Source organism: Chlorocebus sabaeus, chromosome 2 (assembly GCF_047675955.1).
Source record: "Chlorocebus sabaeus isolate Y175 chromosome 2, mChlSab1.0.hap1, whole genome shotgun sequence".
Lineage (NCBI taxonomy): Eukaryota > Metazoa > Chordata > Mammalia > Primates > Cercopithecidae > Chlorocebus > Chlorocebus sabaeus.
Window position 1 is genome coordinate 97,318,529 of NC_132905.1, and position 106,651 is coordinate 97,425,179.

General features: G+C 56.9%; 2 protein-coding genes and 1 long non-coding RNA gene across 3 annotated transcripts; 1 reads left to right on the forward strand and 2 right to left on the reverse strand.

Annotated features, from left to right (window-relative positions):
• Positions 1–17,985: 17,985 nt before the first annotated feature.
• On the reverse strand, positions 17,986–30,680 carry SIK1 (salt inducible kinase 1). Its single transcript, XM_007969452.3, has 14 exons — positions 30,548–30,680; positions 29,570–29,739; positions 28,954–29,070; positions 25,502–25,565; positions 25,166–25,327; positions 24,878–25,002; positions 24,628–24,751; positions 23,854–24,077; positions 23,482–23,628; positions 22,927–23,058; positions 22,595–22,811; positions 21,858–22,139; positions 21,146–21,377; positions 17,986–20,624 (listed from the first exon to the last, which is right to left on the reverse strand). Exons 2-14 carry the CDS (start codon positions 29,723–29,725, stop codon positions 20,249–20,251), a joined length of 2,358 nt encoding a protein of 785 aa, XP_007967643.3. The 5' UTR covers positions 29,726–29,739; positions 30,548–30,680; the 3' UTR covers positions 17,986–20,248.
• A 15,653-nt stretch (positions 30,681–46,333) lies between these two features.
• Positions 46,334–61,656, forward strand: LOC103221116 (uncharacterized). The gene is made up of 4 exons (XR_012088824.1): positions 46,334–46,353; positions 47,310–47,437; positions 49,519–50,661; positions 51,195–61,656. It is a non-coding gene; the product is annotated as an uncharacterized lncRNA (long non-coding RNA).
• A 15,117-nt stretch (positions 61,657–76,773) lies between these two features.
• LOC119619315 (putative uncharacterized protein encoded by LINC00313) lies at positions 76,774–81,520 on the reverse strand. The gene is made up of 2 exons (XM_073010877.1): positions 80,675–81,520; positions 76,774–78,540 (listed from the first exon to the last, which is right to left on the reverse strand). Exons 1-2 carry the CDS (start codon positions 80,743–80,745, stop codon positions 78,423–78,425), a joined length of 189 nt encoding a protein of 62 aa, XP_072866978.1. The 5' UTR covers positions 80,746–81,520; the 3' UTR covers positions 76,774–78,422.
• Positions 81,521–106,651: the final 25,131 nt, after the last annotated feature.

Sequence of the window (106,651 nt, forward strand, 5' to 3'; positions counted from 1 at the left end):
AGGATGACAGCAGCTATCCAGGCAGAGACCCTCGGAGGGTTCCAGGCAAGAAAACTGCATGAGCCTCAGGAAGTGGCAAGGGAGCAGGTCGGGGAACACACAGTTCTCATGGCCATGAGGGCTGCGTGCAGGCCACGGGCAGTGGAGGGGGCGGCGGGTGCACGAAGGCGGAGGGTGATGGTGGGGGCAGCACCTCCATTTCCATCTTGGAGCAGAGGTGGTTAAACACCCACGACATGCACTCACTGCAACCAGACATACTTCACAAACAGCCCCTCCTGCGCTCTCTCCCAGCCGTGTGAGGGAGACACAGAACCAGTGTCTCCTCTTAAAGTCCCCGAACCCTCCCGCTTGCTGGCCCTGAGCAGCAAAGAGGACACCTGCAGGCCTTTCTCTCCCAGCCCCTGACTAAGCCATGGCTGCATCCTGCTCCTCCCACCAAAGCTCTCCAGCCAGTCAGCCCTCAGGCTCCAGCACGGCTCAGAGGGGCCTGCCGCTGGTATAGCCCCTGCGGTCACAGCCCGACTCTCTTAGAACAACGGCCGTGGTTCTGTTCTGCACCGGGCCCTGAAGCTCACATCATCGGCCCTGCCGGCTCCAGGGCTCCCAAATCCTCTGACCCTGACCCATGCTGCAGCCACCCCACCTGTTTCTTGGGGCTGATTTACACCCCGGGATGCAGGGAAGGCCCAACTGCGGAGCCCCAGGGAGGCCATGAGCTCTTCACAACTCCAGGAAGCCACGCTGGGCCTCAGTTGATGGAGGAGGTGACACCTTCGTGTGCGCCTTGCCTGCTAATTGGTGTCCTCAACCCAAGGGCATAGGTGCCACTCCCAGGCTGCCCAGGCAGAGTATAGACGGGTGGATGGCAGGCTTCAGGGACCCAGCCCCGATGAGTCACTTGGAAGGCATTTGCCCCAAAGCTTCCCTGGCCACCGCGCCTCCTCCCGCCCCAATCCAGCCCCACCTGGGTCCGAGCCTCAGGAGAGGAGCCTGGCAGGTCAGGATGCAGTTCCTGCGCTCTTGCCTGTGCATGTGGGCCCAGAAGCCAGGCTGGTGGCCGAGGATGGTGAGCACAGCCCCAGCCCCTCCGCCTACCCGGAGCTTCACAGGACAGTGCTCCCCGCACACCGTGGTGTTGCTTCTGTGGCCCCCGTGAGGGCACAGCAGAGGGAAGGGACCTGGCTCTCCCATGGGGCCTCTGTAATATTTAACCATAAACCAAGGCTGCGGGGAACCCAGTTTGCAGTAAACTTTCATTTCTCCCTGCTGGATGCACAGGACTCCGCTCAGCCAGGAAAGAGAATCTGCACTCAGCTGGTTTCCGGAGCAAGGACGCTGATGGCATCAAGAGCTACCTCCCTTCAGCTTCCTCGGGCCACGCAGGAGGCCCCGGCCCGCCTCCTCCAAGACAGTGTGCACATTTTGCCCGAGACAACATGGGCCTCAGACCGGATACCATGCCCAGGCACACACAGGCACACGCCCCTCCCACCTCCAGCCCATGTCCTGCCAGAGTCCACCCTCCTGGGCGCAGGGCAAGCTCAGCTCTCAGCTCCCCCTGCCTGGCTGGCAGCAGCTGCAGTGGGTCACCCCAGCAGCTTGGGATCCAGAGAGCCTCAGGACCGCAGAACCACAGGTGGCCTGGCCTCTGGGGGTGTTCGGGGGCTGAGCATGAGACCCCAGCTGGGTGGCAGAGGCCCAAGCACTGAGGATTCCAGGCCGTGGTAGCAGTCCACTCCAGGTCGACCTGCAGGCCAGGAGGAAGGGGCCCGCCGCCCAGTGTGTCTGTTCTAAGGAGTGCAGGGACAGGGCCTCCCCTGCAGGCGAGGCCAGAGTAGGCCACCTCCTCCTCCCTGCCCCCTCCTCCCATGGGGCTTATCCTCCTCTGCAGGTCTGGTGTCACTCCCCCAAAGCCATTACCCGCCTGTGTCACCTCCTCCCATGGCCACTTGGAGAAGTGGTCATTGTGGTCACTGCCCACTGTGGTCACCTCCTCCCAGGTCACCACCCTACAATGGCCTCCTTCCCCAGGAATCACTTTCCCCTGTGGCCAGCTCCCCGCTGTGGTCATCTGCCCCCTGTCAGGTCATCTCCCCTGTGTGATCACCTCCCCCAGAAGCCACCTCTTCCCGTGGTCACCTCCCACCAGGGCATCTCCCCCCAGGTCACCTCCCCATCACGTCACCTCCTCCTGTGGCCAGCTGCCCGCTGTGGTCATCTGCCCCAGGTATCTCCCCATCAGGTCGTCCTCTCCTGTGGTCACCTCCCCCAAAGGCCACCTTTCCCTGTGGTCACCTCCCTCCCAGGTTACCTTTCCCCCAGGTCACCTCTACCCCACACTCATGCTGACCAACATGAGGTGACCTTCTCCTCCCAGGACCCCGCCCAGTCACCAACACTCCCCTGGGGCTCTCTGGCTCCTGACCTGGAGTCACTGGGGCCAACCCCATCGGACACGCTGGGCAACTTTATGTGGGTCACTTAACGCCTCTGAACCTCAGCTTCCTCTTCTGCACCACGAAGACAAAGACATTTGCTCTTCAAGCCTGTGGTGCTGACCAGGTCAGAATAAACAGGAAGACAGCTTTAGGCCAGGCAGCGCACCTCGGTGCCCGTGAGCATGAGCGTGTGCACGTGTGCAGATGTGTGTGGACGTCCCCTTCTCCGCAGCAGCTCCTGGCCCCCTGCAGGTGACCCCCAGCCAGCCCCAGGGCTGCCTTGCCTCTCCCCCATGGACGCCCACCTCATTTGGGGTGAAGTTGGGGGACTGGGGTGTGAGGGGTGCTTTGGTGGACACACTTCGACCCCTCTCTCTGCAGGCCAAGTCCTGGGGCTCAGTTTCCTCCTCTGTGCCCCGGCAACAAGGTGCAGGCCTCGCGAGTGACGTGAGGGTTCACGACCCAGGTGTGGGCAGCCAGCTTGTCACAGGAGGCCACCCACCCAGCCACAGTTCCTGCGGACTTTAGGTCGGGCACTGCCGATGTGTCGCCTTCCACAAGGCGGGCCCCGGGTCTCTGCTGACCGTGCACCGGTCCTGGGGCTGCAGCGGCAGCACGGCCCACACCGGGGAACTTGCGGGCAGAGGCGACAGTGATGCCCGTGTTCTGTGCAGGGACTCCCGAGCTCACAGAGCCCAAGACCACAGTGCTGCATCTGCTTGGCCAACTGGGCCAACAGGCCAGGTCGCCTGCGCATGGCGACCTGAACGTCTCTCTCCCAGTCCCCTTGCGTCTGCCCACGGAGCCGCCGGGCTGCACCCTGCGGTGGGGAATCAGGAGAGGGACAATGTCGCACATCCCCAGGAGGCTAAGCCTGGTGCAGCCGGGGAGTGAAGGGGCAGGAAACCGGGGTGCTGCCCTGAGGATGCCCCGACGTGCTGTCCTGGGGCCCTGAGCGGCTGCCACGTGCATCCAGGGTTCTGGCCACAGGGTGGGCAGGGGCCCTGTACTCTTCACTGGAGGCCCCTGAGGCTCTGGAACCGAGACTAGCCACCGGCCGGCCCCTCTCGCCGGCTCTGGCACCCCTGCCTACTGTGACTTCCTGCCCCGGACTCGCTCTGCCAGCTTGGGGCAAACCACTTCCCTCTCGGGTTTTCACTTCCCTCTTTCCCAAGTGGGGAAAGACCACCTGTCCCTGACCCAGGAAGGGCCCCTGCCCGAGAGCAGCAGCAGTGCCAGGCTGGCATCTGAGGCTCAGGGCAGGCCCGGCCCCGAGAGGCACAGGGGGAGGCTCTGTGGGATGCTGTGTCATTTCTAAGTACAAGGTCAGGAGAGGAGCTGCCTGACCCCGGTGGGGAGGACAGGCAGGGCAGGAAACCGCCACCATCTCAGCCCACAGGCCTGGCTGCTGGGAGCTGCTCACAGCCGGCTCCTCCCGGGCCCCCAGGCCCAAGGCCACCCTGGGGTGTAGCTGTCCACTAGGCCCTCTGTGCTCCCGATCAACAGACACACAGGGCCTGCTTGGCAGAAGGAAAGGGGTGTTAAGATGCAGACCCACAGAAAGCGTTGCCAGCGGATTTTGTACCAAACCGAATACACAGGTGGATGGGCAGGGCTCGTGGACGTGCAGGCCAGAGGGAGCAGAGCGAGGACAGGGAGCCCCCGGGGTAGGCACGGAGCGCGGCCCTTTCCCTCCCGGCAGGCACATCCCACAGCCTCCCCACCTGCCCTCCGCCATCCCAGGTCGCCCCGACCCGTCTGCTGGGGTCCTCACCAGCAGCCCATGAGTCTGGCCACCAGGACGAGTGCCTATCAGCAGCCTAGACCCCAGCCGCTGGGAGGTCCGGCCTGAGGCCCAGGAGCAGTGCCTGGCGTGCCAGGAATGAGCCCCTCTCACCACAACCCCATACCTAGCCCCGGTCACACCAGTGGGGACCGGGCTGACCCCAGACACAGGCCCACCCAGTTCCTCCACCCCTGGTTAGGCCCTTCTGTAGTTTGGGTGGGGCAGACCCGGCCCTGCCCTGCCCCAGATGCCTTCCACCTCCATTCCTGCCCTCCCTGGCCTGCCCTGAGTGGCCAACTCCCCACAAGGTTTGCCCCCTGCTGAAACCCTCCCCATGCCCGGTTGGCACCCCTGCCCCCTCCTAGCCAGACCTGCCGTCACAGTGGCTTCCATGTCCAGGGGCAAGGCACCCCTCCCACCCCTAGCAGCCCTGCAAGGCTAAGGTCCCAGAAGCCTGGGGGAGACCCAGGAGCCATTTCCCAGGACGGAGCTGGGGCTTCCAGGCAGCCTGAGGAGGAGGGAAACAGAGCTCGTGTGGGTTCAGCAGGAACAGGCGGCCCGTGTCCCCGCTTGGGTCCAGCCTTCTGAGAGTCCTGGATGTCGAGGTCCCCACCTCCCCGGGAAAGCACTTCAGTGCGGCTCCTCGCTTCGAGAGCCAAGAGCCCTCAGAACAGCTCCGAGGAGGTCGCAGGATATAAGGAGTCCCAAGGTTGTTTCTGGGGACCATGGGGGAGGAGAGCCCTGGGGCACCCCACAAAGAGGAGGAAGCAGAAGTGGGCAGGGAAGGGGAGGCTGGGGAGTTGCGGGTCCCACCCGCTAGCAAGGGCTCTCCTCCCTGTTTTCCGTGTCTCTGCAGCTGCCTCTGTCCACCCCAACAGGAGGATGTGTTTATTTAAAGATGCCGCTACTCACAGCAGAAGTGTCTGTTTCAAAGCAGAAATATGATGGTGTTTGAGTTGGAGGAGGGAGTCATTCCATGGGGAAAAGATTTCCTCTTTACAAAAAGAGGGCCCTGGAGCGTGGAGAGGGCAGGAGAACGGACATCACAGGGCAACTGAGCACTGGAAATGGGGATTTGGGGCTCTGGGGCTAGGACCCTGGCCTAGGCTCTTCCCTGATAGCCCCTGGTGACTCAGCGCGTGGGTCTTTTGTCCTTCACAGACAGGAACTGGCATGCTTGGGCTTCTATCTTAGTTTCCTGTGGCTGCAGAAATTCATTCCATCACAGTTCTGGAGGCCAGAAGGTCAAAATCAACACGTGGGCAGGGCCACACACACTCCAGGGGCTCTAGGGGAGGATCCTTCCCTGCCTCGTCCATCTCTTCCAGCTCCTGGTGGCCCCCGGTGGCCCTTGGCTTGTGGCTGTGCCACTCCAGTCTCCATCTTCACATGGCCATCTCCCTTGTGCCCGTGACTCTGGGTCCCAATTTCCCTTCCTTTCAGGCGTACCTATGACAGGACCCCCGTCATATGGGGATTAGGCCCACCTTGCTCAAGCACGACCTCATCTTTACTTGATATGACATCTACAGAGACTCTATTTTCAGATGAGATCAGGTGCCGGGGCTGGGACCTGGACAGGCCATTTTGGGGGCACAATTCAACCCGAAACACCTCCTTCTTAAAAAGAAAGTGAAAGTGGAGGTCAGCCGAGGCCTTCCTCCTGCGGGGCTGGGGTGGGAGAGGGGCCTGGCCACCCACTGAGCCCCACTCTCAGGCAGCATCTGCGGTGGTAGGGAGGGGCCCTGGGGGGCAGCACAGGCAACAAAACCCAGGAATGCCCTAGAGGTCCGTCACTGCCCGGGGGGCTCTGGGGTCCGGCTGCAGGACCAGGGTCTGACCCGCTTGGCATTTACCATCTCTGTGATCCGGACATTTACCGTCTCTGTGATCCGGACATTTACCGTCTCTGTGATCTGGACTGAAGGCTTTAAACTTCAGCTCTCCCTCGGTGAAGTGGGCTGACTGAGAGGCCTTGGTGAGGTCGCCAGGAGAGCTTGCCCGTGCCCAGCGAGGGAAAGAGGAGGATGGGGCTGGCCACTCTGCTCAGGCGCAGGGCGACACCCTTGTGTACTTCCCAGCTAACCTGAGACCTCAGTTTCCCCATCTGCACCCCTGTGAGGACAAAATCTCTGCTTTGCTCCCTGCCTTACCCACACATGAGGCCTCACCCTTTGACACAGGAAGATGAGCCCCAGGAACAGGAGGTGGGAGAGGGCAGCCTAGCCGGCCTCGGCATCCAGAGGCCCACACCCCCAGCCCTGAGTCCGGGAAATGTCTCAGAGTCCAACCTTCTCCCATCTGAGGGGATTGGGGTCCTGCAGCTGCAGACGACTGCACCCTCAGGGCCAACACCTGCCCTGGATGGGCAGACATGCACCCCTGCTTACACCAACTGCCCCATCTGGGTGCCAGGCAGGGACAATTCAGCCCTGTCACTAGAACGCTGCTGGGGGCTCCTGCCCACCTCTGGTCCCCCGGCCACGTGTGCCTCAGTTTCCTGGCCCATAAAGCAGGGAGGCTGTGATGACAACCTCAGGGTACACATCCCCAGGGGCCTGGGCACAGCGGCGTTCAGGACATAAACCACGGTGGCCACAGCCTCTGGGACAGGCCTCTGAGCATGTGCAATCAGGAAAGTGGGGAGAAGCCAGTCGCTGGGTCTAGGAAGCAGAGGGGAGGGTGCTAAGGGCACCTGCTGTGGGGTAGAAATGAGACCAGAAGCCCCTAGGATGACAGCCTGGCCACAGCGGGGGTCGTGGGACACAGATGGATCCCACATGCAGAGCCCGTCCCTGGGAGACCCCGGACCTGGATGGTCAGCAAGGCCTGTGTGGGAAACAGCTCAGCCCCAGGTGGGAGGGGTGCCCAGAGCCGCCACAGGCTCTGTGATGGGAGGGCCAGGCGGCCGTCACTGCCCACTGGGCTGAGCCTGCCCTGCACTTCCAGCTCCTGCTCCCAGAAACTGCCCAGTGTGGGGGCAAGGGGGTGACCCCACAGCACTGTGGCCCAGGATACACGAAAGCAAGCTTCACCCCGCTTGGACCACCGCTCCCGACCGTGGCCAGCCCACATCACTGGAACCGGGTTCTTTCTCCCGACTGGGGGCATTGCCAGGGTGTGTGCTGGGGTATGCCCCCGTCCCCCACAGGATCCGGCTGTGTGCTCCACTCACCAAGGGCAGCTCCAGACATCCCCTGCAAGCTCTGCTGGACCTCCCCCTCCCTCACCCACTGCTGTAACCTTCCCGCCACCCTTGGTACCAACCCTACACCTAGGAGCCACAGCACCTCTTGGATCCCAAGCCTCCAGGCAGGGTGGTTCTGAGTGGGGTAGCATCTCCCAAGCCCTGGCCAGTCCTGAACCCCCTGCACCACCCCAGCAGGGCCCGGGGAGCCGTGGTGCTCTGAATTCTGAGTGGTCGATGGTGCATCATGCCGGTGAGAGGCAATAATCACTGCCTGACTCAGACACGCAGACTGCTGGGCTGTCATGCCTATTTCAGGAAAATTAATTATACCCCATGCCAAGAGGGAACTCGCCCATTAAACGTCTTCAATGCACCTGCCCAGAATGCCATGGCACGGCCTGCCTGCAACCCTGGGCACGGGAAAGAGTGGGCAGAGCCCCCAGGTTCCCCAGGTGTCAGGCGGGCTCGCAGGGTGGTGGCCAGCAGGGCTCCAGGCCCTTCCAGCCAGGCCCGACCCTGTCACCACTGATACTGGAAACTGCAACCTCTGCCCAGGGAGTCCCCTTTGAAAGCCAAGACTTTGATCCAGCTGAGTGCCAGAAAAGGCCTTGGGCTGGCCCTGGGGCTGGCCTGAGGACCTGGCTCAAGGACCTGGCTGGCTCTACTGTGGCATTAGAAGGCTCTGCACCAGTAGGCCGACTGTTGCCCACATGAGGAAGGCTGCCCTATGCCCTCTGGAGAGCTGGCCCTGCTGGCAAGCCTGTTTCCTTCTCCCACTTGCTCTTTGGGGTCTGCTAAGATGGACAGCAGGCACGTCCAGGACAGGGACCCAGCTGAAATTCAGCCCAGGCCTCTGGGCCCCGAGCTTCACCTTTCCCTGGCAAGAGCTGATGTACACATGGGCGTAACCAGGTTGCACACATCCCAGGACAAGCTTCCCAACTGTGACTGACCGTGGCTCACCTTTGCCTGGGTCCCCCCACCAGGCTCGCCCCAGGCCTGCCCTTGCTGTGTCCTCAGACACCCGGGGGCAGGCAGGGCTGGCACCCTCCTGGCAGGCGGAAGAGAAGGGCTTGGAGCAGTTGTACAGCTCAGTGAGGCTACAGGGCTTTGCAAGGAGGAGCCGCCAGGTGCCAGATGTCACGTGTGAGTAAGGCAAGTCCTACAGGCGGAACTGGCCGGCCTCTGTGCAGGCTTGGGACTTGTAGGCACACAAATCCACCCCGTCCTAGAGAAGCTGTCATTGCCACATCTACCAATTGCGGCTGTTGCATTTGTTAGTGGTTTTCAAATGTGTTTTGTCATTGTTATCATAAAAATAAATTTTATAAGAACACCATTCCACCAAACACAGTAAGAGTGATGGCTTCAGGCAAGCCCACAGCCTCCCGAATGCTTGCTGTGGCCTGGCATCTACTGTCTGACCACAAAGACGTGCACAGAGGAGTGTGTACCCCCATCCTCTTCCCACATGGAGATACAATAGGTAATTAAAGCACAGTCAACCCAGGAGACGACATGAAAAGAGGACATTCTCAGGAACAAAGAGGAGACGAGACAAACCAGCTGGACACAGAGCAAAAAGGCAGGAACGCAGGCACGTCATTCCTTACACTCAATGCTAAATGGGCTTCAGCAACCTACGTGTGGATAAAGAAACTGTGGTGTATATATACGATGGAATACTACTCAACCATAATAAATAAGGAAGTAATGGCATTCGCAGTGACCTGGATGGGATTGGAGACTATTATTCTAAGTGAAATAACTCAGGAATGGAAAACCAAACATCGTATGTTCTCACTTATAAGTGGGAGCTAAGCTATGAGGATGCAAAGGCATAAAAACGACACAATGGACTTTGGGGACTCAGGGGGAAAGGGTAGGAAGGGGTCGAGGGATAAAAGAGCACAAATCGGGTTCAGTGTACACTGCTTGGGTGATGGGTGCACCAAAATCTCACCAATCACCACTAAAGAACTTCCTCGTGTAACCAAACACCACCTGTGCCCCCCAAAACCCATGGAAGTAAAAAAGTTAAAAAAAGAATGTTAAACGGGCTACACTCACCAACGAAAAGCAGAGATGGCTGGACTGGCTAAAAGTCAAAGACTCAAATGTATGCTGTCTGCAAGAATCACACCTGAAAGACAAAGATAGACAGCAAATATAGAAATGGTCAAAGATACAGCATGCAAACCCTGGCCCCGGGGCAGCTGGCACGGCCACGAACATCGCAGGCACCGTGGACTCCAGGGCAAGGAAGATGGACGAAGACACGTTGAGACAGTTCATCAGTGACAAAAGGGTCAGCCCGTTAAGGAGACACACGGTCCTAAATACGCACGCACCTGATGAAAAGCTTCAAAATATGCAGCTGGAACTGAGAGCAATGAAGACGCAAATGAACGCACGAGCTTCGTCCACCACCTCGACACTCCTCCCTCAGCAATGAACAGAGAAAGAAGACAGAAGGTCAGTGGAATGTAGACGGCTCCAACAACAGCATCGCCAGCTCACTTGGATGTCTGGAGACCTCCCCCGACCACAGCAGAACGTGCACTCTTCTCACGGCACATGGAGCAGACCCAAGCAGTCAGCTGTAAATTAAAAACGAACAACTAAAAGACACCTAAAAATGGCTAAGTATTAAATAATTAGAAATGAAACACATTTCTAAGTGATCCACAGGTAAAGAAAGAAATTACAAGAAAAACAGAAAACATTTTGCTTTTTTTTTTTGAGACGGAGCCTTGCTCTGTCGCCCACGCTGGAGTGCAGTGGTGCGATCTCAGCTCACTGCAACCTCTGCTTCGCAGGTTCAAGCGATTCTCCTGCCTCAGCCTCTCAAGTAGCTGGGATGACAGGTGCATGCCACCACAGCCGGCTAACTTCTGTATTTTTAGTAGACACAGGGTTTGACCATGTTGGCCAGGCTGGTCTCAAACTCCTGACCTCAGGTGATGTACCTGCCTCAGCCTCCCAAAGTGCTAGGATTACAGGATGAGCCACCACGCCCGGCCTAAAAATAGAAAACGTTTTGAACTAAATGAAAATAAAAACGCAACACACCAAAATATACAGGATGTAACTAAAGTCATGCTTCTAGAGAAATCAGAGTTTTAAGTGTTTATATCAGAAACAAGATATAAAATCAATGATTTGATCTTTTAAACAGCTAGAGAAGAGAAAATTCAACTCGAAGTAGAAAAGGGTGATAATAAAGAGAGGAACTCAGTTACACAGAACATGAATAAGCAATAAAGCAAATCCATGGAACTCAAGCGTGGATCTTGGAAAACTAAAACAAATTGGTAAACTTCCAATCAAAAAGATAAAAGAGAGTAAATACAGATCTTTAATATCAGAAATGAGATGGAAGACATTGGCACAGATTCTACACAACAGAAAAGTAACAAAGGAATACTCTGGACCAGGCATGGTGGCTCACGCCTGTAATCCTAACACTTTGGGAGGCTGAGGTGGGCAGATCACCTGAGGTCAGGAGGTCGTGACCAGCCTGTACAATATGGTGAAACCCCGTCTCTACTGAGAATACAAAAATTAGCTGGGTGTGGTGGCAGCCACCTGTAATACCAGCTACTCCGGAGGCTGAGGCAGGAACATCGCTTGAACCTGGGAGGTGGAATTTGCAGTGAGCCGAGAGCGCCCCACTGCACTCTAGCTTGCGCAAGACAGCAAGCAAGACTCTATCTCAAAAAACAAAAAAAAAAAAAAGAGAGAGAGAGAGAGAATATTGTGGACTTTACACCAATAGACCTGACAACCCAGTGGACAGGAGCATGTGCCGTGACAGACACGAACTTCCAAACTCACTCAAAAATGAAATCCCAGATCTGAATGGCTCTCAACCTACTGAAGAAACTGAATTTGGGATTCAAAACCTTCTGCTTAAGAAATGCTAGCCCCAAATGCCTTCTGTGATTGAAAGAAGCATTTAGGGACTCAAACATTCAAGGAAGAAATAATAACAATCCTACACAAGTCGTTAGAATCAATACAAGGTGCAGAAAATGACAAGCTGATTCTAAAATGTATATGGAAATGTAAAAGACCTAAAAAAGCAAAAATAATTTAGAGAAAGAACAAAATTAGATGATTTCTACTACTTGGTTTCATCAAGATTTAAGCTATGAGGTTAAGAATAATCAAGACATGTGCTGTGCTGGCCAGGTGCAGTGGCTCACGACTGTAATCCCAGGCTGAGGTGGGCAGATCACAAGGTCGGGAGATCCAGACCACTCTGGTTAACACGGTGAAACCCCGTCTCTACTAAAATTACAAAAAATTAGCCGGCTGTGGTGGTGGGCGCCTGTAGTCCCAGCTACTCGGCAGGCTGAGGCAGGAGAATGGTGTGAACACGGAAGGCGGAGCTTGCAGTGAGCTGAGATCGTGCCACTGTACTCCAGCCTGCGTGGGGGAAAAAAAAAAAAAAGACACGTGCTGTGCCACAGAACAGATCAGCAGAACACAGCAGAGCCCAGAAGCAAACTCTCAAGTTGATGGTTACTTGATTTCTCACAAATGTGTCATATTAATTCAATGGGCAAAGCAGAGTCATTCAGTAAATGGCGCTGGAACAACTGGTTATCCACAGAAAAAACATAAAATAAAAATGAACCTCAACTGCTATCCCGAACCAGAGGCAAAAATCAACTCAAAGTGGACAGAGCTGTAGACATGAAGGCTGAAAGCATAAACCCAATGGAAGGGCACGCAGGAGAGCCCCCAGCACCGGGGTAGATGGAGCTTTCTTGGATAAGACACAAAAAGCACCAGCTGCAGAAGATAAAATGATCAGCCGGACTTCGTAACAATAAAAACCTTCAACTCTTCACTCTTCAAATGAAAGGCAAGCCGCAGTGGAGAGAAATATTGTGTGTGTGGCGGGAGGAGGGGGTACAAACCCATACACCCATGTGACAAACGGACTTGGGTTCATAATATAAGGAACTCCTACAATTCAATAATACGAATTCAAACAACACAATAAAAATTAGCAAAGGCGGGGCACGGGGGCTCATGCCTGTAATCCCAGCACTTTGGGAGGCCGGAGGATCACTTTAGCCCAGGAGTTCAAGACCAGCCTAGGCAACATCATGAAACCCCTTCTCTACCCAAAATAATATACAAAAATTAGCCAGGCACGGTGGCGCATGTCTGTAGTTCCGGCTACTCGGGAGGCTGAAATGGGAGGATTGACTGAGCCCAAGAGACAGAGGTTGCAGTGAACCAAGATGGCACCACTGCATTCCAGCCTGGGTGACGGAGCGAGACCCTGTCTCAAAACACAAAAAAACACCCAGCAAAGATGCAAATAAATATGAAAAATAGAACGGTTAATTACAAGATGGGAAACATCACCCGTCATCAGGAAAATGCAAGATAAAATCATGATAAGATGCCACCACAGACTGTCCAAGTGGCTAAAATTTAAAATACTGACAATGCCAAGTGTCAGTGAGGGTTGGGGCAACTGGAGCTCTCATACGTGGTGGGCAGGAATACAAATAGGAGGAGCCACCTTGGAGAGCATCTGGGCGGCTTTTGTCGAGTGAGTTGCTCTCATGCCACACGAGCCAGCCTCTGCACCTTGGCCTGCATTACCCAAGAGAAATGAGACACGTCCACACCAGGATGCATAGCAACCTCGTTTATAATCACCCCATGCCGGGAACCACCCGAACGTCCATCACCAGGTGAGTGGATAAACAAACAGTGGCCTTCCCCACCACGGAACACGACTCAACAGGAAACAGGAATGAGTTCCTAATGCGTGGCACGTGGAGGAAGCCACGTAACTATGCGGAGACAAGCCAAACCCATCAGAAGCGCACGCTGTCTGATTCCATTCCGAGGAATTCTGGGAAATGCAAAGCCACACCCAGGGACAGGAAGCAGGTCATCCGTTGCCTGGGGCCGGGAGCACGGCAAGGGCGCGGGGTGGAGAGCCCAGGGGAGTTTTCTGGGTGACAGGCGTGCTCTGTGCGTGGATCCTGACGGTGGTGACCCAGGTGGGTGCCTGGCAGAACTCCTTGAACTTTGCACCAGAGACGATGCGTTTGGTTCAGGTCACTGGAAGCTCAGTGGGGCTGATTTGTTCTGGGGCACATTTCTGCTGGGACGGATTTGCCTTCTCCCCTGCGCCTCACAGTCTTCCGCCCCCTCCCCCCATCCCCCCGGAACCCAGAGCCCCGGGCTTTTCACTTAACCTCTTGGCTCGAAGGCAGCACACTCTGTGATCACAGGAAGGTACCTTCCCCTTCAAATTTCGAAGAAAAGCCCCTAAAATCTGCTGGGGAAGCCCATTCATTCCAGCCCAGAACACTGTACAGGACAAAAGGGGAATGGAGCATTTCTGGCCACCTGGGTTCCCTGAGTACTTTTCTAAGTCCTTTCTTTCTTTCTTTATCTCTCTCTCTCTTTCTTTTCTTTCTTTTCTTTCTTTTTTCTTTTAACAGAAATCACATTCAAATAAGTGAAATAATAATAATTAGAAAAAAGTGAGTCAGACCAAGACCCCAGGAGTTCCCCTGGGAGAACTCAATGAATGAAGAACATTCCCCTGCTGCCTTCCTCCCTCCTCCCCTCCCTCCCTCCCTCCCTCCTCTCTCCTTCCCTCCCTCCTCTCTCCTTCCCTCCCTCCCTCCCTCCTCTCTCCTTCCCTCCCTCCCTCCCTCCCTCCTCTCTCCTTCCCTCCCTCTTCTCTCCCTCTCTCTCTCGCCTCTCTCCTCCCTCCCTCCTTTCTCCCTCTCTCCTTCCTCTCTCCTCCCTCCCTCCCTCTCTCTCTCCTTCTCTCTTCTCTCCCGCCCTCTCTGCCTCCCTCCTCTCTCTCTCCTTTCCTCTTCTTTTCTCCCCTCTCCCTTCCCTCTCCTCCTCTCTCTTCTCCGCCAGGCAGCCACACCAGCTGCATAGGCAGGAACCCGGAGCCCAGCCCTCCTGCTCTCTGAACAGCCAGACCTGGACACCTTCCTCAGGACCCACCAGCTCTGAACAGCAGACTTCTCCTAAGATCAGAGGTGGGGCCACGTGCAGGGCGGCTGTGCTCACCCAAGCCCTCACCAGCACGCAGCCTCAACGGCCTGGGGTTATTCCGGAAGGAAAACTAAGAGGCCAACTCTGTTCCTTCCACCCCAAGCAAGTCAGTTCCTCTTAAGTCAGATTCAGTTCCTGCCTCCAAGGGAGGCCAGCACGTGCAGAAACAGGTGGAACTTCCCTCAGCTCCCTCCAGGCTCATCCCAGACACCACGCTCTGGATGGGGCATCCCCTCTCTCCCCACCCCCACCCCGAGAAGCCAGTCCCATTCCTGGGAGACAGTATTTCTGAAAGCCTCCAGAAAGCCTCCTTCCTATCCCGTGGCCTAGCCAGGAGAGCGCCACCCGTTTGGGCTGACAGAAAAGCACAGAGGCAGGGCCCAGGCGCCTCCAGGCGAAGGGCTTCCCTCCCACCCCTGCCAGAGGAGATTCGTCCACGACGGAATGAGCAGGTGGCCGGGTCGCCAACAATCCGGTCAACCACAGTGCTTCTTCCCTGTAGGGTGTCTGGCCCCGTTCTTGCTGGGGATGGCGCTTGGGGACACCACCATGTCTCCTCAGGGCCCACTGTGCACCCTGCGTATGGTGCCCTTGTCACGGAAGTGGCCTTCTGACCCGGAGCACGTGTGGTCATGGCATCAACAACGAAGGGCTGGAAAGCTGCAGTGCCAGAACGCAAACCCAGGCGTGCGGCCAAGGAGGCCACGTTCTCAGCCACCGTGCCACTCTGCACGTCAGCTGGCTGGGCAAGCCTCCGTCTTGTTTTAGCAAGGACAAGACAGTCACTTGGTTTGCTTCAGTTAAAGCTCCAGGCAGTACCTGGCCCCTCACCAGACTGAAAAAGAAAGTCTCAGAACCCCGGAGCCCTGCATGGCTCAGAAGTGCCATCGAGTACGAGGGGTGCGCCAAGGGTGCGCCGGGGTCCGGCTCAGCCCAGCCAAGTCCCAACAGGAAGGAACATGTTCTCAACAAGAACATCCTGCAAAACACCCGGGGTGGGTGGGGGACACTCACGGTGCCAGACCTGGGCGAGGGGCTGTGGAGGGACCCTCAGGCAAGGGGCAAACACACCCATGGGTGTGACCAGCTCCCTCTACCCGTCGGGATCTCCCCAGCAGAGGGATTGAAATGACTCAGGAGCAGATCAAGGAGCCCAGGGCAGAATTCTGGGGTTCTACAAGGCCTGCGGGAGGCTCCCCAAGCGGGGCTCCAACTTGCAACCTGAAAAGTCTAAGCCTTTATTACCATCATCTTCGCCATCATTGTTGCCACCGTCACGAGTTTGGGAAGAAGCGCCCAAGCATGGGAGACGCAGGGATGGTTTTGCCAGTGCTGTGTGTCAGGGAGCTGCTACCTGCTGGGGCTGCTTCGGTCCCCTGGGGCACCACGAGACACGGTCATCCCCACCAGGAGCTGACCACTGGGTGGGGGAGCTGAGACAGGGGCAGGTCACACCCTGAATTCACATGCACAAGAGGTTCTGCCTCGAGGTTCCTGCTTTCTAAGGCTCCATGCTCTCAAACAATAAACACAGGTGCCCTCAGCACAGCTGCCCAGCTCCTTGTTCAGCGGATGCCACACAGCCCAACCTCGGTGTCCCGAGGCGGCCCCACTCTGAGCGGGTTGACGAGGCTGCCTGGAGACAGAGCAGCTCCGTGGGCCCCCAGCTCTCCTGCCAGATTCCCCCCCACAGGCACGGCCCAAACAGGGGCCTCCGCTCGCTCAGGAGTGCTGAGCTCTGGTTTGGCCTCCCTGTCAGATGGCCTTAAGCCACTAAGCCAGCGCCAGCCACCGCCAGGATCTCAGAGACTACTGCTCTGTTCTTAGAGGCAGCAAAACCGCAGAGATGACTCAGAGGACGAAGAGCCCCTACCCCTGTCCTCTCCCACCACCCAGCTGCCTGAGGGGCCGTCCCAGGGCAGGCTCTCCCGAGGGCCAGGACGCCCTGTCTGAGCAGGGCTGCAGGAACCATCAGGCTGGCCCTGGCCACACTTATGCCCGGCCAACCTCACCACCGACAGTGGCCTGCCCCGTGCCCGCCCCAGCCCACGGCTCCTGCCTGCTCTCCTCGTGAGAACTGTTGTCCACTAAAAATGGTGGGCTGGGTGCAATGGCTCACGCTTGTAATCTCCTCACTTTGGGAGGCTAAGATGGGCAGATCACTTGAGGTCGGAACTTTTGAGACCAGCCTGGTCAACATGGTGGAACCCCATCTCTACTAAAAATACAAAAATTAGCCTGGCATGGTGGTGGGAGCCTCTAATCTCAGCTACTCAGGAGGCTGACGCAGGAGAATCGCTTGAACCCAGGAGACGGAGGTTGCCGTGAGACAAGATCATGCCACTGTACTCCAGCCTGGGTGACAAAGCAAGGCTCAAAAAAAAAAAAAAAAAAAAAAAAAAGTAGTAAAATACACGTAACATAAAACTTATCATTTTAACCATTTTTGGGTACACAGTTGAGTGGCATTAAGAACGTTCATACTATTATGCACCCATCACCACTGCCCAACTCCGGAACTTTTCATCCTCTTAAACTGCAATTCCCACCCGTTCATCTCTGGCTCAGCAGCCCCTCCCCCAGCCCCCGGCATCCCCCACTCCACCTTGTGTCTCTGTGAATCTGACCCCTCTAGGGACCTCACGTGTGTGTTCTTTTATGACTGGCTTGTTCCACTGAGCACAGCGTCCTCAGGGTCCATCCTCGCTGTAGGCCGTGCCGGGCTTGCCTTTTGTAAGGCTGAGGCCTATCCCACTGCCGGCGGTCGTCAGCTGACGGCCCCTCGGGCTGCCTCCTAGTATGGCTGTCGTGCTGCTGTGAACGTGGGTGTACAAACCTCTCCCGACCTTGCCTTCAGTTCTTCGGGGTACGTACCATTAGGAGGAGCGGCCGGATCATGTGGTGGTTCGAATCTTTTGAGGAGCGGGTACGCTGCTTTCCACAAAGGCTGTGCCATTGACCCTCCCACCAACAGTGCACAAGGGGGTCCACTTTGGTAATGACACCTTAATGGGAGCGGAGAGGTTGAAGAGCTGTTTTTAACCAAAATATCCACCAGGTGCCAACATGAACAAATCATTTGTTCTTACAAGCAGCAATGCGTGCCCTATCGCTAGAAGGTGATGAAGTCTTTTAGAGACCAGGAAATGGTTTGGCTGTGAGATTCTTCCAATAACCGGCTCAGAGAACCTGGCGGAGGACGGGTTAAGGATGGATGGTGCTGGCAGCCCCAGGCGGTGCTGAGACTTTCAGTGACTGAGCCCGGCCACTGGGGAAGAGTCCTGAGGAGGGGGCAGACCACGGGGCCACCTGTGGCTGCCGCAGGGGGAGGGGTCCTCTTCAGACGGAAGGCCGTTAGTTCCCTGCGGTGAGATGGACTGCAGGAGTTGGCACCACGCCCTCCTCTTTAAGATTTGAAACTTCCACAGGCCTGGAGGATGTGGCCTCTCAGGGAAGCCGCTCGGAAGGAAAGAGCTCCCAGAGAGATGAGAGAGGAAGGGGAAAAGTCGAGGTTTTTTCCTTCCAAATATTTTATTTAAATATTAAATTAAAAAACATACATCAACTAATCATTTGGCATACATTTCTCATGTTAATATAAGAGAGAAAATAATTCAGTTATGGTAAAAACAAAAAACAAAAAACAAACTATGTACATCTCGATCAGATCACGTAGTGTCTTTAAATAGGCCATTGCCTCGCCGTCTGTATTACAGCACTGTCAAGAAATCTACAAAACACATAGCACACACTCTTAAAAAAACAAGAAAAACACGCCTTTAACATCCTCCAAAAGAGGTTCTACAGCAATAAGAAAAAACAAAAACCACTGTGAAAGTAAAGTGCTCGTCATTGCTTCAAAGGGGAAACGCACAATGGTTTCTGAGGCCTTTGATCTGTGGCATTAGAACAGAAGTCATTTTGAAAAGGGGAAGGGGTTTTGTGTTGGAATCAATTGTGCTACCTCTGTAAAAATGAAGGCAAGGGCCTGGCTGCCCCAAGATGGTCTGGATGCTCTCCCATCCCAAAGACTTCTTTATGAGCGAACAGGAGACTTTGGTGTTTTCTCTGCGGCAAGGCACCAGGTCTGCCCTCCAGACAGCCTCTCGTCCAGTCTTTGAAACAGCCACAGAGCAGCAGCAGCAGCAAGAACGGGGGCAGCCAGCTTCCCTGCGGCACGGCACGGCACGGGCGCAGCCCCCGGTGGGCGCCGGCAGCCCAGGGATGCAGCCTCCTGCACTGGGCCCGCCTCCCTACCCTCAAGTAACTGGGTCAATCTTTGGCTTTTAAAAATACCCGCCTTTCCCCTTTCTCAATGCCTCTGTTTAACACTGCAGGGTGTAAGAAGCCGAAGTAGCTGAAGGCACCTGGGCTGGGTTTGAGGGCGGGGACTGGACTCAGGGTGAGTAGGAGCAGCACTGCCTTTGTTGCCTTCCAGAGGCTTCTGGCTGGTGGAGCCCCACGGAGTCCACCTGCCAGAGGTGCGCCCGGACCTGCCAGGTAAGGGCCGCCCCTTCCTGCGGCCTCCACCCCAGTGCTGAGGGAGGGAAGGCCCTAGGGCTCCTTCCTCAACGCACACCTGTGCTGACAGGGACGCTTCTTAACAACACGACTGAGGGAAGCTTAAACCTGGAACACAAACGTGTAGTACAAAATATAACAAATAAGTAGTGTTTACCTGTCTCCCGTGTAGATACATGTACAGGATTTGCTTTAAAAAAAGAAACAAAAACTTGAAAACACTGACCTAAACCTCTCACTTTACCTTCCTTGAACAAAAGCCAAAGAAGAGCCCAGGTAGGGGCGGTCAGGGCAGTCGGGGGGTCCCGGCCCAGGCAGGCATGGCCCTGAGCCATGAGCCCGTCTCCCAGCTGCCCAGCCCTGCAGTCAGCCTCCAATATTGCACAATTTCACCCAAGTCAGGTGTTCTTGTTGGACCCCATCATGAAATGCATCAACGTCATCAGCAGCAGAAACGGGAGGTGCAGCATGAAGAAGCTTCTGGGCTTCTGCAAGGGCGCCTGGGGGCTCAGGGCCAAGGGACCCTCAGGACAGAGTCCCCCGCACTTTGAAGTCACCTCTGCCCTCTTTGAGGTTCTTCCTGCGGTTCCTCCAGAGTCCTGGAAAACTAACTCTTGAGTAGTTTATAAAACTTCTCATCTAAAATAAGAAAAACGTGTCTTCCAGGTTTTGATTTCAGGGGAGAGAATTCCTAGAACCTGTAGGTGATCCTCGCCTGGGCTGACCACTTAGAGCTGCTTTAAAACCAATACATGAAGCAGAAAGTTCACAGTTTTCATTAAAGCATAAATCAGGAAGTGGAGAGTGTTAACTAAAGAAATGGATAGTAATCAATGCACGCGTGCACGCGCGCACGCACACACACACACACACGAGCAGACAACGATGCGCCCGCTTGTTTCCGTGGACGTCCGAGGTAATCATCTCAACCACGAGGAACCCAGAGAGAGGGGCCGAGATCCCCATGCCACGGCACTGCAGATGTGTTCCCTCCACCCAGCTCCCCTCCTGCCCCCGCCCCCAAGACACGCCCCTCAATTATCTTTCTTCCTAAAGTTTCCAGTCCCTACTCAAAGTTGAGGTCACTCAGTGCAAGAAAAAAATAAAACAAAAATAAACTAAAAAGCCAAAACGACCTAACGTATTGCTTATTTCGCTTCTAGAAAGTTATTGGCTTTGAGTCCAGACATCTTCACCTACTCTGAAGTTATTGCTTGTAAGAGTCAGTGTCCGCGCCAGGACGCAGGGCTGCCCTCACTGCACCAGGACAAAGGTCCCCAGGGGGCAGGGCGTCAGGTCCTCCATCTCACAGTCCCCCTGCAGCAGCCCCAGGGGCTCACAACCCGGGGCCAGCCTGGCCAGGCGTGGTGGGGGCGCAGCGGGGAGGGTGGTGGGGCCGGCACCAATGTGCAGGTGTGTGTCCAGGAGCTGCGCCGCCGAGGCCACTGGGGAGACGCCGGTCTGCAGGAGTGGGGGCTGCAGCAGCGGGAGCCCTGACATGAGGAGGGTGCTGGGGAGCGGGGCAGCCCCGGGGCCATCACAGGGGGCGATCACAAACTGGGCAGGGGCTGGCTGGGCGGCCTGTGAGCAGCCGGCCACAGCGGCCGGATGGTGCTGTAACTGGAGCAGCCTGTGGGAACAGAGGACGGGCGGTCACTGCGCCGGCTCGCAGGGTTCTCGGGTTTCCAAGTGCCTGTGTGGCGGGGCCCGCCCATGGAGCTGCCAGCTGCAGCTGCTGAGGGCAGGTGCATGGCTGATCCCTGACTGCTCCCCACCTTTCTTTCTCCACCTGGCTTCTCAGCAACTCAGAGACGTGGCCACAAGGCGTTCTCACTCTGGCCACTTTCATCCACCCAGGGACTCACTCCTGCCACTTTCACCCACCCAGGTACTTTAAAAGACACACCCGCTGCCGCACCCCCATGGTTCAGCACCGAGGACCTGTGCCCCACACACCTCCCTGGCTGGGAGCGGGGCTGCTGCACCCCCATGGTTCAGCACCGAGGACCTGTGCCCCACACACCTCCCTGGCTGGGAGCGGGGGTGCGCACCGGGCTACACAGAGGAGGGGACCGCTTAGCAGATGAGGTTCCTGGAGGAGACAACCTGCCATGTGTCCACCCGGGGTCCCAGGATGGGGGCAGGCCCTACCTCTGCTGTTCTAGCACCTCCTCCAGCAGGCTCCGGCCCTCCCGGCTGCCGGCTGCAACGCCGTGCAGGCCTGGGTTCTGTGCAGGGGCGTGGAAGGGGCTCAGGCCGCCCCTGCTGGCCCGGCTGGCTGGGGCCTGGCACATCTGGCGAGCCAGACCCTTGATTTTGTTCAGCCCCAGAAACCCCTTGGTCCGCGTGGTCTTCCTCAGCTGCTGCCGAAAGGCCTTCAGCCCTGCAGAGAGAGCAAATCAGGAGGTCAATAGCCTCCTGGCTCCTAGCCCAGCATCCACAGCCCTTGGCTTAGGGGGTCTCCAAGCCTCAGGTGGGGGGTAAGGAAAAGACGGGTGACACAAGCATGGCCGGACAGGAGTCTGGCACCCAAGCCCCAGGATGGCGAGGAGGCAGCTGGCAGCCAAGGCCCTCCCTGACCCCACGCCTCCTCCAAGTCAGGAGGTGCTGCCCAACACAGAGTTGTCTCCTGCGCTTTCAGAACCAGCCACAGAGGCCACGTGCTCAGGGACCCACATATGTGTCCATCCCAGCAGGCCGTAACCCCCCGAGCCACCAGAGCACTGAGCACCCCAGCCCGCCCAGAGCACTGAGGGTCCCACCCAGGCCCAGTGGAGAACAGGGGGACAAAGTCACGTGCTGCCAGAGACACACACGGCTCCCCGGGGAAGGTGGAGGTGCGTGTGGGAGGAGCGTGGCTCACCCTGAGTCAGTGAGGTGTCCGACGCCCGCCGTCCCTCCTGGAAGCTGACAGGGAGCAGAACAGCTCCTCCCAAGGCCCCCTGAGTCGGCAGCACCGGGGTGGTGGACTGTGACCCCAGGAAGGGTGAGGCCAGCCTGATCGGGGAGCAGGTGCCCAACAGCCCCTGAGTGGCCGGGGTGCCACTGAGCCCCACAGGACTTTTGCTCGCAGAGAAGGTCAGACAACTGTCAGAGCTGGTTCCCTCTGCAGGACTTGCCGAGGCGGAGGGGGAGACGACTATACCTGTGGGAGGAGGACGGCGCTTTTGATGCTGCAGTACGGGCTCCCCCACCCCTGCTGCGCACCCATGGCTGTGCCGGCCTCCCCATCCCTGCCCTCAACCTGGTGGGAAGAGGGCTCGAGGCCACCAGAGCCCAGGGAGCCCCAAAGGCAGGCCACCATCACGGTGCAGCTGCAGGTGCACCTCAGGCCAAGGGGCTGCCCTCCCAGTACCCGGGGCGGCCTGGGGAGAACCCTGCTGGAGGCTAAATCCCACGCTGTATCCTCCACCAGAACGACCACACGCAGAGCAGGCTCTAAGCATCAACTGTGTGGTCTCAGGGATTAAAACAAATGGCAAATCCTGAGAAGTTCAACCTAAGAGTCTGCCAGGCAAAACATTCATTCTAAATTAGCCCACCCTCACATCGACTGTAAGGCTATCCACCGGTGTCCTCCTGGGCCTCCGGGACACTTACATGGAGCGGTGAGTGGGGAGAGGCGGGTGGAGACCTCGGCCAGGGTGTGCCTCCGGCCCGTGCTGCTGGGCAGGGACTCCTGCACGTCCTGCTCCTCCTCTAGGCCTGGCCCCTGCCCGGCCTCCTCACTGATGGCTGTGTCCAGCAGGCTGCTGGGGGACACGGGCCGGGACTGGAACACTCCGCTGCAGCTGGCATCCACCGGGAAGAACAAGGGCTGGGTTGGAGAGACACAAGCCAGTGACTTGTTGGGTTCCGGGTGACCCGGGCGCACTGGGGGCACCAGGGCTAGGCTGAAGCGAGCCCTCTCCACACCCACTGTGGGCACTCACCCACTGCAGCGAGCTCTGGAGCTCACAGTCCATCTCGGCCTGCAGGACAGACTGCACCAAGGTCTGCGGCTGCGGGCACAGCAGGGCGGGTCGGAAAGGGTCAGTGGAAAGGCCTTCCTGAGGCACCTGGAGCTGGCAGACGGGAAAGAGGCCATCAGGGGAGCGGCTCCGGGACCACCAGCGCCATCGAGAGAAGAAACGAGCTGGCTTCTGTCTGGAGTGCGAGCTGCCCTGCTGGTGGGCGTGACAGCTGACAGGGACACTGGCTGGCCGGGCTGGGCTCAGGACCATGTGCTGGTGCTGCACTGCCAGGAGGCGGCGTGACAGGCCGGCCCCGGGATGAGTCAGGGACAAGTGGCCTCTGGGCAGGGTCCAGCCCCCGGCAGCTGGCACCCCCTTCCCCACACGGCCTGGGACCCAGTGCCCATGCAAGGAACCGCCCTCCAAGCTGGTGCCTGACGGGACAGGGTGCCTGACGGGGGAGGGTGCCTGATGGAGGAGGGTGCCTGAGGGTGGAGGGAGCCTGGGGCCCGGGAGGAGACTCTTCCCCCTCACCTCCAAACCGCTGAGGTCCGAGCTCCGAGGTCGCGGCTGCCTGGCAGGCCCGGGGCGGGCACATTGGGCATTCCGATACTCCTTGAGCCGCTCGAGGAGGAGGTAATAAATGGCAGCGAAGTGGTTATAGCTGCTGTTTTGCAGCGACTGGGAATGCGAGGAGCAGAGGTCAGCACGGGGCGGCGGGGAGCCCCAGGGTCCACCCGCTCCCAGGGTATTCTTGGGTGACTGAGAATATCCTTTAGTGGGGTGGACAAGCCTGCCCCTAAATTAGCCTGCGCTCCCGTTTTAACTCGGCTGGTGAGTGCCTGCTTCCCGAGACAGCCGCCCAGCCCCTGCGGGTGAGGCCAGGGCGAGTGTGGCCGGGCTCACCTCCACCGTCCTCTGCCGGTCGACGCCCAGCGTCTGCATGATACCCAGCGCCTGCTCGTCGTAGTCGCCCAGGTTGGAGCTGTAGCTGTGCACGGAGAAGGTGGAGCAGGCGGGTCCTGGCAAGCAGGGCTCAGCCCGCATCCACCGGTGCTGCCGGATCTGGGCGATGGTGATGCGCCTGGCAGGGTCCACCACCAGCATGCGGCGGATCAGGCTCTCACAGTCTGCGGAGAAGCAGGAGGCTGAGCCAGGGCGGCGGGACCTCACCTGTGCTCCCACCCACCGCCCCACGTGGTTTGACACGCCAGGGGCCAGGAGCAGGGGCCGGGCCATCGGCTCAGTCCTGCCACCGAAGGGGTGCCACCAGCCAGGGATCCAGCCCCTGGGGTCCACCATACTTTGTGTCCACCACACAGAGAACCACTTAGGTCCACCCTTCTGCCATGCCCCGCGCCTGAGCACCACGTGGACAGGCATCTTTATGACACAGAAAAGCCAGGTGTGCCACAGCCAGTGGACTGAACTCAGGGATGATGCCAGCGCCCTGGGCGTGGGTGCTGGGCGGGGACAGCAGGCATGAGGCACCAGCCTGTGCAGCAAGGGCACCTGTCCACCCTAGAAATAGGGTACTGAGAAGGCATCTACGGGCTGGGTTTCTCCTGCAGCCCACAGTAACCTGGGCCTGATTCCCAGACTCAACGACGACTCAGAAGCCAGCCACAAAGGGGCTGCAGGAGACACAGGCCCCTACCCAAGCGAGACCACACGACCCACCTTGAGACATGAAGAAGGGGATGCGGAAGCGGCCCTCCAGCACCCGCTGTCTCAGCGTCGGCAGGTTAGGCCCGTCAAAGGGGAGAGAACCACAGACCAGGACATACAGCACCACACCCAGGCTCTGTTGAGGACCACAGAGCCACGTCAGCGCCAGCGCAGTGCCCCTGGGAACCCAGCGCCCCCGGGAACACAGCGCCCTCAGGGAACGCGGCCTCGGGAAGGGGGTCTGCGCGCATGCGGCTCCTACCCAGATGTCCAGCTGGGGGCCTTCATACTCCTTCCCCTCAAAGACTTCCGGGGCGGCATATGGGGGGCTCCCACACCACGTGGACAGAGGCTCTCCTGACTTGTAGAAATTCCCAAATCCAAAATCTGAGATGCAAAGAAACAGACAGATGAGATTAAATGGCAAATGGCAAGGGGCTGTGCTTTAGGCACATGCCGGGAAGCTGGGGCCGCTCGTGGGCGCACCCCCACCCCGGGCCCTCCGTGCCGCCAGCTTGATGTCCCTGCTCCCACCCTGGGCCCTCCGTGCCTGCCAGCTTGATGTCCATGTTGCCATCCAGCAGGAGGTTCTCGGTCTTGAGGTCCCGGTGGACGATGTGATGGTCGTGACAGTACTCCACGGCTGACAGTATTTGCCAGAACTTCTTCCGTGCCTCGTTCTCACTCAGGTGCCCGTTGGAAGTCAAATAATCTGAGGAGCCACAAAACAAAGCTACAGCCCCCAGGGCAAAGCCTGCCCACTACCCAGAGGGCCCTGGAGAACACCACGAGGTCCCAGGATGTGTGGCCCAAACACTGGCCGTGCAAATCCAGACACGTTCGTGCCACCGGTTTTCAACAGATGTTAAAAATGAGTGTGGCTTACCAAACATTTCTCCATTTTTAGCAAATTCAGTGACGATATAAAGCATATCCTTTGTTTCCATAACCTAAAAAAGAAAGACCTGACATTTAACCACACAAAAAAGGCACAAGGCAGTGCTACAAACAATCCACCAGAACCCCAGGAGATTTCTAACTTCTCTAGGACAAAAGCATTCATGATTTAAAAATGCAAAGAAAAGAAAAATTTCTGCAATTAAAAAAAAAAATACAGGAGATTCCTCCTCATAAAGACAGCTTTAAAAAATCAGAGGTGAATTCCTCACTGACTTACCTATCCTGAGACACCTGTGCTCTCACGAAAGGTCTAAATATGTTAGAATTCTCCTCTGTGGTCATACTGAATTCAAGTCACCTCACATACAATTTGAGAATGCTTAGGCCAGGGCATGGTGGCTCACGCCTGTAATCCTAGCGCTTCGGGAGGCCAAGGCAGGAGAATCGCTTGAGCCCAGGAGTTCGAGACCAGCCTGGTCAACATGGCAAGATGCCATCTCTACAAAAAATACAAAAACTAGCTAGGTGAGGTGGTGGGCGCCTGTAATCCCAGCTACTCAGAAGGCTGAGGCAAGAGGATCGTTTGAACCCGGGAGACGGAGGTTGCAGTGAGCCGAGATCGCACCACTGTACTCCAACCTGGGCGACAGAGCAAGACTCCATCTCAACAAAGGAGAGACAGATCTCTGAAGGCTACAGAGGAAGGGACTGCTGGGAGTCTGCTGGGCTTTATAGAAGCCTAGCAGGCAAAAGATGAGTCCAATCAATGGTCAGAACCACCTGAGTAATAGAGAACGCACACCCCATTCCCACTCGCTTGACTGACAGAATGAATGAGGCTGTGGGAACCCAGCTTTACTGACAGGATGAATGAGGCTGTGGGAACCCAGCTTTGCCAGGTCAGCTGCAGTGGGCTGCGCAGTGCACAGCCCATCACTCAGCATGTAGCCACCCAACAACCATGCCAATATAGCCCTTCCAAGTTCATTCACTGATCAATAACTTTATTTTACTTAAAAAGAGATTTAAAAATATAACATATGTCTGTGAGTACTGAAAAATTTTGGAGAGGATGAGACAGTATATTCTTATGAAAAAAGATTTATTTGGGTTCAAAATATACAGTTATTCCTTTAAAAAAGATGCTTTGTGCTGGAGGCGGTGGCTCACGCTTGTAATCCCAGCACTTTGGGGTTACCCAGGCTGATCACTTGAGGTCAGGAGGTCGAGACCACTCTGGCCAACATGGTGAAATCCCATCTCTACTAAATATACAAAAATTAGCCAAGCATGGTGGCCTGTGCCTGTAGTCCCAGCTACTTGGGAGGCTGAGGCAGGTGAATCGCTTGAACCCGGGAGGTGGGGGTTGCAGTGAGCCGTCATCAACTGCACCACTGCCCTCCAGCCTGGGCAACAGTGAGACTCCATCTCAAAAAAAAAAAAAAAAGATGCTTCAAAGATTGCTGCTTTGAGTTGTAAATCTAGTAAGAAAAGTGTTCTATAAATTCTAGCAGTTTGGCAAGAATTTTAACTGCCCCGCCCCTGTGTGTGGTGGAATAACTCTAAGACCACTGCTTACCCTGTCCCCAACTGAAGAAACAGAGAAGGAGGAAAAGAATTAAAAGTCAAAGTGTTTAAACTTTTTGAAAGTCTAAAAACGTTCAGCAGGGTTCTGGGGCTCCGGCCAGCGTAATGAAAATTAGACACTAGAGGCTGGGCACGGTGGCTCACGCCTGTAATCCCAGCACTTTGGGAGGCCAAGGTGGGCCAAGATCACAAGATCAGGAGATCCAGACCATCCTGGCTAAAATGGTGAAACCCCATCTCTACTAAAAATACAAAAAATTAGCTGGGTGTGGTGGCGGGCGCCTGTAGTCCCAGCTACTTGGGAGGCTGAGGCAGGAGAATCACTTGAACCCAGGAGGTGGCAGTTGCAGTCAGCCGAGATTGCGCCACTGCTCTCCAGCCTGGGTGACAGAGCCAGACTCCGTCTCAAAAAAAAAAAAAAAAAAAAAAAAAGACAGGAGGAAAGAAAAGAAAAGAAAATTAGACACTAGCGTCAAAACCAGAGGAATAAAAGTCATTGCTACACCACTAAATTCTATCGTCTCCAAACAGTTAAGAATCACATACAGCAGAAGTAAGAAAATGCACCTCCAGAAAAGACCTCCAGCACCAACCGCATGGCAATTTGTTTCTTTAACGAGCTAATTCCACACAATGGGAAAGGAGAAGAACAGGAAGAAAAGGAAGGTACTTCCATTAGGGTTCAGGCCTTGAGCAAAGTCAGAAACAAAACCAGCTCAGCCCACTCCTGAGGAAATGGGCTGGGCACGCTGCACAGGCAGTACACCAGTACCATGGAGCACACAACTTAAAAATGACAACAGAAACAAAACACAAACCAGGTGAACACGGCATGAATTCTGTGCTTAAAGACGCTGAGCAAACTGTCGTCACGGTGAACACAAGCTCCGCCAATACTGCTACTTTTATTTTAATCTAGTGCAGAGGCTTTTGGAGGATAATTTCAAATCATAATTCTCTCTCCTACCACACTGTACACCGAGCCGTCCCAATCGCACAAACACACACAACATCCCAGAGTCATCTCACATTCCATTTCATACGAATCATTAAGAGGAACTTCAACCCAACACAAATGGATGAAATAGCACCTGCAAAGAACTTCTTCCGCAAGAAGACTTGATTTCACCCCTGCAAAAGTGGCCATTTATCATTACGGAGGTGTAAATGATTGCTTTGCTGTTCTAATTAGATTAGTACTTATTTCCTGATGATATAATTTATTAATTCAACATGAAAACAAAAATTAAGTCACAAAATAAATAAGTCACAAAATAGGTAGGGCAAGGCATGTTCCTAGCGTGGATTAAATGACAAGCTCCTTGCTCTTACTATGGAAAAGTATTTTCATCTCTCTTTTTCATGGAAGAGTTTAAATAGGGAAAACAAATGCTCACTACTGTCCTTGCAAAAATAAACTCATGAAAACCAGTAAGAGCAGCTGGCTTTAAAGTTTAATAATTATCTGCAAAGGTGGAAGTTTCCAGTTTCACTCAAATTTGTCCTTTTATACTAAATGTGTGACCTGTGGCAATACCTACAGATGCATTCGTCTGTTTTCATAGTAAAGCAAATTTACAACAGATCTCTACACATTTAAAACTGGATCAGGTTAGGATACTAAATAAAATTCTAATGAAGCAAATCTCAATTATGATCCAAAAGCAATAATTGCAAATATATCTGCACAGCCTATAAAAATCAGTCTATTTACCTTATATAACCAAATGCCCAACTTCCACACACCCCGCAAAAGGGAAGCCACCTTCAGAAACTGCAGACTTCCGTTGTTGGAAATAAGATACAACACATTTGCCAGGATTAGCAGAGAAAGGCAAGCTGACCCCTTACCTGGTAGAGCTTTATGATATGTGGATGGTTCAGAAGCTTCATCAGCTGAACCTCACGATAGATTTTCTCCAAATTGCTTGAATCTAATCGTGTTTTATCAATTATTTTTATTGCAACCTACAGATTTTAAAAAGAAAAAGGATATTTTGTTTTGTTTTGTTTTTTTAAAAAAACCCTCAACCTAATTTACTAATTTACACATTTCATCTTTTGTAAGTTAATTTCTCAACACTTTGTCTACAAAGGATCACAAGAAGTTGGGAAAACATAACCAAAGCAACCACTAATGTTATTTAAAATAATCCGAGTTAAGTTAAGTGCATTAAGTATTTGCAGGTTCACTTTACAGGGCTTAGCTCTGAGTCCATGAACCACTGCACTCTCAGGTTGGTCCTTTCTTTGCCAGTATCCTCTCTGCTTTCTCCCAATATATGTGCAAATTATGCAGCAACATAAAGCATTTTTTTTCTTTACCGAACTAAAAACGATTACTGTTCACCCACCACGACAATCAAGCCTGGAGCACTGAATCTGCATGGGGTCCACCCGCCAAGGGTCGGTCGCCCCGGGCCCAGTGGGAAGACACCGCCGGCTGGGTCCCGCTGCCCCCACGCACCTGCGTTTTGGTGACTCGATGCCGCGCCAGCTTCACCACCGCGAAGTTGCCTTTACCCAGGGTCCGCTCAATGTCGTAAAAACCCACCCGGAGGGGTTTCTGCAGGCCCTGACCCTGGCCCGCCGGGTCCGCGCTGAACTCCGACATGATAACCATGGCTCCGCGCGCACCTGCGGGGCCGCACAGAGCTCAGAGCCCACCAGCGCCCCCGCCGCTCGCGGTCGGCTCCACCCGTGCCCGCGGAGCCCCCAGTCCCTACGGGACGCGGGGACCTGCTCCCACGCCTGTCGCCCTCACTCTATCCACGGACCCCTCCAGCCCCTTGGGAAGTGTGGAACCGCCCCCGCCTCCCGCGGTCCGCTCCACCCGGACCCCCGACCCTCTGAGCCCCGCGGGGCGCGCGGACCCGCTCCCAAACCCGCCCCCGCCGCCCGAGTTCGGTTCCGTCCCGATCCCGGGACCCCCTGAGCCCTGCTTCCACACTCACCTCCCACCGCCCGCTGTCGGTTCCGTCCCCACCCCCGACCCCTTAGCACCTCTGGGCGCGGACCCGCTCCCACACCCGGCCCTGCCGCCCGAGGTCGGCTCGATCCGGATCCCAGGACCGCCCCTAGCCCCGCTCCCACACCCGGCCCCCGCCGCCCGCGATCCGTCCCGTCCCCACCCCCGACCTCCCAGGCACCTCGGGGTTCGCGGACCCGCCCCCCACACCCGGTCCCTCCGCCCGCGGTCGGCTCCAATCCTACCCCCCGGCTCCCCAGCCCCCGAACCCCGCGGACTCACTCCTACTCCGGCCCCCGTAACAAAGGGGAGCCCGAGGGCAGCGAGGCCGCCAACACCGCCCGGGACCCCCCCGCGCGCGCACGGCCGGGGACCCTGCGCGGTGGCCGCAACCCCGAGCCCCGGCCCGGCGACAGCGCGGAGCCCCCACGGCGGCCACCTCCGCCCGCCCGGAGCCCGCCGCTGCCGCCGCCTCACCTCAGCCGCCCCCGGAGCACCCAGGCCAGGAAGCCGCCCGCTCGGCCGCTCGCGCTGCTCGGGCGCCTACTGCTCCGGCCGCCGCCGCAGCTGCTGCCGCCTCCGGGTCCGCGCCGCATGTCAGCCCGGAGCCGCCGCGCTCCGTCGCACGCGGCGCCCGGCCCCGCCCCGGCCCGCCCCGGCCCGCCCCCCGCAGGCCCCGCCCCCGCCGCCCGGGCGGGGGCCGCCCATTGACGTCGCTTTGACGCCAGAGCGACGCGCTGCCGAGCGCCGGGAGGAGGGAGAGCGGGAGATCGGGCGGTTGCCAAGAGACTGGCGGCTCTGACGCGCGCGGGATGAGGCCGTTGCCCTGGCGACCGCGGGCCGGTGACGTCAGGGGCGCCCGCCGCCCGAGGCCCGCCCGCCTGTGCTCCGCCGGGCGCCCCCTCCCGGGCGCTGGGGGCACTGCGGGCGGCCCCACCGCCGCGGGCGCGCCCGCTCCTCCACGCGCGGGGACTCGGGCCGGGTCCCGCGGGCGCCTTATGCTCGCTCCCTCCGGGAGGGGACGGCTCTCGGGCAGGGGTCGCCGGCCCCTCCACGTGACCCGCGTTCGTCCCGGCTCGGAACCTCCGGACGTGCGGGGGCCCGGGGACCTCGCGGGCTCGCGCGTGGGGCTGGCGGCGCGGAGGCCCCAGGGCGCTGCAGGGCGCGGGGCCACGCGAGGCGCCGCGGCCACACCCAGGGCGCCCTAGGCCCCGAGAGGCCGCTTGCCCTCGGGGACGTCAGCCGCTTTTGCTGTTATAATCTCACATGTTCAGCAAGTTAGAAACTTGAAACCTAAGGAAGCGTGGCCCGCCGCTCTGGAAGCCCAGCCGCGCAGCCGGTCCTGGCCCCGGCCCTCAGCGGCGCTGGCGTCTGCGCGCCCCGGGGCTGCCCCGCAGCATGTGGGGCTGGGACCCTGGTCCCGCGCGGGCCCGGGCGGACGCTGCGGGCGGTGACAGAGCCAGGCCGGCCGCCTGGGGAGGGGACGGGGACGCGGGACCACTTCCCTGCCCGCGGTCCCTGCCCGCGGCCGCTGCCTCATCCGAACGTAAAATGTTTTCTCCAGGGCAGACAGAGGCTATGGGCGAAGGTATTTTTTAAGCCTGAGGACCCATTTGGGAGTTAGATTCTGGATCGCGCCTAGGGTCATTTTTCCTTGTGTTAAATAACACTACTTCACAGAAGGGGGAACGAGAATTCAGGGAAGTTGGCACAAAACTTGGAACCCTTCTCGGGAGGCTTTCCTGCCTGGGCGGACGCCTGGGAGGAGGGCCCGGAGAAACTAGGATGAGCTTCTCCTGATTCGCCCCTGCGGTCTGACTACGGATTTCCCAATCGCCACACACACACACACACACACACACGGGGGTTGTTTGGGAGTCAGTTGGTTTTCAAAGGCTTTCAAGGAAGAGTCCCAAAGTTTTCCTTAATCGTTCAAAGTGCTTTTTCCTTTGTCCCAGGTTTATACACCAAGAATACAGGGGAATGTTTTTAGTTCTTTTCAGCTGAACAGTTGACATCTGCCTTTTTTTCTTCTGGAGGCCCCAACACCCTGTTAATCTCCTAGGAGAGCTAACCAAAAACAAGGCTGGACGCCGTGGCTCCCCCCTGTAATCCCAGGGCTTTGGGAGGCTGAGGCAGGAGGATCACTTGAGCTCAGGAGTTTGAGACCGGCTTGGACAACATAGCAAGACCTTGCCTCTATAAAACATTTAAAAAATAGCCAGGTGTGGTGGCGCAGGCCTGTGGGGCCAGCTACTTGGGAGCCTGAGGTGGGAGGATGGCTTGAGCCTGGGAGATTGAGGCTGCAGTGAGCTGTCATTGCACCACGGCACTCCAGCCTGAGCAAGAGAACAAGGCCCTGTCTCAAAAAAGAACAAAGATAAAAGGCTGGGTGGGGGAGAAACCAGGCCCCTGATCATACTCACCATTCAGTCCCTCAGCCTGTGACTTAAAATATCTGCCCCCCTCATCCAGGAACCAGGCTTCCCCACCCCTCCCACCCTAGCCAGAGTCTTCCAAAAGGTCTTAGGTATTTGCAAACACCTGGCTGACTGTTTGGAAACAGTTCATCAGCACCAAATAAAAACTGCAGCCAAACCTGCCTCCGCAGAACAGGTCCCCATACTCAGGTGCCCTTGACCTTTCACCTCAACCCAGCCCTGAGCTTCCAAAACCCCGAACAGCCCTGTGCCAACCATGGTCATCCTGTTTTCCCTTCCCTGGCCCCGCAGGCGAGGAGCTTGCTCTGCAGAGAAAGGCAGGAAGCACAGAGGAAAAGGCAAGCTTGGAACTGCAGTCCCGTCTCCCCAGTGGGGGAGCCCCTGGCACCCTCATAACTAAGTCTGTGCTTCAACCAGGCCTCTGCTACCCAGTGTCTTTCACTGTTATTTGTGTCCTTGATCCCCGGAAGCTGTATTTCCTTTCAGAAGCTTTGATTTGTTTTCTGTTTTCTGGTCTTCCATGCTTTTAACACATTATGAGGAAAAATAAAACACATGGTGTGTGAGTCTAAGGATACAAGCAAATGATTCAAGAAACTCCTCACTGAACGTAATGGAAGGAACGCTCCCAAAGTCTGCAGGAATGGTACTTTATTATTATGGTTTGCATATTATTACAGATTTGTGGATAAGTTTTCCTTTCCACGTGGAGTTTCTTCAGCCTGCCTTATGATTGCCATGTTTCTGGAGTTCATCTTGTTTTTTAGGCCTTAAGACTGGAAACCCCAGCAGGAAATGGGTTCGTTTAATATTCATAGTTGCAGCGTGGGCCACAAGCATGTCATAAAACTCTCAAAATAAATTGATAAACACAGAGAGTGGAGCGTGGGCCAGCATTTTTACAGAGGGATGGGTGCGCAGCTGGCCCCAGCGCCGCCCTCGGTGAGGAAGGAATCTCCTGGTGCAGCCAGGAGTCAGACAGGTTCCTCTTCCCGACCCTCCCCTCCCCTCTTTCATGCCCAAGGCCCTTCCCTGTGCTCCTGGCTTTGCTTCAGGTGGTTTTGTACTTTTAAAATTTTGTTTCGTTTTTTTTTAGGCTTCAGCCTAGTGGCTTTAGGTGCTAGAAAATCAGATTAACCACTGCAGTGGCATCCTTCTCAGGGACCCAGGGGGCCACATTGGTCATTTTGCCCCATTGTATCTGGAGAGCTTGACAGGCGTGTGTGCACTAGGTCAGGAAGCCGCGGCCCTGGCCTGGGAAGGGCAGGTAGGAGAAAAGCCCCCAACCCCCTCCACCCTCAAAGAATGGCCCAGTTGTCCACAGGTTAAGTCAATAACCCGCGGTGAACAGGTCAAACCAGAGACTGCCCAGTCCCAGCGTCTGCCCCCGGGACGTTGTCTCCTTCGCCTCCTACACTGAGGCTCCTTGTGGCTCTGTGGCTGCCACAGTTGTGTGGGTCCTACTGGGCGCAGGGCCCCTCCCCATCTCAGACAGCACCCACTTTCAGGCTAGGCCTTCCGCAGGCCGCTTAAATGAACCACGAAGGCCAGCAAAGCAGCAGCAATGTGCCTGTTCACAGGCCAGGTGGCCCCCCCGCTCCAGCCCTCTGGGGTTGCTGGTTCCGATTTCTGTCGCTGCCGTTAGTGAGGAATTATTTATGTGGCCAATGCGTTTTCCTGATATTTAAGCAGGGCCATGGCCGAGATCAAGGCTGAGGACCCAAGAGGAGGCCTTTGGTGTCTGTGTCCCTGAGCCATATGCTGAGGTCAGAGGGCAGGGGAGGGGGGTGCAGGAAGGGACCAGCCCTAGGGAGAGTCTGCCAGGCCCCAAACAGAGCCAGGGGTTCCCCCAGGGGTGGGGGGGCTCACTTAGGAAGAGCACCGTAGACAGCCTGGCAGGGGGTCGCCCTATGCTGAGCGGGCAGCTCTGGAGTAACCACCCGCCTCACTGCAGGAAGAAGGAAACCTTCTGCAAATGGAGCAAAGGTCCCCAGAGGCAGAGCAGAAGCCTCTGGGATGCTACAGCCTCGTCCAGATGCGGGGACCAGGACTGGGGCCCAGAGCAGGCCGCAGGTGCTGGCCATGCCCTTTATCCTGGGCACTCTGCCAGGGCCACACGGAGCGCGGATCCCGGGAGATGGAGATGTCTGAGTGGCAGCTCTCGTCTCGGTGTTTCCAGGTGACGTGCTGGCTGCTAGTGTAGAGCACGCAAACCACCTTTTTTTTTTTTTTTTTTTTGGTTACTATTTACTCATGCAAAAAATGTGTGAGTTTCTGCCATTTGCAAGAAGCGTGCCAGCTGCAATGAGTCAGCGGGTGGACATGAGTGAGCATGGCCAGACTGTGCCGGGACATGGTGACAGACAGACATGCTTCGAAGGTCACTGTGGGAAGGGACAGGCCCCCAGAGAGAGGTGAGACGGTGCAACGCGAGGGTGAGTTCGGAGTCATCCTCCAGATGTCCTCAAAGGCTCGAGAGGCCGTGCTCTGTGTCAGGCGCTACGTGAAGGTTGTGGGCACAGTGGGAGTGACAAGACACCTTCTCTCGAGGACCGTCGGTTCCAGTTACGGAGACAGTAACAGCATAAGATGATGAGTAAGGAAAGAATGCTGGCCATGGAGGGAACTGCTTCCGGGCCTCTCCGTGGGATTTGCCAGGCGTGGACTGAGCGAGGACCTTCTCTGAGGACACCAACTGCTCCAGGAGAGGGAAGAGGTGGGGGCCGAGGGGGGTGCATGGGGCAGGAGGCAGCCACCCACACCTTCCCTCTCTGAACGCTGAGCAGAGGCTCTCAGCAGAGGAGAAAGAAGAGCAGAGGCCAAGATTGGGAAGCCAGACCCAGTGGGGGTCCTCGGCACCATCCACATCCATCTGCAACCTGCTGCCCAGTGCCTGCCTGCCTACCTGCCCATGGTGTGCGCAGAGCAGTGTGGTCTGTCCTGGCTTCACAGCGCAGGGCACGGCCAGACAAGGATGACAGGGAAAGGGAGGCAGGGACTCGGGGGTTTGGAGCCAAGCTGAGGAGGAAGGAGCTGGGATGGGAAGCGGGTGGCAGGAACGAGCGTGAGGCCTGTGGTGGAAGGTCCCTGTGACCTCCCAGGTTGAAGCATTTCACTTGTGCATCTCACAGCCCAGAGAGGCCAAGCCCGGATCGTGGGGGACAGAGGAGGACCCCCGTCTTGGGGCGGGCTGAAGAGACACTGGCTCTCTCCACGGCTTCCGGATGGGTCTCTGTCCATTTCAGCTGCGTCTATGGAACACGATGAAATGCTCCCTCCACTGCCGGGCCTTCTCTTATGAAGCCGGTTTTTTTTAAGTATAAAAATTAATAGAAAAGGTTCCATAGAAAATCAAGAAAGTAAGCATGTAAAGGTAAAAACAAAAAGCATCAGAAATGCTCTTCAAAGCTGACGTTTTCTTACTCACTTTTTATTAAAACAGGATGAGGCGTCCTGCCTTTTCCAGACTTACCTAGGAAGTGTCTTGCCAGGTCACCAAATGGCAAGCAGAACCGTTAGCTGAAGTTGTCTGCTTAGAATTCCACTGTGGCAATGGTCAGCGTCCCGACTGAACAGCCCCACGCGGCAGCATGGCGGGGGGCGAGGCAGCATGGGGGGGCGCGCGGCAGCATGGGGGTGGGGGACGCGGCAGCATGGGGGTGGGGGGCGCGGCAGCATCGGGGTGGGGGGCGCGGCAGCATGGGGGGGCGAGGCAGTATTGGGGGGGCGCAGCAGCATCGGGGTGGGGGGCGTGGCAGCATCGGGGTGGGGCGCGCGGCAGCATGGGGGGGCGTGGCAGTATCGGGGGCCCTTTTCTCTTCATGCCATACAAGGCCCCGTGGAACAGACACCACAGCTCAGCGTGAGACTGTGGCCCCACCTGACCCAGCTCATCCCGCCCCAGCCTCTCTCACAGTCCCCGGTCCCATGCCGACATTTGCCACTCGATGAGCCATGTCTCCACATTTCAGGAGCTTGTTTTGAGACAGCCTGGCTGGCTGAGAGCCATCGGAGTCGAGACTGGATGCCCGGCCTGGTGCCTGTGGGCCAGCACCGCCTGTGGAGGAGGGGTCTCCGGAGGCCACAGGCAGAGCCACTGAGAGGGATCTTTAAGCAGAGGGCCCCAGACGCCTCCTGGGACCCGTGGGCCTGGCTACCATGCAGGGTCTGAGAGCTACAGAGAGTAGGGAGCGAAGGGCCGGGAGTGGTGGCTCACCCCTGTAATCCCAACACTTTGGGAGGGCGAGGCGGGCGGATCACGAGGTCAGGAGATCAAGACCATCCTGGCCAACACGGTGAAACCCCGTCTCTACTAAAAATACAAAAAAATTAGCCGGGCGTGGTGGCGGGCACCTGTGGTCCCAGCTACTCGGGAGGCTGAGGTAGGAGAATGGCGTGAACCCGGGAGGTGGAGCTTGCAAGTGAGCAGAGATCGCGCCACTGCACTCCAGCCTGGGTGACTGAGCGAGACTCTGTCTCAAAAAAAAAAAGAAAGAAAGAAAGAAAGAAGGAAGGAAAAAAAGAGTAGGGAGCCAAGTCCCTGGGTTGCCAAGGCAACCCATGGAAGCCCCTGACTTTGAGCAGGACACAGGGCCGTAAGGACAGCCCCAGGCCCTGCAGTGTGGGCTGCAAGGGCGTCATTCATTTTGACCTGGCTGGTGTGGTTTTGGGTGGTGTTGTTGTTTGTTTAAAAAAAAAACACATGGACTGCGTATGGCGTGAGCAAGTACAGACGTCATTGGGATCGGCTAATGAAAATGACAAGAGTACTCTGAAGTGACACTTTACAGGGAGGCCGTGATGTGGGACCAGGCCCAGTGGCATCAGCACACCACCAGCTCGCTGGCATTTCCACTGTGGTCCCTGTTAAACCAGAAAGAACGAAAGTGTGATGGGGAAAAATAAGTACGTGTTTCTTGTAAAACACAGCTCATTTCAAAACTACTGAGAACGAGGTGACAGTCTGAAATTGGGCAGAGCCCCTTGGGACCAGCTGGACCAGGAGGGTCCAATCAGCTCTTCCTCAGGGCCAGGAATTTCTCAGTCACTCCCAGGCCTGGAAGAAAGTTTCCAGAACCGTTTTTACACAAATGAACTGCAGATCTGAAATCAGCAAGAAGGTTCAGGACCTGGGCCCTCAGGATTGGAACCACGGGAGTCTCAGATCCTCAAACTAGCTGGGTTTGCTTCAGTTTTCTCAGGTGGGACGGACCACCCTGGGTTTCCCAGGGTGATGTCCCAACAGCGGAGGTGAGATGTCACAGAATGGAGGATGTGATATGACCTGTAACATGGAATCCAGCAGAAGCTCCAGCACTTAAAAGACAGGAAGCAGTGGAGGGCCTGGATGTCCCAACCTTCATCATTCCCTCTCCTGGAACAGTCCATGTCCTCAGGGAAGGATCTCACTCCATGCCTGGCAGATCCCATGGAGATGCCCTGCTGATTCTGGAACAAGGGCTGGAAGATTCTTTCTTCGATCACTGCTAGTGGCCGGAGCTGGTTCATGAGCCTGGGGCTGGTCAGCTTCTGGGCAGTGGGAAGAGGTGGACTTTGGGTTCCTTGACCCGGCTCACAGCCCCACTCCGACTATCCCTGCTGGGCACCCGTGGCGGGGATGTCATTAGCCTGGGCCTCCATTTCTGTTTTCTTTTTTTTTTTTTTCTGAGACAGAGAATTGCTCTGTCACCCAGGCTCACTGCAACCTCCGCCTCCCGGGTTCAAGTGATCCTCCTGCCTCAGCCTCCCGAGTAGCTGGGACTACAGGCACGTGCCACCATGCCCCGCTAATTTTTGTATTTTTAGTAGAGATGGGGTTTTGCCATGTTGGCCAGGCTGGTCTTGAACTCCTAACCTCAGGTGATCCGCCCACCTCGGCCTCCCAAAGTGCTGGGATGACAGGCGTGAGCCACCGCGCCCGGCCTCCATTTTTTTATGGGGCAGTGTGTGATACCAGCATCCTGAAGTTGGTGTGAGGCGCAGGTGGGGCGGCTTTGGGGCGGGCCCCAGCACAGAGGGCCCTGCTGCTGCCCTTGCCCCTGCGGCTGCCCCTGCCCCTGCATTCCTGAGCGGGCCACATGCTACTCCTCAGGAGTTTTTTTTGTTCTTTTTAAACCAGGCTTGATGGCTTAGGGAAAAACAGGAGATGCCATGTACCATGCAGTTAAAAATGAAACTCGGATTAAATCAATGTTGACTTCAGTACTGTACTGGCTTCCTAGAGCTGCTGCAATGCAAACTGGGGGCTTAAAACCACAGAGACGTGTTCCCCCACAGTTCTGGAAAGCAGAAGCCCGAACGCGTGTTGGCAGGGCCGAGCTCCTCTGCAGGCTGTGGGGAAGGACCTGTCCCAGGCTTCTCCTGGCTCCTGGTGGCTGCCGGCAAGCCTTGGCGTCCTGTGGCTTGTAGACACGTCTCTCCAGGTACTATCTCTGCCTCGGTCTCCACGTCTTCCCGCGGCCTCCTTATAACGACAGCAGCCACTGGAATGAGGGTCCGCCCGAATCCAGTCTGACTTCATCTTCATTTAACTGATGATATCTTCAAAGATCCTGTTTCCAAATAAGGTCACATTCTGAGCATCCGGGGGATGTGAGTTTTGGGGAGACTCGATTCCACCAACACCAGCATTGAAGAGGGCAGAGCACAGAGATGAAGCTGAGGCCCAGGGCGCACACACTGATGGTCACCCTTGAAATAACGGTGAGGTCGGGCCAGGCTGCTCTGAGACATGGGCAGAACGGGCACATCTCAATTGCAGGGGCTGAGGGACAAGGGAGGGTGGAGAGGAGAATCCCAGAACAGCAGACACCCACTAAGCAGTGGGGCTGGGAGAGGGCTCCAGGATAAGGGGGACGACATGGGAGCCACAGAGTGGGGTGCAGGGTGGGGGATGACATGGGAGCCACACAGAGGGGGGCGGGGTGGGGAATGACACGGAGAGCACACAGAGGGGGGCGGGGCGGGGGATGACATGGGAGCCACACAGCGGAGGGCGGGGCGGGGGATGACACGGAGAGCACACAATACGTATCTGTTCATTATAGATTACCCAGACTGTGATATTTTGTTATAGCTGCACAAAGCAGACTAAGACAGGTAGCTAACATCTTACCAACTCACAGTCTACAGAGAAAGCACATCTTTTCCCTAATAGTTCCAGCCACTGTCCCAGGGAAGTCCTTCATTGTCCCAGGGAAGCCCTTCATTGGCCAGGTTTATGTCATGTTTAATCTCTGGAGGTGAAGAATTTAGGTCAGCACACCCAAATAATCTTGACTAAGGGCAGGCGGGGGTGGTTCTAGTAGGGAAGTGCTTATTTATTCTGAGAACTCTTTATATATTAAAGGCATGAATCCTTTACATCTTTCTTCCCCGTTTTTTTCTTAGTTATTTGTCTCTGTGGGTTTTTTTTTACAGGAGGCCAAACACTGCCTTGTGAGTGTGTCATTCCTGGAGCACATTTGCCATATAGCGCATCACTGCATAATAACGTCCCACAGGAGCATATTGCCAGGACACATTCTCTGGGTGTGAACAAAAGAAAACAAACCTGTGGCTAGTACTTCAGTCAGCGAATTGGCATTCGAAAGCGTGCCGTCATTAGTACAGACGTCAGCGGTGAATAAGCAAGCAAAGGACCCGTGGCTGCACCTAATAAAAGGCCGGCAGGGAGATACAGGCCTCTGTGCTTGTGCAATGATGGGAGAGAATGCCCAGGGCCACTGGTCCAGGTGCAGGTTCTGAGTCCTCATTCAATCTTAAAAATGAGATAAGGAATGTAACTTTGAACTCATTAACCTTTTGATCAGGCTATGAACTAAAGGCAAATAGAACAGGTGGCCTGACCCTTGCCACAGACTGGCACTGCCTGTGAGGGAGGAGCTCCCAGGTAGGCAGGGACCAGAGATCAGTGGCTCGGTGCACCCTCCACTCATGGGGCTGGGCCGGCAGTTCTCCCTCCCTCTTCTTCTCCTCCCCTCCGAGGGGGAGATTCTAAAGCCCCCAGGAGGATGTCCCTGGTAACACTGCTTCTCCCTTTTCGCGATCAGGCCCCAGGCCATTGCCATGTTCAGATCCCAGGGTAACACCACTGAGCTGTGGAGGAATCCCTATGTGGCCATCCAGCCGTGCGCCCAGGGAGGACGCGTTCTTTTTTTGCACAGCTGGCTGGAGAAGCTGCTGTGCGTCAGGGCCGGGCCTGTGGGTGGGACAGCAACAAAGTGTAGGAAGGGTCACGGGGCAACTGTGTCCCATGTTACTGCCCAGATGGTGCCCTCTGTCCTGGGGGCACCCAGGACAGGGGCACCTGAGGCATCCCCTCACAGCCCCTGCCCAGGAAGGAGGTGTCAGGGCTGATAGTGGCACCTGGGAGGTGACTTGGAGGCTCTGGGGTTGGCGGCCGACAAGGTGTGAACAGTTGGGAGATGGGCGAGTTAGAAAGGGGTAACCAAACAAGTCAAGCATCTTCCCAAATGTCTCCAGGCGTAAGAGGGCGTTGTAACATACGATGTTGTGTGTGTGTGCACATCCCTCTGTGTGCATACATCTCTGTGCACACGTGTCATCTGTGTGTGATGTACACACTCACACATGTGCTGGCAGAGGAAGCACAGGGAGAGGCTCCCAGGCCTGAGTGACGTGAGAGACAGGTATGGCCCGCAGGGTGGCCTAGCAGGAGCTGGCCTGGTGCCTGCCTGGCTCCCCGGCCTCACCCTCTAACCCAGGTGCAGGCTCCAGCCACTTTCTCCAGGGTGGGGCAGGACACCCTGAGTGCTCAGTGGGCTTCCCAGCCCTCAGTCCCCAGAGGGTGAGGGTCCTCATCCTCCTGGGTGCCCCCGCGCCAGCTGCTGAACCACATGGCCATGGACTGGGGAAGCAGAGTCCAGACTCTAAGGAGGGGTTTCTTTGTCATCTTCCAACTCAGGACCCTTGGGCCAATAGGAGCAGCTCAGCCTCATTTTCTCTCTTCTTCATTTCCTGTGTACTCGAGGGGCCTCCCGAGGGCTGCTCCCTTCCCAGATGAGGCTGAAATAAACCCTGGCATGCAGGTCGGTGGGTCCCTGGAGGGGACAGGCCATGCTAAAGCCACCAACCCCCAAAAGTGTGAGAGGATGAACAGGACAGCGGCAGGGGCGTAGCTGGGTGCCAAGGAGTATGGTGGTGGCCGGATTCGGGGAACGGAGCCCCAGGGTGGGAAGAGCAGAGCACCTTCCCTACACGGGGAGGGTGCCCCGTCCGCTGCACAGACCTGCCTGCCCGCTCCCTCCACGTGGCCCAGGGGAGCCAGGCCTGGAAGGATGTCGTGGGCGATGCTAGCTCGGAGTGGCTCCTTTTATGGGGAAACTTTGGAACTTCATCTGAGAAAGCGTCGTTCAAACCCAGGGCCCCGCCTCTGGCCAGGGCAAGACAAGGAAGCCATCCATAGTCTTCAAGACTGTTGCTCCCGGGACATACCGTTTCCTGTGGGAGCTTCAGCACTCAGAACTCACCTGGCATGCAGGAGGCTCCCATGCCACCCTTGTCGGAGGAGCTGATGGGTGATTTAATTAGTAAACAAACGATTTACGAGCAAAGAACCAAAATCTCTCCGTGTGTGCCCACATGTGTGCTTGTGTATGTGCGTTGTGTATGTTTGTGTGCACTACATGCATGTGTATCTGTGTATGTGTTTTCTCGTGCACATCTATGGATTCGGCTGTGTACAGATATTTGCTTTGTGCACATGGGTATGCACAGGTGTGTGCATGTGTGTTTGCTGTATGCATGCGTGTGTTAGGTGAATGCAGGCATGTACTCGTGTGTATGAGTTACTGTGTGTACAAGTGTGTGTGCATGTGTATGATTTTGTGAGTGCTTGTGTTTGTGTATACAAACTTGTGTGTACGTTTGTGTGTGGATCCATGCGTGTGCACATGCGTCTGTGTGGGTGGGTTGTGTGTGTGCACATGCGTCTGTGTGGGTGGGTTTTGTGTGCACATGCGTCTGTGTGGGTGGGTCTGTGTGTGCACATGCGTCTGTGTGGGTGGGTCTGTGTGTGTGCACATGTGTCTGTGTGGGTGCGTCTGTGTGTGCACATGTGTGTGGGTGGGTGTGTGCACATGCGTCTGTGCGGATGGGTTGTGTGTGTGCACATGCGTCTGTGCGGGTGGGTTGTGTGTGTGCACATGCGTCTGTGCGGGTGTGTTGTGTGTGCACGTGTCTGTGCGGGTGGGTTGTGTGTGCACATGCGTCTGTGCGGGTGGGTTGTGTGTGCACATGTGTCTGTGCGGGTGGGTTGTGTGTGTGCACATGTGTGTGGGGGTGTGTGTGTGCACGTGTCTGTGTGGGTGGGTCTGTGTGTGCACATGTGTGTGGGTGGGTTGTGTGTGCGCACATGCGTCTGGGTGGGTGGGTTGTGTGTGCACATGCGTCTGTGCGGGTGGGTTGTGTGTGCGCACATGCGTCTGTGCGGGTGGGTTGTGTGTGCGCACATGCGTCTGTGCGGGTGGGTTGTGTGTGTGCACATGTGTCTGTGTGGGTGGGTTGTGTGTGCACATGCGTGCTCTCCTTTAAGCTCACCCCTGACCAAGCCTCTTGGAGCCCAGGGCTGCGCAGGTACTTTGTGGAGCGTTTAGGGGTGTTTCAATCAAGTTGGAAACGGGCTGGGGAGGGATGGATTTGTTGTGACCTGGAGGAACAGGTAGATGATCTCACACAGTTGGTCATCTACTGGGGCTCCCCTTGGAGGCAGGACACTGCTGGTTCATGCGGCCGCTCGGCCCTGCCCACTCCCTCCACCCTGATTTCCCACTGGACTTGCAGGGATCGCCCCCAATAGATTCTGTCACCCAAGCCATGCGCCTGGGCCTGCCTTTGGGCGTGGATGGGGGGTGCCTGGCGGAGGGTGCTCTGAGCACCGGAGTGGATGCCCAGAGGGTGTGAGTCAGGTACTGTGTACTTACACTTGGCTTTGAAGTAGAATGGACATCCCGGAAGGTGACATGACAGGGATTTTCACACCCACAGACGCTCACAAGATAACTGCCCCCAGGGAGCTGTCCCAGATATCCCTCCAACCCTCCAGTCACCCCCACTCCCCCGGAAGCATTATCCACTTCGGGCACTTTGTGTGGCCAGAATGGAGACCCCTGCAGCTTCCTCATGTGGCACTTCCTCTGCCCACCCTCCCAGCTCCAGGTGACCCAGTACCTCCAGGCACCAGCCCCCAGCAGCACCACTCACTCAAGGGTTCATGACAGATGGGTCTGAGCAGGGCAGAGTGGCCCCAAGGACTCTGAGCAGGAAGGGATTTAACACAGGGAAAGGGTGTCACAGGACCCAGGACGGGCTGCAGACTCCAGGCGGGCCTCCTGGGAGACTCAGGCACAGAGTGCTGCCCCACCAGGCATCGTCACCACGGCAGCCCCCCCGGAGCCGTGCCAGGAGCATAAAGCCACTAGGGCCACTGCACTGCCACTGCCTCGCCCCCCCGGAAGCTGAGGAACAGACCCGCACAGCCGTGACCACCTGCGAGCCAGATGAGCCAGGGGAAGCAGCCGCGCCTCCAGCCACCCCCGATCCAGCACACGGAGAACGTGGCAGGACAAGCTGGTATCTCCGTGGGGTGCCCCCATTGTCCCCATGTCTCACACACACTCGCCTGACGGGTGGCCTTCCCCACATCCGGGAGCCTGGCTAGAGTCTGGGAGGCGGCTGCCCACGTCCCGGCTGCCCCTGAGCAGGAGGCTGGCAGGGGATGCACGGTGAGTTCTCTCGGGGGTCGGCCCGGCCCCAGCCCCCTGGGTGCAGTGAGGGGCCCCTGTGAGCCTGTTGATGGCAGGTGAGCTGCGGTCCTCTCGTCCTAGCCGGCCTCAGGTCTGTGGTCCTCCGGGCAGGAGGTATCTGGCAGGCCAGAGGCGGCTCCTGTGTGCGCCGAACAGCCGTGTTTACACAGGCGTCAGCTAGTGGCGCTGGCAGGGCTTCTGTCGCACCAGCCCTCGGCCCACAGCAAATGCCGAATGCTGGTGCTGGGAACGGAAGTGGGAAATGACAAGGTGGGGGTGGGCAGGGGGAGCAGCCCTGAGGGGGACTCTACGGGGGTGCATGGGGGTACGGGGACTTGCGGGAGGAAGCTGCAGAGGGAGGTGCGTGGATGTGTGTTTGTGCGTGACTGGGGTGTGAGCGTGCCCACTGTGTGTGTGGCTGTGTGCGTGGCGTGAGTGCAGGTGTGACAGTGTGTGGGAGTGAGAGTGGGCATGAGTGTGTGCCACGGGCCTGGTGTTGGGTCTTTGGAGGCCAGGGTTGCCCTGACGGGCCTGCAAGCTCTTTTTTGATTTGTAGTTATCTGAGAAGTCTATACAGGAAGAAAATTAAACCGCATTTACTAAATACAATAAAATTACAGGAAGGCAGAGTTGTCCCCAAATTGCAAACATGTGGTCCCTGAGTTGCTCCACAACAGCTCAGCCCTAGACCAAGGGTGGAGATGGCAGCCCTGAGCCCCGGGCCCATCTCCTGCTCCCCACTGAGGTGACACAGGACCCCCGTAAGGCAGGACCCCAGAGCCCCGCACGGCGGTGGGGGGGGCTGTGTTGGGGGAGGGACCCCCGCCTGCTGTCCCTGCCCAGCCTGCAGTCCCACCCTCACCGGGCAGTGGACCCTGGACTGCTTGTGACCATGGCCTCACTTGGAAAGCTGCTCTGGGCTGGTCCGAGCCTCTTCCCTCTTTCTGAAAAATCTGAGGCCCACTAGCAGCGGGCAGCAGGCCATGGGTATGGTCTCGGACTTGCAGGCCCAGGAAGGCCACCAAGGAGCAGGAAGGGCCGTGTCCTGGGATCAGAGCCCAGGCCAGAGACCCTCCCCAAGGCTGTCACCCAGAAGGGAGATGATGGGAGGCAACAGTGGGGCCCAGGCTGGAAGGGAGAGGGGCCGGGCCTGTGGCAGAGTGAGAGCTGGCACGGAGTGGGCAGAGTGAGAGCTGGCATGGAGTGGGCAGAGTGAGAGCTGGCACGGAGTGGGCAGAGGCCAAGGTGGCGGGGTGGGCACCAGGCTCGGGAGATGCTCGGCCTCGCACCGAGCAAGCGGGGGCTCTGGGGCCAAGTGCCCACTGCCTGGAGAGCAGGGCTGGGTCCTCAAGGGCCCCCTGCTTTTGGATGTTGTGCGGCTACTGAAGCTGAAGCCCGGTCGCCCCGGCTCCATGGTCCCTGTCCAGACACCCAGCAGGTGGCCGCCCTGACCACCTACTCTGAAATCCAGGCATATCCTGGCACCACCTGGCCAAAAGCCCACACGGCTCACTGGGCAGGGGCAGCCTCTGACCCCATCCCAGCTCTGGAGGTGCTCGAAGCGCCCTCCTACACGCCAGCTGTGAGCTTGAGCAAACGTCCGTGTGTCGTGAGGCTGAGCACAGCCTGGCCCCCTGCCATGGGGGAAGAGGTTTCTCTTTGGCCCAAGCCCACCTGCCCCTGCCTGAGGGTGCCCTCGGCCGCTATGCTCAGCCCGTCAGAAACCTGATAGCTCATGTCCACGACAGGACCAGCCAGCGGGGAGAGGACCCGGGGCTCCCCTGGGAGGCAGGCCGCTCGTTCACAGGTCCGCTTGGCCGTGCCCGCTCCCTCCACCCCAATTTCCCACTGGGCTTTCAGGGATCGCCCCAAATAGACTCCGTCACCCAAGCCATGCACCTGGGCCTGCCTTTGGGTGTGGATGGGGGGTGTGGATGGGGGGTGCCTGGCGGAGGGTGCTCTGTGCACAGGAGCAGACGCCCAGGCTGCCCGAGGAGGGCAGGGCCTGAGGACTGGGACAGCCGCGCCCCTGCTGCTTGGCACAACCAAGTGAAGACATGACGCCCGCAAGGGCCACGTGAGCTTGGGGCGGGTGGTGCTGGCGGAGGGAGAGGCCGAGGCAGAGGCTGTCAGCCTCTCCCCACCCCTGCCTCACCCGGCCATGCCTGACGTCATCATGTCTTTCTGTTTGAGAACTGAGTCCACCGACCCCACCCTGTTTAGATTAGGTCGGAAGTCACCTGGGCTGAGCTGACGGCTGATTCCATCCACGAAAAGAACCATGGAACATACTGGCCTTGGGCCAGCGTGAAGCCACCCACGTACTGTGAAAAATGGCTCTTCCCTGCCACAGTCAGCCCAGCGGGAGCCGGGTCAGGGCCTGGAGCCACAGGACTTCCCACCAGACCCACTGCCCAGCCCAGCAGCACCTGCGGAGGATCCCACCGGCACCCACGCCTCCCCACACGCCACCACCCTGGCTTCCTGCAAATCCACCTTCGGAAGCCTGATAAGGTGAAGTCCCCATTTAACTAAAAGCGAGTTACTGAGGGTTCTTTTCTTTGCAGAGTGGTTCCCCTAAAGGATTCCTTTAAACATGATCTGGTCAGCCAGTGCTCACCTATGTTCACCGAGTCGCGTCGGTTTGGGGTGGCAGGAGCCCAACACTCCAGGCACCTGCGGGAGGGAAGATGCTTGGCGCCGCTCTGCTTTCAAGATGCTTTGTGTCTTAAGCAGGTGAGCAGACAGGCACACATTTGCTCACTCAGTTCCTTGGGGTAACACTGATGGGCAGGGGAAATACACCAAGGGCCAGTCGTGTGGCACTGACTCGCTGTCCCTCTATTGTATTTTATAGAGACGGTCTCACATTCGCCCAGGCTGGAGTGCAGTGGCGCAAGCATAGCTTATTGTAGCCTTGAACTCCTGGGTTCAAGCCATCATCCCACCTTAGCCTCTCAAAGCGCTGGGATTGCAGGCATGAGCCAACACACCTGGTCTGGCCGGCACCAACTCTCAACCATGCTGTCGCAGAGAGCAGAGCCCCTGCTTCCTGCTGGATGTCACCTTTCAGCCCCGAGAGTCTGGGGATGGGAGCCGGCAGCTCTCCTGTGCACAGAGCACCGCAGGAAGCACTGGAATCCGGAAAGAGCGAGGGTGCCGTGCGCAGACTTCCCGGCGGGCGTCAACCTCCTGTGTGGTTGGGAGTGCAGGCGCTGGGGCCGGAACCCTGGGCACTCGACCACAATCCGCCGGGGCAGTGTGGCCAAGTGGGCACGTGTCCTGGGGCTCCCGCAACAAGCCAGGTGGCCTCAACGACAGATACTGATTCCCTTACAGCTCTGGGGACCAGAAGCCCCAAATTAAACCGTGGGCAGGGCTGTGCTCCCTCTGGAGGCTCTGGAGGGGGGGTCTTTCTTGTCTCTGGCAGCTTCTGGTGTCCCAGGCATTCCTTGGCTTGCAGCTGCCTCCCTCCAGTCCCTGCCTGGCCCTCCCATGGCCTCGGCCCCCCTCCATGTGGCTCTCCCTGAGTTTTCTCTTGTCTTGATAAAGGCGCTTGTCCTTCACATCAGACGCTGTGGTCCAGCCTGACAGCCCAGGATGATCACGCCGCCGGGTCTTGACCTGATTATATCTGCAAAGACCCTTTTATCAAATAAGGTCATCTTTACAGGTTCTGGGACACAGATCTTTCTGTGGAGACACCATTCAACAAACAGGGGAAGCCACAGCCAGACCCCCTCCACTCAAAGTCTTGCTGCTTCCTCACCATGCTGCCCACCACATTCCGTGTCTACAGAGCTGGGACAGTGGCGGTGCCCACCTCAGAGGTCACCGTGCAGATTAAATTCAACCCTAGACATGAAGTGCTGGGTGCAGGCACAGAGAGCTGGAAGGAAAGGTTTCCTGTGACCGTGTGCTCCTTCTGCCCTTGGCTGGGGGTCTCTGCTGTGCTCGGCGTGGGCGGTGATGAGGATGTCACTGGGTGCACAGCTGGCCCTGCAAGCTGCCCGGACCCCAGGCCTCCCCTCTTTCCAGCCAGGACGTTGTGTGCTCGCAGCCTCCAGGGCCACAGGCACACAGTGGTTGCTGCTGCTGTGTGCTGATTTGCTGTGGAGACTCCACTGGGGCCAGGCTGAGCAGGGCTCCCCAGACATATCCAGAGGCTCCTCGAGAGGGCCGTGTGGCAGGCACAGGGTTGAGGGGCTTGTGTGGCAGGGCCACTGCTCACCTGGGAGTGCAGGTGGGAAGCCCCCACACCTAGCAGAGTGCGGCTCCTTCCCGCACAGCCACCTGGGCTCCTTGGCCTGACCCCGCGGGGCTCTCAAGAAGAAATGGGGGCTTCCCCTCCTCCAGTCTCACCGTCAGTCTCTGCGGTGTCTCCACCCAGCACCTCCTCCTCTGATGCCTCATAGTCACAGGCCCTGGTGAGGAGGGAGCCACGGCAGGCACAGTGGCTGGAACAGGGGCAAGTGAGTGCCCACCCCAAAGTGCAGGCAATGAACTTGTGCCATAGCCCACAGTGAGCTGGGGGGCTGGTTGTGCCCACCCCGCCTGATGTGGCCTCTTCATCCAGAAGGGGGGGTGACATGCCAGCCCCCACCTCACCGGAATGCTGGGAGGAGCGTGTCCAAGGAGGGAGCTCACTTTGTCAGCTGCAACATGCTGTGACTATCATGTGACTTCCCGGGTCGCTGTAGCAAGTCCCCCAGCCTGGGGGCTTCAGCAGACACGGCTCTCTCACCATTCAGGAGGCGGAATCCCGGGTCAGGGTGTGGCACCACTGGCTCCTGAGGCCTCTGTCCTTGGCTCTGTCTCCTGCTGCTGTCCTCACAAGGTCATCCATTTGTGTGGGTCTGTGTCCTCATCTCTCTGTATAAGGACACCAGGCAGATTGGGCCAGGGCCACCCCATTAGCCTCATGTTACCTTAACCACCTCTGTGAGGACCCCCATCTCCAAGTAAGGTCCCTTGTGGAGGCGCTGGGGCTTAGGGCTGCAGCATACAGATCTGGGGGAGACACGTGGCCCCTAACAGTATCGAGGGTGGGTGGACCCCCACAGGACAGCCACCGGACATTTTCTTCTCTGCTGGTCTGAAAATCACACTGTCTTAGACAGGGAAGAACCAACATTTCCACCCCAGGCTGAGGCCCCCAGAGCGCACAGGACCAGAGGATCAAAGAGCAAACGTCACCCTCAGGGTCTAACGTGCAGGTGGCAGGACCCCGGCCCTTCCTGAGTATCTGGTTGTAGGTTTTGTCTCCGCAGCGTGCAGGGATGGGTGCAGGCTCCGTCCAAGGTCTTGGCAAGAAGAGAAACTGCCACCGCAGAGGGGCTGGCTGAGGGGCTGGGATGGGGGCTGAGGGGCTGGGATGGGGACTCCGGGGTGTGGAGTCGCACACCAGCCCCTTCCACCCAGGCAGAAGGTCCACTGCGCTCTGCTCTGCAGCCTGCCTGTTCCTGTGCCAGCCAGGGCACTCCCAGGCCTGTCTGCAGCCAGAACACAGCCGGTTCCGTGTGCTTGTCCTCAGGACCCATTAGGAATGAATCCAGGCCTCGGTCCTGGCCGCCTCTCTGAGGCTGGACGCTCAGGTGTCCCCTTCAGCCCCTTTCTCTAGACCTTCCTGCTGAACAAACGAAACATCTCACAGCTCTGCAACAGCCAGGAGCTGCTGGTGGAGCTCCATGCCCGGCCGCAGAGAGAGGAGGCGCCCTGGGCAGCCCGCCAGCACCCGGGCTCCCACAGCGGAAGCGTCTTCTTCGGCTCTATTTTGAAAGCTGTTCTTTCCACAGTGCCTTTGACAAGAATCGATTTGAGTGAGCCAGCGTGTCAATACAGGCTAGCACAGGACTGGCCTCAGGGCTACATTGGGGCGGGTGACAACCAGGCCCTGGCTGCAACCCCCCGGGCAAAAGCATGGCCAGGCAGGAGGTAGGGCCTGTGAGGTTGGCTACAGCGACTGTGGGCGCTGGGTTTGGGGCTCCTCAGCCCTGAGAGGGGACCCAGGCCCAGGCGGGCTCCCAGCCTCCAGATCTTCTCCCCTTGAGACCTCGCCTTCTGCACAGCGACAGGAAAGACCCCCTGAGTCCCACTCTGCAGGGATGTATTCCATTTCCAGAAAGTTCCTTCCGGGTGCAGAGTGACACGTGAGCCCTGGGGACTTGCCTCGACTTGGTACTGATTTTCTCCACGGAGGACCCAGCAGTCACGGCCCGTGTCTGCACAGCCCTCGGATCCCGCGGAGGAATTCAGCCGGCCCCTCCCCCTGTGCCGTTCCCTGCTGTTCAACCCAAAAGCCATGGAGGCAAAGTCAGGCCAGGTTCGGGCTCCATGCAAAGTGCCCTTTGCAAGGTCCCCCTGTGGCCAAGCCCAGCTCCATGAGGTCAGGAGGCCAGGGTGGGGAGGCCGCCTGGGTGCGGGGCCGGGTCGGGAGGCCGCGTGGGGGGTCCCAGGTGGGGAGGCCGCCTGTGGGGGGTCTCGGGTGGGGAGGCCGCATAGGGGGGTCCCAGGTGGGGAGGCCGCCTGGGTGTGGGGCCGGGTGGGGAGGCCGCCTGGGTGTGGGGCCGGGTGGGGAGGCCGCCTGTGTGGGGTCTCAGGTGGGGAGGCCGCATAGGGGGGGTCCCAGGTGGGGAGGCCGCCTGGGTGTGGGGCCGGGTGGGGAGGCCGCCTGTGGGGGGGCTCGGGTGGGGAGGCCATGTGTGGGGGTCTCAGGTGGGGAGGCCGCCTGTGCGGGGTCTCGGGTGGGGAAGCCGCGTGTGGGGGTCCCCGGGTGGGGAGGCCGCCTGGGTGGGGGCTCCCGCCAGCGTCCCTCCCCGCTCATGGAGGCACAGGGACAGCTGTGTGTGCCTGCAGGGAGGCCTGGCTCTGCCCACTCGCCCCCGCAGCGTGCTGAGGAACTCGGGCTTTGCTTTCTAGGGTACAGTGAGAACACGGGAGAGGACTTAGAGACCGCCTGCCGCCGCCGAGGGAGGCAGAGCGGGATTCGCACCCCCGTCATCGCTGGGCCCACACACCGCCGACGGCTTCCGCGTGTGGCCATCTGTCTCTCAGCAACCCTCTGGCAGAGGGACCCAGCAGATGATTCGGGGGCCGTTCACACTCTGAAACCTGCTTGGAGTCAAAACACTGCTGGCGAGCCTCCGCTGCAAACCCAACCCAGACAGTCTTCCACGGTGGCCCTCGCAGTGGCGGGCACCCTGCCCACTCGCTGCCAGCCCCTGCCCGCTGGCCTCCAGGCCCGGCCGGGCCCCTGACCGGTCTCCTGACCCAGCATGCTGCTCCCCCTCGGGCCCGGCTTCCTTGCCCGCTGGGATTCCCAGGCCTCCCAGCCCAGCCCTGCAGCAGGAGCCCCGAGGGAGGCTTGGCAGCTGCAGAGGCGAGTGGGCCACGGGGAGCCTGGAGGCCAGCAGGACCAGGAGCCCCTCACGGCGCAGCAGCCACAGCATCACAAGCCACTTCCACTCCTGGGCGACCTGGGGGCCCCCACCCCGGTCTGAGCTGCCCCTTATTGTGACCTGGGGCTCCCTGTGGTGGGCTCCCCCGGTGCCCCCAGATCCAGCCTCAGGGAGGTTCCAGACGCCGGCCAGGCCTCAGCGGCTCCACCCAGGATCACACACTCCTATCTCCGCACTTCCACCCTCCATCCTGCTCCATGCCGCCTCTGCTTGTTATTCCAGCACATTCCGGGGCGATGCCTGCTGCAGTGGCGCAGCCAGTACCTCCACCCTACCCCCCACATGACCCACCAGCCCCTCCGCATTCCCTCCGCTCTGTGCCCTCCCTGACTGGAAGCCTGCCTGGCCCGAAGGGTCCTCACCTGGTGAGGGTGGGGTGTCGCCCTCACCTCCCCTCCACCCCAGCCCACCTGTGACTCAGCCCCGAAACCCTCACAGCTCTGTCCTCCCGGAGGGAGCCGGTGACTTGGTTCTGATGGTGCCTGGACCCAGCCCCGGCATGTTCAGAATCCTTGTCCTTTAACCTGCCTCCACCTGTGGTCGCCTCTGCCTCCCTGCCTGACCCTGCAGGCCCTGCGGAGCAAACACTGAGGAACCCTGAGGAACAGAAACCCGAGCCTCCTGTGGCCCCAGCGAGGTTTCCTCTGGGGGAGACAGTGAGCCCAAAGCTCTGGCTCTCGAGGGGTGGACAGAGGCCGGCTGGCGTTGACGGGGTGCCCCTCTCTACCGGCTTCCACAGTCCTTGAGAGCAAAGACGGTCCCGGCAGTGGAGCAGAGGGCATGGGTGGGGCATCCAGTCTCCAGGGAGCCACTGTTGGGTGGGGAGGAGCCCGAAGTGGGCTCCGGACCCCCGCGGGGAGAGTGTCCCCTTCCAGTGGGGGCGGCTGATTGATCTGGGCACAGGGGCAGGAATAGCCACCCCATCTGGTGCTGACCTCGAGGCCGTGCCTCTCGGGGCATTTTGGCAGACCCACTTGGACCTGGGGACAGCCTGATTTCCTGCGGCCGTGACCCACAAGGGTGGCAGCTCTCTCAGTCTTGACTTACCAGGACACAAACCCAGGCCATTTAATGTGCAGGCAGCCCCAAGTCCCGGCAGGGCCAGAAGCAGACCGTGGCTGGGGATGAAAGCTGCATGCTGGTCCCTGGGGCCCCCGCTCACTCTGAGCTCCTGAGAGGAGGGAAGTCCCCACGCCCCACTGGGTGGAGTGCTCCTTGGCCTAGGACCCCGTCCCATGTCTGCTGCCGTGGGGGTGGACTCTGGGCAGAGAGAGGCCAGACGGGCACCCAGGTAAGCTGGAACATATCCCTCCTGCTTCCCCCAGGGTCCCCAGAGGCAACCTCCCTCCTGCACAGGCGTCTGTCACCTTACCCTCTAGGACATCTTTGCCACGTGCAGTGAACCCCCGGACCATGTTGCATGCCGCATCGCCGGATTTGGGCTGTATACAGACCAAAGCATGTGGCATGGCGCCTTCTGCCATCAGCGAGTTCCTTGTCTCTCGATAGTATGTGTCCAGGCTGCCCTTCAAGGTGGCAGTGAGGGCAGTTGTCTCTTGCACGCTGTGTACAGTTCTGTCACTGACCCTTACACACAGCCCTGGAGACAAGAGAGCGTCGGGAGCATTCCATGCAAGTGTCCTGGCATGTGCGGGCGTCTCCATAGCACGAACCCGAGCCGGGGACCACCCCCTCCCCTGCTTCCATGATTCCACCAACTGAGGGGGCAGAGCCAGGGCTGGAGGCACGCCCCGGGTGACAGCAGGTGGCCATGCCGGTGAGTGCACGCGTTCTCAGTTAATTTATCCTAAATATTTGTAAGTTTCTTGATTATTGCAGTTGCATCCCCAAGATAATGCCCCCCTCACCACGTAGAAGGCACATGTGCTCTGATGGCCCCTCCCACACTGGGGTCAGGGCACAGCACCGTAGCGAGGCGGCGTGGGGGCTCAGAGGACCTCGGACAAGGCTGGGTACATGGGGCTTCTCCAGCCAGCCAGGAGGAAGCACCCTGCAGACTGCTAACTTTTACAAACTACAGTAAAAAAGAACAGCTAGAAAATGAAAACGAAAAAGGAAAGATATACCAAATACAAGACCGTTTTTATTGTTACATTTAACAGTCAACTCACTTCGTCTGAGAGGCGTTGGCATCTGTGGACATACTCGGTGCTGAGGTTTGTCCTGCTGCGGGCAGGGACAGGTGGTTCTCCTGGGGTGCTGGCCTCCAACCACTCTGCGAGGCTGCGCTGCGTGGGACACTGAGGCACCCGTCGGCCGCTCACTGCCTGGCTGCGTCTATGAGGGAGGAAACAAGCTGGGCACCAGCTCAGCCTCTGAAGACCCCATGGGTACCCTAAGCCATGGTCTGTCCCCGAAGTTCCTTTTGGGTGGGAGTGCTGGGGGTGCAGGGACACAGGGTTCCAGCTCACCCAGGGCCAACCCTGACCAGACGGCAGGAACCAGGGTCTGCAGCTGGATGCAGATGGCAGGCAGATCATTCTGGGGAAGTCCCTTTCTTAAACCACATACTGTCCTGGGCTGAACAGGCCCCCCTAAAAATTCATGTCAACTCAGAACGTCAGAATGTGACCTTATTTGGAAATAGGGTCTTTGCTGATGTAATCAAGTGAGGGTGAGCTCACACTGGAGTATGGTGGGCCCTTGTCCAATGACAGCATCCTTGTAAGAAGACGGAAGTCAGCCCCGCAGACGCAGGGAGGACAGCCACGTTTCAGTGGAGGCAGAGACTGGAGCCACATAGCCGCAGGCAGAGGGATGCCTGGGGCCACCAGGAGGTGGAAGAGGCAGGGAGGACCCTCCCCTCGGGCCTCCAGAGTGGGCAGGGGCCTGAGGATGCCCTGATCTGATCCCTGATTCCAGCCTCTAGAACCGTGAGAGGTTCAGCATCTTTCTCTGCCCCCCAGCCCGTGGCCTCTGTCAGGGCAGCCTTGGGAGCTGAGCCTGGCCCCTAATTCTCGGGAGCTCTCCCACGGACGGGGTTCTGCATCTCCCGAGCATGTCTGAAGTCCCCTTTCCACTGCTCGCCAGGCTGATGGTGACTGCCACCTTCCCTTGGGACCCACCCTCTGTTCCCAAAGGCCCTGCTGGACACCCGGCCGCTCAGCCCCACCTCGCCTAGCCCGCATACCCCTCATGTCTTCTCTGAATGGGGTCTTCCCTGAACGGGCCTGGCCTTTCGGTGAGGAGGTGAGGCCTCCACTTGAGGGCTGGCCCCTGATTGCTCTGGCATTTCAGTGACACTGTGCCCCAGACTGAGGGAAAACTCTAGAAAAACTCCCCACCAAACTCCTCTTCTGCAGAGTTGAGGGGACGGGAAGTCTGTAACTTTCCTGCAAACGTTATTCTGCCCCTGTCTGGTGGGCTGAGATGGCAAAGGTTGATGACAAAGGTCCTGGGAGTTCCCACAGCTGTGGGGGAGGGTAACTGGCACCCCCCACCCAATGGGGAATAGCAGCAAAGCTTCACATAGCCCCCAGGGGCGGCCTCTGCCGCTGCGCACAGGTCCCACCGGAGCTACATGAAAACCACAGACAACCTGGAGTCACCGGCACCCTCGGTGGAAGGGATACCCCGTGGTGTCTCCCCCTCCCGGCACAGCCAAGAAGAGAAAGGGCCTGTGCACCCCAGCAGCAGAACACAGTCCCCAAGATCCCCACAGGCTGGGAAGTCAGAGATCAGAGGAGAGGTCGCCGCGGGGTTATGACTCTGGGGAGTCCCTGGGGGGGACCAGGGGATCCCTGTGGTGCTGGGCGTGCTCTTGGGGGGACTCAATGACATGCATGGTGGTGACACGGGTGTAGACGTGCAAAGAAGACCTGAGCATGAGACAGGATTTGTGTCTTTCATGGTATGTCGGCTCTACCCCATTTTTAAAGACTTTCAAAAATGTTATTCTGGGCACGTGCTTTGAACAGACTGTAACCCCACACCAGGAGGAGGACCTTGGATGTGGAGCTGGCAAGCTGGGGCTGCCCGGGGCTATCGTCTCCCTGCGGCTTCCTCTCCAAGAGGCTCCCGGGAGCAAAGCCGAGTCGGCAAGGCCGTCTGCCCGCTGAGCAGGTGTTGGCTGCCTGGGTGGCACTTCCTGTGCTGAGGCTCGGGGCTCTGAGCCCTCATGGCACACAAGGTCTTAAGGACAGTGACCACACAGCCCAGTTGGCCGGGGAGGTGGCCTTAGGAGGGAGAGCCAGAGGCCACAGAGTGTGCTCCAAGGTACACAGGGCCCTCCGTCTGGGACTGTAAGAACAAAGAAGGGTCTAGGGCAAGGCGACAGGGACAACCCCAGCAGAGAAGCGGAGGGAGGGGTGGAGACAGCGCGAGATGACCGGAGACCACATGTTGGGTGGTGCTGGGGGGACTATGGGAAAGGGGGGCCTGGCGTGAAGACCCCCTGCCCAGCCCTGTGGGGGTCCTAGCAACCCCGGAAGTCTGCTAAGACCCTGGCACGGGCCCCACTTCCCTGAGACTCAGCTTCCCCATCTTTAAAGTGAAGCCTGGCGCCTGCCTCCAAGTGCAGTGAAAATTCGATTACGGAAGCCACAGAGGCGCTCAGCACAGCGCCCAGCGCAGGGCCGGGACCCAGAGTGGACTCTGCCGTGGGACTGCCTCAAAGAAATCTTAGCAAACACAGGAAGCCAGCCCACCCTGCAGCCATGGGGCCAGGAAGCCCCCCCTTTACCAAGTATTTGGGTATTTTTTCTCTGTGCTAACAGCCCAGACGGAGCCACAGCCTCAACCTCTGTGTGCTGATAACACCAAGCTGGGGCGCCGGGGCCATGCAGGGGACGGTGCCGGCCTGAGGCTGCAGCCTGGGTCTGGATGCCTTTCTAATTCAGGGCCTCCTCGCGGCCTGGCTCCATAAATGGTCAAATGCAGCCTGACGGCACAGCCTCCTATCAGCTCTGGGCTCCATACTGCCACACAGCCCACATGCCCCGTTCCCCAGGAGACGCCCGCAGGTGGGCAGCGTCACTCCCACCCGCCAAGCACACACTGTCCCCGTCTCGTGTCCTGAGGAGCCGGAAGCAGCTGCTTCCTCCCAGCCTGAAAGCTGCACCTCGGGCTGCACTCGGCTCCCCGAACCCGCCCTCCGCTGCCCTGCAGTTCGCCAAGGGAGCTACCCTTCCCATATAAAAACTTTACCTCCATTTCCTTGTAAAGAAGAAACGTTTCTGACATCAAGGAAGATTCTAATTTGAAAAGCAAGTGATTCATCTCCCGGTGCCACACAGCAGACGCAGGTGTGACCAGCCTGGGTGGGGTGCCTGAGCTGGGGGCCTGGGGTCCTCTGGGAGGGGCAAGAAGGCAGCGATGCTGGCTCCCACCTCTGTCTGCACATCCCATCTGCTTCCACACACCGCCCTGCCATAGCTGCTTGCAGCCCCTTCTCTGTCGGTTTCCCCATCTTTTGGTTTGGTGATACTCAGAGTTCCCATTCGGGGATGCTACCCTCTGTGTGATGGGAAGGAGGGGAGACCCTGTGTCCGAGTCCTCCTGGGGGAAAAGCAAAGATGCTGGGACCAGCCCCCAGCCCCACCTGTCAGGAGGTCTCCAGTCCCAGTGAGGAGGCCCCACATGTGGCTAGGATGCCCCAGACCCCAGAGACTGAAGGAAGTGGAAAGGAGGGCCCCCAGTCCTAACTAAGGGGTCAGACCCCCCCCCCAATGCACATCCAGGCACGTCCCCACCCCCCAGACCTGGTTCTAGGTCTGCCCACTGCAAGAAGGCCCCCAGCAAGGACACAGTCAGAGGGGCTGTGTCCCAGGCTGGGCTCACGCTCAGTCCTGCTGCCCCAGGGGTAGATCCCGCCCCTGGCCCACGTGCTGTGGAGCCTTCAGAGTGTCTGTGAGGCCCCTTCCTTGGAGGGCAGCTGCTGAGGGGCTGCTGTGGGACTGGGGAGCCTCCCGGCAGCAAGTGTTCCCAACGCGTAGCTGGGACGCTGATACGGGGACGAGATCCTGGCTTTGAAGAAAGCCCTTTCCACCCTGTCCACGTGGGGGTCTCCCGGTGCCCCCGAGCCAGCGGCCCCCTCCTGCAGGCTCTGGAGGGCCCCCCTGCCTGCATCTGGTCTCGCATTTCCTCTGTGACCTCCAAGCTCCCCCTGGGGAACCCTGTGCAGGCAGTGGGCAGCATCTGGCACGCGGGAGGCGCCGTTTCTTCCACACTCGCGTGTCCTCAGCCCAGATCTTCCGGTGAAGTTTCCCCAGCAAGTGGCTTCCCCTGCCCCCTCCACCCTGCCAACGTGGTTCCTGGGCCCCCGCCCTTCCCTTCTCGGCCTCTGCTCCTGGGTCTGGGGCGTGCATCCAGCCATCCACGCTCAGAGAGGCCACCTCCTCCCTCACTTGCAACCACCACAAAGCTGCCCGGGACCTTGTTCTACCCTTTCCAAAAGTCCTCAGGACCTGCCTGCCTACAGAGCTCCCTAAACGCCCTGTGAGCTCTCCCGGGCCCCTCCTCTCCTGGCTAATAATGTCCCACTCGGTGCTGCCTGCCTGGCCCCAAAAGAAAAGGGCCCTGGAGTGAGTTCTGAACACAAACTCACTGAAAGTGGTCCCCTGCTCCCCCCGCTGAGTCTGCCCCTCCTCGGACCCTCCCCTTGGGCAGGGAAACCTGCCGGGACCTGACCTTTTCTTCCTGAAAGCGCCTCAGGCTGGGAGGAGAGGGATCCACCCTTGGCGGTTGAAGCATTCAGCAGGAATCAGCCCTCGGGGACGGACACCCTGAGACCAGCCCTGCCTCACAGGCGCCGGTCCTGGGCAGGCTACCTTGCTCAGGCCGTGCTGCTCCCAAGAAGCCAGGATGAGCAGCTAGCAGTGGGCCCTCCAACACACAGAGTGCCACGTGGAGGAGTGTGGCACCCCAGGGAACAGCAGACACTGCATGTCCTCCTGGAGCCCTGGCCCTGGGAGATGGAGTGCAGTGGTTCCAGCTCTGACCTCATGAGCCCAAGCTCCACTACACACTGGATCCTGACCTGACCTGGGTCCCGGCGGCTCTCTGGCCAGGCCTCTCCTGGTGTCTCCCGTCCCTGAGGCCGGCACCCAGCATCCAGGCCCCCCATACAGCCATCCCCTCTTCAGGAATCTGGGTCATGGCTGCAGGAAAGGGGCTACCCAGAGTAGGATGTGGAGGGAGGGGCTGCAAAAGCTGGAGAGAATCCACAAGACACTATTTAGCCACATGCCCTCAATTCTAACTCTCAGTGACAAGACTCTTTGCTTGGCCAAACTTTATGAGGCTCTTGAACCTTCTAGACCACTTGCACACTTCCCTGCAAAATCCAGTTTTAGCAAGAACACTGCTAAGTGACTTCAGCCAGAACTGCCCCACCCCACATCTGATCATCCTCATCAGAACAACCTGCTCATCCTCCGGCACCCAGGTGATGACTGATCACCCCGCCTCCCCTCAGCCAGAATCCTGTTAGGCCAGTGTAGCCAGAACCCCCCACCCCTGCTGTTTCTTCTTAGTGATGTTCCATCTGCGGACCCTACTCTGCTCCTGGGCCATCAACTCCCATTCGCTGGGGCTGTATTCAGAGTGGAGCCCAGTCTCTCTCCACCACCGCGAAATCCCACTGCCCTGGTCCCAGCACCCACTGCACTGGTCCTGAGTAGTCAATCCCCTTCCGGTCTTTAGCGAAGGTCACTGAATAAATTGCCTTTCATGGCAGGCACACCCTTAAATGCAGACACGTGTGTCCTGGGAGGATTACGAACGCTCCCCCGGCCCTGCGCATCGGGGGTCCCGGGAGACCCACCCAGACCAAGCCCCTCTCAGGGTGGGAAGAGTGTGGGGCAAAAAGAGGAGGCTCGGCCCAGGACACTGGCCGCAGGCTGGCCCGTGCAGGGGGTGAGGGCTTAAGACGGCCTCATCTTCCACTCCAAGTGTGGCCTCCATCTTGTTGGTCAGTTTACGAAAGTCAACCCTATTGACTCAGTCAGGGTCCTGGCAGGAAAGAGGCCAGGGCATAGAGAGAGATAGGGATGGCTCCAGGGGTGTGTGGCCCCAGGCTGTGGGGGGGGGGGGGTCCTGGAGCACCTCCACCCCAGCCTGGAGAACATCCAGGCGGAGCAGGAGGAGAGCTGGGCTGTGTAGGGGTTGGGGAACACGGCCAGCGCGCAACCCCAATTCTCCTCCATCTGCCTCCAGTTGGAGGAGGCAACCTCTGCCAAACCTGGCCCGAGGCTCTGTCTACTGGGGCCACAGGGAGAGTGGAGAGAGTGCCGGAGCTCCCAGGGCAAGGGGAGGGGCCACCCCCAACCCCGTCAAGCACGTCGAGGAGGCAGAGGAGGAGCCCACACCGCCCCAGTGTCAGCCCCACACCTGCACCAGCCTCACACGCCTGCACCAGCTTCACACGAGCTTGGGGGCCTTTGAGGGTCAATGTCTGCACTACAGATGTGAGCACGCATGTGTGTGTGCAGGACCTTCGACCGCAGCCTCCCATGCACCCCTGGAAAGGTGCTTTGCCTCTCTCCCTCACTCACCACGTGCAGGGCAGTGGGTACCAACACGCACGTGCACCCCGCATCTCTCTGCTTCTGCAGCCCTGACTGACCAAGGCCCCCCAGGCGGGCTCCAGCCCTCCAGGCACCTCCCCAAGCCATGGTGCCCGCCACAGGGTCTGGCCTCAGGGCTCCTCCAGGGCGGGCCAAGTCCCCGGGCTCCTCCCCTACCCACAGGGGGCGAGGGGCACAGCACTGACCGGCCCCTGGGCCACTCGTCTGAACTCTGAATCCTCCTAGACGGTGATCCCAGCCGGGCAGTTAGCTTGAGCAAGCCGAGTACTTACAGGACGTCACCAAACACAAGGTCCGAGCCCACATTCCAAGACCTCAGCGCTGCTGATGACGTCCTCCTGAGTTCATCAACCTCTTGATGGTTCTCATGGCCTCCTCCTGTGGATGGGGCGGGGCTGGCAGGTTCGGCACTTGCACGCACACCTGGCTCGACTCCTCGTGCCCACCCTGCAGACCCTCAGCCCTCTCCCTCTTTCCTGCCCACCCCTCTGGAGACGGGGCCTCTGGTCCTAGCCTCCCCTGTGGAAGAACGAGGGTGAGCGAGGGGCTGGGTCAGTAGCATGGCAGTGGGAGAGCCCACGGCCTCCACAGAGGGAGCCACCTGGAGGAAGCGGCCAGGCAGCACTGGCACCATGCCACATCCCTGCCAGAGCAATGGGGCCAGCGTGGCCACCCCATCCAGTGGTCCCCGTCTGGCTGAGAGTCCCCAGAAGGCAGCACCCTCTTACTGGAAAGTCAGGCAGGGCTCTCTGCAGGAGCTGACACTCACAGGGCTCCCACAGGCCTGTGTGGATCCCCAAGAGCCAGGAGGCCGCCTGCTGACGGTCCCTCTTAGGGTCTGGATCGTGGGCAGCTCAGCACGGCATGGAGTGCTTCCAGGCTGTGGTGTCCTCATGTTGCCGAGGCCTGAGCTCCCTGGAGGAAAAGCAGCACCTTCCAAGCCGTGGGGCGGAACACTGGTGAGGCTCAAAACCCTGGAGGGGACGGCCCCCAGACAGAGGCACGGACAGTGATCTTACAAACGTAAGAGTAATCTGAAAACCTTATACTTTAGTTAGAGAAAGGGCGTTCGAATATTTCCTGTTTAAGACACAGACCCTCTGAGAAGATATATAAAGGAATTGGGCTGGGTGTGGTGGCTCATGCCTATTATCCCAGCACTTTGGGAGGCTGAGGCAGGTGAACCCAGGAGTTTGAGACCAGCTTGGGCAACACTGCGAGACTCTGTCTCTACAAAAACTTTAAAAAAGCAAAAAACCCCAAAATTCGTCGGGTATGGTGGCATACCATAGTCCCAGCTACTCAGGAGGCTGATGGGGGAGCATTGCTTAAGCCTGGGAGGTCAAGGCTGCAGTGAGCTGACATGGTGCCACTGCATTCCAGCCTGCGTGACAGAGGAGATCCTGTCTCAAAAAAAAAAAAAAAAAAAAAGGACTTGGGAGAAGCCCCACTGGGTCTCACAGCCACGCTCTCCTGGGCTTTGTGGTTTTCACACTGTGGGATGCACCAGGACCAGGTGTGGGCAGCCATGGGTGTGAGGGTCTCCCATGGGCCGGTGACCACATGTGGCTTCAGGAGGGAGGGCCCCACAGGCCTGTGACCATGTGTAGCTTCTGGGGGGGCTCCAGTTTATTTTTGCAATGATAACCAGCCCGATTTCCCAGGGTCTCCCTACGGGTGCGGGGCAGGGGGAGAGACTCCAGAGGGGGCTGCAGAGTCACCAGGAAATGCAGGTGAGGGAGGCCCGGGCCGGAGGCGGTGGCCACTCCTCACGGGGTCAGGGGCCTCCTTCGGCCGCCATTGCCTTAGCAGCGCCGAGTTCTTTCTGGGGCAATCACCACTGTTGGTTTCATCTCCTCGCACTGCCCACTGGCCGCAGCGCCTCCTGCCCCCACACTGCACCCCTTTCGGCGGTCATTTCCTTCCCTGGGGTGGAGGCAAGTGTAGAGCCAGCTCTTAGAGAGAGGCCAGCCACCTGCAGAGTGGAAACCCTCCTGGGCCCCCTTGCCCTCCCCCAGTCCTAACCTGTCCCTTCCCCCCATGAGCCTGTGCCCCCGCCAGCAAGGGCATCCATCCCACACTCTGGGCCTGGCCATCTCACACCCCACACTCTGGGCTGATCTTCAAAGGGAAGCTGCTGTTTAAATATTTAATCGTCCTTGGACTGCCTGGACTTTCATTAAGACCCTGAATCAAAAGAGGGGAAAAAAGGCATTTTAAAGATGGCTGAAGGCCGGGTGCAGTGGCTCACACCTGTAATCCCAGCACTTTGGGAGGCCGAGGTGGGCAGATCACAAGGTCACGAGTTCAAGATCAGCCTGGCCAACATGGTGAAACCCCGTCTCTACTAAAAATATAAAAATTAGCCAGGTGTAGTGGTGGACACCTGTAATCCCAGCTACTTGGGAGGCTGAGGCAGGAGAATCACTTGAACCCGGGAGGCGGAGGGTGCAGTGAGCTGAGATCATGCCACTGAACTCCAGCCCGGCCAACAGAGTGAGACTCTGTCTCAAAAAAAAAAAAAAAGAAAAGAAAAAAAAGATGGCTGAAGCCTCGAAACACTGCGTTAGTGATGCTTGTGTTCTTAGCCCTGCAGGGCAGTGGGACTTCCACCTCCAGCTCAGCCTCACACTGCTCCCGGGGGTTCCCTGTGCTCTGGAGGCAGGGCTGTGCGTGGCAGGGTGGGGCACCAGCCAGGCCTGAGACCCCGCCTGCCCTCCAGGACCTGCTGACCCCACTAGGCCTTTGGTCCTGCCTTGCCCAATGGCCGACTGAACAGAGCCCCTGTGGGCCCTGCATGGCCACGCCTCCAGGGGGCTACTCCACGGTGGGGTCAGGGGGCAACTGCCATCCTCCCCATCTCTGGGAGGGACGCAGCTCCCAGCCCACATGCACCCGCCTTGGACGGGGAAGGAAGGGGTGCCCCCTTCAGTGTGTGAACCCCCAGCACTTCCCTCTGTGGGGACCGCATGTTTTCTGTACAGAAAGAACTTTGCTCTCCAGGGATATTTTGCTGAAACAGCTCGTAAGTGATGGCGCCTGGCTGGTGCCTCTGCCCGCTGTGGGGAGCGGGAGACAATATAGGAAGCTCTGTACTCTCTGATCGATATATCGGTAAAATGAAAACTGCTCTAAAAATAGTCTTTTAACTTAAAAGAAAGGAGGAGAATAATTAGGCCAAGGGCTTGGCCATTTTCTGAACAAATCTAGTTTTGTGGGTTCCCAGCTGCCTGAGTCCCCTCCCAGGGTAGGGGCAACCTGCCCTGGGCAGTCTGTGCCCGGGACTCTCAGAGCCACCAGTGTGTCCAGGCTCTCCCCAGCTCTCCGACTCCTGATTAGACGCCAGGCCGGCAGTGGGTGGGTATTTGCTTGCATTTGCTTTGACAAATCACCACTCTTCATGGAGGTTCCAGGAGCATGATTTACTGGGCGTGTGATGACTACAGCTCCCGTAGCCAGGCTTGCCTATCAACCAGTGCTTTTGGCTTTCACTGAGGGGTGGACTGCACTACGGGGCATTGCCAGCTGATCAGGACCCCAAGTCCTAAAGCAGAGCCACTGTATCCACTCCACCTGCCCATGGGAGCTCCGTGCCCAGCGGTGAGCCCAGAGGGACGACAGCCTCCTATAGAAGGGTCCCCACCAGTCCTAGCAGCCAAAGGTGCCCTGGGAGTGAAAGGACATACCAGATTGTCCTCCTGACAGGAGTGACCAGGGCAGGAGAGCTGCTATTTCTGGCCTACGGCCCATTTTTCAGAGTAAATTCATTTTCTAGGCAGATGCACACACTCTCTCACATACATTCCTACAACTCTTTTCTCCAGATCATTCCTTCAGCCAGCTTTTTCTCAGCCGGGATTCCAGAAAATAATAAAGCCTTGCAAAATGCTCTTGAGTGGCTGTCCTCGGTTCACCAAGGGCGGTAGGAGCCAGGCCCTTTCTAGGTACTGGGGGAAAGAAGGTAGTTTCGTGGGGTCTCTGGCATCAGCTCCACTCCTTCACTCCCTCCCAGATCACTAGTGCGAAGGGACATGCCAGGCCTCTCCTCTAGGACAAAAACTAGTGTTTCTCTTGGATTCACTGAAACAAGCTGGGCTGCCCCTTCTTACAGGTGGGGCTTGGGGCCTGTGGAGGGGAAGGGCCTGCGAGGTCCTGTTGGTGATAACCAGGCCAGCCGAGAGCCCAGGGAAGTCCCTGTCCTCAGTCTGTGTCTTGATGTCCTCCCACCGAGTCACACAGGGACTCACTCTAGGTCACAGGGCTGCAGCGGGTTGTATTCAACCCAGTGGCCCCCACATACTCCATCAAGGACCAGCCTCCCATGCCCAGCTTCTGCCACTTCCTCTCTGGGCCTGTGCCCGGCAGCAGGACACCCCTTTCCACAGGCAGAGCAGCCCCGCACTCTAGTCCATTGAAAAGCCTGGTGAGATGCCAGGCCAGGCCATGAGCGTGAAGCCTGGCGGTGCATGTCAGGAGGAGGTGGTGGCAACCTTGACGGTGGTGGTGCTGACTCGAGAAGCCTGACTCACAAGGACTCCAGAGGGAGCAACTGACATGATGTGTCTCCTGATGGGAGAGTGGCCCAACTGTGAGGGCATCTCCACCACCTCACCATCGTCATCAGAGCCACAGGATTTGGGGGACAGAGGAACATGGTAGACGACACTACAGAGACGGCCAGCAGAATCCAGAGTGTCGGAAGTTCTACAGGACAAAGGACCAGGTTTCTTCAACAGATAAATGAGAATGATGGGGGAGGGGCATGGAAGCTCTCAGCATTCAAGAGGGACTTCAGAGTCACAGCAAGCCTTGGACTTTGTACTCAAACAAACCAACTCTGAAAAGACAGGAGACAACCAGGGAAATTTCTTTCTTTTTTTTTTTTTTTTTTGAGACGGGCTGGAGTGCAGTGGCCGGATCTCAGCTCACTGCAAGCTCCGCCTCCTGGGTTTTTGCCATTCTCCTGCCTCAGCCTCCCGAGTAGCTGGGACTACAGGCGCCCGCCATCTCGCCCGGCTATTTTTTGTGTGTTTTTTAGTAGAGACAGGGTTTCACCGTGTTAGCCAGGATGGTCTCGATCTCCTGACCTCGTGATCCGCCCGTCTCGGCCTCTCAAAGTCCTGGGATTACAGGCTTGAGCCACCGTGCCCGGCCAGACCAGGGAAATTTCAACACTGCTAGCAGATTATCACAAAGAATTCGTGGTTCATTTTTTAGGTGTGATAAGGGTAGTACAGTTATGTTTCTGTAAGAGTCCCTATTCTGTACAGCTACCCACTGAAGTATTTTTCTGATGAAATAAGGTCAGGGGTTGCTTTAAAAGAATCCAGGGAGAGGCGGGGTGAGGGACAGTGGGTTGGAGGAGGGAAGAAGGGTTACAGGTCAGACGGGGCTGCCGTGATACTGCTCCCTCTCAAGTTCTTGATGTTTGGAAAAAAATGCATGATAAAAAGTTAAAGGTATATGGCCCAAAATTAACAATAATTACAAAAACAAGCCTGTCCTTACAGTGAGGCTAAACTCTTTCATGTCTTCTAACTCTAGCCCAGGGGTCAAAAACAAAAGGGAGGATCACAGGCCCCAGGGAGGTGCAGGAGGAAAATATTAATATTTGTCCTTCTTTCAAAATTTCATCTTTAAAAGTATTTAAGATGCCTATATTCTACAATCTACGTAATATTTCACCATTAGCTAGTCCATTTGACAAGTGTTAAAAAATCAATGTGTCAGGCTGGGCGTGGTGGCTCACGCCTGTAATCCCAGCACTTTGGGAGGCTGAAGCCGGTGGATCACCTGAGGTCAGGAGTTTGAAACCACCCTGGTCAACATGGTGAAACCCCTGTCTCTACTAAAAATACACCAATTAGCTGGGCATGGTGGTGTGTGCCTGTAACTCCAGCTATTCAGGAGGCTGAGGCAGGAGAATCACTTGAACCCGGGAGGCAGAGGTTGCAGTGAGCTGAGATCGCGCCACTGCACTCCAGCCCGCGTGACACAGTGAAACTCCATCTCAAAAAAAAAAAAAAAAAAAAAAAATCAATGTGTGTACATGTATCGGGAGTGTGCACTCAAACTCTTTTGATTGTTAAAGGATGGGTTTCACAAAAGCTTGGAGACCACGCTTCTAGAACCCTGCCCTTGTAGGCCCAAAGCTATGCACCCTGGTGGACTTCCATGAGCTGTGACCACCAGCCACTACGACGGTGTGCCCAGCCCACCCTGGTCCCAGCTAGCTCTGACCCCTGCCCTGCCGGCATCGCCCTGAGATTCTTCTGCAAATTACAGTCTTCTCAGACTCTTTGTTGCCCCTGGAGTCTCGGTGCTGGGTTCTCAACAGGCAGAACCACAGGGCTGCATTTCGGGTTGTCTCTGAAAAATGACCTGCCAATAGAAAGTTGGGGATGAAAGCCCTCCAACAGTATGTCCAAGCGACCCCCAAGAGAAACCACAGTGGGGTGCTGGAGGATCCCCAACGAGGCACCCCTGACCTCCCTGCTGTTACTTCCACCCACATCAGAGTCCTGAGGCCTCTTCTGATTTCCTACTTGGACGTGCCTGAAATGCCGTTTCCAAAACCCGCATTCCCATGGTTGCAGAGGCTACAAGGGAGGGCCCTTGTGGTATTTTTTTAGGACCCAAAACCACGAAGATGCCAAGAATCACAACTTTCACACAAAGGACACACTTTCTTTGATGGAATCTTCAGATCGCACATCACAAAGGCAGCACTCCATCATTCTTTGAAATGTCCCAAAACACGTAAAGAATGTTCCGCTGCAGATCCAGCTGGTTTCACGGGTGTGTGGCCTCCTCTTCCGAAGTCATTTCATTCTTCGGGGTCTTTGACACGCTCTGGCAGCAAGCGCGGAGAGGTGGAGAATGGGCAGCATTTGTGCTGAGGGTGGGCTGAGAGTGCGGCCCTGCCCACTCCGGCCTGGGGCATCCCATCTCGGCCAGGTTCTGGGCTTTGCATTCTCATTTAATTCTTCCCAGGCAAGAGCACAAGGAAACAAGCAGAAGGAATTCAGAGAAATAGTTGCAGGCCCCAGCTCAAAGGCCAACACCAAAAGTGAACACCTCTGGGCGCTCTTGCCTTCAAGAAGGTGGGGAGGTTCACAGAAGGCAGCATCCACCCCTCGCAGGGAACCTCAGTTCCCGGTCTGTGGTCCCGCGCAGGACGTCAGGCCGGCAGATTGGAGCATACCCCTTCTTTTTAACCCCTTTGAAAGCTTCCTTGAATGTGCCAGTCCCGCCCGCTGGAGCAGGAAGGAAAACAGAAGGCCTAGGACACTAGAGGGGTCCCGAGCTTTCCAGAGCTCTGGCCACCAGCAGGTCTGACTGTTCAGGGCCAGACACACACCGACCAAATCCTGACCTCAGGATGGCCCGCGGAAGTACCTGGCATTTCTTCTTAGCCAAATCCCTTCATTAAAAGACAGGTGAGGGTTCCAACGCCGCACTCTTCATTCTCAAAACTCTTATTTCAGGGCCGAAGCCCAGATGTCCAGCCCGTGGCAAATCCCCTTAGCCTGAGCTTGGCACCCAGAAACTGGAGACTGAATGTGCAGGGACTGGGGTCTGAGTCCTTCCGCAGGGATGGGGATGGGGGCCACAGTCCACACACACCACACCACATACCTCACACACATCACACAGCACACCACACCAACACCACACACGCCCCGCACTCACCACATACCACACACACTACACACCACACCACACACCACGCATCACACCATGTCACACACACACCACACCACATACCTCACACACACCACATGCCATACCACCCACACACTACACACCCACATCACATCACACACATACCACAGGACACACATCACACACACCACACACCTCACAACACACATCATACACCACACACATCACACACACTACACACCTCACACACACATATACCACACGTACCACACCATATATCACACAATCACACCACACATCACACACCACACACCACATATATCACACTACACACCTCATACTACACACCATATACCACACACACAAGGCACCACATATCACACACACACCACATATCACACACATCACACACCACATACTTCACACACACCGCATACCCACTGCACACTACACACCACATACCTCACACACCTCACACACAGATATCACGCACTATATACCTCACACACAGCACACACCATACACCCACCCACATACCTTCCACACACACCACAATCACACACTACATCTCATCTCACACATATATAACATACACCACATACCTCACACCCCCCACACACTACATAGCTCACATATACACAACACACACCTACCTCACACACATGCCACACACACTCCACATCCCTCACACACACAACATATACACATCACACAGTATACATCACACATACACAATACATACCTCACACACACCACATACCTCACACAACCATACACTACACACACACATTGCACACTACCTACTTCACACACATACTGCATACCTCCCACACACATTTCACACACACACCACACACCTCACACGTTTCCTTGCAGAGCTGTCTCCACGTACCCACAATGCTGTTCCCATGAGTCCCCATGAAGGCACACACCTCCAAGGCTGTCCGCCCTGTTCCCGTGTGGCTCTGCACTCCCCAAATTCACCCCATTTCCCCCGCAGCCCGGCCCCCATCCTCTGCCCCCCTGAGACCAGGGCCATCAGCACAGCCTCTGCTGCCACTGGCCTTGTCCCCTGAACCCGCCATGCACCCCTGTGCTGGCTGTGTCTCCCTCTCCCTCCACTGGACAGGATGGGGCTCCCCAGCTCCTCACAGCTACCCCGGCCACCAACTTCTACTAGAGGCATGTCTGCCCTCCCCCGCGTCCCCCACATTGCCTGGCGCCCACCCTGCCACTCACTCACTGGCTCCTAGCCCAGTTCTTGAAGTTGCTGCCTGCACAGCCCTGGAGCTGGTTGTCACCTACCTGTCCCTCACACTCAGTCCCCCTAGAGCCCGAGCCACCGCCCGCCTTCCCGCCTCCCCCAGGACTTGTGGGGAGACTGCAAGGGTGGGACAGACCCCAGAGGGCACGGCAGAGGACGCGGGAAAGTGCTGGAGTGTGTGTGTGTGTGAGCCTGTGCGGTGTGTGAAGCGTGTGCGGTGTGTGTGTGCCTGTGTGGTATGTGTGCGCTGGTGTAGTGTATGGTGTGTGTACCTGTGTGGTGTGTACTGTATGTGTGGTGTGTGCCTGGGTGTGGTGTGGCGTGTGTGTGCCTGGGTGGTGTGTGGCGTGTGTGTGGTATGTGTACCTGTGTGGTGTGTGTGTGCACGCCTGTGTGGTGTGTGTGGTGTATGTGTGGTGTGTAGGGTGTGTGTGGTGTGTGCCTGTGTGAGGTACGGTGCGTGTCCCTGTGTGGTGTGTGTGCCTGTGTGGAGTGTGGGGTGTGTGGTGTGTAGTGTATGGGGTGTGTGTGGGTGGTGTGCAGTGTGTAGGGTGTGTGTGGTGTGTGCCTGTGTGAGGTATGGTGTGTGTCCCTGTGTGGTGTGTGTGCCTGTGTGGTGTGTCCCTGTGTGATGTGTGTGTGGTGTGTGGTGTGTGTGCCTGTGTGATGTGTGTGGTGTGTGGTGTATGTGCCTGTGTGGAGTGTGGGGTATGTGGTGTGTAGTGTATGGGGTGTGTGTGGGTGGTGTGCGGTGTGTAGGGTGTGGGGATGTATGTGGTATGTGTTGTGTGTCTGCCTGTGTGAAGTGCAGTGTGTGCCTGTGTGGTATGTGTGTGTGGTGGGTGGTGTGTGAGGTGTGTGTGTGGTGTGTGTGATGGGTGGTGTGTATGTATGTGGTGTGCAGGGGGTGTGTGTGGTGGGTGATGTGTGTGTGGTGTGTGGTGTGTGTGTGGTGTGTGTCTGATGTGCAGTATGTGTGTGCCTGTGTGGTGTGTATGTTTGGTGGGTGGTGTGTGTGTGGTGTGTGGGTGTGTGTGGTATGTGTGGTGGGTGATGTGTATGATGTGTAGGGTGTGTGATGTGTGGGATGTGGGGTGTGTGTGGCATGTGATATGGGTCTGTGGGGTGTGGGATGTGTGTATGGTGGGTGATAATGTATGTGTGGTGTGTGGGTGGTTGGTGATGTGATGTGTGTGTGGTAGATGGTGTGTGTGTGTGTGGTGGGTGATGTGTGGTGGGTGGTATGTGTTGTGCCTGTGTGGTATGTGTGGTGTGTGTGCTATGTGTGTGTGGTAGGTGGTGTGTGTGGTGTGTGTGTGGTGTGTGGTGTGTGTGCTGTGTGTGTGTGGTAGGTGGTGTGTGTGGTGTGTGGAGTGTGTGGTGGGTGGTGTATGTATGTAGTGTGTGGTGTGGTTTGTGTGTGGTGTGTGGTATGTGGGGTGTGGGGGTGTGTGGTGTGGTTTGTGTGTGGTGTGTGCTGTGTGTGGTAGGTGGTGTGTGTGGTGTGTGGAGTGTGTGGTGGGTGGTGTATGTATGTAGTGTGTGGTGTGGTTTGTGTGTGGTGTGTGCTGTGTGTGTGTGGTAGGTGGTGTGTGTGGTGTGTGTTGTTTGGTAGGTGGTTTGTGTGTGGTGTGTGGTATGTGGGGTGTGGGGGTGTGTGGTGTGGTTTGTGTGGTGTGTGTGCTGTGTGTGTGTGGTAGGTGGTGTGTGTGGTGTGTGTGTGGGGTGTGGAGTGTGTGGTGGGTGGTGTATGTATGTAGCATGTGGTGTGGTGTGTGTGTGGTGTGTGGTATGTGGGTTGCGGGGGGTGTGTGGTGTGGTTTGTGTGTGGTGGGTAGTGTGTGTGTGGGTGGAGGGTGTGGTTTGTGTGGTGTGTGGTGTGTGCTGTGTGTGTGTGGTGTGTGTGGTATGTGTACCATGTGTGCTCAGTAGGACCAGGAGGGGACAGGACTCCAACACGGAGCAGCACCTGCAGCAGGCAGAGGAGCCCTGGCCTCCAGAGTCACTGAAGTCGGGAGAACTTTTCAGGGGTCCTCAGAAGGGCCCTCCTCACCCCGGCGGGGCCGCCCACCCAGCAAGGCCTCATCCGGCGCTGGTGGGCTTCGGGCTGGTGACAGGCTCCTGGGTCTGTCACCAGGCAGGGATGGCGATGCCTGGGGGCCAGGCATGGGATGTTCCAGGCAGCCTATCCCCTAGAGGGTCTATGCCTCCCACCCAGACACATCTCTGGAGCGGGGCCGCCAGGAGGGGCCGAGGAGTGTGCGGCCAAGTGCCCAGGCAGAAACTTTGGGCCCGGCAGGCGGCCTGTGATGCTGGCACCTGTGGCTTGAGGGGGTGGCGGACGCCTTGTGCCATCAGCCAAAGAGGAGGGGAAGGCAGGGGTTCCCAGGGGTGGCGCTGCCTGGAGCCCATGGTCAGCCTGAGGACCTGTGCCTGGGTCTGGGCAGGACCCTCCTCCGCCCTGACCTGCGCGTGAACCTGTTCTGTTCTGCGCACAGGGCATGTGTGTGATGCGCAGGGACAGGGCCCGACCTGGGCAATGCCCACTCCCTTTCCCCCTCTGACTGCCGCTTTCCACGTCTCACCCTGCCTCTCCCCACACGCCCCTCCCCACGGGGAATTGCCTGTCCCACCTATTTTCCCAGCGCCCCAGGCCCCGCAGCCATCCTGCCCACGCCAGCCTTCTAAATGGGCTAACCGTCCACACTCTTCCTTCCCCTCCCCACCCCTGACGGCAGCACCCCCTCCACGTGGACCTGAGTCCCACTGGCTGGGATCCATCTATTGCACAGTTGTTACCACAGTCATGAAATATTGTGAAGATAATCACCCAGGGAAGGACTGTGTCACCCTCTAAAGACATGTGGCTGGTGTGGGGAAGAGGAGGGGCAGACACAGCAGCAGCTATCCCCAGCATGATGAGTTGGATCGGACCCCAAAAGTGGTGGGGAGCCATGGAGGGTTCAGGCAGGTTGGAGGGGCCGGCCATCCTGCGTGGAGCCTCCGAGCCCAGCATCCTGATTGCCTTTCTCTCTTACCTTCCAGTTCTGTCCATGGAGCCCCCTGCAGTGGGGCCAGTGAGCCTCCTGGCGGATCTGAGGGTCCAGAAAGCAGCAGCTACAAAGCACTGTGGGGCCAGAGACACTGCACCTGGGGCGGTGAAGCCCCCTCTCCCTGTTAGATCCTGGGGCCCCTGCGGGTCTCAGGCCATGGCCAGGACAGCTTGCAGTCAGCCAGGAAGCACGGGGCCAGCTGCCCAGCACCTCCTGCCACTTGCGTCCCTGACCCTTCCCATCCCGCCCCCACTCCATCTTTGATGTCTGGCTGCTGTCAGGGCTGCAGCCTCAGTGCTCCTGCTTCCCCTCTGCTCACACCCAGGCTGGAGAGCTTCCTCCCTTAGCCCTGATACTGGCAGGAGGCTCAAACCACGGAAGGCCCTGTCCCACCTCAAGTTTATGTTATTTCTATTTTTTGAGACAGGGTCTTGCTCTGTCACCCCAGGCTGGAGTGCAGTGGCGCAATCTTAGCTCACTGAAACCTTGACCTTCTGGGCTCAAGCGATCCTGCTCCTCAGCACTTCCCGCCTCCTCTCCCTGACCCACCCAGCCGCCTGGCACCCCTGTGGACCATGACCCCCTGAAGCCACAAACCCCGAGCTGAGCTAAACGTCCACCTGTACTGCTCGAGGTACGGGGTGCCCAGCACTCCAAAGCCCCGTTCCATTTCCACGTCGCAAATCCTCGGGGCGCATTTCCTAGGAGATACAAGAAGTGCATCCACACGTCCCCAAGTCCTTTCGCTCAGGGAGTGCTGACTGGTGTCAGCCTTCCAGAAATGACTTTCTAAGCACTTCCATCCCACATAGACCTGCTTCCTGAAGCCCAGCCACGTCTCTCTGTGCCTGTGTGTCATCCTTGCTGGCTCTTACACACCACGAGGCAGGCTGTGTCTGCAGCCGCAGCCATCAGAGGCCTGGAGGTAGCGGAAGCAGCTCTGGTGTGCACTCAAAAGCTCCTTGCGGCTTGCTCCAGCCACTCACTTATCATCATATGGAGTAGAGGGTGTGTGTGTGAGTGCAGTGTGTGTGAGTGTGGTGTATGTGTGAGTGCGGTGTGTGAGTGCAGTGTGTGAGTGCGGTGTGTGTGTGAGTGCGGCGTGTGAGTGCGGCATGTGAGTGCAGTGTGTGAGTGCAGTGTGTGAGTGCGGTGTGTGTGAGTGCAGTGTTTGTGTGTGAGTGCGGCGTGTGTGTGTGGTGAGTGTGGCATGTGAGTGTGGCATGTGTGTGAGTGCGGTGTGTGTGGTGTGTTTGTGAGTGCAGTGTGTGAGTGCAGCGTGTGTGAGTGTGGCGTGTGCGGTGTGTGTGTGAGTGTGGTGTGTGTGAGTGCAGTGTGTGTGGTGTGTGTGGTGTGAGTGCAGTGTGTGTGTGAATGGTGTGTGTGTGAGTGCAGTGTTTGTGTGTGCGTGCGGCATGTGAGTGCGATGTGTGAGTGCGGTGTGTGAGTGCGGTGTGTGTGAGTGTAGTGTTTGTGTGTGAGTGCAGTGTTTGTGTGTGAGTGTGGCGTGTGTGTGTGTGTGGTGTGAGTGTGGTGTGTGAGTGCGGTGTGTGAGTGCGGCATGTGTGTGAGTGCGGTGTGTGAGTGCGGCATGTGTGTGAGTGCGGTGTGTGAGTGCGGCATGTGTGTGAGTGCGGTGTGTGTGTGAGTGCGGTGTGTGAGTGCGACATGTGTGTGAGTGCGGTGTGTGTGTGAGTGCGGTGTGTGAGTGCGGCGTGTGTGTGAGTGCAGCGTGTGTGTGAGTGCGGCGTGTGTGTGAGTGCGGCGTGTGTGTGTGCGGCGTGTGTGTGAGTGCAGTGTGTGAGTGCAGTGTTTGTGTGAGTGCGGTGTGTGTGTGTGTGGTGTGAGTGTGGTGTGTGAGTGCGGTGTGTGAGTACGGTGTGTGTGTGAGTGCGGTGTGTGCGTGCGGCATGTGAGTGCGATGTGTGAGTGCGGTGTGTGTGTGAGTGTAGTGTTTGTGTGTGAGTGCAGTGTTTGTGTGTGAGTGTGGCGTGTGTGTGTGGTGTGAGTGTGGTGAGTGAGTGCGGTGTGTGAGTGCGGCATGTGTGTGAGTGCGGTGTGTGTGTGAGTGCGGTGTGTGAGTGCGGCATGTGTGTGAGTGCGGTGTGTGTGAGAGTGCGGTGTGTGAGTGCGGCGTGTGTGTGAGTGCAGCGTGTGTGTGAGTGCAGTGTGTGTGTGAGTGCGGCGTGTGTGTGTGCGGCGTGTGTGTGAGTGCAGTGTGTGTGTGAGTGCAGTGTTTGTGTGTGAGTGCGGTGTGTGTGTGTGTGGTGTGAGTGTGGTGTGTGAGTGCGGTGTGTGAGTACGGTGTGTGTGTGAGTGCGGTGTGTGAGTGCGGCATGTGAGTGCGGCGTGTGTGTGAGTGCGGCGTGTGTGTGAGTGCGGCGTGTGTGAGTGCGGCGTGTCTGTGAGTACGGTGTGTGAGTGCGGCATATGTGTGAGTGCGGCATGTGTGTGAGTGCGGCATGTGTGTGAGTGCGGTGTTTGTGTGTGAGTGTGGCGTGCGTGTGTGGTGTGTGAGTGTGGTGTGTGAGTGTGGTGTGTGAGTATGGTGTGTGTGTGTGCGGTGTGTGAGTGCGGCGTGTGTGTGCGGTGTGAGAGTGCGGGGTGTGTGAGTGCGGTGTGTGTGTGAGTGCGGTGTGTGTGTGCGGTGTGAGAGTGCGGGGTGTGTGAGTGCGGTGTGTGTGTGGTGTGTGAGTGCGGGGTGTGTGTGAGTGCGGTGTGTATGTGAATGCGGTGTATGTGAATGCGGTGTGTGAGTGCGGTGTGTGTGTGTGGTGTGTGAGTGCGGGGTGAGTGCGGTGTGTGTGCGGTGTGTGAGTGCGGTGTGTGAGTGCGGTGTGTGTGTGTGGTGTGTGAGTGCGGGGTGTGTGAGTGCGGTGTGTGTGTGTGGTGTGTGAGTGCGGGGTGTGTGAGTGCGGTGTGTGTGTGAGTGCGGTGTGTGTGTGGTGTGTGAGTGCGGCGTGCGTGTGAGTGCGGTGTGTGTGTGGTGTGTGAGTGCGGGGTGTGTGAGTGCGGGGTGTGTGTGAGTGCGGTGTGTGAGTGCGGGGTGTGTGAGTGCGGGGTGTGTGAGTGCGGGGTGTGTGTGAGTGTGGTGTGTGTGTGTGTGGTGTGTGAGTGCGGTGTGTGAGTATGGTGTGTGTGTGTGCGGTGTGTGAGTGTGGTGTGTGAGTGCGGGGTGTGTGAGTGCGGGGTGTGTGAGTGCGGTGTGTGTGTGGTGTGTGAGTGCGGGGTGTGTGTGAGTGCGGTGTGTGAGTGTGGTGTGTGAGTGCGGTGTGTGTGTGGTGTGTGAGTGCAGTGTGTGTGTGGTGTGTGAGTGCGGGGTGTGTGTGAGTGCGGTGTGTGAGTGCAGTGTGTGAGTATGGTGTGTGTGTGTGGTGTGTGAGTGCGGGGTGTGTGAGTGCGGCGTGCATGAGTGCGGTGTGTGTGTGTGGTGTGTGAGTGCGGGGTGAGTGCGGTGTGTGTGTGGTGTGTGAGTGCGGTGTGTGACTGCGGTGTGTATGTGAATGCGGTGTGTGTGAGTGCGGTGTGTGTGTGTGGTGTGTGAGTGCGGGGTGTGTGAGTGCGGTGTGTGTGTGAGTGCGGTGTGTGTGTGGTGTGTGAGTGCGGCGTGCGTGTGAGTGCGGTGTGTGTGTGGTGTGTGAGTGCGGGGTGAGTGCGGGGTGTGTGTGAGTGCGGTGTGTGAGTGCGGGGTGTGTGAGTGCGGGGTGTGTGAGTGCGGGGTGTGTGAGTGCGGTGTGTGTGTGGTGTGTGAGTGCGGGGTGTGTGTGAGTGCGGTGTGTGTGTGTGGTGTGTGAGTGCGGTGTGTGAGTATGGTGTGTGTGTGTGCGGTGTGTGAGTGCGGGGTGTGAGTGCGGGGTGTGTGAGTGCGGGGTGTGTGAGTGCGGGGTGAGTGCGGTGTGTGTGTGGTGTGTGAGTGCGGGGTGTGTGTGAGTGCGGTGTGTGAGTGTGGTGTGTGAGTGCGGTGTGTGTGTGGTGTGTGAGTGCGGTGTGTGTGTGGTGTGTGAGTGCGGGGTGTGTGTGAGTGCGGTGTGTGAGTGCGGTGTGTGAGTATGGTGTGTGTGTGTGGTGTGTGAGTGCGGGGTGTGTGAGTGCGGCGTGCATGTGAGTGCGGTGTGTGTGTGGTGTGTGAGTGCGGGGTGTGTGAGCGCGGTGTGTGTGTGGTGTGTGAGTGCGGTGTGTGAGTGCGGTGTGTATGTGAATGCAGTGTGTGTGAGTGCGGTGTGTGCGTGTGGTGTGTGAGTGCGGGGTGTGTGAGTGCGGTGTGTGAGTGCGGTGTGTGTGTGTGGTGTGTGAGTGCGGGGTGTGTGAGTGCGGTGTGTGAGTGCGGTGTGTGTGTGCGGGGTGTGTGAGTGCGGTGTGTGTGTGGTGTGTGAGTGCGGGGTGTGTGTGAGTGCGGTGTGTGAGTGCGGTGTGTATGTGAATGCGGTGTGTGTGAGTGCGGTGTGTGTGAGTGCGGTGTGTGTGTGTGGTGTGTGAGTGCGGGGTGTGTGAGTGCGGTGTGTGTGTGGTGTGTGAGTGCGGGGTGTGTGTGAGTGCGGTGTGTGAGTGCGGTGTGTATGTGAATGCGGTGTGTGTGAGTGCGGTGTGTGCGTGTGGTGTGTGAGTGCGGGGTGTGTGAGTGCAGCGTGTGAGTGCGGTGTGTGTGTGTGGTGTGTGAGTGCGGGGTGTGTGAGTGCGGTGTGTGTGTGGTGTGTGAGTGCAGGGTGTGTGTGAGTGCGGTGTGTATGTGAATGAGGTGTGTGTGAGTGCGGTGTGTGAGTGTGGTGTGTGTGTGAAGCCACACCAAACTCATTCCCAGCCTAGGCAGTGAGCCTCCTCTGGCCTGGGCTTAACAAACTGGTCAACGTGACCCACGCAGACAGCAAGAGGAAGGACATCCACTTGCACAGACCCACTTGACCTGGCTGCAAGTGACTTCTTAGTCTTCCCTTCCATGGAACGGTGACTTACGTGGCACACAGCCCTGCCCTGGCCCATGGGGACAGGCAAGCTTGGGACCCAGGAGAGCAATGACACCAGGAGGGCCAGGCCCTTTGCTATCTTGGGGGTACGAGGCCAGAACTCCAAGTCACCAAGCAAAGAGGGCCCCAGAGTCCCCTGTGGTCCCCAAACCTGGCCAGGGTTAGAGTCACTGAGGGGCCTGTACAAATGTCCAGGCCAGCCCAGGCCTGCCACAGTGGGGGAAACTGCCGGGAGGCGAGGCCAGGAGTCTCGTCATCAAGCTTCCCGGGGCTCTTGCTGGAGTCCCGCCTGGGGTTTTAAGGGACATTTGGCAGCAGCTGGACCTTGAGGGAGGAGGTGTTGGGGGACGACCACGCATTTGCTCTGGGAATGCTCTGGCATTGCCCCTCGTGTCCCCATGCCCATGCCAGGCGGACAGTGTGTCGACCAAGGCCCTGACCACACGGCCAGCTGTGTTCTCGGGAGTGTGCCACTCGGCTGGCTCTCCGGCCCTGACTCAGCTCAGGCGGGCTCAGCGCCCAGTCTGTGCTTGCAGGTCGTCACTCAGGCCGGAGCCGCAGAGCTTTGCCAGGCCAGAGACACCTAGACAAGAGTGCCACCTCCAGTGCCCACGGAGGCCAGGCAGGGACGGATGCCACGAGGGATGACGCAGGGTGGGGACGGTGGTGAACGCACAGGCACAACTCAGTGCTGCCCACCTTTGCCATGTGGGAATGTGGCCCCAGGGAACGAGACTCGTCAGTAGCACTTCCTCTTTCAAAGGCAGGCCATTCCGCTAAAAGAGCTGGAGACGTGGCAGGCCAGCAGCACAGGGACGAACGAGGCCACCAGCCACTGTCAGATCACACCACACCTCCGTTCTCACCAACCTTTCGACTTACAGAGGAGGAGATGGCCTCAAGACCCAGTGTACGTATGTGATCAGTTCCACGTGCCACTAACACCAGCCGCCTAGAACTCCAAGAGAGGAAAGCAAGAGCTCCCTTATCATGCGTTTGCTCAGAACTTTAATTTTTTCTCCTCAAGGAAAGTAAAAGAAACTCAGGAGGCTGAGGCAGAAGAATCGCTTGAACCCGGGAGGTGGAGGTTGCAGTGAGCCGAGAGGCCACTGCACTCCAGCCTGGGTGACAGAGCAAGACTCTGTCTAAAAACACACACACACACACAACACACAACACACAACATACACACACACCCCATCATCTGGTGAGATTTTTAATGTTTGCAGACATGATATATGACAACTCACAGGCAGGGTCTAAGTGCTTCCACCGCTTCCACACTTCCCTTGAAGTCACAAAGCAGGATCTACAGAAACTGTGAAAGGCTAGGTTTAATATATTGTAATCTCTAAGCAATCACTCAGAAAAGATATACAGTAAAATAAAACTGAAAGGATATTTAGCCAAAAAGACAACAAATTCATTAAAATGGAAAATGGTAAAATATTAAAATAAGAAAAGGGAGCAGAAGGGACAATCAAAACCAACCGTAAGACCAGACCTCAGTGTTACGGTTCACAACAACAGCACATATGCATCATAACCATCCCAGGACAGACCACAGTCGGGTATCAAGAGCAGCAGGACATAAGCCACCAGGAGCGGGGGAAGGCAGAGAAGCCATGGTGAAGACATGAAGAGAGAGCCACCTTCACCCCTAACCCTGTACCTGTGGGGTCAAGCATGACATCTGAGCCTCTGGACTAGTCCCTGGACTAGGGGAACAAGGAGATCTCTGGGCCCAGGAAGGCTGGGGGCAGGGGCTGTGAGGAGCTGAGGGGCCTGCAGGTCACGCTGGCCAGGCACCCCATCCAGCACCTCTAGGTGGGTTCCCTCTCACTCCCCGGCCAGGGAGCAGCATCCAACAAAACACCCTGCCGCAGGCCTCGGTCTGCCCCTCTGCTCAGCGTCCGATCCGACAAAACACCCTGCTGCAGGCCTCCCCCTCTGCTGAGCGTCAGATCCAACAAAACACCTGCTGCAGGCCTCTGTCTCCTCCTCTGCTGAACATCAGGTGGGTGCTGTCTGGGGCCTCCAGATGCTCCAAGGGGAAGACATGATGCTGGAAGGCTCTGGGTGGTGGAGGCCAGTACAGGAGGGGCCATAGGCCTCCTGAAACTCACCTGGGAATGCTAGAAGGGGGCAGAGACAGCTCAGATGAAGCCCGGAGGGATTCCAATGGCATCCCAAGTCCCTCTCCCATCTATCTCCCTCCTGCATCATCACTGCCTCTGAGGCCAGGGTACCCCAGGCTCTCCAACCCCACATATGGGAGGGGGGCAAACTCAGCTTCTGTTCAGCACCAGGGCAGTTGGAGAATGAAGTGGAACCCACACGTGGCTCTGTCCCCCAGGGAGAGAAACCTGCAGACACCCTCCTGAGACTGGGGCAAGGGGAAGGGAGAGCCTGGCCCAGACAGAAGCACAAATTGGTGGCGTGGGCCTGGTGTTGAGAACAGGGTCCAACATCACAGCCCCGTTCCCATTCGGGAGGCCAGCGTCCGGGGCCTCTGCCAGCTCTGTCCCAAACAGAATTTGTTCTCACTCTGGACAGCCTCAGGGGCCCCCTGTGCTCACAGGCAGATCCAGGGGGCAGGAGGGGACCGTCCCATGCCGAGTGCGGTTGGATGATGAACGACGCCCCCAAAAGCATTGTTCAGGTCCTAACCCGAGGAACCTGAGAATGGGACCTGATTTGGAAAAGGGGTCTTTGCAGATAGATGGCATTAAGTTAAGGATTCTGAGATGAGAGCCTCCTGGACGAGGGTGGACTTGAGATCCAAGGACATGTTCTTAGAAGAGAAGGGGGAAAGGTGCAGAGACACAGCCACGTGAGATGAAGGCAGAGAACTGGAGCGATGCAGACACAAGCCAAGGACTGCCTGGGCCACTGGAAGCTGGGAGCGGCAGGAAGGGTTTTCTCCTGAAGCCTTCAGCAGGAGGTGGCCCTGCCAACACCTTGATTTTGAAGTCTGGCCCCAGGACTCTGAGAGAGTCCATTTCTGTTCCATGAGGCCCCCAGCATGCAGTATTCTGTCATGGCAGCCCCCGCCTCATGCGGCCTGGATCTCATGTGGGGTCCACTCCCCTCGTCTCCCGGGTGGGGTGCGGCACCTTCATGCTGCCTTCTAAGGACAAGCGCATGAGGCCAGCCTCCCCCACCAGCAGGACAGAATGCACGAGGCCTTTACCAGGACACGCCGGCACCTGGTGTGGCTAGGACAGCAGTGCTGCTGCCCCGCTGTGGGGCCGAAAGAAGCCAGGAATGAGGGTGGGGGCGCATCTGTGGGTCCTGGAGGCTCCAGACCCCCAGGCCAACTGCACAGCCTAGCACTGCCTGGCCGGCCCTGCCATCTGTCTGTCCATACATCTGACCACTTTCTCTCTGGGGCCGCCCCACCCAGAGTCCCTTTCCTGCCGGAGGCCGGGGCTTTCCTGGCAGCTACTCACCACTCTCCCGGTGTTTGTTCACCGAGGTTTCCCGCCGCTGACGGTTGTTTTGACTTGCTCAGGGCTGTCATGCACCTTTGCCCTGGCTATGTAAGGAGAAGGAGCCTTTATGCAATCCGGGAAGCCCGCGTCAGGCCCAGGAGGTACGCCAGCTCTCTAGGACACTGGCCAAGGTCCCCCGCACTTGGCCGGATCCAGGCAGGGAGTGACGGACCTGCTGGCATCCTCCTGACCCCGGTTTCCAGCTCTCCCTTCCCCCTATCCACAGCCCAGGGTCAGAGGACAGGCAGCCGCCTGGCCAAGGGGCAGGCCCCCTTGTGCCCTGGATGGTGATGGCCTCTGGGGCCAGAAAGAATGAGGTGGTGAGGGGACCATGGAAGACGGCCTGGACCTTAGTGAGGGCGATGGCTTGCTGGGCGGGTTCCCCAGGGGCAGAGGCTGGGACAGGATTCAGGGTTACATGGTGGGTGACCCCTGGCCACCCCAGGAGGGGAGAGGGAAGCAGCAGGAGTCAGGACAAAGGGGCAGGTGCCCCATGGGGGTCTTGAGGGGCAGGCACCCATGGGGGACTGGGGAGGCTGCAGAGCCACCTGCAGAGTTGCTCCCGCTGGCAGGAGACACTTGGCTACTTATCCCCCACCTGCCATCAGTCCCTGTCAAGGGGCTCCCAGGGACCCTGGCTGCCCAGCATGTCTGGCCTGGCTGGAGGGAGTCCCCGGGTAGTACGGAGCCATCGTACGGGCTGGAGGGACAGAGGCTGCTACTGGCGCCCAGGCTTGGGGCGATGCCGCAGCAGCCCGGGAGAGGCAGCTGGAGGCAGAGAGAGAGAGACCAGGCTTCTCCCTGGCAAAGCCAGCCACCAGCTGAGCCTGGCTGAGAGGCGGTGAGGGGGCCGGGCCTGGCCCTGGAGCGAGCTCTATAGGGGGGTTCTGGGACTCACAGACAGGCCAGCACCATGCCTCCAAGAGTCAGAGAAGTGAGGCATCAGACCGGCTGTGGCCAAGTCCCACAGAAGAGGCACCGTCTTGAGCCCCCAGTGTGCTCTGCAGGGCCTGGAGGCCCGGACACGTTTTGGGTGGAGGGTGGGGGTCTCAGCCTGGGCCAGGCTCCCCATCTCACCCCTAAGAGTGGCATCGGCCCAGGGTCCGGCCAGGCCCTACTGATGTGTTCTCAGGGGCCAGGACATCAGTGCAACAGGGCAGCCGCTTGGGACAGGCCGCAGCCAACTGTCCCCGTCCCCAGAGCACTTTCGGCTGCATGTGGGAGCTGCATCCCCTGTTTGTTCTCTGGAACCAGGAAGCCAGGGCTTTCCACTTCCTGGCCGCTGCGGAGGCCACGCTCTTTTTACTCTCCAAATAGGAAGGCTCCCGCCAAGCGGTGTGAAGAGCTGATCTCAGTGCGGCTGAGGTTAATGGACAGGAAGTGCCGTTACCTAAATGGGCCGATAAGCTGATGAGAAGCCTGAGAAGAAAGCCTTTCCAGGCCTTGACCCAGAGAGCCGGCAGGAAAGCGGCGGGCGTCGCAGCCCCAGCAGGGAAGACCAGCTCCTGAGTTCAAGCCCCAGCTCCATCTGCAGCCTGGCCTCGCCACAGAACCCTCGGCCCCCTGCTCACCCTTCTCTGGCCTCCTCAGAGCTCCTGCACACACCTGTGGTTCTACAAGGGGCAGAAAATATCCCAAAACATCAGAACAAGAGCCTCCCTCCCCGTGTGCAAGCCCCCATTTACGTGGTGCACTCCCAGGGGCCCCTCTCGGCCTCGAAATTCCCATTGCAGACACGGTCCAGCAAGGCCAGCTGTCTGGCTTTCTGGTGGTTGATCAAAATAACAAGTCAGAATGATGGGGGGCTGATGGACGTGGGCCACTGACAACCAGGTGACCGCTGAGAGGAAGGAAGAAGCCACGCAGATGCAAGGACCCCAAAGTGGGAAACCCCATGGCAGAGGCAGGGGGTGCCTCAATAACAGACGTCCCACGGTGTCACCTGGGCCCGGTACAGGACGGTAGCTAGCGAGGCCGTGTCACCAGGAGGCCGTGTCACCAGGAGGCTGAGTCACCGAGAGGCTGCGTCACCGGGAGACTGCGTCACCAGGAGGCTGCGCAGACTGTTGAAGGGGGCAGAGGAATGTGGAATTGGTGTTGCACCAAATGAAACTGCTAACGCCTGCCCTCAAAACCGGGGAGCTCCCAGTGGCTGAACTGAGATTTCCACAATGGGGGGCACTGTTCTGAAAAGAGAAGGTTGAGCTCCTGGACCGTTGAGTTGGAATCATTCATCAAAACCTTTTCCACGGAATTCCACGGCTGACCTGGGAAGGATGTGCACAGTGACCACACGGTGCCCTGGTGAAGTCTAAGGGATTGTTCAACGCGGCACCTACATTTGGGGAATTACAGATGTCCGAGCCTGCAGGGAGGCACCCACAACAGTCTCCCCCAAGGTAAAGATGCCTGTCCTTCACTTATGACACACCGGGCTCCCGCACAGTGGTGGCCTGGAGCATCCAGAGAAGTGTCGTTGCTCTCAGAGCCGGCCAGGTGGGCTGTGTACACAGCCACGGAAAGCACCCTTGGGAGAGGGTGTTGCTGTGATTTCCACACCCCCACTTCCTCATGTCCTGTAGCCTAGCTAGAATCTGCAATCAAAAGCTACCTGACTTTGGAAGACTGAGGGGGATCACTTAAGGCCAGGAGTTTGAGTCTAGCCTCGACAACATAGCAAGATCCTGTCTCCAAAAAAAAAAAAAAAAAAAAAAAAAAATAGGAAGGCATGGTGGTGTGCCCCTGTGTCCCAGCTCCTCAGGAGGCTGAGGTGGGAAGATCACTTGAGCCCTGGAGTTCGAGGTTGCAGTGAGCCATGATCGAACCACTATAGGTCAGCCTGGGCAACAGAATAAGACTCTGTCCCACACAGAATTTGTTCTCATTCTGGACACCCTCAGGGGCACCCTGTGCTCACAGGCAGATCCAGGGGGCGGGAGGGGGGCCTTTCCCATGCCTGTCTCAAAAAAAAAGAGCCACCAAGGATGCTCTGGGTGTCGGCCACTGCAGGCCCCCATCTCTCTGCATCTACCAACATCGCTTGGCCCTCAGAATGGAGCAGGAATGCGAGTTCCAGGCCCAAGTGCCACAGGATGGCGGCAGCTCTCACAAAATGAGCGTGGTCTTGCTAGGGGGGCACAGGCTATCTCCAGTGGATGGGCCACTCCCACACAGGCATGAAAGTGCAGGGTGTGCTCTTCCCGTGGCCCAGGGCCCCTTGTTTCTGGAAGGACGGATGAAAGCAGACACTACCTGTGCCAACTGGAAACCTCTCACAACAAGATGAAACACCCGCAGGGCCGTGTCCTGTCTGCAGTGGCTCCAGCCTCGCTGTGCACTTTCAGGGGACCTTGTGCTGCGGGTGCAGCTGTTAGGGCGACCGAGGGCGGGAGGGACAGGGGCAGACGGGCAGCCAGAGCACCCTCGGGAGAGGCGTGTGGCTCTGAGCTGCCAATGCGCCAGCAGGAACAGGCTCCACAGGACCCTCAGGAGCGATGACATAAAGACCCTGCCAAACGCTCTGGGTGAGCTCAAGTCACCCCAGCCCAACCCTCCCCCTGTATGGATGGGGACCCCTGAGGCCCAGGAGTCCCCATTCCTGGGGGCTTTCAGCCCAGCCTTGCAGGGCTTTCAGTTGCTGTGTGTGCACGTCTGTGTGTGCACACGCATGCACACGTGTTAAATCATCTCAGGCCGGGCATGGTGGCTCACACCTGTACTCCCAGCACTTTGGGAGGCCAAGGTTGGTGGATCACTTGAGGCCAAGAGTTCAAGACCATCTTGACCAACATGGCAAAACCCCATCTCTACTGAAAATACAAAAATCAGCTGGGCATGGTGGCACACACCTATAGTAGTCCCAGATACTCAGGAGGCTGAGGCACAAGAACTGCTTAAACCCGGGAGGCGGAGGTTGCAGTGAGCGGAAATGGTGCCACTGCACTCCAGCCTGGGCAACAGGGCGAGACTCTGTTTTAAAAAAAAAAGAAAGAGGCCGGGCGTGGTGGCTCAAGCCTGTAATCCCAGCACTTTGGGAGGCTGAGACAGGCGGATCACGAGGTCAGGAGATCAAGACCATCCTGGCTAACACGGTGAAACCCTGTCTCTACTAAAAAATACAAAAAACTAGCCAGGCGAGGTGGCGGGCGCCTGTAGTCCCAGCTACTCGGGAGGCTGAGGCAGGAGAATGGCGTAAACCCAGAAGGAGGAGCTTGCAGTGAGCTGAGATCCGGCCACTGCCCTCCAGCCTGGGCGACAGAGCGAGACTCCGTCTCAAAAAAAAAAAAAAAAGAAAGAAAGAAAGAAAGAAAGAAATTGTCATCTCTCTCTCTCTGTTTTGCATTCTGGTCAAATTCCTTATTTCTCTCTTCTACTTCACTAATTCTCTTTTCAACTGTGTACTTGATCTTATCCCACCTTCTCAGCCTTTTGTCTCGGTGACTGTATTTCTCATTTCCAGGATGTGCCATTTTCATACCTATCGGTTCCTGTCTGGAATCTGCCGTTCGGTTTTTGTAATGTATTTACGTTGATGGCTGTGGTCCCTTTTTCTTATCTCTTTGGTAGGTTATTTAAAAGTCTTTATTAGATTCCTCCATAAATTTAACTCCGTCTGGAATGAATTCATGTTCTGGGTATGAATTTTGTTAGTTGTTTCTTAATTGCAGTGAAATTCAGATAACATAAAATTAGCCATTTAAAATTTAGTGCGCAATTTAGTGGCATTTAATACACTCAGGATGTTGTGTTCCCATAACTGTTTCTTAACCTGCAAAATCCCGTGCTTCTGATTTGGGGCTTGCAGACTCGTTTTTAAAAGTTTAGTCATTGGATAAGGATTTGGGAAATCAATTCTCTGAAAGCCAATTCACAAAATGACCTTGATTGGTCAGTTTGCTGAAAATCAATTCTCTAAACGACCCATTTTCCCAAGACTTCAGACAGAAACTTTAAACCTTGTCTGGGCAGTTGGCCACAGCCATTTGGCAGCACAGGCAGGAGCAGGGGCTGAAAATTCCAGCAAAATACGTGAGCCAGGGTTAAGGGCACATTCAGAAGAAAAGTCAAGCTGCACCAATGCATATCAGGAAAAGTGGCTGCCACAAAACAGCAAGAAGCCTTTGGGGGCCATTTTGTTACTCACTAACTAGACCACTCTGGGAGTCGGCTCGGGTCCATCCAGCTCTGGGCAGAGTTTTAGCAAATTGATCTAATTCTGAAGACAAAGAGGCGAGGAGACGTCGAGGGTGAGGTGGAATCCCGGCTTTCTACGAAATTCTGCTAGCTGTGTGACCTCAGGCAAGTCGCCAAGCCTCTCTGTGCCTCAGTTTGCCCCTCAGGGTTCCTGTAAGGATTAAACGAGGTCACCTAGGTGTTGGCGGAGGTTAGTAACACTCCTGGTGGGAGAGCTCTCCAGGCTGTCCAGGGCCTGCACCATCAGCCCTCAGGGCCCTTCCTGCTCTCCTCACAAGCTGATGCCACTCTGGGCCCTGGGTTTCAGGAGAAAATGACCTCTGTAGAAGCTCCCCATGCCCAGCCCTGGGGAGAAGGCAAGCCAGAGGAGCTCTCGCAAAAGCCCCCAGGAGCACAGCTCTCTTCCCTTCCTTTTCCTTGATCGGTGGACCCATGCGGGGACATGACAGCAGCGTGTCCCCCATCCTGGCCACCACGCCCTCCTGGCAGCCCCAGTCTGACAGTCCCTGCCTTTCCTTCTTTCTAGTGGCAGTGTCTCTAAAGCAGCTTCTCTTTCTCCTATCCCTGACCTGACCCCATCACCGGCTGCCCAAGGCCACCCTGTAATCAGCCATATTGGCATTCCCAAAGCCCACTGAACCCAACAGTACGGTGTCCGCCAGGAATGAGGTGGGCACTGGAGATCCATGCGTGACAGGAACCAGAAGAGGGTGGGCCCTTCACCTTCCCCACCTTCTGCCCCCCAGACTGGTGGCTTGCCCCTGGGGCCTCCACTGGGCTAGGGTCTGCCCACCAATGCTTGTTCCTGTGACAGGCAATGGCAACTCCAGATGTCCCATCACAGCTGCCCACTGGACACAGATATGGGGACACCAAGGGTGCAGGGGGCAAAGTCAGCTGCATTGTACACAGCAGCTGCTGCCACACAACGGCACCAGAGGAGCTCCCGCCGGGTGTGCTCGCACCACACACTCCCACCACACACTCCCACCACACACACACACCGGGTTGGTGCCCTGTCCACTGAAGGGACATGCCACCGGGCATGCTGGGTGCCACCGAGTTGCTGGCATGTTCAGTGCCTGCTGGCTGAACCTCAGAATTGGTGGCGGTGGCTTTGCTTCATCGCTGTCTGGTTCACTGTGCTCTAAGTTCGGGCGCCCCGCGAGCAGTGATGTGTGTCCATGTCTACAGCCTCACTGGCCTGTCACGTTCCCACATCAGGCTCTCAGCTCCAGCGTGAATCTCCCACTCCCCTACTGTCTTAGTCCATTCTGGCTGCTATAGCAAAATCCCACAGACTGGCAGCTTCTCAGCAGCAGAAACCTATTTCTCACAGTCCTGCAGGCTGGAAGTCCCAGACCAGGTGCCCGCGTGGCCCCGCTCTGGCGAGGGCCCACCTGCAGCTTGCAGATAGGCATCTTCTCACTGTGTCCTCACACGTGGAAGGGGCAAGGGACCTCTCTTTCCTAAGAGCACTAATCCCAGCATGAGGGCTCTGTCCTCCAGGCCTCATCACCTCCCAAAGGCTTCACCTCCTAATGCCACTGCCTTGGCCGTGAGAATTTCCGCCCATGAGTTTTGGGGGACATGAGGGTCCAGCCCTCAGCAGCTGTTACTGTGGCCCTCAAGCCTGCCACCCTCCTGCTGTTGCCCAGCCATCCACATGCACCCCAGCCCTTCCCATGGCAGGGACAGGAAGGGATTCAGATCCCACGAGGAAAGCCCCGTTCACACGTCCAGCTCAGCCCTGCATGTCCCACGTCCCGCTGGGAGCTAGTGGTGTTCGTCGTAACTCAGCCCCAAGACAGCCGGCAGCACAGGTGCCAACATACGGGGAAATCTGCGTCACTCGGTGCCTGTCTAGTGTTCAGTTTCTAGGTGGCTGGTTCTACCCCGGCAATGCACAGGTTCCCGCCCTCGCAGCTGCCTCTTCTATTCCCATCATTGGGGTGGCCAGGCCCCCACTCCCCTTCTTGGTGGAGCCAGCACTTCCTGCAGGTTCTGGACAACTGGCTGAGACTGGCCTGGGTCCTCATGCTCAGGCCATGCCACACCCAGGCAGGGAGCTGCAGCCACCACAACAGTACCTCCCAGCTGCCCTCTGCCGCTGCAGCCAACATCACAATGTCATGTCACAATGTCATGTCACAGCAGGTGACACAAACCCCACACAGGCACAGTCCACCCAGCCCCAGTCCCATCTCACCTCTCTTTCTCTGTCCCTGCTCCCAGCCTATTCAGCCTGAAAACCCACCCCCTCCCTGGCAGACTCAGCTGGTCCCGGGCCCACCAGGGGGACCGGGGGACCAGCACTGACTCTGCACACTGCCAAGTCACCCAGCAGACGTGAGGGCAGAAGAGCAGGCTGGACAGGACCACCCACTGACCTGTCCCTCTGCATCCTGGGGCTTCCACGTCCCCACCTATGCATGGGGTCTGCAGGGGCTGCACCTACAAGCTTGCTGTGAGCAGGAGTGAGCTCCATGCATGGTGAGGGGTCTCCACAAGTTCCTGTTACTGCGGATACAGTGACAGACCCTGAATTTCAAGTGCTCCTGTCCAGCAGAAATACGGCAAAGAGTAGGGGGTAAGGCTTCTATGAGGGGCCACCTCACCAAGCCCGAGGCTCGGGCATCAGAATCACGCTCTGGGCTCCCTGCTCCGAGGCACTCCAGGGCTTCCCACGGCCCTTCCAGGTGCCCTCCTGCCAGGGGTCCAGGGGTCTCAGGTTCCCTGCCCTCGCCTATCTGGGAAGAAGCTGAGCTGATGGATCCTGCATCCCACAATACCGCTGTCTTGGGGCTTTAACACTTAAGAGACCAGCACTATCCCCACCGTTTTACTTTCTGAACCTTTCAAACACATGGCAATGTATTTAACCAGCTGTGCAGTGAAGATCCATGCACCCCTAGACGCTCCCATTCACACCTCACTACATTTGCCTAGCCCACGTCCATCCACCCATCTTACTTCTGATGCATTTCAAAGTAAGTTATATTTCTCACAGAAAAACACAAATCTAAAGGTCCATCATTAGGCAAGACTAGTGAATAAACCACAGCATATCCATACAAGGGAATATTATGTTCCATTTAAGAGTGAGGTATGGGGCAGGGTGGCTCATGCCTGTAATCCCAGCACTTTGGGAGGCTGAGGTGGGCAGATCACCAGAGGTCAGCAGCTCAAGACAAGCCTGACCAACATGGCGAAATCCTGTCTCTACTAAAAATACAAAAACCAGACGGGCACAGTGGCATGTGCCTGTAGTCCCAGCTACTCAGAATGGCTTGAGTAGCAAGGCAGAAGAATGGCTTGAACCCGGGAGGCAGAGGTTGCAGTGAGCCAAGATGGCACCACCACACTCCAGCCTGAGTGACAGAGCAAGGCTCCATCTCAGAAAAAAAAAAAATTGACGTTACATTCCCAAAATACATGGTCAAGTGAATATAGAAAAGTACAGAACTGTGAACAAAGCTACTGTCTGTGCAAACATCTACACAAAGATCCTACCTAAGCCGCAGAAAGTGGAGGTGGCAATCCCTGGGGCCAGCCTCAGCCAGGAGGGGTCCAGGTCCTCCCACAAATAACCCAACCTCCCATCCTTCAGAGGCACAGCCTGTGGAGGTGCCTGGTAGAACTGAGCATGGCTGCCCTCCGTGGGAACCGCTCAGCAACTCGGCTGCACAGACTCCTTCTTTCTTCCCACCTCTCCATCCCACTGCTCCCCCGTTCCCTCAGGCTTCCTGGGTCCCCTCCAGGTAATTTACTTGCACCCAAGCCCCTGCCTGGGCTCTGCCTTCAGGGGAACACAAACCAAGACACATCTCTTTTACATCAAATGCAGTGTGCTTTTCTGCTGATAGACATGGAAAGGCCTCAGGGGAAACACAAGAATCTGGTGACAATGACCACCTTTAGGGAGACACCAGTAGGAGACACAGCAAGACGTTTACTACTCACTCTTCCTTTGGTTGCTTCTGTGCCTTCTGAACCTTGTTCCCTGGGCATACCTAACTCACTCAAAAACTTACTCTTTCATAAAAGACATCAACTCCTAGGTGTCTGTGCGAGAGAAACGGAAACACATGTGCACCCAGTGTCGTGAACACAAATGGCCGTGAAGTGTTCAGCCACTTGATTCCCAATAGCCACAAAGTGGGCACCCCAGCATCCATCAGCTGCTGGGCAGATGCACAGTACATGCATACGATGAAACCTGGTTCAGCCATAGAAAGGAGGGAGGCTCTGACTCACACTACAGCACAGACAAGCCTCAGGACATGCTGCTCAGCGAGAGGCCACGTCCTGTCTGACTCTGCTGCTGCGAAATATTCGGAGCAGGCGCATCCACGGAGACGGGAGCTATGCCAGGGCTGCCAGGGCCTGGGACAGGAATGGGGTGAGCTGTGAAGGGGCACACGGGGTCTATCTGGAAGGATGCAATGTTCCGATGTGTTGCGGGAAGTCAAGGACCCCGAGTGGAGGGACCAGCTGAAGCCGTGGCAGAAGAGCATAAATTCGAAGATTTCATGGACATTTATTAGTTCCCCAAATTAATACTTTTATAATTTCTTATGCCTGTCTTTACTGCAATCTCTGAACATAAATTGTGACGATTTCATGGACACTTATCACTTCCCCAGTCAATACCCTTGTGATTTCCTATGCCTGTCTTTACTTTAATCTCTTAATCCCGTCATCTTCATAAGCTGAGGAGGATGTATGTCGCCTCAGGACCCTGTGATGATTGCATTAACTGCACAAATTGTTTGTAGAGCATGTGTGCTTGAACAATATGAAATCTGGGTGCCTTGAAAAAAGGAACAGGATAACAGCAATGTTCAGGGAACAAGGGAGACGGCCTTGGACTCTGACTGCTGGTGAGCCGGACAGAACAGAGCCATATTTCTCTTCTTTCAAAGGCAAATAGGAGAAATATCGCTGAATTATTTTTCTCAGCAAGGAACATCCCTGAGAAAGAGAATGCGCCCCTGAGGGTAGGCCTCTAAAATGGCTGCTTTAGGGGCAGCTGTCTTTTATGGTTGAAGACAAAGGGATGAAATAAGCCCCGTCTCCTGTAGCACTCCCAGGCTTATTAGGACAAGAAAATTCCCGCCTAATAAATTGTGGTCAGACAGGTTGTCTGCTTTCAAACCCTGTCTCCTGATAAGATGTTATCAATGACAATGCGTGCCTGAAACTTCATTAGCAATTTTAATTTCGCCCCATCCTGCGGCCCTGTGATCCCTGCCTCCACTTGCTTTGTGGTATTTTATTACCTTGTGAAATATGTGATCTCTGTGACCCACACCCTATTCGTGCCCTCCCTCCCCTTTTGAAAATCGCTAATAAAAACTTGCTGGTTTTATGGCTCGAGGAGCATCACGGAACCTGCTGACATGTGATGTCTCCCCTGGACACCCAGCTTTAAAATTTCTCTCTACTGTACTCTTTCTGTTTATTTCTCAGACCAGCCCAGATGCTTAGGGAATAGAAAATAACCCATGTTAACCATTGGGGGCGGGTTCTCCCGATATCGACGGTGGATCGTGCTGGTGGCTGCATGATGCGGTGACAACCACTGAATCATACACCTGAGACAGGTGACTTGTGTAGCATGCAAATTCCACCTCAATAAAGTTTTTTAAAAACAACAACAAAAAGGTGACTGACACCTCAGAACCTCCAAGTGGGGGCAGCGGTGGGCACTGCCTGCTCCTGCTGGTGGGAACTGGGTGGGGTGAGCCCCCGCCGGGAGTCCTTCCGGGCAGGCTTGGCTGCCAATGCCTGGACACAGCTATCTGGGTGACCAGGCTCCATGACATTTGCCTAGGACACAGCAGGGGAGCCGCAGCACGCCCCTTTCTCAATCTCATTTCTGCAACTCAAACAAGAAAACCTTAAACAAATAAACCAACAAAAAGGGTGATACATGGAGCTCCTGGCTGGGGTGCAGGGCTGCCTTGAGCCCCCAAGAATCTCTGTGCAGACAGGCTCCTGGCCCTGCGGGCCCCCACACCACTGCCCAATCCTCCTTCTGATGGGCTGTGACCCAGGGACACTTCTGCAGGCATCATCCTGCATGGGTGGAGACAGGAGGGCTGAGGCCGGGCCAGGCAGCATCCTGTACACTCAGGAAGACCCCATGACTTCGCATGGGGTGGCAAGGACCCAGGAAATGTCCACCCCCCATTTTATCCACAACACTGAGGAGCCCTCAGGTCCTGGCCTTTACCCCACCTCCCCGACAGGCCCATTCCTCCCTGTGGTAGGTAGGCCATTCTTGCATTGCTATAAAGACACTGGGACTGGGTAATTTATAAAGAAAAGGGGTTTGACTGGCTCAGTTTCTGTAGCCTACACAGGAAGCACGGCGCTGGCATCTGCTTGGCTTCCGGTGAGGCCTCAGGAAGCTTCCAGTCATGTCAGAAGACAGAGGAGGAGCCCATGTGTTGCACAGCAAGAGTGGGAGGGCAGGTGGTGAGGGGAAGATGCCACAGACTGTTTCCCAGCTCTCTCGAAAGCTATCACAAGGACAGCACCAAGCCAGAAGGGAGCCACCCCTATGACCCAGCTCCTCCCACCAGGCCCTACCTCCAGCACTGGGGACTACACCCCCACATGAGACTGGAGCGGGACATCCAAGCTATATCACCCTTTCAACAGGGAGGAGCAGAGGCTCCCCACTGTGTGCTGCTCAGAGCAGCCAGAGACCAATACCAAACGAAAAGAAGGAGAAATAGAGCCAGCACAAGGCAGGACCAGCCCTGGATGTGTTCAACACAGCCCTGTAGCTCTGTAACGTTTCAGTTATTAAAGTGAATGCAACCAGGCACGGTGGCTCATACCTGTTATCCCAGGACTTTGGGAGGCCGTGGCGGGCAGATCACCTGAGGTCAGGAGTTCGAGACCAGCCTGGCCAACATGGCAACCCCCCAACTCTACTAAAAAAAAATACAAAAATTAGCTGGATGCCTGTAATTCCAGCTACTCAGGAGGCTGAGGCAGGAGAATCACTTGAATCTGGGAGGTGCAGGTTGCAGTGAGCCGAGATCACGCCATTGTACTCCAGTCTGGGTGAGAGTGAATGAGACTCCGTCTCAAAAATAAAAATAAAAATAAAAAATAATAAAGTTAATGTAAGAATAAGAGGAACTTTGAAAAGCAGTTTTCTTATCATTTAAGGCTTATTGGCGTAACTACATCTCCTCAAACCATCAGAACCACAATCAATGATTTAGGGTGAGTGATTCTTCCAAACACCTTAAACTTCTTGAAAGCAAACAAAACACACAAACATATAAAATGGATTCCACACTTATTTTATGTCAGGGTTTATGTCATTTATTTGTTTCCATGCTTGTGTAAAACATCCTAGCTTATAACACTACCTATTTTGAGGGCTTCCTGGAGTTTAAGTAATATTACGTTGATACTTTGCTGGGGTTACAGAAGCCCTTTGTGACCCAAAGGAAAAACGTTACCTTTTCAGCCTAATGGTGATTATGGGATGAATAATCCACCTATTGGCTGATTTTTAACTTAAAAACATCTTTTTGAGACAGGCGTCACTCTGTCACCCAGGCTGGAGTGCAGTGGCACGATCCTGGCTCACCGCAACTTCAAGCTCCTGGACTCAAGCAATCTTCCTGCCCCAGCCTCTCGAGTGGCTGAGACTACAGGCATGTCCTACCACACCTGGCTAATTTTTTTTTCATAGAGATAGGGTCTTGCTCTATTGCCCAGGCTGGTCGCAAACTCCTGGCCTCCAGTGATCTTCCTGCCTCAGTCTCCCAAAGTGCTGGATCACAGGCAGGAGCCACAGGGCCCGGCCAATTTTTAACTTTTTATTAGGAAATTGCCAAATACATACCAACGGAAAGCAAAGTATACTAAACACTCTGTACCTGCCAGCCCTGCAGCCCTCATCACAGTGGCTGGTGACCAGTGACCTCTCATCTGCACCCCATGGCACCCCGAGCCCCGTCCCCACGCCAGCACCACTGGCGTATTTTTAAGTAACTCTCTCATTTCACCACCAACAGTGCATTAGAATCTCTAAATGACAGCTCTTTCTAAAAAATAATCACGATCCCATTATCACACCCAAAAGTAAGTAATTCCTTCAAACCACCAAAGTTCCCAATGGCCTCATCAATGCTTTCGGCAGCCTCCATTTGGTTGGCTTATGACAACAGGGTCCAGACAAGGTCTGCGTGCTGTGTTTGGCGATGAGAGCTCATCTTTTTTTGATCAATAGACGAGATTCCTTCTCCTTCTCCTTTCATTGATTTGTTGAGGACAGGACACCAGGATGTTGCCGGGTCTCATGGCCTCTGCGTGGCTGGGTGCAGTTCAGCACATTCCCCTCTGTGCTGGTACACCAGTGCTTAGAACTGGAGGCTGGCCTCATTCAGGCTGGTCCCAGTCGGGCCGTGCGATTCTCAGCATGTCCCATCCAAAGGCGCACGGGGTCTGGTTGGCCCTGTCCTTCTGATTAGATCGATTTGGGGTCCATCTATGGCCAACCTGCCCCACACTGTGAACGCCCCCGTCGGCCTTTCGCCTCCTAATTTCCACAGCCATTGAGGACCAATGCCCACATCTGAGATTTCACTGAAGTTGCAAAATGGCAATATTTTAACTCATTCTTCATTCATTAGCTAACTTACTTTTTTTTTTTTTGAGACGGCGTCTGGCTCTGTCACCCATGCTGGAGTGCAGTGGCGCAATCTTGGCTTACTGCAAGCTCCACCTCCCTGGTTCACGTCATTCTCCTGCCTCAGCCTCCCGAATAGCTGGGACTACAGGCACCACCACCACGCCCGGCTAATTTTTTGTATTTTTAGTAGAGATGGGGTTTCACTGTGTTAGCCAGGATGGTCTTGATCTCCTGACCTTGTGATCCACCCGCCTCGGCCTCCCAAAGTGCTGCGATTACAGGCATGAGCCACCGTGCCCGACCTATTAGCTAACTTTCTATAAAGAACTTTCCGTCATCAACTCTTTGTTTGCCAGGACAAGCAGGATACACACTTGATTCTGTCCCTTTATGAGTTCTCACAATAAGGTGGTCCCCTAACTCTTTCAAGGTGAAGCAGTTATTAATCACCTTTTAAAAAATACCCATGATGGCAAGCAGCAGCACAGGCCACGCAGCAGAAGGCTAGGTGTGTGGGTGTGCGGAGGCCACAGCCATGGAGGGAATCCAGGGAGGAAACCACGCCATGGAGACCTGAATGAAACTAGGGCCTGAGCCTGGCAGGAAAGGGGACGTCATGTGCCAAGGTCCCGAGGTGGGGGGACCTGAAGATGGACGTGTGGGACAGGTTACTTGGCATAGCAATGGAGATGGCTGGAGCCTGCAGGACAGTCACACGGGCAGAGAAGATACTCGGGGCTCTTGTCTCGGCTCCTGCTCTGCCTGCGCTGGAGCTGCAGCTGCTGCCCGGGGCACGGAGAATTCGAGGGAGAGGCTTTCCCGGCAAGTCCAGGGGAGTGAGAGACACAGAAGTGAAGGGCCCTTCGACTGGTGATGAACAGGACAGCCGTGCAACCTGAACTGGAGAAGAGGGAAGGGAGGGCCAGGGCAACAGCACTCCAGGGCCATGGGAAACCAGCAGGCGTTGTGGCTGAACAAACACCATGAAGGGGCTGCTGAGGAGCCCAGCCAAGGCAGCCAGGCTGGCCTGACAGTTCGGGAGGGCCTCACGGGCAGCTCTGAGGCAGGGGCAATGTGTGGTGGCAGCTTCGCGGTCCCTGAGGGGCAGTGCCATCTCCCCAGGGCTGCAAGTCAGGGCTTCCCTGTGGCCCCCACTGTTGCCCCTTCTGTTCCCCTAGCCCTTCTGATGAGTCAGCTGGTGCCAGGTAGGAGGGGGGATAATTTACAACCATCATTTGCATTTTAACAAGAACTTCCTTGAGACAATTTCCTAAAGCAAAAAAGCGACTGTGGCGTTAACAATAGCCACCATGTAGGCATCACCTCCTTAGTCCCACTGCCAGCCTGAGCCACTGTTTTCCCCTTTTGTGGAAGAGGAAACGGGGGCTGAAGGTTGAGCAGCACGCCCGAGATTCCACATGGGGGCAGTAGGAGCCCAGACACCCTCCTCCAGCATCTGCCACACCCTGGGGGACCTCACCAATCCCCGCCACCACCCCTACCCACCGCGGCCTGGCCCTTGGGTGGCAGTGTCTCTGGCTCAAAGAGAAGGCAGGGTCAGCAGCATAGCTGGATAAACCGACCATCAGCAGAGACCCTGGGCCTCCTTAGCCATCACCTAAGGGAGGCTCCTCCGGATGGGACGAGCTGGCCTGGCGGCTCTTGCCAGGACTGCAGGGAACAGGATGCTCCCTCTCAGAAGTCGACTCAGCTCTGCCACGCGACTCAGCTCTGCCACGTGGCTCAGCTCTGCCACGTGACTCAGCTCTGCCATGCGGCTCAGCTCTGCCACAGGGCACAGGACTGACTGCCCCGAGATGCCACAATGCTCCTCCTGGTCCTCCAGTTATGCGGCCTCCCCTTGGATGTTTCTAACAGTACATGTGTGCTTGTTTCTTGGGCTGCCCCTGAGTGGGAGCCTGGGAAGGACTGGCCGTCCGCAGGGCCCTTGGTCTCCGCCCCAGCCAGTGGCAAAGTGTGGCTGTAGCTGTGCTACCACCTCCAGATGAGGGGCCGGCCGCAGGTGGTCTTTTGTGTGATGGGCTGTCTGGGGAGGCCCTGCTGCCCGTGGGTGCCAGAGATTTGCAGTGCAGGGGCCCAGGGTGACCCTGGAGGAAGGACGTCCTGTGAGCCTTGAGCCTGTGCAGCAGGCCCGGTCAGAACCACACACTGGAAACCCCCTTCAGCTAAGGCGGTCTCTCCCCTAACACAATCCCCCTGACCAAGACTTCCTGACACCCTGAGGGTGCGTCTGCCTTCCAAGGCGAACATCTCACACCAACTCTGCAGACAGCAAGTTCGAGTTGGAAGCTGGAAGCCCGCTGTTGGGGGAGCAGACCAGGACCCCTCACACCTGAAGAGCGACTGGAGACACTCCCTAGCACACCCCGTGCCTGTCTGACCCCATCAAGCCTGACTGTGATCACGGAGTGTGGCTGACTTTCTGAGCCCCTAAGGAAAACCTACAGAGTGACCCCTACACTTTGTAAAGGACAAGGAGGCCTGTGGGTGGAGACAGGGGAGGGGTTTCTGCTGGGTCCTGCCTGGAGAACAGGTCTGACACTGAAGGACCCCTCCCCCAGGGGTCCTGGATCAGAGTGAGGTCAGAGTGAGGGGCCACACAAGCCCTCAGGACCCACCGGGCAAGTCCATGGCGAGTCCAGGCCCATGATGGTGGGCACCGTGAGCCTTGTGGTCCACAGGGTCAGGCTGGCACATGCTGTGTTCTCACCCAGAAAGGCCGTTCCAGCTCCTTCTGGGTTCCTCCTCCTCCTCCCCAGCCTTCTCTGTCTCTCCGCCCACCCCGCTCTGTCTCCCTCACACACGGAGTACAGAATTGTGGGGAGATGACTCTGTATTTCCTCATCTGTGTTTATCACAGTGACTCACCCATCCGCGCTGCTGGGTGACTGGCAGGGTTTGCGCTGAGCTTCCGAGTGAGGCTGCTTCGGAAGAGGAAGGCATGACCACCCAGCGATTAGCAGAATGTCCGGCGTGGGCAGCGCCACCCAGCTGTCGACACTGACACCCAGGCTACCCTGACAGGTGGCCGCAGGGGGATGTGTGTGCACGCGGAGTTTCTCAGGACTCAACCTTCTTAAAATGGAGGTTTGCAGTGAAGAGCACAGGGGTGCCCACCAGGAGAGGACGGAAATGCTTCCATCAACCCAGTGGGTTTGGGGAACAAAGCAGAAGTGTGTTGGGGCAGGTGTCAGACCACCTGTGCTGCTGGAGGCCTGGCCTCTTGCACGAGCCTCTATCCACTCAGATTCACGGCAGGATCTGCCCCCGACAAAGCACTTCACCTGGACCGAGCTCCTGGGCACCAAGCAGCTGACATTTGATTCTTGCAACAACTGTGCAGTAAGTGTGGTTACAGCCCCCACTCTGTGCCCAGAAAGTTCCGCCATCTGACCAGGCAGGCGCAGTGACCCATGGAGGGGCAGGGCAGAACGCCCCCGCCCATGGACATCTCCCGCCCCTGCTTTCCTTCGTGGGGCGCCGCACCACTCCCGGGTTCTCCCCCTCCCTCCGTGGGGCACCGCAGCACTCCCGGGTTCTCCCTCCAAAGGGAAGAATGACAGACAAGGCGAGAATATGCATGTGCGGCTGGGAACCACTTGTGAGAAGGAGACCAAACTCCTCGGCTCACACCAGGACTTCCACCTGGCCTCTCCCGGAGGCCCCTTGCCTGGACAAACTCAAGTTTCCAACTGAACTGGGAGAAGGGCAGATGCTTGCTTGAAAGAGGGATCTGTCCCGGGCAGACTGGCCCACATTCCAGTGGCAGCAGCCCTTCCTGAGATTCGCTCTGAAACAATTTTTCGCCTAGGATGTGGAGAAAACACACAGGAGAGGTCTTTCAGAAGCAGTGAAATTTTACAATTCAAAGCTGCCACCAATTACTTTGGTTGGGATCCAGCTACTGAAATCCAGAGACATCTACGAAAACACCCCTAATGTGAACCTGCTGCCCGAACTCCAGCGCACTCCCTTGTCCTGTCAGCAGGGACCCCGAACTCCAGCGCACTCCCTTGTCCTGTCAGCAGGGACCCCGAACTCCAGCGCACTCCCTTGTCCTGTCAGCAGGGACCCCAAACTCCAGTACACTCCCTTGTCCTGTGAGCAGGGACCCCGAACTCCAGCGCACTCCCTTGTCCTGTCAGCAGGGACCCTGAACTCCCGCGCATTCCCTTGTCCTGTCAGCAGGGACCCCAAACTCCAGCACACTCCCTTGTCCTGTCAGCAGGGACCCCGAACTCCAGCGCACTCCCTTGTCCTGTCAGCAGGGACCCCAAACTCCAGCGCACTCCCTTGTCCTGTCAGCAGGGACCCCAAACTCCAGCGCACTCCCTTGTCCTGTAGAGAAGGGACCCCGAACTCCAGCGCACTCCCTTGTCCTGTCAGTAGGGACCCCGAACTCCAGCACACTCCCTTGTCCTGTGGAGCAGGGACTCCCAGGAGTGGTGCTCTTTAGCCCCAGAGAGCACCCAGGCCAGCCAGCTGACTTCACCCCTCTCTCTCTCAAACACACATGTGCGCGTGCACACACACATGCACACAGCACTCCCCTGCCACATACTATCACTCACACATGCTGATAAAGGCATCCAAATTGGAAAGGAAGAAGCAAAATCCTGTTTGTGCACCAAAAACTAAAGATTACACACACACACACACACAATCTGTTACAGCTAATAGATGAATTCAGCAAAGTTGCAGCATACAAAATCAACCTGCAAAAATCAAGCTCATTTCTATACGCTAACAAATGGCAACCCAAAACCATATGAAGAAAGCAAGTCCATTTGTAGTAGCATCAAAGTGAATGAAACACTTAGAAATTAAACAAGGAGGTGAAAGATTTCTACGATAAAAACTACAAAATGTTGCTGAAAGACATTAAAGAAGACATTAAAAGACATCCCATGTTCATGAATTGGAAGACTTAATATTGAGATGTTAATACTACTCAAAGCAATCTACAGATTCAACACAATACCTACCTACCTAAATCCAACCGCACTTTTCAAAGAAATTTTAAAATCCATTCTACAATTCATATAGAACTGCAAGGGGACTCTGAATAGTCAAGCCAATCTTTTTTTATTTAAAAAATGTATTTCCATTTTTTTTTTTTAGAGACAGAGCCTTGCTCTGTCACCCAGTCTGAAGTGTAGTAGCACGATCATAGCTTGCTGTAGCCTCAACCTTCCGGGCTCAATTGATCCTCCTGCCTCAGCTTCCTGAGTAACTGGGACTATAGGCATATGCCACCATTCCACCTATGTTTTTTTTTTTTGTTTGTTTGTGTTTTTTTTTTTTTTTTTTGAGATGGAGTCTCCCTCTGTCGCCCAGGCTGGAATGCAGTGGCATGATCTCGGTTCACTGCAATCTCCACCTCCCAGGCTCAAGCAATTCTCCTGCCTCAGCCTCCCAAGTAGCTGGGACTACAGGTGTGCACCACCACGTTCAGCTAATTTTCGTATTTTTAGTAGAGACAGGGTTTCACTATGTTGGCCAGGATGGTCTTGATCTCTTGACCTCATGATCTACCCACCCCAGCCTCCCAAAGTGCTGGAATTATAGGTGTGAGCCACCATGCCCGGCCAATTTTTAAAAATTGTTTATTGTAGAAAAAAGGTCTCTATGTTGCCCAGGCTGCTCTCAAACTCCTGGCCTCAAGCAACATTCCCACCTCAGCCTCCCAAAGTCCTGGGGTGACAGGAGTGAGCCACCATGCCTGGCAATCAAGGCAATATGGAAAGAAGAATAAAATTGGAAGACTCACACTTCCACATTTCAAAACTTACTACAAAGCTACAGTAATCAATAGAGTGTGGTACAGGCATAAAGACAGACACATGGACCAGTGCAATACAATAGTCCAGAAGTAAACACTTGCATATATGGTCAGATGATTTTCGATGAGAGTACCAACACCATTTAATGGGGAAAGGACAGTCTTTCCATCAAATAGTGCTGGGAAAATTGGAAATCCATTTACATGTTTTCTAAAAGTGAAGTTGGATCTTTACCTTATACTGTATACAAAAATTAACTCAGTCAGGCGTGGTGGCTCACACTTGTAATCCTAACACTTTGGGGGGCTGAGGTAGGAGGATCACTTGAAGCCAGGAATTTGAGAGCAGCTTGGGCAACATAGTAAGACCCCATCTCTGACTGTAGTCCTAGGTACTCACCTGAACACATGTGGTCCACCCACAAAATGGGATATTACTCTGTTTTAAAAGTAAGGAAATTCTGACACACGCTACACATGGATGAGCCTTAAGGTTTAAGAGGTTTAAGATGGTAATTTATTTTTTTTGTGAGATGGAGTCTCGTTCTGCCACCCAGGCTTGAGTACAGTGGCACACTCTCGGTTCACTGCAACCTCCGCCTCCCGGGTTCAAGCGATTCTCCTGCCTCGGCCCCCCAAGGAGCTGGCACTACATGTGGCCATCACCACGCCCAACTAATTTTTTGTATGTTTAGTAAAGACAGGGTTTCATCACCTTGCCCAGGCTGGTCTTGATTTCTTGACCTCAGTCATCTGCCCGCCTTGGCCTCCCAAAGTGCTGGGAATACAGGCATGAGCCACCGCACCCAGTCACGAAGGTAAAATTTGTGTTGTGTATTTTACAGTAATAAAAACAAATATGCCAAAGGCTAAAAAAATAAAGGTACAGTGGCCAGAGGAAGAAGGGCCCAGCCTGGAATCGGAGCAGAGCTGTGGGTGGGTGAAGACCCCGTGGTAGGCCATGCATTGTAGCCGATGGGGTGCAGTAGTGTGTGCCGGGCAAAGGGGACAGTCCGAGCTCCCACATCCAGGCTGGAGGGCCTTCATCCACCCAGCTGGGAATGCCTGCTCACTCTGCAGGAATGTGCAGCTGCTACTCACCCCGTCTTGTGACCACCAGCAAATGGTTTGCTGGTGTTAAGCTGTGGCCTCAGCCACCTCAACAGGGCCCTGTCTGGCCATGGAGACGTTCCCCAAGTTCCAGTCATTGTCAGCTGCTGGGAACACTCTTCAGTACTGAATCAGCCCGTTGGAGTCATACAAGTGTGAAAAGGTACCTGAATGAGGGCAGCCTGGGGACAGGAGAGATTTCTGGAACATGGGGCAGGAGGCAGCCTGGACCTCTGAGACATAGCCACTGGCCCTGGCCCAGGCCCAGCCTCCTCCTCCCAACACCCCTGCTCCCAGGCGCCAGGACAAGGGACCAGAGGAGACCCAGGTGGCCCAGATCCAATCCTTCCATGGTTCCCTGGGTGGGGCCAGTGCAGGGACCTCCCGGAAGCCACTGCTATCTCCATCACCACCCAGACTCAGGCCAGTCTGAGAACCCAGGATTAGGAAGTCACCTCTGAGATGGAAGGGTTAACACTTTCACGTGGTGCGTTAACATCTGCTGTTACAAACTTCACCGTAAGCATACACTGTGCCTTAAGACATTAGCTAATGGGAATACAACAAATACATCACTTTAAATGTACACAGACACACAAATTGCTGGTGTGCAAACATTTTTTACACTTTACACAAAAGAACTCGGTGTCTTCTGGGCTGGAAGACAAGGCCCTCTGAGTCCTGTCTGAAGCATGGGGTGTTATCCTAGGACAGAAGCCTTCAGCTGAAGGGGTGGGCAGGACGGAGGCCCTTCCACCAACAGAACCCTGAAAGGGACTTGGGACAAATGGCCAGCCCGCCCGCAGAGGGCCTGGAAGGGCAGGCCGGGAGCAGAGGAGGCTGCTGTCTAAATATGAGGCGCTATTCTTGGCGGCCACATGTTCACATTGCCCACAGAGCCCAGAGGGCAGCTCCGGACACAGCCAGGCCTGGGGAAGGGGCGAGGCTGGTACTGTGGGGGAGGGTAGCCAAAATACCACCAGCCAGGACTGATGCAGGGCTAGGACAGGGGGCCAGGCCTCCTCCCACCTGTGACTCTCCCTGTCCTGCCCACCCACCCACGGAACCACAGGAATGCGCCAGGGATTGCAGGGGACACTGTGCCCACCCTGTGACCTTCCATCCCTGTGCACCACCCTGCCAGCCTCTCCTCCCCTGCAGCAGGGGCCCCGGGGGCGCCAGGGCCTGTCCAGGTCCCAGATCCAGACTTTCAAGGTCTGCAAATCATGGGATTTGTCCTAACAAGAGGGAGGGAAGCTTCCAACGTCATCTCCCTGCATTTCTGAGCCACTGGGAACTTCAGAATCACTTAAAGGTAGTGCAATTCACCCCCAAATCACTTTTCCAAAACTTGGGGCCAGCTGAGGGGTGTCTGGGATGCAGTGGAAATCACTTATGGGGAAGTCAGAGCTGTAACAACAGCGCTGGCCTGATCCCTTCCTGCCCCCCACCTGCTCACACACCACACACACCACACACACCACACTCACACCACACTTATACCACACATGCTCACACCACACACGCACACTCACATCAAACTCATCACAGACACATCACACACCATACACGCACACACCACACAACATACATGCACACATATCACACACAGCACACACGTATACCACACGTGATCACACCACTTATACCACACTCACCCCACACACTCCACACACCATGCATGCACACACATCACACATATACCACACACACCCCGACACACAACCACATTGACAACACAGCCCATACACACATCGACACCACACCCCCCCCACACACACACACCATACATGCAGACACCATACATTCCACACACTGCACACATTCACACTACACACGTACACCACATACACACCCTCACGCCACACATGCACACACTCTACATACCACATATGCACCCCCCACCCCTCACACGCACACATGCACACCACCTCCCACCGCCCCACGCACATAACAGGCTATTCTATTCGTTCTGGGTGACGGGAATATGAGCGTTGCTCTTAGTCACTGTACTTTTTGGCTTTCCATACTTCTCCAAATAGAAATAAAAGAGGAGGGCGGAAGAGGAGCAAATTGGAAGTAAAAGAGCAGGTGCTGGGAGCTTCCCGTGGCTCAGGGGTGGCTTCTGGAACAGGAGGAAGCAGGTAACAACGAAGAGGTGGCTCTGCAGAGGAGCCATGTGCTGGAGCAGAGATAGAAGGGCCAGGGTGCAGGCAGCCTTCAGACTCGGCTGCCCAGCTGGGAGGGCTGTGTCTGCACTGACACAGGTGTCAACAGCAGGGGCGACCTAGAGCGAGTCTGGAAAAAGGAAGGCCGCGATGCCTGCAGGGACCCAGGCCCTCCCAGCCTTAGCACAGCAGCGCTCCTGCCCAAGAACCCGAATGCCTGCTGTTAACTGTCTCAGAACCCACTTCGAGTACAGAAACATGTCTGTGCATGCACGTATCTACACAGGTGTGTTTATGGGGTGTGAACACAGTGCAAGTGCACACACACACATGCGTGTGTATAACGTGTGTGCATGTGTGTGCCTGGTTCAGGATGCATGTGCATGGACAACATATGCACAGGGAACAAGCATGTGCGTGAGTACACAGGGGTCAGAGTGCTGGCCAAGTGAGAACGGGGGTGGGCATGAGGGTGCTGGGCGGGTCCAGGGCAGGAACTCATGGAACTGGAGGCCTGTCTCCCCCTGCTACATTCCAGAGGCAGGAGGGGGTGGACGGAGTCTGGGGGCTACTTCACCCCAGGCTCCGCCCTCCCAGAGGACCCAGTAGAAACCCGCACAACACCCAATCTCTGTCTGAGGGGAGGATGGGGTGGGAGGGCCCCCTCTAAGCGCACTGTGACTTTGGGAAGCGCAGTTGTTCCCCCTTATCCACGGTTTCACTTTCCATGGTTCAGTGTCCTGAGGTCAACTGCAGTCTGAAAATATTAAGTAAAAAATTCCAGAAATAAACAATTTACAAGTTTTCGATTGCTCACCATTCTGAGTGGCATGATGAAATCCCTGCCATCCTGCTCTGTCCTACCCGGGACGTGTAGCATCCTTTGTCCAGCATCTCCACAGTGTCTATTTGACCTGCCCACTAGTCACATTGTAGCTATTTTTTTTTTTTTTTTTTTTTTTTGAGACGGAGTCTTGCTCTGTACCCAGGCTGGAGTGCAGTGGCACGATCTCAGCTCACTGCAACCTCCGCCTCCCAGGTTCAAGTGATTCTCCTGCCTCAGCCTCCGGAGCAGCTGGGATTACAGGCGTGCGCACCACCACACCTAGATAATTTTTGTGTTTTTAGTAGAGATGGGGTTTCACCATGTTGGCCAGGCTGGTCTCAAACTCTTGGCCTCAAGTGATCTGCCCACCTCAGCCTCCTAAAGAGCTGGGATTACAGGTGTGAGCCACCGTGCCCGGCTGTAGCTGCCCTGATGATCAGACCAAGTCTCGTGGCATCACAGCAGCTGAGTTCAAGTAACCCTTATCCTACTTAGTAACAGCCCAACGCAGAAGAGGAGTCATGCTGGCTTATTGTTCTAATTGTTCTATTATTAGCTACTGTTGTTAGTCTCTTACTGTGCCTAATTTATAAATTAAACTTGATCACACGTATGCATGTACAGGACAAAACATGGTCTATCTAGGGTTCAATACTATCTGCGGATTCAGGCATCCACCGGGGGTCTTGGAATGCATCCCCTGAGGATAAGGGAGGGCACTGTACCTGGGCACTAAGCCTCCAATTGCTGTTCATCTGTCATGTAGTGACTGACGGCTGAGAGCAGGGACGGTGGCTGCACAGCCTGGAGAGGGATGCGGCCTGGCCTGGGGCTCCCATGGCCCAAAGTCAGCCCCATGTCTATGTCCCCTGAAGGCTCAGAACCAAGGACGCCAGGGTGGGCGGTGCCAGGCGCACCTTCTGGGGTGGGAGAAGAGAGGGACAAAAGCCGCACTGTGAGAGGAGCCTCCCCGCTCCTCCCCAAGTCCAGTTAGAATGGGGCTAGGGTAGAACAGGGACACTGCCCAGAGTGAGAAGAGTGAGAATTTGGGTGAGACTCAAAAAGCCCCCAGCAGAAGTTGGAAGACCTTGTCCAAGTTGTACCTGAGGCCCACCCAGGGCATCTGCAGGGCTGAGCCTACCTGTGAGTCATTCGCAGGCTGCCGCTGTGCAGCTGGACCGCAGCCTGGCTCAGTCAGTGCCAATGTGCATGAATGCTACTGGGACATGGTCCCTGCATGCATATGAACATGAGATGTCCATGAATTTGGAATAAAGAAGGGCACGAGACCAGGGGCTTTGGAGGGATGTGAGGCCTGCAAAAGGCTGAGTGGGGGCGGAAAGGGCGGAGGCCGAACTGGAGCTCTCCCATAAGAGCATGCAGACCCGAAAGCAGTTGCTGCCATGACAGCTGTGGGTTCAAATTCGGTTTCAACTACTGCCCGTTCCATGACCTTGGGCAAAGGACTCCACCTCCATGGGCCACACTTGGACTGCACCAGGGGTATGCTGGGCACTGTTCCAGGAGCTAAGTGTGAGCGCGCTTCAGCTTTACAAGCCTCCATGAGTCTGCTGGAGGGCGTGAGCAGCATCTCTACTGCGCAAATGAGAGGAGTGAAACACACACGGGTCCAGCGAGGGCAGCTGGAGCGTGTGGGAGGCTGGTGGGGGCCCCAGGGCTCTCTGAGCACATGGCACAGTGGCATGTGCTGGTGGGGTTGGTGGGGAGTAGGTCGTAGGCTCAGGCGGCCACCCTCTAAGTGGCCAGGCAAGGATGTCCGTGTGTACATTGCAGGAGCCGCAGCCTCTATCACATGGGGGGATGCAAGCTTGAGCCTGTATCTGCTGCCCAGAGGCAGTGAGGTCCCATTCACCCTTGCTCTTTGTCCTGGAGCCTGGAGGTGGCCAGTGGGGCTGTTCCCTGGGGCTAGATCGGAGCTTCCAGGGAAAAAATTACCCACCCCTGCTTATTGACTTTCCCACCCCTCCCCAGAATGCCTCCAGGATGGGCTGATTCCAGAACCTCCCCAGGGTGGAATCTGGAACCAAGATCCTTTCAAAGAGCAGAAAAACTTTGGTCCACGGGTGGAGTTTTCCTTCTGTTTCCAAAGCCCTAATGGTCAGGCCGGAGACTGTGGCCTACTTGGATCTTCAAAGTGAGCTGTCAAGGA

Excerpts from the sequence above, each read along its gene's own strand:
- SIK1 (XM_007969452.3), bottom strand. The coding sequence starts at position 29,725 with ATGGTTATCATGTCGGAGTTCAGCGCGGACCCGGCGGGCCAGGGTCAG. Across the intron at positions 24,752-24,877 it reads GCCCCCAGCTGGACATCTGG|AGCCTGGGTGTGGTGCTGTA; the intron begins GTAGGAGCCGCA and ends GGTCCTCAACAG. Across the intron at positions 23,629-23,853 it reads ACCGGCAGAGGACGGTGGAG|TCGCTGCAAAACAGCAGCTA; the intron begins GTGAGCCCGGCC and ends TCGCATTCCCAG.
- LOC119619315 (XM_073010877.1), bottom strand. The coding sequence starts at position 80,745 with ATGACAGCCCTGAGCAAGTCAAAACAACCGTCAGCGGCGGGAAACCTC. Across the intron at positions 78,541-80,674 it reads GAACAAACACCGGGAGAGTG|TTTCTGTAGATCCTGCTTTG; the intron begins GTGAGTAGCTGC and ends AGCCTTTCACAG.